This window comes from Tamandua tetradactyla, chromosome 2 (genome assembly GCF_023851605.1).
Source record: "Tamandua tetradactyla isolate mTamTet1 chromosome 2, mTamTet1.pri, whole genome shotgun sequence".
In the NCBI taxonomy this organism is placed as follows: Eukaryota; Metazoa; Chordata; class Mammalia; order Pilosa; family Myrmecophagidae; genus Tamandua; species Tamandua tetradactyla.
The window spans coordinates 199435624-199564144 of NC_135328.1; the positions used below are offsets into that span (position 1 = coordinate 199435624).

Sequence of the window (128521 nt, forward strand, 5' to 3'; positions counted from 1 at the left end):
TTCAAATTATTCATTCCTGTCCCTGAATCCAAAATTAACAATCACATTCAGTTTGATTCTTGGTACAATTTTACCTCATGCTAAATACAATGAAAATAAATCTTGCTTTCTGAACGCCACAGTTCAATTTGGTTACCCTGGTTGTCCTTGCATCCAGGAAGGTGTGGTATATTGAGTAGAGCATGGGACTTAGAGTCAGATGGATTTAGGTGCGTAAGCTTGGACTAGCTTTACATTTCTCTCAGCACCTTTCCTCAACGTTAGAAAGGGAGCCAGGGCACTGACCTCATGGGTCAAGGGGCTGTTGTAGGATTATCTGTAATGTACAGTGTCTGGCTAGGTACTCAATAGAATGCTGTTGTTTCAAGTTTTACTTCTAAATGTCCATAAATAATAGCCTTATCTCTGTCACTGCCTCTGAAACCTGAACTTGAAGGTTTCTCCATTATTTTCTCAAGGAAGGGAATGAACAGAGAAGCCATGTATGGCAGTATTAGCTTCATAAAAACAACTAGGGGTGGCCCACAGTGGCTTACTGTCAGAATTCTCGTCTACCATGCTGGAGACCCGGGTTCAATTCCTGGTGCCTGCCCATGTAAAAACAAAACAAAACAAACAACTGGGTCTGGTCAATGCCTACAATGTCATACAATTCTTAAGTAAGATTACTTAAGCTGTGATCATCTGCCTGGCTGTGCTGTAGGACAGGTATGTAACAGTGAACCAAACAAAGCCCTCTGTCCTCACAGAGCTAACATTCTGTTGGAAGAAGATAGGTGAGTAAAATATAAAATGGATCAGGTGGTCACAGGGCTATAAAGAAAATTGAGGCAAGAAAGGATATAGAGAAATGGGGGGTGGAGGTGGTGCAGAGATGGCCATTTAAAAGAAGGTGGTCAGAGAATGCGTCACTGATTATGACATTTGAGCAAAGACCTAAGAGAGATGAGGGCTTGAGTTATGCAGGCAACAGAGGGAACAGTAAGCACGAAGATCCCAAGAGGAAAACTGCTCTGGTACAGTAGAGTGAGCAATGGGGAAGAAGAAAGGGGAACAAAGAGTGACAAGCTAGATAGATAACTGGGGGCCCTTGCAGGCTAACTATGAGGATTTAGAGTTTTACTTACTCAGTGTAAGCAGATCAAAAGAATTAGGTTTTAAAAGGATCGTTCTGGTTGCTATGTCTAGAATAGATTTGACCAGGCAAAGCAGAAGCAAGGAGGCCAGTTTGGAGGAGATTTCAAGAATCTGAGAAAGATATGATAGTGTCTTAGACTACAGCGGTAGTGGCTGGACCAAAGCTTATTCTCTGAAGAGTGGTGACAGACTGGATGTGGAAATGAAGAGTCAAGGATGACATCCATGGATTTTTGGCTACGCAATGGAAGAATGGAGTTTCCGTTTACTGAGAAGACTATGGGAGAAGCAGGTTTCCAGGGAAGACAAGAGGATTCTGGCTTGGACACATTTGAGATTCCTAATAAACTTCCAAGCAGAAATGTCCAAAGGCAGCTGAATACACTAGTCTGGAGTCAGAGAAGAAAGTCAGTCTGGAGATAAAAACAATTTAAGTTGGAGGATACCTACAGATAAATGGTGTCTGTTAAAAAAGTCTAAGAAAATAGAGATCCTCCCTCCCTTTGCCAGCCATTTCCAGAAGTTTTTTCTAGAGTGTCATCAACAACTTTGACTCTGTAAAATCTACTATTTCAAGAGGCTAACATACTTTTTATGCCCGGGACTTCTTCCTGTAGGCTACACAATCTCAGAACCTTCTTAAACGCAGAACACACACTATCAAAGTGAAAGCAGAATATGGTACAGAAACTACAGGGTCCAGTACACTACCATGCAGGGGTGAGAGCACACCAAGGAAGGTTTGCAAGAACAGGAGCAACCAACCCATAACCACCACGAAAAGGTTAAGCTTTCAAATAGTTTGAAATAAAAAGTCTCACAAACGTCTTACCAAGATTTAATGTACATTTATTCTTAACACGTGGAACATATAGTATAAAGATTTCATACTGAATAAATGATATTAAGCCAAAAAAGGAAAAAAAGGAGGAATTTACATCAAGTTTAGCTACATTGTTTGAAATACAAATATGCAGATTTTATCACTGAAAAAATCTCAATTGTGTTTCTTCATCAGGAATTTCAACTGAACCTAGAATTTTTTCACACCTCGATTAGAAAGAAAACAAAACAGAACAAAAACCCAGAAAAAAATAAACTATAAGTTGATTGGCTGCTGAGACAGCAAGGACTTTTTACAGAGACCTGTACAGCATCACGCCAAGAGGGGCGATGTCTGGCAAGAGATTAAATAGCTGTGTCTCGCTTTGTGCAGGTCACCAACTTGTTAACTCGTCATACTATAAAGGGGTGGCTGGGAAGGGGATCAAACTGTGGGGATCCAGAGGGTATGTGCAATGTACAACGTCATATATATACACACGTGGCAGCGCAGCCGCTGCAGCTAAAGGTTAAAACCAGTTCTAAGAGGTGATCTCAGGGTTATTCATACAATCAAGGAGGAAGAGAAAGAGGTCAGGGTGTTGTAGGTTCACACATGATACTTTGGGGGAAAAGCCTTTTTTTTTCTCCTCAACATTTAACTAAAAACATTTTTAAAAACTACAGCTTGCTGCTGACCCAGCGTTTTTCTCTTTTTTCCATGTGAGACATTATTATTACAGTATGTTTACAGTATCAGGTGTACAGTACAGTACATGAAAGGGTCTACACTCTACTGCACAGGCCTCTCCAGTGAACAGGGTCTGTTCACAACTGCTAACTTCTCGGCTCCTGCAAGATTGTGAATGTACAACAATAAACCACACACAGTTCAGCAGTCACCTTTTTTGTCCTTCAGAGGGTTTTTTTTTTAAATTTTTTCCTTTTTTTTTATACCATTAAAAACAGTTATGAAATGTGGCGTCCCGTTGATGCAAGGACCGGGAAAGCCGTTTTTATTTTAATTTTTTTCCCCAAACTCACTGTAAACGACAGTAACTTTGGTTAAAATAAAAAAAGTCTTCTATGTAGGCAGAGCTTTGTCTTTTCAAATAGGGTGGGGGGTCCTGACAGGAATAAGGTGAGGACAAGGAACAGAGTGGGGTACAAGGGAAGGGGTAAGAGGGGGTAGAGGGAGGGAGGAAAGAGAAACAGGAGAAACTTTTTTACCCAAGGGAGAAGCTGGACAGCACAGGGTAAACTGGATTCTGAGGTGGTTTTGCATAAATAAAGGGCAACAGTCAGTTTCTAAGTTCTCCACACACGCACACACACACGGGGGGGAGGTGTCCCACGGCTGTCATGACTGGCCAATCAAAAACAGTACATCACAAATGACTTGTGAAACCAATGAGTTCATCAACGGTGATACCGAGATGTCTAACAGCCGTGACTCGTACAGCGTGAACTCCGAGTGGTTCTCATCCACCTTGGCCAGGGCCAGCAGTGCACGGGCAGCCCGCCGCATCATGTCCACACTGGTTGGCTCAAAGGGAGGGTTCTGCATGTGGAGCAGGCTGGCCTGGCTCTGCTGGAACTGTGTGGCAGCAAGGCTGTCCTCAAGGAAGCCCAGGAGATTGCCGATGCTGCCCTTCTGCACCGCAATGGCACGGGCTGCTAGGCTGTCACCCTGCGCCAGGTTGGCCAGCAGTACCACAGCCATCTCCCGGCACACTGGGTTCTTTCGGTCACTGAGGAAGCGCACCATGGTGCTATACAACTTCTCCAGACGGCTGAAGGGGGGCGTGGCCAGGATCAGGTCCACATTGTTGTCCTGGATGCTGAGTTTGCTGAGGGTTTCCAAGACCAGTCTTTGAGGAGAGAGGACAGCATTGGGGCCCAGGGTGGAGAAGGGGTCCTGGGCTTCAGCTGAAGGGCAGACTGCCCAGTGTAGGAGCCCATCCAGGACAGGCAGGCAAATGCTCTCCGGGTATGGGGAAAGGTCCAACTGCCCCGAGATGTTGGCAAGGGTGACCAAAGTGTTTTCTCGGAGCATCTCCAAGCAGTCCCACCACCACTCCACCTTGTTGCAGCTCACCCCCTGGTCCTGTTCCTCCTCCTTCTCATAAGTTAATGGTGCCTGCTTCCGTTCTGGGTGCTTATGGTGCAGCAGAATCAGCTTACCCAGGATCAGCAGTAGCCCAGGGTGTTTGGACATCTCAAAGTCGTTGCCTGGCACAAATGACAGGCTACGGATGGTGTTGGAGACACAGACACAGCGCTTGGCAAGGGAATCCTGCCAGTCCAGAAGGGTACACAGTGGGGTCTCATCTTTACTGTGGGGCTCGTCCTCTAGAATCTTGATATTCCGGTGGCTCTGTGCTGGGCTGATGCCAAATGGAAATTTGCTGCTTTCCTTAGTGGCCTCTGTACTCTTAGCCCCCTCCTCTGTCAATGAGCTAGACCTGGTGGACAGCATGTCATCCATGGTGGCAGTGATCCTTTTTTCTAGGGGGCCATCAGGCGGGAGACCCTCCTGCTCTGTTGTCCCTGGAGTACCCTCTGCTGTTGTGACATATTTCCGAGGGGCTGGTAGATAGGGTGCATGAGGCCGGGTAGACAGCAGCTCTGTCTTACTCTCAAAGTGGGTCTGGATATGCTCAGTGGTGTCCCCCCCACCAATCCGCCAGTGCAGCAAGCCACTGTCAAACTCCTGCACACGCCCAAGTTTATCTGAACAGTCTACCACAAATGGATCATTCTTCTGCACGATTTTCACAGGCAGCTTGTCAAACTTACTGATCAGTTTGTCCTCACTATTCTCTGACGCTGGCTTGTCCTTGCCTGAAAAGGCTAACTCCTCGTCATTTTCAACTACTTCCTGTTCTTCTTCCTCCTCCAGTTTAGGATCTAGAAGATCTTCTTCCTCGTCTACCTCCCCCTCCGTGGGGGCTGGACTAGAGGCCTTGCTGAATCTCCCAGGATCCAGTAATGTTCTCTGCCCTGGATCACCCACCTCATATTCCTTTAAAATGCCAAAGATCTCAATCAGGCAACGCCGGAAATATTCCACAAGGAGCTCCAGCAACCCTGGAAGCTAAAAGACAAATAATCAGAAATAAATTAAGGGGGAAAAGTGGGAGTCCTTGACTTGAAAGGGCCCTCTCAAAGTCTTTTATTAATCCCCTTTTCTTCTAAGTCAGATCTGTCACTCTGGAGGGGCAGAGCTGCTGCTTCTCCCAAAGGCTCACTATAGAGGTAAGTTGTTAATCTAAATCTCTCCTATGCCCAGTACAGAGTTCTTCCTTCTGCCCAACTTACCTTCAGTTAGGCCTGCCTCCAGTGGTATGGAAATCCTGGCCAACAGCTTGGTACCTTATCTACCAGTGCCAGTGTCACCCATCTCTCAGCCTAGTCTTTCCCAACCCATCTTCTGCCTTTCTTCAGCACGCCCAGTTGTTACTCATTCATCATTGCCAATGTTCCTCTAAGGATACTTTCTACATCTCACTGCCAAGTGAAGGCTAAAGCTAGATGTGGCAGGATCAGCTCTTCGTCTGCTCTGCTCTCTTCTCTAAGCTCTCCAACATTCCAGGAGGCTGGCCTCAGTTCTCTAAACACTGGTCCAAGAGGGTGCTAAAGAGACCCAGATTAGAGCTTGGATACTTGTATGGAGAAGGATTTACCTCTAGAAGAAAACACTAACTCCAGTCAGGTTAATCTCTGGCTGATAGTATATCAAAATGGAACAAAACAGTGCTTTAGAATCAGAAAGATAGAGTTTAGAATTCTGGCTTTTCCAGGAACTAACAATATGATTTAAATTCTCTAAACTAGATTTTTCCATCTTTTCATTAGAAATGATGTAAAACCCTAAACTTCACAGGGTTGTTCTGGGGTCTAAATGGAATATGTAAAATATCTGGTAAATGGAATTGATCAGTCAATATTTGTTCCTTTTCCTTCTCACGGAGACGTATTATTCAATGGAAATACAACCAGTCTTTGCAATCAGAAAGATTTTGCTGACAACTATGTGAACCTGGGCAAGGCATACTCTGTACCTGCTTACTCATCTCTAAAATGGCCACATTTCCTTCCTCATTGGGCTGTTGTGAGGATGACATGAAACAAAACAAAGGACCTGGCACAAAGTGAGGGGACAATAATCAGAAACTATTAATAACAATGGCCCTTATCAGCTCCTTGACAGATACATGGCTTGGGAAGTACTAAGGATGATCAAAAGTAGTAGGATAGTACAGCACAAACTCTTTCCAGCTACCAGGAAAGCTCATGGTACATATCTTATGGAGAGTGGATCTAGAGAATCAGCTTTGCAAAAATGTCATAAAAAAATAAAACCACCCCAAAGTATGCATCTTTGCACTTTCTAGTCAACATCTTCAGAATGGGATCAACACAGACCTCTACTCAGAGTGGAAGAAGTAAGGAAAAGAAAAATAAATAAAGATTAAGAAAAAAAAATAAAAATAAGGAAGAGACAGGCTCTTCTTCATAGTTTAAAAATATAGTATCTTAAATAACATCAATAGAAGCTAGATTTCTTACCAATACCAAAATTTTCCTTTTAAATTTCCTTTAAAGTCAATCCTTTGTTAAGTGATCAATACAATACTTTAAACTAATCGTTACTGCTCTCAATATCCTGGGCCCACGCCCATTGGCAGGGAACCAAAGTTGAGTTAGTTGAGTGACCATGTTGGCTGGGATGGCTTAATTTCCTGTGTGGCTTTAGCATTGTCTACATCAGAAGATCCCAGGCCCTCCCATTCTTTCCCAAGCAGCTGTACTTACCTGACTGAGGTTGAAGGTCATGATGCTATTATCATCATATAGCAGGATGTTAATGGTGTCTAATGCCCATGTGCTCTCTGCCAGCAGCCCAGACTTGAGGGACATCATGACCCGCCATGCCTCCGGGGTTCCTGAAATAAACCCCCATGTCTTCCATCCACCAAAACCCAGATTGGCTGAGGCTACCCCCAGGGTTGGACAATCAGTCAGGCTACTCTGAAGATAGCACATGATGGTAAGAGGCTGTTGCTATCTGGGAGATGACATACACTTGCCCTCAAGGTTTCTAAACTTCTCGAGGACATCACTGTAAGGAAATTCCTTAAAGAAAGTCTGAAGTCAGTTTTTACTCCTTAGCAAAAGTTCTTTGGCTCTATTTTAGTCAACACTGGACCCAGACTGAATCTCATCCAGAATATTAGGATGGGAGGGGACAATGGACAGGGGATGGGGGGAGACTTAACAATCCAATCAGGGAGGTCTCCTTACCAATGTCTTTCATTGTGAGCCGCCTCCTTTGCTTCAACACAGGCTGTGTGGCTTCAACGGAGCCAGGTGGGAAGGTAATATCCCGCCGTATCATAGGGGGCTGCACAGGGGCAGGTGCTATGTGTGAGGCAGGCACTGGGGGGCCTGCCTTCTGCATTTTCATCCCAGAGTGCAGGAATGGAGACTTGCTAGGAGAGGTGCGGTTCTCCATTGGCCGGGGCAGGGGAGCAGGACTGGATACCTGAGGAATGTGATTCTGCATGCTTGGTGGGGGCTGGTAGTTAGATGGAGGGGGCCTTGTCATAGGGGGTACGGGGGTAGAGGGACCATATGGGGGCTGGCGTGTGCCATGGGAAGGCCATGGACCTTCATGGTTTGCCCTCTGATCCGTGTGCAGCATTTCATCTGTTCGATTCACACCATGATAAGCAGGGCCCTGGGGGGCAGAACTCGTGCTCTGCCTGTTGGCATAATTGTAGGTCATGTCATTACGCCCCTGCCACATGGTGCCTTGCTGAGCAACCTCAGCTGATGCCTGTATGGGGCCACCCATCATTTGTGGTGGTATGTTCTGCTGGGCATTGGAGCCAGGGGGTGCAGAGACACGGTCTCGGCCAAACTGGAATGGAAATTGGTTCTGGGGGCCACCCGCTGGTCGGCGCTCAGTAGCAGCAGCGGCAGTGGCAGGATAGGCACTGCCATACTGGTTGTACACATCTTGCTGAGGGGAAGGCTGGGCAGCTTGTTGCTGGCTGGTGGGCTGAGGTTGGGCTGGGGGCAACTGCTGCTGCTGAGGCTGCCCCTGCCCTGTGCTATATGGCACACTGTACATCTCTCCTTCGTGCCGCTTGGCAGGTGGGCCGTATGTTCCATCCATTGGCCGCTTGTAATTCTAAGACAGGGAGGAAAGCAGAGGGGAAGTTAATACTCTGCATTCAGGGACACAAGACAAAACGCAGACCCACAGATACCAAGATTGCTACCACCAGAGACTTGTTTGGCTTACTTCTTCCCCTGCAGAAGAGAATACACCCTAGGGAACAAAGGAATCACCATTATAAACTATTTTTGAAAGCAACCATTCTCTTTTCCTCTCCCTTGATAAGTAGAAAGACATACAAAATCTCAAAAACCAAAATAAGTCCTGTTGTTAGTCCTTTTGGAGAACTGGGGAGATTAGAGTGGACTCCAAAAGGGGAAGAGATTGAGGACTTGGCTCTTAAGGTAGAATTGGCTATCTGGGTGGGAGAACATCGCCGAAGTATCCATAGTGAGCTTCTTGGACTTTTCAACAGATTAGTTTCTTAACTGGCTTTTAAGAGGAACCTATGTGTCAGTCTATTCCCAGTAACCCTCATCACCTGTTGTTGCTGCTGATACATTGTGGTCTGTTGGCTGGGGAAGGGACTGCCGGAAGGGGTGCCTTGAGTGGAGAACTGATTGCCATAGGAATCATGTCTGCAATTTGGAGAGAAATCAGAAGGTTAAGGGTTGGAGATGGTAATGCCTGATCTAGAGCAGTACTGGGGCTAGAACAGACCTGGCTTCACTTACCTTTGCTGCTGTTGCTGCTGCTGTGGGGGGTAGCGGCTGGGAGAGTACATCCCCGAGTCTGGGTTGGAAGGCATGAGATTTGGTTGTGGGGCTCCAGTGCCCATGTTTCCCTCAGGTCCTATTCCAGGCTCCCTAAACAAAATTGGACAAACAAACTGAATCCACTTTAGCTGTGGAGTGTTGGGGGCAGAACAGGGGCAGGGGCCATGCTTACCTCACTCTATCATAAGGACCTCCATAGGGGTAGTGCTGTCGCGGTCCCATCGCCACATTTCCCAGCCCAGGACCAGCAGCACGGCTGTAGGGATCTCCCATTCCACCGTTGGGACCCTGCCCTGAGGACATGAAGGGATCACTCCCTGGAGCTGAGTGCAGAAAAAAAGAGAAGCAGTGAATATGCTAGCAGACTGGCAGCCTAGAAACCTTTACCTTGCCTGCTCAAAGGGCACAGAGCTCCAAAAACTCAGGCCCTTTCCAGAGCTCAGATTTGTTCCTATTGCTTTCATGACAGATTCAAAACAGTTGCAAAGCGGCCCAACTAGCAAAGAGCACTTACTTATAAAAGGTTAGCAAGGTAAGCTCAGGGACAGGGAAGACAAGAAATGAGGTGGGGATGAAGAGGGGTGGTTAGGTGGATGCTTGAGAAATGCCTTCACTCAGAAAATGGTTTGACAAGAACTCTGAGATAAAAGATATACCCCCATCTCCCTGGCCCTATCTTCAAGGGCATAATGTCAATGGCAATTGGTCACCTTTCCTCATGCTGCCATAAGGATCCTTATTTGGCTCGTAGGACATGCGCCCCATCATGTCAGAGGTATTCATACTGGGCTGGAACCCAGGGTTTGGAGTCATGGAATTCCGCTTCTGGAATGTGGGGTCATTTCCATCAGGAAAGGCATCCTGGATTCCAACCGAATTGCTCCTGCTCCGGAGTGAGAAAAGTCAATTAAATTCCAAATAAACCAATTCTCCTAATATAACACAGGACTCATTAAAGTCATTGGCTTGGTAGGAAGAAGGGCCACTCTTGGGCTAAACAGGAACTCCCATACACCTCTCCCCAGGGTCCCCAAACCACTCTCCCTTACTCTTGACCTTACCTCATGCCTGGCAAAGGGGGTATCTGGCTATGTGGTGTGGATGCTGGAGTTGGTGGCTTCAGGTCTCCTCCTTCCGCCATGGAACTGCTGGTTGACTGAGGAGTCTGTGGCCCCTGCATAGACCCCGACCCCGCTGTGGACAGAGATGGGGGTAAGCAGTTTGCCTTGCAAGGAAGTGTTTAACCTTCACAGAAATGCACAAATGCCCTGGAACAGATCTTACAAGATTAAAACTCAGAGCCCTTTTATACCTAAATCACCCTTCTCAAAAGGGATGTGCAAGACCATGTAATAAAAAGGGTATCTGAGGGTTCTGAAACTGCTCCTTGCTGCTCATTTAATTTTTAGGGGAACGGAGTGATATGGTGTGATAATATCACCATCCTGGTAATTCTTTGAGTCACTGCCAGCTTCCCTACTACTTCTCTTACTTCCCCAAGGACCTTATCTAACATATTAAACCTTGTCTAATGATGTATGCAAGCTTCTAATCAGGGCCTGCAAAATCCTGGGCAGTAAGGTTCCATCTCACCTCAAACCTGTGGCACATTTTAGGAACTTAGGAGTTCTTATTCTCAAGGATCCAGCACAGTGCCATCACTCAGGTTCAAATGTTCCTCTAAGCTAGATGAGGACAGAACTACCAGTAATTAATGTTTCCATTAGTTACCAATGCCAGCAGCAGATATCCCACTGCTTAGGCCTCCCCAGCTGATGAGTCATATCAGACACTCATTATACCCTCTGAGGTCAACACCAGGGCATGTGTGTTTATACCCAACTTCTAGGCACCCTTGCCTTCTTCCCTCCCCATCCTCACCCAGATCTCAGGCTCCTCTCAGAAAGAAGGGTGGGCAGAAGCATTCCCATCAGAGAGTTCCATTCATATCCTCTCCCCATCTCCTCCTTTCCATTCATTACCATCTCTGCTCCCTGGGGAATACAGGGCGCTAGTGTGAACTGCATTCTAAGGCACTGACATCAGTGGGCCAAAGCTCCCAGATGGCCCTGCCTCACTGCCATTTGTCAGTTTTCTTCACTCCTCTGATGTCCCTCCCACTCAGTAGTTTACAAACATTTGGCAAGATGCCAGGTGCATAATGAAAATTAAAACTTAAGGGCTGCTACAGTCTACCTCCAAAGGGAATCACCACTGCCCGTTCTTGAGTATGCTAACCTGTTAAGCCCTGTGGTAGTGCAGGGCAGAGTACACATTCCTGGCATCTCCTCTGTACCTGGAGAAAGGCACCCCTGAATAAGGACCCTGGATCCTTGAACGCTTACCCCTCTGCCTTGGTGGGGCTGCTCATCCCATTCTTACCAGGAGAGGGAGGCTGGATCTTGGGCTGAGACTTCTTGGAATCAGCAGCTGCAAAGATGTCTGGGGGAGGGTCTTCTCCCCGTTCAATCTTGCACTCAAAAGCATAGAGACACTGGATATACTGCTTTTTCAAGGAGCTGGCAGCACTGCTTGAGGTGCCCACATTGAGGTTGGTCGCAAGTTCCCGCCATTTTTTGTTCTTGTTGACCTGTACAACCAACCAGAAGCGTCAGGGTACATCCTCCACCTGGTCTTTCTGCCCATATGTCCCCTATGCCATCAGACTGCCAGGTACTCATCTTTTATGGGATCACAGTTCTCAGCCAACCATAGAAGTTAACCCCACCTGATAGACAGTCCACAACAAGCGTTAAGTCCATGGCTGGCTTCCCTCTACCTCAGCATAGTCTGTCCACAGATCATTGCAACTATCAGACCATTTATTCAAAAGACGGTAAATTTTACATCATTATTAGAGAAAACAATTCAGAAGGTCTTTGCTTTACAAGTATATTGGTTAAAACCAGCCTGCAAATCACCATCAGCTCTAAATCCTATTTTTAATACACTAATAAAACTAAAATTTATCAGGTGCTACTTTAGGTGCTTCATACACATTCTTAATGTGTACCTAGGCAAAGGTACTATTATTCTCTTCTTACAAATGAGGAAACTGAGACACAAATTGAGTAACTTGCTCAGTCACACAGCTACTACGTGGCAGAACCAGACTTTAAAACCAGGCCAGCTGGCTCCAAAGTTCATGCTATTAACCACTATACTGAAATGCTACCTTATGAGAAATCCTTCCATTAAATGGAGACTTTCATGGTAATATTAACAACCACCCTGCATGACTTCTTTTGTCAAACTGGAGATTTTCACATCTAATTTTTTTTAGTGTGGCGCCCCCTGCAAATCTGACATTCTTGTGTCACTGCTTCCCTCCATCCCAGTAACATGTAACTACAAGCCCCTTTACTAAAAGCCCTGTGACATTTTTATACTTTCCAGGAGCCAGCCAACATTTCTAACTCAATTCCTCAGCATCAGGGCACAACGACCAACATCATTCCCCAAATCCTCCCTGTAGTCTTTCTGCTCTAGCTGGAAAAGTCTTCCTCTTCACGTGTTCTTACACTTATTATGCATCCACCATGTGGTAAGCCAGTCTTCCAGGGGCTGGAGACCTGGCCTTTCAGTCCCCAGCAACAAAGTAAGTTCATTATGCTATGTTACCTGTTAGTGGAGAGTGATAAGGAAGCATAGAGGGGAACAACCTAGACAGAAGGGAGGTAACCAGGAACACCTCCTGGAGTAGGGAGCATCTGAACTGAATCTTCTTAAAGCTGGATATGGTTCTGGTGGGGGATGATTCCAGATTGTCCTCTCATCTCCATGCCATTTGGGACAGCTTATCGAAATGATCCTTTCCTCTATCTAAAGTCTTCAGGAAAGCTCAGCACTCACCTCTTGCCTTCCTGGAGCCTTTACAAACTAATTACAATGGTACTCTTCCTCTTCTGAACTGTTGCTGTTTTAAGTTACATCATAGCATCTAAAAGGCTTTTATCCTTTTGTAACCTGGAAGATATGCCCAGGCTTCGGTATTCCTTTTGCATCTCATCCTAGGTTTGGTGACTCCAGAAGATACCCAATTGAAATCAAGCCAAATCTAGCCCAATAGCCCCTTTTCCCTACAGGCAGGAAAAGGCCTAACTATAAGAACTCAGTACCAGGGAGAATGGCAGGAATGAGCCTAAGGGTCACTTCAGGAGCCTTCTGCAGCTCTGCTTCCCACGCCAGTTATGTGGCAGAGTGCACGTGTCATATTTTGTTTTGTTTTCCTTTGTGGGGGAAGGGAATAAAGCCTGAAGGGAGAAGGAATTCATAACTGGCTGTTGGTTGGCTTCCTTCCAATCACTTTCTTTTCTGCTGGTGACAGCTGTTTTCCTCTTCTGATTTAAGTTTGGAATAAGTCCTTCCCCACCACGCTTCCCCCTGAGCTCTGCCAAAATCCGGGTCCAACAGCAGCTCCTGTTCTGGTGACTAAAGAACACACACGGAAGAAAAAGTATGCAAAGCACAGTGTGCTATTTGTCAGTGCTGCCTCACCTGTTTGCCTCCTTGGCTAGTCAAAAACAAAATCATAATGGAATGATTTCTAAATGTTGTGTTAATTTCTTTTTTTTTTTTAATTAATAAAATAAATAAATAAATAAATAAATAAATAAAAAACAAAGTCATAAGGGTATCAGGGCAGGGGCAAAGCTCAGGGTGACATTCAGTTCAGAGGTTTTCAGCAAGGATTAATCCATTCACTTAAGTCTCCACTATGAGGAATTAAATACATAATTTCCCACCTTCTTTTTCTTTCATAAACTAATTCTTCTGAATGGCTCCTGAAATCCCATCTCCACTGGGGAGGTTTCTAGAGTAAGATGGTCAGCAACTACTCTGGCTGCCCCTGAACCATTTTGCAGGCCAGATTATATAGCAGAAACCTTGCTGAAAGCTTTATACAGATTTGATTGTTTTTAACTTTCAGTTGTGTAGTCATTTGTCCTTACTTAATAAAAAAAAAAAAATTAAGGCTCAGAGTGGTTATACACTTTAAGGTTTATATAACATGTCATCAAGTGGCTAAGATAGAATTGAAAACCAGACCCATCTCTCCAAACCTTGCATTTGTCTTACCATGTCTCTTAACTGCTTCCCATGGAATCAGAATGCCCACAGCCTTTCATTATCTTTGCACCCCACGGGACCCTAGGTACATGGTAAACTTAAGGCAAACACTTCATATCACCCAGAGAGGCCTTATTTAGCCTCTTGCCTTTACATTATCTCTAGGAACCCCTGTGTTCTCTGGTCTGTAAGTATGTTCCTCTGAAAGCAGGGGTGGGTGATATCCCTGTGGTATATGTGGTACCACATGAAGCCAGTGAGGGCCCAGAGAGAAGGATTTTTGAAACCACAGGGGAAGCCAAGTGCCAGGCACTCACCTGAGTCAATCCACCAATCTCCTTCACAGACACATAGAGGCGATAGAGGTCCAGAGGTTTCCTGCCCACAGCAGGCAGATTTGTCATGCCCATAGCCTTTTCCTCTGTGAAGGCTAAATAACGGTCCACCCACATCTTTCTCTCAGGTTCACCACCCAGCTCATACAACTTGGTGATCTTCTCATTGGTTGTAGTAGAGGAACTGGATTTCTGAAAGGAACAAGTCAAAATTCAGAGGAATTGGTCAGATGCAAAACCTAAGATACAGGTCTCAGAAGTCCCTTGATTAGGGCATGGTAAAGCTTCTTACTCTGGTGTGGTCACTAACACCTGTTCTGCCTTCACAAGGTTAAAGGAAGCCCAGACTTTCTTTCTGTAAAGGAAAGAAGCTAATAATTATTGACTATATAAGTCAATACTAAGTGCCAAGCTAGACACCTTCCCAAATATTAGGTATTATAAATTATCCCCCCTTTTAAAGATAAAGAAACAGAAAGAAGGAGCTACTGCCAGAGTCCTTACAGCTCTAAGTGGCTGGGCTGAGTATCAGACCCTAACCATTTGACATCAAAGCTGTAAACTACTACTACCAGGAGCCTGAACATATTTTCATATTCTGCTTTACAGTGAGAACTTGAGAAACTTAAAACATGATCTTGACACAACAGGCTAGACTAAAATGAAGAGAAACTCTTCCTCTCAAAATAAGGAAGAATCTCCCAACTGGTTGAAAGGTTTTAGAAGCCAGAGTTGAAGATCAACAGGAGATAACAACTATGATTCTTTTTTCTTTTTGGCATGGGCAGGCACCGAGAATTGAACCTGGTCTCTGGCATGGCAGATGAGAACTCTGCCTGCTGAGCCACCAAGGCCCGTCCAACAGCTATGATTTTTTATTTTCCCTACTTTATAGTCAGGGAAAATGAAGCATGGCAAAGAATAGAAATGTTTCCAATGACCCAAATGATGAGCAGGTCCTCAGGCTGTCATATAGCCTCCCACGAGTACATCAAGCGCTAACCTACATGGTGGTGGGTGCAAGGCCCCAAACCCCACCTGCCTCATTTTGCCCTTTATAGAACACAGGGCATCAACTACTTCTATTATTTTAAGTAAGGTCCAGAAAAAGAAAAGCAACTAGCTGTCCATAACACACCATCATAATATAGGGGGCACAAGGCCAATAGTACAGAGAATTCTATACTGCAACCTCTGCTAGTTCCTTCATAACCGAGACCCGTGAGAACATTTTGCCATTTATATCAGGATTCCTCAGACAAATTCAAACCTAATTCAATGAGCCATTTTCCTGGGATACTTCATGATAGGAAGAGACAGCAACAGCCTTTACAGAGACTAGTTAGTGTCATATAAATCTGGAGTCCGATCATCCTATCTTATTTTTCCTTCCTATCTTTGGAAAGGATGGGATGCAAGATTGAGGGAAGTCAAGACATGAATCTTTACCTTAGATTTGGATTCTGTCTTGGGTGTTCCATCTGCCTTGTTGTTCATTTTGGTGGCTGGGGTTAACTTGACGTCTCCAAGGCCCATCATTTCTGGGCTGGCTGCCATCCCTATAAGAGAAAAAAAAAAATCTCAAGTCCAGTAGGTTTAGCTGTGTCTGAAAATAACTCTAGAAGACTGACCCTAGGTAAGCAAGGACTAGCACTTACCTGCTGAATTGTTGGCCATGGTCCCACCCATAGGATATGGGGGTCCCTGAGGGTTGATCATGCCAGCCATACTATTAATTCCTTGTCCATAGGGAGGCCCAGTTCCCATCATGCCCCCTTGATTCATATTGGGGTAGCCTGGTGGCCTGAGGAAGAAGATGGAGAGTGAGAGCAGCAAGGGCTGGAGATGCCGAACTTTCAGATTTGGGTATCAGGTTCAAAAGGGTTACGTGACCCAAGATCATCTAGTTAGGCTTACAAGGACAAAACTTACGGGTCCTCCAAATCAGAACTCTATAGCAACTGACCTAGATATCCTTATCTATAGGGGTATAAGAGAATACAAGCTCCAATTAGGACAATATCTCAATTTTAAGGGCTACAATTCTTGGAAGGAATAAAGTACTGGTTCCGTCTATGCCAACTCTAAAGTCAAGCTGTATTTCCTTTAAGAGCACTCTCCAGCAAAAGGCCTTCATTAAACGCTCAACTTTACCACTCTTTGTATTGCTGAACCCCAACCAGACAGAATCCCTTCATGGTATACCATCTGGAGGTGGCTCTATACTTTCTCTTAATAGGCCTACTGTGTACTCTGCATGTCTATCATTCTGAGGTTTTAACAAATCCACCTTTTAAAAATAGCCATTCACCCTATTGACATCTTGATAAAATAAGATTCAGTTAAATAACTGTAGGGACCAACAATGGGGTGCATAGAGATGGAGCCTCGAACAGCAATGGGATCAAATTCACTGAACTTTGTGACGAAAGAAGAGGTGAATCTTCAAGTCATTAAACCAAATCACATGAGCTTTCTGAATTTTAGCACCACAGCCAGAAACCTATTAGTCAACTAGATCACCTACTCACAGGACCACACAGAACATCAGGAGAAGCAACAACATCCCTACGATCCTCATTTCTCACACCACAGATCCAAGTCATAATGCATCATTAAGAATCCTTTTGAAAACCAAGAAATTAGACTGACAGAAGAAAGGAAGAAAGCATCTACTATGAAAAATTATCTTACTAATAAATAACCTGTGCTTTATAAAGCTCAGGCTCTTCACATCTGATATTTGATCATGTGAAATTTGATACCAACCTGTTAAAATCATCACTTTTGTTGTGTTTTTCAATGAAAGGAAACCCGGTTTTCTGGAGATTCCAGTAAATACATATTTACCAAAAAGTTTAGGTCCAGAAGTATCTCAATGACCTGAATGACTCTACAATTTATTTCCTTGCACTAACATCCTCTTTACCTCCCAGGCCTTACCTGTTTTGGATAGAGTTGGCAGCAACATGCATGGCGACAGCAGTTTCTTGAGTTTTCCGGTTCATGCCCCCTGGTGGGGGACACATTCCCGACCCAACCTGAGGTGGCATATTGGCCATGTTAGGACCATAAGGCCGGTTGCCCATGGAGGCATGACTTATTCTCCCTGGAGGGAGTGTGCCGTAAGGTGGAATGCCAGGCTGCCCATGCATCTGACCTCCAGCACCCATAGGGTTCATGCTTCCAGCCATGCCTGCACTGGGGTAGTTGGCGTTGGGCAAGGCATTATAGTTTGGCTGCCTGGGGTAGCCTCCTGGGAGGAAAAGGAGAGAAGATACAGAGACCTGATCAGTGACTCACTAAGCAATTCACAGATATCTTTCAACACAAACTCCAAAGATAATAAACTATGGGAATTTTTCAAAATTTGCTAAGGAAAGAGACCAACTTCATGGAAGCTTATATTTTCTTTTTTTCACATGGGCAGCCTCTGGGAATCGAACCCGGGTCTCCAGCATGGCAGGAGAGAATTGTGCCACTGAGTCACTGTGGCACCGCCTCATGGAAGCTTTTATGACAAAAAGTGAAGGGGAGTTCAATGGCATATTAGAGTAGGCCCCTCATTTAAAGACAGTACAGAACAAAGCCAGCTGGCAGGCAAGGCCAGCTTCAATTAATTCCCAGATATTTTTTTCTTTCTACATACTTGCATTGTTTTCTCTCCAGTGCTCTGTGCAAGACGTTCAGCTTTGGATAGGCTTAGGGGCTCATTTTGAACAAAGGTCTATTCTATTATAATTTACTAAAGAAAAAAAAATTGTAATATCCAATAGTTACCATCTATTAAGTGTTCTGTGTTCATTATTAGGCCAAGTACCTTGTCTGCATTTTACAGATAAAACAGAAGCATAGAGAATTCAAGGTCTTTCCCATGCTGACAGAGTAAGTGAACACAAGATGGGAACTCTGTCTTGCCGTTATAGTGGATTCAAGGCAAAGGACGGTCCTGTTCTTACAACCTGGATGTAAGCATTATCAGACAAGAACCAAAATTCTCTTCTCATCTCTATCTACATAAAATAATATACTCACCTTGTGGGCCATACTGACCCCCCTGGGGACCGTAGCTCCCCATGGAGTTCTGCTGGTAGGAGCCCATGCCTGTGTGCATCTGTCCTCCTGAAGGCTGACGCGGAGATAAGGCTGAGCCAGGTTGGGGAGAACTGTACTGGGGCATCTGGGGGTTCCTCTGCATGTAACCTGTAGGTGGTATATGTCCATACAGTTATTATAATGGAAACAAATGCTCTCTCTGATCCTGGGACTTCATCACTTACACTCTCTGATTTGCTATATAATCATGTGCCCATTAAGGCAATCCCTGAAGTGACACAAGTCATTAACTAATGCATGCCAACTGTTTCTGCTAAATGGAGGTTTGAAATGACAGACAGCAATGACAGGAAACAAAATGGTGAAGGGTAAAGATCCAATGCTGAGTCTTCTTACCAAATTAGGCATAAGTAGGGGTCAATTCATCAAAACACAGATATACATTGAAAAAAGAAGAATGACTGTAGGGGAATTAAATTCTGGAGTCACTAACTTGGCTAAGTCCACTCTAACTTTACAATCTGCTGCTGGGACTGTCCTAAGTTTCATGATCAAACAGTTCTCCAAAACTACTGCTAAGGACACGGATGTCTTTGCCTCAGTCTCTGCCCCCTCCCCAAAAAAGCACAGCCTCTCACCTCGATCTTGGGCAATGCTTGATTGGTTCATGGAAGGATGCATGATGCTGTCCGACTGACCACTGGGTGGCCGAGGTGGCATCTGGTTGCCTACTCCAGACAAAGAAAGAAGTAAGCCAATCATGGCTAAGCCTGGAAGTTCTAGTGGGGACATCAATTAAGAGCTAGAAGTGGCTCATGGGGAGGGTAAGTACCTCCCAGCATCATATACAAAAAGCAGTCAAGCCAAAGGGATCCTATCTCCCTTCTCCCAGTTATGGGGAAGCTATGCAGACATGAACTAGAGATGCTCTTTTTTCCCAGTAGAAGGCTAGGGATGCCCTAGTATCCTTGGAGGCCAGTCCCTTTTCCATCTCCCCAAAGCCCAGCTCTTGAGGGTACCTGGCACTGCAGCAGGTGAGAGTGGTCCTGAGCGAGACTGAGCAACACTGGCGGGAGAGCCAACAGGGGATGGGGAAGGGCCTCGGATGCCAGGCAGGTGAGGAGAGGTATGAGGAGAGAAAGGAGACTGAGCTGGATTACTCTGCTCTCCTTGGCTGCTAGAAATCCCTGACGTGCTCACTCCAGGGCTCAGAGCTCCTTCTGTCCCCATCGGGAGATCATCTATTGAACCAGACAAATCCTGAAACATACATACAAGGATAGGGATTAGCAATATTAGTCAGAAAGACTCTTCTTTCAACAATCCCACAACATGGCTAAGCATTTTCCCTCAACAACCAAGAACAAACACGCTAGACACATTATTTAGTCATAATACTGTATTTCACAGACAGTAACTTTCTATAAAAGGCTAGAGAGTAAATATTTTAGATTTTGCAGGCCATATGGTCTCTGTCTCAGTTAGTCTGCTGTTGTAGTGCAAAAGTAGTCAGACAATATGTAAACAAATGGGTGTGGCTTTATCTCAATAAAACTTTATTTATAAAAATAGGTGCTGGTCTGCAAGCTGGCCTCTCAGATGTAGAACTGGTACTTTCATCTTTCTTTTCCCAGACCTTCCTTCTACAATCATAAGAGAGCTGCTCTTTCCATGAAGCTTTAGATCTTTTCCAATAGGGAAACTTTATAAAACGCTGCCAAGATGATATCAGGAGCTACAAGAAAATGTGAACAAGTCTGGGCAAGGTTCACAGATCCCCTCTCCCCCAGATTATTATAACCTCCATTTAGAAAGGACTCAGTCACTTTGAGTCACCACAGCTGGAAACAAAAGGGGTTGGAGGGGGAAAAAAAAGGGATACTTTGAAAGGGAAAGATAATTCCTAAGTGCCAAGAAAGTCTGGGACTATATTTTTAACACCTGGTTCACAACAGGGATGAGCAGTTTAGTTTGCCAATGAACAAACCCAGGTTTCCACCTGCTTTAAGCTTTTCAATTTGGAGGCTTTGCTTGTCTTGAAGTCTTAGTTTTTCACTCTTGGTCAGTAAATTCCAAAATTAGTTATCAGGAGCTCAATATGAACAGTATTTGCCCTGGAAAATACTCTCCCTCTTCCTCTCTAGCAATACAGCTGGCACAACACTACACATTAATTTTATACTGGGAACTGTACCCTGAAGAAATAAATGATGAGAGCTCAGATTTTGGAAAAACCTGATACTTATATGGTTAAAAAAAAAAAGCTGACTTCTTTCATTTGAAGAAGAAAGTCCAGGTTGGCCTGATTTGATTTATAATCTATTCCTGCTCTCATAAATAAATTCACCTTGGAAAGATCAGTTCAAGGTGACTGAGACCGAGAAAAACAGTGGAGGTCAGAGGGCATCTCTTAGGCTCTCTCCCAAGTACCCAGGCTGGTTGGACCTTCCTCAAACCAGCTGACTACTCTGCTAGGTAAAGCATTTCTTCTGAGTTCTCTGGGAACAAGACTTGCTCAAAAGGCAAGGCAGGTGGGTAGGAGTATGTTTGTATCTGTATCTAGCTCTCAGTTTTGTTGAGAAGTCAGATAATGCTTGCTTTCCTGTTTATAAGCAGACCTGGCATACCATACCATGCTTTAAAAATGCACTGAGAATCAGTCCTAGAGTTGAAGGGAACTCAGGAAGCCCATCAAAGGACCTCTCCCCTTTCCAAGATTTAAAGTACCTGTAGTTATAAAGAGCCCTGGGTTCATCCCAAGATCCATCCCTTCGTTGAGGATTAGCCTTACCAACTAATCTCCTTGGCCACTGAGTCAAGGAGAACAAACTCAAAGAGGCAGTAAGATAGCATGAGGAGTCCACTGTGTGGGCCAGAAAAGGCCTGGAAAGCCATATAGCCATATAGGAACCATAGCCCAGTGCTCAGTTTTAGGGACCAGTAGGTTCTATCATGCATTCCTTCCTAGTCAACATTCCTTATCAAGCTGCCAGCTTCTAGTAGTAAGAACTACTTGCTTGCAGGCAAAAGAAATTAGTATATTGTAACAGGACAGGAATCAAGGAACCATAAGACAAGAATTTGTTTTAATGATAGGGTATTTTATCTTTAATCACACAAACAAAACATTTTCAGATAATAAAGATAAAGTCCTCCTTTGGCCCTCTTTCTGCTGCCCTCAATAGAGGAATCCCTGTTCCAATTTGGTCTATATCCTTGGAGGCCTACCAAGGAATTGGGTGAGGACAACAAGCTCTGACCACTGCTACAGTTTGGCACAGGGACTAAGGATGTTCCTTTAGTCACACTTCGGTTAAAAAAAAACAGGCTCACCATATATCCACCATGTGAATGTCCCTAATTCAGCTGAGGGCTCCCAGGAGCCTAAAAAAAACAAAACAAAACAAAACATGCAGCTCCTGGGGCTAGGCTCAGGACCCTGGAGGCATCTGTGGCTGGCAAAGTGGTGGCTTCCTTAACAAAGACACCATAAGAATATCTGTCTGGTAACTGAACTTTTTGGAGGAAAAGTGCTAAATAAACCACTGTGAACAGCAGCCCCACATTGGCTGTGGTGCCTGGTCACAGAAGAATGTTGGGGAAGGAAACAGCATTAATCTTCTCATTTCGTATTTCGTAGGTTTGAGGCCAACCTCTCAAACTGTTATTTCATCAGATGGCAACTGGTCCGTGGGGGTAGTTGGTTTAAAGCATTTTAAAGCATTTTTTTAGAACCAAAATGTTAGCACAGGAAGGGGTAGATCATCTACTATCAACATTAATAATAGTTGCCATTTGAGCAACTACTATGTGCCATGTACTTTACAGAGGTATCTCGTTTAATTTTCTATAATTCTTGGAGGTAGATACTACTGTCACTACCATATTTAAAATCAGGAAGCTGATGCTCAGAGAGATTGAGTTACATGCCAAAGCCTCCCAATGAGTAGATGGCAGAAACTAGAACTGAACACAAGTGTGCCAGACCCCAAAGCCTATGCTCTTTTCTTCCTCTCTCCGTTATGCTGCAAAACTATTTGAACTGAGGAAAAAGCACCGCACTTTTGAGTCAGGAAACCAAGGCCCAGCTCTTGGAACTTAGTTGTAAGCTTGGGCAAGCTAGCAACAAGCTAGCCTTCAGTTTTTCTCACTTAATGAGTGAGAAAATGAGAGACCCGGAAAAATCTGTGTGTGATGCCCCCTAGGTATATACATGGAACTCTGCTAGCACCAAAAGATCAGAGCCAAATGACCAGCAGCAATACCTTGGAATGAGAGATACAACAATATATAAGCAGAATAGGATGCAATACATACTTATCAGTCCCAGTGGTTAATCATGGTAAATGTTTTTATTGGATAGGAGGGAGTGGAAAGGGGAGCAATCTCTAAAAGTTAACAAAAATTGCTGGGGCTCAAGAAGCTGACCAACAGCCTAGCCTGAGCTAAATGAACAGACACTGCTCTGAACTTCATGTCCTTTTATTGCACACCACATCTCGGCTTCACACTCTACAAAAAGCCAGTTTTTCAAGTTTTTTGTCTGACAAAATACTCATGTCTGGTTGTTGAGTCAGGCTTCAATGTGCCTAATAAGTTGAATTTTCTGCAACACATTTATCACAAAGAAAAAATTAAATCAATTTCATCCTCTATTCTTCCTAGTAGGGACTGCCTTTGGCACTTCAGGATTCTCAGGTTCTCAGCTGTCCCAAAACGGCACACCTAACAGGTATTTTCTGGTAGGGCTGCTGAAAGAATTGTAGCAATGCCCCTTAACTGAAAAGATCTCTTTTCTCAGGTTTGCTCTCCTCCAGGCATAATCCTGCTAAGCGATGGGAAGAAGTAAGGATCAGCCTACTCAGTGTCCCATCAGTTCCAAGGAAGCAGCAGGCCAGGGAGAATTTCCTCACGTGTTTCCAACGTGTTTCATGCATTTTATTGCTCATCTACCATGCAGATCAAAAGCACTGGAGCAGGTCCAACTATTTCACACAGAATCTCACACTCCATGCTGGCTACAGCCCCGAAAGCCTTCGTTTCTTCACTTGAAATACTGCCCAATGTTATTTTGGGATGTGACCTGATAGAGGAAGCCCATAGGGACTCTATGACGATAACCATTCCAGCTGTGATTGGTTGCCCAGCCCCAATGAATGCCAGCATGAGTTTTGTCTGGCTCTGCTGACAAATGGAACTCAGCAGCTAACACCTTCTCTTGGCACCGCAACAAAACCATGCCTGAAATCACACAGTCCGTACCTCAACTGGGGGAGGGGGGATGTTGATGGTGCTCTCAAAGGAGAGGGCTGCAAGTTCTAACATGACTTGGCTGCCTGATGGCATATATTTTCAAACAGAAAGATACCAGATCAGGGGTGGGGGGTGGGGGGTGCGGTGTTTAAATGATCTCCTGACAACCTTGAGAGGATGACACCAGTTCATTTTGCTGAGATTAAATAATATCAACTGGCAAGTCTAAAGAACTGACTCATGGCAATGCTCAGATTCAGGATTTTCTCATAAATGTGACTGAATCCTGGAGGAACAGAGCTTTCATTTTGACCCAGATGGGTTTCAGATATGGAGTGCTTTTGCTGAGTTGTGCTGATTACTGGCAAGCAAACCACCCACCAATAAAGCCAGGTAAATCCTACATATATACTTACAGTAAGATTTTTTTCTTTTGGAACCTCACAACTCAGCCACACCCACCTTAAATGATAATCTCCAAATGAAAAAAGTCCAAATGTACAGCCAGAAATGACCAGAACTGTGCTAGCAATCTGCCAGGTTCCCCCCACCCCCGACCTCCGCCAGCTTAGTCCAACAGATCCAGAGCCACGGCAGGAGGCTGCTCTCATGCTGGAGAATGTGAGGAAACCCTGGAGAAGAACACAGAAGAGATTCTCAACAGTAGAGGGTGAGAAACAGAATCTGAAGAAAGGCAGAAGGTAGGAAAGGAGGCAACAGCTGTGAACAAACTAAAGAAAGAAGTACTAAGATAAACTTAATTACCAAGGAACTACTTAAAGAAAATAGGAAGATTTGTGGAGAGAGACCTGGCTTTCCAGAAAGCCTTCCTCAAGCAACATATTGGTCTAGGAGCAGGTAGAGGTGGGTGGGAGGAGGTTACTTCTACTAGTAGAACATTTCTAAAAAAATTTAAATACAATAAAGGTTCGGTCACAGATTCTCTTCTATTCTCTTCCATTTTACTTTTGTTCCAAGGAATGAATGGTCTTAGCCCACAAACAAACTACTATCCATGCCCAGAGAGCTGGTTAACTAACTGGTGTTGGCCAAAATGCCAAGAATGAGTCAACATACAGAAAAGGCTGTCTCTTACTCCTGGTGGTATCTCCATGTTGGGGGTTAAGCAGGTAGAAAAGGGGAAGAAAAGACGCAGAAGCTGGCACCATCCTTTTAGTTCAGGACCACACACCATCTTCTCCTTGGACTGCTACCTACCTGGAAGAGCAGAAACTGCTCCAGGAAAAGACAGAGCACTCTATTTCCAGCCCCTCCCTTCCCAAGTATCCAAAAACTTGATTTGTATCCTAGAAACCACTACATAGGACCAGGACCCTACATCCCCCACCTCCACCCCACCCCCAGCAAGCTCTTTCTTCTCTTTTTCTACAATAGGCTATTGTTCTGGGAATAATAGAGCATTCTTCCTGGTTCTTTCTGGCTGCCTGATAGGGAATGCATAGTAAAAGAAGGGTCAGGCTCTTCTCATCTCCAAAATGCTTTTTTAATTGTGGTAACATATATACAACATAAAATTTTCCACTTAAACCATTTATAAATATTCAGAATGCTTTTCTGGGGTGCATCTCCAAGATCCTCCATGCTATGTCAGATTTCAGAAAGCAAGCTCTAGGGAGACCAAATCTCAAAACTGAAAGGATGTTGGAAAGAACAAGAAGGAATACAGCAAGTCCCTCTATATATCCCTCTTTTTTTTTCCATTAAAAAAAATTTTATTTATTAATTAAAAAAATTAAGAACAAACAAAAACATTAACATATAATCCTGTTCTACAATATATTCAGTAATTCTCAATATCATCACAGTTACATATTCATCATTTCTTAGGACATTTTAATCAATTCAGAAAAAGAAATAAAAAGACAACAGAAAAAGAAATAAAACAATAATAGAAAAAAAAAGATTATACATACCATACCCCTTACCCCTCACTTTCATTTATCACTAGCATTTCAAACTAAATTTATGTTAACATTTTATACATCCCTCTTGAAGTAAAGCAGAATTGATAAGAAAATATGACTGTGTGCTCAACCCTAACGTAAGCGGTTGCTCATTTCACTGAAGCTTCACAATCATCTTCTGATGTAGTTATCATACTCATTTTAATAAAGGTTCAGAAGTTAAATGATTTGCCCAAGGACAGAGAGCTATTCAAAGAACAGAAGAACCGGAGTTCAAATCCATATTATTCTAATTCCAAACCTGCACTTACACAAGGCAGACTACGCTATTATCAAAGGCTGGGCTCTATGCTCCAACTGAGCGGCAAGGCAAAACACAGAAGCATTTATGGATAATCAGCTGCATCATTCCAGCCAGCTAACCTTACCAGGCCTCAGTTAGCATCTCTATAAAGGAAAGACTAAAACTAGATAATCTGACTCTGCAAGTCTATGATGCTATTTGTTTCCCTCTTCCCTAGCCATTTTCCCACATCTTTCATGGTTTACTTCAAATCAGCCCTTTCACCTATAATCCTCTTTTTTGCCCCATTCCTTTTTTTTCCTTTATTGTATAACATAACATATATACAAAGCAAAGAAAGAAAAAAGCAATAGTTTTCAAAGCACTCCTCAAAAGACAGATCCCAGAGTTTGTCATGGACTACCATATCATCATCTCAGATTTTTCCTTCTAGCTGCTCCAGAACATTACAAGGAATATATAATTTTTTTAACCTTTTTTTGTGTGTGAAAAATTACATACATGCCAAAAAGCAATAAATTTCAATGCATAGCGTAACAATTAGTTGTAGAACAGATTTCAGAGTTAGGTATGGGTTATAATTCCACAATTTTAGCTGCTCTAAGATAGGGGAGACTAAAAGAAATATCAATATAATGATTTAGAAATCATATACGTTTTTTAAAACCTACCTTCTCTATATAACTCCACCATCCCCTTTGATCATTCTCCCCCTCTTTAGGGGTATTTGGCCTATGCCCATTCTAATTTTTTCATGTTAGAAGGGTTGTCAATAATAAGGGGTAGGGAGATGGAACCAGCTGATATTCTGGAGAGGATGGGCCCTCTAGGTTTCAGGACTTATCTGGTCCAGGGACCCATCTGGAGGTTGTAGGTTTCTGGAAAATCACCTTAGTGCATGGAACCTTTGTAGAATCCTATATATTGCCCCAGGGGTTCTTTAGAATTGGCTGGAATGGTTTCGTTTGGGGCTTGGCAAGTTATGACAGGTAGCAATGTCTAACTGAAGTTTGCATAAGAGTGACCTCCAGAGTATCCTCTTGACTCTGTTTGAACTCTCTCAGCCGATGACATCTATTTGTTATACTTCTTTCCCCCAACCTAGTCAGGACAGTATTGTCAATCCCATGATGCTAGGGCCACAATCATCCCTAGGAGTCATCTCCCACACCACCAGGGAGACTTTCAATCCCCAGATGTCATGTCCCACATAGGGGGGAGGGCCTATAATCCTCTTAACTTAACCTAACCTAAACCTAAAAGTAGATTTAACTTAAACCTATTTTTTCTATACCAGACTGCAAAGTGTTTTTTCTTAGAAGGGTACTCAATGTACTGGGGAGAGAAGGACTTAGAATCTAGGCAAACAAGCAGAAAATTAAGTTCCAAGAAGGTAGGTGCCTGCTCTCTGATGGGTGTTAATATTGAACGTGTTCTAATTCTATTTTCAAGTACAAATGCGTGGCTTAGAAAGTAAAAGCAAAACCCCTTGGCCTCTAGGTGGCCTCATCTCAGGTGATTTCAAACCTTCAACACTTTCTTCCTCACCCAGCCCTGCCACCACACTTTCAAACTGCAGGATAACTAGGCCTTATTTAAGGCCCCTAAAATATGAGATGGGAAGGTTCCTATCTGTAGATAGAAGCCAAGTAAGAAGCTTTAACCCCCTGCCCACAGACATGCTCCAACAATGGGACAGCAGAGCTCTCCTTTAACACACTAGGTTGGCCAATTTCCCAGACACCCAAGAACAGAACCGGTGGGAGCACCAATTGCTTAAAGATGCACTATAGGTACAGCAACCATAAGCAAAAATTGCTATTAAGCCTTGGCAACTTCAAAGAAGAGGACAGCTTTGTGGGGGTAGTAGAGGGATCAGAAGCTTCCACAGTCATAACAAAGATCCACTGGCAACTCTGCTAAACCATCTGCTTAAAGTTGACACCAAAGGATGACTTCCCTAGCCTCTCACCATCACCCCACAGGCAGGGCCCAGAGACCCTCTGAGACAGGGTTCCTGCAAGACTGTGTTGCAGAACCCAAGGACAGGACTGATGGTATTGTACTGTATCTGTTCCTCTCTTCCTCTAGCCTGTGGGATCAGAACAGGACCAGGCTGTATTCTCCTAAATTTTAGTGACAAGAATGCCAGGCACACAAAAGGCAAGATGCTTAATAAATGCTGCTCAATGAATAATCTATTAAGATGTATCCTCTTTACAGCCAGTCTATTAGTCTTTCCTCTTCCCTTTGAACTCCCTATCACCCACTCCAGGTGTCTAAACTCTAGATCTCCACATTGAGAGAGGAACTGGGTGATGATGTCACACAGTTTCTGACAGCCTCTCCTGTCTAAAACTGATAAGTACAACCCCTGAATGGGCCTTGGCTACTTTGGTAAGAGCTGCTGCTAGAACTGCAGTACAGGGAAGGAACGTCTGGAAAGGAGGCTACCAGGAGGCAGGGCTCTCTGTCACTGGAGAAATTTCAATCTAATTGCAAAAATACAAGAACCTGCTGTTCTAATCCACCTCAGCAAAATCTCCTGAGGTACATCTACCCCTTTGGGTGGAGGCTGAGGCCACTGCTGAGGTGTAAGAGGGAGGGAAGAAAGAATGCTGGCCTGTCTGCATTCCTGCAATGGGAGGCCTGCTAACAGCCACCTTGGCCACTGCAGAAGCCATTGATTTTCCAGGGGTCAATATTCTGCTCCCACAGATCTGCTCGGCTGGAGGTTTAATCACATTGAATGCTTCTGCTCAACATCTCCCCTGTGCTCCTCCTCCCCAAACCAATAAAACAAACACCAAACATAATGAGAAATGGCAATGGATAAATGAGATGATGTTCCCCACAGCTGGGTGCCACCCCCAGAGAAATTCTAGGCACCAGCTTAAAGGGAAGAAAGCATCAGCTTGAAGGGAGAGGGAGCCAAAATTACATGGGGAAGTAAATGAGAAGCTGCAGGGACAGACCCATAGGCCCCAAAGATCCTTTTAATCCACTGTCCAACATCTCCAAACACAGCCATTTAAACACTGGGTAATTTTACATAATAATCCAGGTTCCCAACTTTTAAAAATTGGGAACACTAATCGGTTGAAATACTACTCTTCAGTTTGTTACAGTCCGCACCAGAGCCATATAACACCATGTTATCTGCCTGACCAGCCCCCAGGACAACCCACCCTCACAAAAGGCTTGGGCCAGAGAAGAAAGTCTCACTCAGTCAGAAACCACCTCCTGACCAGAAATGTTCAGTTTTTTGAGGGTCGTTAGCTAACACTCAAATCTGGAGGGGGTGGGGAACTTAGAGCAGCCAAGAGCTGTGCATATTTATGGAATAGGGCTGTTCTAATTTCAGCAGGAAACAAGAGCACTGTGAAGCTAAGTAAGACAAAGAAGTTAGGAACCCTCTCTACTCTTTGGAAGTTAAGCACTCTCTGTTAGGAAGACCATACAGCATTTGTTCCATGATCAAGATCATCAGCTGCAATTCTAGAACTCGAGCGAGAAGGTCAGGGAAGGAGAGGAGTAAGAGGAAAGAAGCACAGAAAAGAAACCAGTGTTCTAGGTATGAGAAATATAAGGGGAGGAGAGGAGAAGGGAGGGGGGTTGCCTTGGGCTTCCACATTATCTGCCTTTCCTCTCTATAGCAAGCCTGGTTGCCCCTCAGAATTTATAGCAACCAGAAAGCAAGCAAGGATAAAACATGCACAACTGGGCGGGCCATGATGGCTCAGTGGCAGAGTTCTTGCCAGCCAAGTGGAGACCCGGGTTCGATTCCTGAGTACCTGCTCAGGCAAAAACAAACAAACAAACAAACAACCATGCACAACTGAGGGAGTCAAGTTTGACACTGTGATAAATATGACCTTGGTCTAGGAGCAGGATGGCCTTCTTGGTTTGGTAAGTTAAAGCCCTAAATTTATATTTCCCTAACATGGCCCACTGGTCTAGACAAAATCCAAAGATTCAGGGGGGTTAGGGATTGAGTGTGTGTGTGTGTGTGTGTGTGTGTGTGTGTGCGTGCGTATGTGCATAACAGATAAGTGGAACAGATTCTACTTAGGGAACAGGTAGAATCTTAAACCAGAAAAGACAGCCATCACCCCCAAAGCCCTGTAAAACCAAAAGTACAACTCTGAACATGGCGAACTATGGTCAAGTTTAGAAGTAGAAGACAAGGGGGAAAATATATATATACCCTTGATAATAATTCCTCTGAACACTGACATCTTTTATTTGAAACTTGGTTTCTTTCCTACTTTCCCCCAAATGTCAGGAAATTACCTTTACCCGATTCTCAGTAAACAATATTCAGGAGGCCAGTTTTCCTCCCACATTAAAGCTGACCTTAAGGGACAGGTTTGTTGACTCGCAGCTCAAGCCCTCAACCTCTAGTTCCCACCTTTAACATGGCGTGGCTTCTTGGCTTCTGTGCTGGTTTGAAAGGAAGCATGCCCCCTAAGAAAAGCCAATGGTGGAGCAAGAAACCAAGCACTGGTCCCCAAAGGGGCAGCACTAGAACATGCATCACTTTCACTACGGCTTTCAGAGAGAATATCAAATGTCTCAGAAACACGGGGGGAAAAGAAAAAAACAGAGCTAATTATATACTTGATTTATCAGGTATGTTAACACAGCTCCACACATAGGGGTCCTGGTCCTCCCCTCGAGGCCAAGTTTGAAGGAATAGATTATCACCTTGGCTGAGGGGACTCCTACTGGTTTCTGTAAGAGGTTTCATTTCTAGGTGGGCCTGGCTTATTTCCTATTCAAAAGGCCCAAGTCCACATACAGTGACAAGAAATGGCTTGGCAATCAAACACCTGTGGGCTAGCTTTCTAAATTTGATTGGCCTTTTTTGCAGAAGAACAGCAGAAACCAAGGTATGAGTTAACTGAGGTAATATCCCAGTCAGCCAACGTGGAGCCTGACTCCTGGGATGAGCTGGGACCCGGCACCATGGGAATGAGAAAGCCTTCTTGACCAAAAGGGGAAGAGAGAAATGAGATAAAGTCTCACTGGCTGAGAGATGTCAAACAGAGTTGAGAGGTTAACCTGGAGGTTATTCTTATGCATTATATAGATATCCCCTTTTAGTTTATGGTATATTAGAGCGGCTGGAGGTAAGTACCTGAACAGTTGAGCTGCGTTACAGTAGCCTTGATTCTTGAAGATGATTGTATAAAGATATAACTTCTACAATGTGACTGTGGGATTGTGAAAACCTTGTGCCTGTTGCTCCTTTTATCCAGGGTATGATATGGACAGATGAGTTTAAAAAATATATGGATAGGGCAGTGCAACGATGGCTCAGTTATCCCTTTTTGGCTATGGTGTATTGGAGTGACGAGAGGGAAGCACTTAAAACTGTTGAACGGTGTTCCAGCAGTTTTGATTCCTGAAGAAGACTGCATAACTACATAGCTGTTACAATGTGACTGTGTGATTTTGAAAACCTTGTGTCTGATACTCCTTATATCTAGAGTATAGACAGATAAAGAAAAAAAAAGGATAAAAAATATAAATAATAGGGGGAGATAAAGGGTAAAAAATGGGTAGATTGAAATATTGTGCATCAATGAGAGGGAGGGGTAAGAGTTATGGGATGTATGAGTTCTCTTTTCTTTTTATTTCTTTTTCTGGAGTGATACAAATGTTCTAAAAATGATCATGGTGATGAATACACAATTGCGTGATGATACTGTGAGCCACTGATTGTATAATATGGTTGGACTATGTGTGTGTGTGTGTGGATATTTTTCAATAAAAAATAAATACCCCAGCCGGCTCTGCAGAAGGTTATGAAAGCATCAACAGGAGAGAAAGAGAAGAGGGGTAGAGGAAAGCCATCATCACCAAGACAAGTGAGTTCAGGGATTTCAGGAAATTCTAGTTTTTTGAAGTTTCTTCCAGAGTAAATGCTTCCTACATCCTCCTGGGGAATGGACCCAAACTCGGAAACTACAGAATCAGTATCTTAACCCACATCTCTACATACCTCCTTTTCCCTTTCTCCAAACAGAAGAAAATACATTAGGCAAAGTTGCTGTTTCCTGAATATGACATTCTTCCTTCTCTTAAAGGATCTTTTTTGCTGAAGCAGAAGCTGGTTCTAACAGTAAAAGCATACGACCGGAACTCAGGGAACCCAAAATTCTCCTTTACTGAAAGACCTTAAGCAAATCCCTTACCTTTTCTGGGTCTCGAGTTGTGATTTGTGAAGTTGGGAGAGGGAGAGGCAGGGAATAATGGTGTCAGGGTTAACGGGGTGAGTATTCTGTGGACTGGCTCATGCTGTCTCTGTTCTACCATTTTACTAATTGGAGAAGTTAGAAAGCTAAATTTACATTTCCCAGAATCCCTTGCATATGGGTTTAGATAAAATTCAGTTTCTGACCTAGGGCTCAAACTGAAACTCTATAAAGGTTTCATGCACAAGGTTTGCCTTCCTGGAACATATAATTCCCAGAGGGTTCCTAGCACAGATAAATCCTAAGGCTCAGATGGACCAGTCTCTCCAGGATTATCAATTAATTACATCCCCCTATCCTTTAGTGTTGATACCCCTTCTTAACATGAAAAAGTCAGAAAAGGCATATCCTAAAGATCTCTATAGTTTGGGAGATGGATTAAAGGAAAAGGAGGAAGTGTAACAGAGAATATGGGATTTAACAAAATGAGTATGGGTGCTGAATCACTATATTAATATTCCTTCTAGCCTCCAGTGTTTTGGAGCAGCTAGAAGGAAAAATCTGAGATGATGGAATGGTAGCCCAGGACAAACTCTGGGATCTGTTCTTTAACTACATGTTAAAGTGTGCATTGAAAATTACTGCTTTTTTCTTTCTTTGCTTCGTAAATACGTTATGTTATACAATTTTTAAAAAATGCTTTAAAAAAACACAATAGACTCAACAACAACAACAAATTCAGGCTCTGCTAATTAGAAGTAGACTCATGAGATTAGATCGAATTATGGCAGAAATATGGTTTCTGCCTTCTTCAGTTGTTCCTACAGGAGTACGATGGTCCCATTCTCTAGTTACCTGGTGCTGGTTCTGGGGGCAACAGCTGCTGTTCTGATTCATTCCAGCCTACTAATCCCTGGATTACAGATTTAGGGGTATAAAAGAATCACAATCAATCTGACAGTGGCTCAGAAATAAGAGTCCCTTTGGTAGGTCAAATCTACTACAATACTGTTCTGGGTTCCATTTCTGGAGGCCCAGCCTAGAGCAAGGCCCTCCCACAATTTTGTTAGCCCAAATTCTCTGTATTAAATCCCTCTCTCTTAAAACACACCTAAGGTTCAGTGAAGATAATTACTTTATCTGACACAAGTAATTTCAGATGATTCCCAAGAGTAGCTGCAAAGGGAAGGGGAGAACAGAATTATTTAAAAGCATATCCTCTACTATATCAGCACTTTTCTGGTGAGAATGAGAGTCTTACACATTCAAATACATTTGTTCGAGGAACTCTTCTTCACTTCTTCCTTTCCCGCATCCTCCCCTGCACTTCCTCCCACCCACTCCATGCTCTGGGGAATTGAACTGTTCACAGAGGATGGAAGGTCAAGTCAGCACATGCTTTCCTTTCCACCCACATGTTCTCTGCTGAGGACCATATTACTGCCCATCCCAAAATAAGTGTCCTATGTGCTTCAGGGAGGCTTGGGCTAGAAAGGGTACCACGTATATTCCTCAGCAGTGGGAAGTTCAAGAGAACCAGGGCACACCAGTCCTGACACCAGTATGGCTAATAAGTGAGGACAAGCTTGGCCTGCACAAAATCCCAACTGATCTTCTTATATCATCTTCTGATCTAAGCAAAGAACCACCAGGTTCCTGTGGCAAGGCTGGAACAAACTGAAAAATGAGGTTAAATCCAAGTGGTATGCTTGGTGGGTAAGAGGAACTTCCTCCCAGCTCTTAGAACTGACTGGCCCCAGAAGCCATCACACTAGAGGTAAGGCTCAGCCTGCTTCTTACTCTGAGGTTGTTCCGAAGAAAACAAAAAGGTTCCAACAAGAGGAATCTGTGTGAGACACACAGGCAGGAAGCAGAGCTGAGCCACCAGCGACTAGAATAGAAACAGGAAACAGGCCCAGGAACAAGCATACAATAATCTGCTGCAAGCAGCACAGGCTCTGACAGTCACTAGGCAGTAACAGGGCTGACTAAGATGAAGAAGCAGATTGGCCAGCCCTGATAGAGAACCAGTGTTCTAGAGAAGGGATAGCTACATGTACAAGGTATATATTGCTCTGAGCAGTCAGGGAGATATGACAGAAGGGATGGGAATTTCCTTTTTGAGACTTTGTGAGGGCAACTGGGCCATAATTCAAGGGGAGCAAAATACACAAATAGAAAGAGAATAGGTCACCAACCTCAGGATGGTTAAGCTTCTCTGGGTACCAAAACTGCTAGTGGCATTTGTTATCCCTTTAAAAATAAACCATCAAAAACCTAGGCAGGAACTGGTGTGCTGCCTGCCCTCTCCCACCCCATTTCTACCATGAAATGGAACAAAAGGGAGCCCCCCCCAAAAGTAAGATTAAAATCCTCTAGACATATCAGAGTTTTAAGCTTTCAGAGGATTTCAGTTTCTTCCTCGATAAACCTAGACAGAACCTAAGGGACTACGGATTTACTAACTTAGCTGGGCTGAGTGTTGACAGGTGTCAGATACAGGCCTAAGTCCATCATCAAAACGCTATGGGCAATATGAAGAACAAAGTGTCCCAAGAAAATGGGGAAGACCCAGGAAAGTGACTTAAAAAGAAAAGAGGGGATAGAGCTTAAGCAAAAGGACAATGACAAGGAAGGACTAGAAGTTATGAGAAGTTTAAGCTGAGCAACCAGAGATGAGGTGCAGAGGTATGCTGGGAGCTATGGATAGCCCCACTAAGGAATCTGGTCTGTAGAAATGGGGAGCCAGAGTAGCCCCAAACAACTGGAGCTAGTCTCCCATTTCCATCTCCCATACTCAAGAGATTATTTAAATTTTACTAGATACAGGCACAATTTATTGTATTTCAACGTTTCCAGAGCTTGGAATTTCACTTGAAAATTTTCTTCTCGGCTCTCAGGATCTTACTGTTAGATGTATGAATCACCTGGAGATTTTGTTAACAGAGTGTGATGCAACAGATGTGGAGTGGGGCTGAAAATCTGCATTTCTAGCAAGCTCCCAGGTGATATCTGGGCTGCTAGATAATGGATCACACTTCTAGAAGCAAGGGTCTAACTGATTAAGGTTGGCTTTAACCAGCACACTGCATTCTAAGAAGAAAGGTATGGAACAGAACTTGCTTCCATCTAATATGAGAGGAGCCAAAGAACCAAACATTAGTCAACACTTGACTGTTCAAATTGATTTCCTAGTTGGTTAGTTACTTCAGTGGGCCTTATAGGTTTGGTCATCATCCACCCAGCTGTTCTTTTCACAACTGATCTGTAACTATCACAAGTAAATCTGGAAAACAAAGGCTAAATGGAAATCCATGTATACTTCCTTCCTTTAGGAGAAGTCTAGTAAATGTTCAGTGGTAAGCATCAGGCTTTTGAAGAGAGAATTGTACTGTTCATTACTTTTCTCTTTTGGATGGGACACTAGAGGAAATATTTCATTTAAAAATCAGGAAGAGCTGGGGATTCAAAAGTCCTGATTTTGACCCTTAGCTTCTTTGTATGTAAAACAGGAGTGGATGCTCAGTACACTTCAATTCCTTCCCTTCCAGGATGATTAGTGTTGGCTGTAGCTCCTTGGCTGATCGTTCTACTGCCCTCTAGTAGTATCACACAGATATCTCAAACTCTATCCAGATTCAGGCTTATCTAAGTTTCAACCTCATCTCCAATTAATAGCAAGGCATTTCTTTTTTTTAATATCTCACTATACTATATTCCTTAAAATAAAAATGTCAACTTCCCAAAAAATGAGTTTTCCCTATTAACTTTTCTATTTTTGTCAATAGGAATTTTCTTCCACTTCCAGTCACCCAAGATTGTCAAATCTTCTATCAGGTAGAGTCTACTTATTCTCAGATCTATAGCTTCTTTCTTGCAGGTTTTGTTTGTGGGACTGGGTGGCTATATTAATGAGACAGAAAGGGTAAAATTCCACACCTCTTGCCAGGACTATTTCAACATTTTAAAACTCATTCTCTTGCTTTCAGACTCTCCCCTTTTCAAACCATACAAAACACTAATGGATTATTTTTGTAAAACATTAATTTTATCATGTCACTGCCATAATTATTTATCTAGGAGTCTGTAAGATCAGATCCAAATGGCTACTTAGGCCACCGGGCCCCAACCCTATTGATTTAGCTTTCTTTCCTGTCACTCCTTACCCTAGGAAGCCTGATCCTGACCAACCCCCAAATATTATCTATACTATATACCCAACCTCATTCCCACTGGCCCCTACTCAAACTGGCCTTTCCTTTCCAACCATCCAGAATCTTGACTTAGAATCTGAGAGTAGGGCACAGTAATCTGTGCTTTCATTAATTTCCAGATGATTCTTAACGCATGCTGGAGTTGAGAAGCACTAATTTAGTTAATCTTTCCAGATAGGGGCTTTTAATCCTAAATTCATTTTTCATACTGATTGGAACCATATACCAGGTATACTTTCAAAACCAAGATTTAAATTTACAATGTGTCTCAGACAGAAAAATGCGGGAAGCATTATTCTAGGGAAACTATATACACGTGGATGAATTACTTAAATAGAAAATTTTAAAGATATAACACTATGCCAGGCTCAAAAATGACTATAATCAAAAGCCAGATACCAGTTCTTCAGATAAGAGCCCTCCCCTTAAAAATGTTGACCCAAAAGGAAGAAAATTAAAGATTTTAATAAAACACCTAGAGATTTGTTTACTCATCCCTTACAAGAACTTTTTTAACATAAGGTGAATAGATGACAAACCCAAATCTTGCTTCTTCCTAAGGCCACTGTCAGGAAGCACAAATAAATTAAATTATCCTCTAAAATGGGGTTTGGGCTTTCCTGTAACAGTCTGTGATATTCACCTTGCCCTAGCAGTAGAAGCAACAATCCAGTAATATGGTCAAGCTGTCCCCTGTCAGACATAAAGTTCCTGAATGAGCAATATAATGGACACTGTACAGGCCATTTGTTCAATAGGCTGGAGCCTACTAAACGCCAGGCACCCTGATGGCAATGAACAAGACAGAGCAATTAAATAGGTACTTAATAATTACATTTAGGATAAGCACTGACAAGAAGTATGGGTGCTAAGAAAGGCTACTAGAGCAAAGGAATCTGATACAGTCTATAATCGATCTCTATTAGACTGTAAATTAGAATCATGCGGAGGAGTTTCTAACTATAGTAATGCCTAAGCCTCACCCTACATCAAACAAATCAGAACTCTCTGAACCTCAGACAATTTTAAAAGATCATTTGTTCCCCAGGTAATTCTAACTTGCAGACAAGATGAGAACCACTGGTCTTGGGCATCACATGTTAACACCGAGGTCAGAAACACAGAGCCTGCCCTCTAGGAGAACAAATTTAGTGTGAGAGATACAAGTAATGGAAGTAGAGATATTAGCAAAATATCCTGGCAACATGGAACAAAGAAATCTCAAAACGCAGGGTAGTGTTTCTCTGAATACAGGGAGGGGGAAATGATCCCAGAGGGCCACATAAGTGCTTTTACCTGTGTCAGCAAGATTTGAGTAGTACACAGGCAATGAGGTATTCTTTATACCTTTTTTATGACTTAATATTGCATTTTTCTTTTAAATAAAACAATAATTGTCTTTAGTCAGTGAAGGCATTACAGAAATATTTAAAACTGAGTTTTGAAGCTTGATTAAGAAGGAGCTTTCTAAGGAAATGACCTTTAAGATGTAATCTGAAAAATAAATAGGAGTTAGGGAAAAGTACATTAGGCAAAGGTCTGGAAAAAAGCACAGGCCTTCAAGAAACTAAGGAAAAGTTGAGAACAAGAAATAGAGCAAAAAAGGATGAACACAGATTCTCAAAGTGCCATCCCCAGTCAGCATCACCGCCAACATCAAGGTACTTGTTAGAAATGCAAATTCTCAGGTCACGCTCCAGACCTACTGGACCAGAAACTTGAGGAAAGGTAAAGGAGCAGCAATTTGTATTTCTGACACCTAGGCTAATTAATATTAAATATTTTAGATTTTATTCTAAGGATTAATTGAAAAATAATTGGGGGGTTTGGGGATAAACTACTATTGGATGCTATGGCTTATGTTTAACAGGAAGACATCAAGAGTACCACAGCAATACTGGGGTAAATAATTGGGAGGTGGGTAGATAAGAGTTATGGGAGGTTTGGTGAGGGTGAGTTTATCTGTTATTTTTCTCTTTGAAGCAATGAAAATTGTCTAAAATTGAGAGTGCTGATGATTGTACAACCAAGTGAGGATAATGTGAGACATGGACTGTTTACTTTAGACATTATTCATGATGCCCAATGGATGGAAATGGCTGAAGGATACACTGAGTGAGAAATAGAAAGGAGAACTGTGGGGTATACATATGATGGAATATTGTGTGGCTACAAAAAAGAACGAAGTTGTAAGGCATGCAATGAGGTAAATGAACCTTGGAGACATTATGTGCTGCAAAATAAGCCAGAAACAAAAGAACAAATATTGTATGGTCTCGTTTAGAAAATGCTTATAAGAAAATTGGGGCTAGACTGTAAGCTCTTATAGCAGTCACATTTAGTCCAGAGCCGTAAACGTCATTCCTAGATTTTGAGATGCTGTGCTATATATTATAATCTGATATTTCCCTGGAACTCTGGATACCTGTATGACACCAAAGACTCAGAGTTGTAGTTCTGTAGCTCTGAAAATCAGCAGTGCTATATGCTACAACTGTTAAAGAAGCCGAAAAAAGAGATTAGGCTTTGATTAGAAATTAAGAATGAAGCCGGGCGGGCCGCGGTGGCTCAGCGGGCAAAGTGCTTGCCTGCTATGCCGGAGGACCTCGGTTCGATTCCCGGCCCCAGCCCATGTAACAAAAACGGAGAAACAGAATACAATAAAACAAGAAAATGTTTAAAAATGTTTCCCTTTCTTCCTTCCTTCCTTCCTTCTATCCTTCCTTCCTTCTCTCTGTCTTTCCTTTAAAAAAAAAAAAAAAAAAAAAAAAAAAGAATGAAGCCGATTTGGTCGGGACTAAGGTAAATCAGAATACAGGGTAAAGGATGATATTGTATGTATTTTAGAACTTCACCTACTATATGAGATCAGGAGAAGAGAGGTGTATTTTGTCCAAAACCTAAATTTTTTGTGGTACACAACCTAACTCAACCTGTCTGGACAGCTCACTTAAACAACCTAAACCCAGAGAGCCTAGAATGGGAATGTGGGCTTGTAATTCTGTATAGCTTAATGTAATACCCAGATACACCCCAGAGTATGTTGGGTAGGTAATTAAAAAGTATTAGCAAAGTCCCTTGAGGGAGTGGAGAAAAAATATTGAACTATTAAACTTTCCCACCTGAGAAAACCCTGATACTATCTCAAACATTAGGGACTTCCAAGTCAATAGGCCAAGTCCTTGATCTTGAGGCTTGCTCTTATGAAACTTATTTCTGTAGTAGAGAAGCTAAATTTACCTACAGTTATGCCAAAGAGTTACTTTCAGAGAACCTCTTTTGTTGCTCAGCTGTGGTCTCTGTCTCTCTAAGCCCAACTATGCGAGGAAAATCATTACCCTTCCCTTTACGTGGGACACAACATGCACGGGTGAAAGTCTCCCTGGCAACACGGGATATGACTAGGGATGAGCCTAACCCTGGCACCATGCAATCAACAATGTCTTCCTGACCAAATGGGGGAAAGGAAACCTAACAAGATAAGGTATCAGTGGCTAAAAGGGTTCAAATAGAGTCAAGAGGTTATTCTGGAGGCTACTCTTATGTAAGTTTCAGCTAGATATTGCTAACAGCCATGGTTTGCCAAACCCCAACAAACACCATTTCTGTTAACCCTAAAGAACACCTAAGGCTCTATCTGACAGTCTACACAAACTGCATGCACCAAGATTACTTTCCAGAAACCTACAACCTCCAGATACTTCCTAGGCCAGATAAGTCTTCAAACTCAAAGGGGCTAGTATCAACTTGTTCCATCTCCCTATCCCACACTGTTGACACCTCTTTCCAACATGAAAAAGAATGGGCATAACCCAAATACTCCTAAACACAGGGAGAAGATCAAAGGAGAAGGAGGAGTTATTACAAAGGTAGGATTTAACAAATGAGTATGAATGATGAATCATTATACTGATACTTCTTTTAGTCTCCAGTGTCTTGAAGCAGCTAGAAGGAAAAACCTGAATTTGTGGAACTGTAACCTATACCAAACTTGGAAATCTGTTCTATAACTATTTGTTACAAAGTACTTTGAAATTTTTTTTTTTTGTATATATGCTTTACTTCGCAATAAAAAAAATACTTTTAAAAAATTAGGTTTTAAATATGGGAATAACATGATCAGGATAATAGCTGATAAATGATTTGGCATTAATAACCAAGTAAAACAAAATTCTCAAAATCGAACTTCTGTAAAAACAGGATCAGAATCCATACTGAGTCTTTAAACCAAGACTCACAATTATAATGCTTCTGGGGCCAAGAGGCAAGGTGAATGAGGGAAGTGGGAGACATGGCAAACTGCAAGGCCTGCCCTCCAGTCAGCCTAGTGTCTATTCTCGTATCAAACACATATAGGTGCCCCACAAACATCTGTTGCATGAAGGAATGCATTCACAAAAGCCAGGAAACCTTTAATATGGCTGCTTAAGAAAAGAGAGGACATCTTCTAGGGAATCCCAAGAAGATTCTTGGGATTTATTTATTCATTTATTCATATATGACTGTTTCCCAGCCTGGATAAATATCAAGCCAAAATTTCAAAATGTAAGCACCTTGTTTCTTGTTCTTGGCCCAAGTAGCAGAGGGATCACCCAATAAGATACCAATAATCCAGCCAGCTCACCTCCCACATGGAGCTTCCACTACCAAGCAAATGACCCATTTGGATGAATACATAATAGAAGCCTGGACTTGAGACTGCTCCTTCTGACAGGCTTCCTGGAAACAATTCTACCCTGGGCCTAAGAGGCTGCCAACACCTGCACTTCAGGAAGTCAAATTGGAAGATCCCGGACTTGACAGCACAAGGCTCCCAACCCTGAGCTCTTAGAAGACATGCAGAGTGTCTGTGCAAGAGCCTTCTCAAGACCGAAAAATATCAAATGCAGTTCTATCAAAAGATCACCACAAGCAAGCACAAACTTTTTAAAGGAGAGTTACTTATAGCTCTGGTACAAATCTACCAATTTAGGTTCTTGCCACAGTTGACCCTCACCCAGATTCAGTCACAGACCATAGATGAGGACTGAATCAGGCTAAAAAGTACATTCCAGTGCCATTCAGGATGGCAACAGACATTAACGAGAAGGGAACAAATGTAACTGCTTTATTCAGCACTCCCTTCCCTCAATTCCTCAGTTGAGAAAATTAATACAGCCTCAGAAGTCCCATCAGACAGTGGCTACTCATCTAGGCCTGGGAAGCCTGAATGCTAGGTGCTGAGGAACTTGGCAGATTGCACCCTACTAAGGTTATGTCTCAGAGACTGTCAGGGGCAGCCACAACAGGCTTCCTGATGAAGAGAGCTCCTGTCTCCCACATATTTCTTAAGATCCAGAAACCACCTTCTCCTAAGTCAGAATAAAAGAAGAGACAGCCTTCAAATTCAAGCAGAGCCGAAATTTCAAAGGACTTTTATCTGAGAATGTGTGGCTAAATTTCCATTTGCTAACTGAAGCAGGATTTATAATGGAGGGTTTGCTATCCACTGTCATATTAGATTTCAGAGCTGCCCATTTTATTCCTGTGCCATTTTATTCAACTAGCCCACAGATAGTGGCAGAAATAAGACTAAAGAAAAATGTTCTCAAACCAGTCTAACTATTAAATAGTTGGTGTTAATCATCTTTCAGGTATCAAGCAGTCCCTATGCCTTCTGAGTTGATGATGATGATGATCATGATGACAATGGCAGTCTGGAGTATCTAGAATGTGCTAGTGCTTTCTATTAACCTATTTAATGTTAATAACCACCTCATGAAGTGGGTACTATTAAATTCATTCTTAAAATATGAAAACTAAAGCACAAAAAGGTTAAGTGCCATGTCCAAGGAAATAGAGCTAGTGGTAGAGTCAAGGTACGGACCCAGGAACTCTGGATCTAGAGCTCAAGCTCCTATATTGTCTCTCAGGGTATGGTCAGTTCATTCCGTAAATACTAATTAAGTATCTGGGCACCAGAGTCAAGGTACGGACCCAGGAACTCTGGATCTAGAGCTCAAGCTCCTATATTGTCTCTCAGGATATGGTCAGTTCATTCCGTAAATACTAATTAAGTATCTGGGCACCAAGCACTCTACTTGACAAAAGTACCTATAAACACAACTACCATCAGAAAAACCACTTTTACTCCACACATGCTCACATGCTGAATATACCCCAGAAGCTACATCCTACCTAAATACAATGCCAGAAAATAAAAAAAATTAAGCCCTTGAGAGTTAGGTCAAGAAACTGAGACTTCTCTCAAGTTACATGAAGCGTAGACAGTACTTCCAATATCCCATTTTCTCTACCTTCTCTCAGGTCCATACTTAAGCGCCCAAGATAAAAAAACAAACTCAACAGAAATCACAAAACAATTCCTTGAACAAATAGACAAAACAGACATTTTACAAGGGTCAGCCTATGAATAAAGACGATAGGCAATAATATACCCTTTCTTCCTATTTAGAATTTTGAACCTGATTTCAAGAAAAAGCTCATTGTTCATTTAGCTCATGACATCCAACCAGAAACTAGTTTTCCTTGGTTTCCTTTTTGCCCCTATCACCTTTTAGAGGTGGCAATAATACTCACAGGCAAGCTTGAGGGTCTTGACTGAAGACTCAGGTTCATATCTTCTTGCCCTCCTTTACTAGAGGTCATTGAAGGGGCTGAGGATGCCTGAGACCCAAATGAATCTTGAGATAACTCCTAAAACAAGAAAAACAAAAGTTGTGAAGGCCTGGTTCATAGTAAAAGAGGTATGGGGACTCTCTCATACAGAGAAAGTAGGTAGGAGAGACTGCCCAATTGTGAATAGCACTACGACAGAAAAATTCAAGCTATGGCTCTTAAAACTAGAATATCAACAATGGATGCAGTACTCTTTCTCATGGTACTGTCGAAAAGCTGTTCCTTGGGGTTAAATGCTACAATCTGGCTAGCTACAAGTTATACCTATAGAGCAATGAGACTAATGAAACAATGACAAAAAAAAAAAAGAAAAAAAACCACCTATACCAGAACTTGTGCTTAAAAACGAGGACTGCCTTTTTCAACAACATCACCTTGGGATGAGACACTTATTCCAACAGTGCCACCAATGCACAATATCTTTAGTGGAACTGTCATCACTCAGTTATTCCTCCTTTTTTTGCTCTTTTAAATAATAAAGTCTAAGTTCCTATTTTTAGGCTTCATCACGTACCCTGCTCACCAGACATGGTTCCAAATGAATTTTAGCTATTTTCCAAAATCAAATCCACCCTCAAAAAAGAAAAAGACTTGCCACCACAGAAGATATTCTAAAAAAATGTGATGTCAACTCCAATGACAATTTCAAATGAAGGAGTCCAAAATATTGTAAGCAATAGCAGCATGGAATGGCAGCTGGAATGAATGTATAGTATAGCTTTCCAAGATGACTGTTTTGAAAAAGACCACATTCACTTTAATGCTTAAGTTCTGATATGTTGATTTAAAAAAAAAATCAGTCGCATTACCTTCAATTTCTTATCTGCCTATGCAACTTCTCATTGCCCTATTTCTTTATCAGTAAGAAGAGCTTTAGGTCTGTATGCAGTTAAGAAGGTTATACCTTTATTAGTTCAATCAATCCAGTTAGCATGTTTACGCAGAGTTTAATTGGTTTTTAATTGCACATTAGAGAACCAATTTGTATAGTGAGGTTCTTATGACACCCCAAGCTGTCTGTGGTCATAGAAAGGGAAGGGCAAGAGGCAAGGACATCTTTCTTACCTGTGGTGGAGGGAAGCGCTGCTGGGAATAGGCAGTTTGCTGTGACTGCTGAGACTGGGGTTGAGGGTATGCAGCCTGCTGGGAGAGCGTCGAGGATGCTGGCTGCTGAGGTTGCTGCTGCTGGTAGGGAGACTGTGCCTGTGGCTGTGAGTAGGGAGGTTGGCTCTGAGGGTGCTGCTGTGTTGTGGACTGCTGGGAGGAGTACGGAGTTGGGGATTGCTGATGTGGAGGCTGGGATGGCTGCTGGGAATATGGTGGTTGAGAGGACTGGAGTTGTGGTGGCTGAGACTGTGCCTGCGTCTGATATGAAGGTTGGGCATGAGGGGTCTGGGATGGTGGCTGTTGGGAGTAGGGTGGCTGCTGCTGCTGGGGGTGAGGACTTTGCTGGTTGTAATATGGAGTCTGGCCCTGCTGACCATACCCGCTGGGGCCTTGTTGTCCATAAGGAGGAATCTGTAGGGAAGGAAAGGATACTTTTAGTATTGGCTCTCCTGGAGAGGATGAAAAGAGTGAGGTAGTCTATCAAAAGCTATGCCCTAAGGATGGGCATAAAGAGCTGACAAGCCTCACACTTAAAAGGCCCAGAGTTCTTCTACCATCTCTGCCTAAATTGAGCCAGGAAAGACAGCCAAGCTGGGATGCTGGCTGGTTTGTTTACAAACGGATTGCATTCACCCAGTGAGAATTTATACTATTTAATATTTGGGCAACTTAGAAGAGTTCAAGACAAGCTGCTTTCACCAGTGAACCTTTTTATCACAGCCTAGACTGTTTTTATAAGCACTAGTACCCTAACAATGAATAGTCAGTAGCAGTCTGGGAACCCAGGGTTTAGTAATCCAGTGTGCAAATCACAAACTACCTTGGTTCTCTCTTTAAATTTAGTCTTCATTCAAATATATGAGGACCTATTTGCTTACTTTGTACCAGGCACTATATTCTACCCATTGGTAAGGTGGGGAGCAGGAGGAATTAATATCCACCCCATCATGCTTGCATTTTCTCACCAGAAGAAAAAAGCAATTATCCCATTTTATATATTTAAGGGAATACTTTAAATTCTTAGAAGTAACATTAGGCTTTATATTCTGTCCCTTACCATTTTTAGAATGAGTATCACTCAAATACAAATGGTAGAAAATGCTGTCAAAATAGAAAATGACAATAATGGTGCGGATGGCTAGACAAAAGGAAATCTTAACATTTCTCATAGCATTGTTAGCATCTTTGCTGTTCAAACCTTATTTTTTCTTCTACTGCCAGTCCCTCCTTCTTCTTAACATTTATTTTGAACCAGGCAGCTGATATGAGGAAGGCCTTGAGAAACATTAGGGGCTGCTTGTGTCCCCAGGGCACATGGTATTAGTGGTTTTCTTGGTAGTAGCATTAGATAGGTGATGCTCAGTCACTACCTTTCTTTCAAACCACCACTTTCAAAAGCAGCCATTCAGTGGGCATAAGCAGGCTAGCCAGGTCAAGAGAAAAAGACCAATAGTATAGCCTATGGCCAACGTGCAGTTTTTCTTGGAGCACACATGGGATGGTGCCCAGATCCTGGACAGCAAAAAGAGTTAAGGTAATTAGAGTCACCATCTACCTGCTGTGCATAAGAGAGGCCGCCCATGGTGCTCTGCGCCCGGCCCTGCATGGTCATCGGGTACCGCTGTGGGTTCTGGGACCCATACGGCTGCCCTGGGTACCCATGTCCTTGCTGCGGTCCTGATGGAGGTCCCTGCTGTTGCGAGTATGGGTTAGTCCCGCCATATGGCTGAGGTCTCATCTTGCCCATCTGATCCATCGGACTGGATGGCTACAAGATAAAAAGCATTTCATTAACCTGAAGCATTGATGGCCTCTGGCCAATATGAACACACAACTGAAGCATACAAGTCTTTTGAGTCTGTATGCCACATGGGGAAATCAGTTACTCTGAAAAATGGTACAGATCCAGTAACTCTCTGGTAAGTCACATATCTCCTCAGAACCTTGATTTTGTCAAATAAAAAACGAAAGCATCCCCTGTTTGTGAAAATATCTTGTAATCTAAAAAAGACTGTGTAAGTGAGATCTGTGATGGTTAAGTTCTGGTGTCAACTTGGCCAGGTAATGGTGCCCAGTTGTCTGGTCAGGCAAGAACTAGCCTAACAGTTATTGCAAGGATATTTCAGGGCTGGTTGATAAACCAGAAGGCTGGTTTATTAAATCATCAGTCAGTTGACTGCATCTGTGGCTGATTATATCTATGATCAACTAAGGGCTCATCTCCCACAAATGAGATAATCCGATCAGTCAAAAGCTTTTAAGGGAGAAGAGAGAATTTTCACTGCTTCTTCAGCCAGGGAGCCTCTCCTGTGGAGTTCATCTAGACCATTCATCGGAGTTACTAACTTCACAACCTGATTTTGGACTCTTGGTCCCCTCAGTTGCATGAGACACTTTTATAAATTTCATTATTTACTGATTATCTCCTGTTGGTTCTGTTTCTCTAGAGAACCCTGATTAATACAAGATCCAAGGGACGTGAGTGTATCCATTAATAAATATACACTCTATGGTGTGGGGAAAAAAAAGAATAGTACTTCTATTTGAGAGAGGTCAGTACTACTATGCATTGCTATGCCCTTGCTGAACACCAACAAAATGGATGATTCACCTATGGCTTCAACCATAGTCTCCCGTAACTAAGAAGGAAAGCCAGTCTTAGATTGAACCTGGCACTCCTCAGAAGGCACAGCAGGAGAGAAAGAAAAACCAAGTCCCTGAGCCTATGGCCAAGCCATTCAATCAAACCAAGCCTGAAGTCTACTGTTCCTCTGGACTTTAAGATAAAAGTAAGCCAGTAAACTATTTTTCCCTAAAAACAAACCTAATACTTCAATATTGTGACTGGAAACTGAAATATACAAATATCCAGATGTTTCTATTCTTCCAATAGTGGAAAATTTTTTCTTTGCACATCTGTAGCCTGTTTGCTGTATGGCACAAGCAGTTAAATTTATGCTTTCTTCCAACTGAGCAACGTGGCTAAGTTGACAGTTGTTGCGGGAGCTGTAACTTGGGAATTCAGAGCCTTGTTAATCTCAACTGAAAAATTCATCTCCTTTAATAGTCAAGAGTTTGAGGGTATAAGGATAGAACTTTTGTCTCTTATAGAAGGTATCAAGATATAACTACAATTAATGAAAGCTCAAAGTTCAATTTTACAGGTATTTAACCATATAGCTTTCTTCACAGGTTTTTTTTTTCTTCACAGGTTTTTATGGGGCAAAAAGTTCAATCAACTCGCTTCCTTTTTGGCATGCCTTTACCCTATAGGAGCTGACAGCATAGAGTCCCAGTACACACTTTCTTCTGCCAGAGATACCTATAGCTCTAGATGAGTGGAAGAGGGCCTCTTAGCACCTTGAAAACTGAATCTTCTTTTTTTCCTAAGATATGTTTTCTTTATTCCTTGAGAGTAGAGAGAAAACTGTAATTCTTTCTTTTTTAATTAATTAATTTATTTATTAAACCTAACATACAAACATAAACATTCTTACCATACAATCATTCCATTCTTGATATATAATCAATAACTCACAATATCATCACATAGTTGCATATCTATCATCACGATAATTTCTTAGAACATTTGCATCAATACAGAAAAAGAAATTAAAAGAAAAAAGAAAAAATTCACACATACCATAACCTTTACCCCTCCCTCTCATTGATCACTAGCATTTCAATCTACTAAATTTATTTTAACATTTGTTCCCTCTATTATTTATTTATTTATAAGCCCATATGTTTTACTCATCTGTCCATAAGGTAGATAAAAGGAGCATCAGACACAAAGTTTTAACAATCACACAGTCACATTGTGATATCTTTATCATTACACAATCATCATCAAGAAACATGGCTACTGGAACACAGCTCTACATTTTCAGGCATTTCCCTCCAGCCTCTCCATTACACGTTAACTAACAAGGTGATATCTATTTAATGTGTAAGAATAACCTCCAGGATGACCTCTTGACTCTGTTTGAAATCTCTCAGCCACTGACACTTAATTTTGTCTCATTTCTCTCTTCCCCCTTTTTTGTTGAGAAAGCTGAAAACTGAACCTTACTTCAATTGGGCAGGGAGATATATTAATATTTAATTAATATTAAATCTCAATATTATGATGTTTAGTAGCTCTCAAACTTTAGCAGGCATCATAATCACCTAGAGGGCTTGTTAAATACAGACTGTTAGGACCTACCCCCGAGAGTCTCCGACTCAGTGGGTTCACGGTGAGGCCTAGGATTTGTATTTGTAACAAGTCCCCAGATGATGCTGAACATGCTGATTCAGGGGCCACATTTTAAGAACTACTGGTCCAGACAATTTATTTCTGTTTTCCTAGAGTTTAAATTATGCATGTAGGGTCTTAAAAAAGAAATCTCCAAAATAAGGGAAGGGGCATACATATGATTCAATCTCTGCCCATGTCTTTTTTTTGCAGAGTACTACTCAAGTCTTTTATGTAGAGGAAGTAGAGCCATCAGGGATAAAAAATGAATAAGACAATAAGCCACAGAGGCTTTTCTTCTAAATATCAGCTATAGCTAAAATCTGTTAGAAAGGTAATAGTGATGATGTGAATACTAGAATCATAGTAAAATTGTGTCCCAATTCACTACTACATGTCAATGTTTAAAATGCTGTTTCCAACAATCCTAACCAAATAATTCTTGCCCAAGTCCTGCCTCTGTACCAGAAACTCCACTAACGTTTCCAATCATAATTTTAGAGCCACATGGATTCTTTCGGGACTATTTAGGAAGTTCAATTTTAACAGCAATTGGACTAGTAATAAATAGCACGTGGTCTTTCTCAGATACACCTGGCAATGGACCCAAAATATCACTATTTCTGCCTGAAAATAGTTTGGTGTTTACACAGCCACTTCACTTCACAGATCAGGCCTCAGTCTTCATCTCATCCCAGGCTGCAGCTGCTGTCCGTGTGGCCCCAAGTTAAAGAGACTATATTTGCTAAATGCCTCAACTATATTTTACTGGATATGTCAGGTCTACACACACACACACACACACACACACACACAACACACACACAAGGGCCAATCATTACCACAGTTACTATGGGACTTCCAAAGCAGTAGCTATTAAACACACTACAGAATGGAATTTTCTATGAAGCTTCACAAATGCCTAGACCCCTCCCCCTCCCTGGAGATTCCAATTTGGTGGCTCTGGAAGGGTTTGGGTCCTCCTCCCCCTTTAATATCCTTGGATGATTCTGATGTATACTATTAACTGAGAACTGACATTCTGGAGAAGCAACGTCCAGTAAAATTTTCTGCAATATGTGGCTACTAAGTACTTGAAATACAGCTAGTGTGAGTGAGGAACTGAATCTTTATTTTATTTAATTTAAATAACATGTGGCTAGTGGCTACCATATTGAATTGCACAGTTCTAGAGCAGGGCTCCCAAATCACTTTCATGACTCCCTGCTTAACTATAGCTCCAAATGTCTTAACTACATGTTTGCATAGAGCATAGAGCACACAATTTGAAAAGACCTGAATTCAAATCCTAAATATCTATCACATCAGTTCCTCATCTAAAATGTACATAATACTTCATACAGTACCTGATATTTAAATGCTCAGTAAGTGGTAGCTATTATCAATAATGATAAATAGTGCTTCTACCTGGCTCTCAAAGACCATTCATAGGCTGAGCCAGTTTTACACATTTTTCAGTCTCAATCCCCAGTTCCTCACATATGTGCATATGTGCTCTATGCAATGGTGCCATGCCCTGCCTTCCTGTCCACAATAGTCACTACCAGCAGAAAAACAACCCCTCAACACAAAGCCACTGCTACTTCTTCAGCACACTCCTGATCTCTCATATTTCTATTGTAAATTCTGACAGATGCATAAGGTTTGACACTTAATTATTCCAGCTGACTGCATCTCTCAAGACTAAATTCTAGGAAGTGAGAGAACAGATGTTTTACCTTCAAACCCTCACCAAAAACCCAAGTGTAGTACCTAGGCTCAGTAATTTTTCAATGTGCCAGGTTGCCCTAGACAGGAAGAGGGCAGGGGAAGTAACGGGGGAAAAACCCAAATAAGCACACCCTGTATCCTGAGACAGGTAATGACTTTAACAGCAGAAAAAAATTGATTGAACTGAGAGAAGAGGACTAGACCAAACAGCTGAGGGAGGACAAGCACACTTTGAGGATAACCTTATGTGTCATCTTAACACTCAGGAGTTTAAAATTGCATAGGCATCCCTGAACACACTGCTTAAAAACAAATGGCCAAAGCCGTAGGTCTCCAACGCCAGTGCCGCCTCTAGCTTGCCAAACTCCAGGCGAAGGAGAAAGAGGGTAAGTAAGGAAGTCTCTATACCATGGTTCATACAAAGCAGACTGCCCACAAATGGACCGGTGGTAAAGCACCCAGGAAGCAACTGTCTACAAAAGCTGCTCACAAGAGTGCACCCTCTTCTGGAGGGGTGAAGAAACACTCTGTGAAATAAAACACCATCAAAAGTCCACTGAATGTCTGATTTGCAAACTTCCCTTCCAGCATCTGGTGTGAGAAATTGCTCAGGACTTCAAACAGATCTAAGCTTTCAGAGCACAGCTATTGGTGCTTTGCAGGAGGCAAGTGAGGCCTATCTGGATGGCCTTTTTGAAGACACCAACCTGTGTGCTATCCATGCCAGACATGTGACAATTATGCTAAAAGACATCCAACTTAGGATGCCGCATATGTGGAGAACATGCTTAAGAATGCACTTTGATGGGAAACATTTCATTCCAAAAAAAAAAAATTTGTTTTTTTCTCTTCCTGTTATTGTATTGGTAGTTCTGAACATTAGATCCCCCCCCACCCCACGGGGTCAAAAGGCACCTAAGTGCCTTTCCATTGTGAATGTAAAACTAGGGGACAGAAATCAAGTACTGGCAGTTTTTCCATTTTCATTTGTGTGTGAATTTTTAATATAAATGCAGGGACATACAGCATCAATTTAAGTCAAAATGTTTCAATGAACAAGTCTCAACAGTTCAACTTTATAACAATTATAAATAAACCTGGATAATGCCAGTACTTGGATTTTTTTAAAAACAAGTAAATTTCTTATTGATGGCAACTAAATGGTGTCTGTAGCATTTTTATCTTACAGTAGATTCCATCCATTCACTGTACTTTTCTAACTAAGTTGTCCTACATGCAAATACATATTTTTAATGATGTCTGTCTTTTGTGCTGTTCCTATAAGTTTGCTATTAAAATACATTTTAAAAAAAATGGCCAAAGGCAAGTTAGCCTCTCCTCTTGCACATCAGAGGTCTTGTACGCCCAACAGAGGGCAGCTACTTAGATGGGGCACTAATTTAAAAAGTGTTCAAGGATTCTTTCATCTCAATTTTGGGAAATTTTTGCATACCAAAAATAAATGTAAGTCAAAGAAATTATTATTATAGAATACAGGGTAAAGGGTGATATGGTCCATATTTTAAAACTTCAATTTCTGTGTGAGACCAAAGGGGGAGATGTTTATTTGGTGCAGAATTTATATTTTGGGTAGTGCATTTCCTAATTTAACTTGTATGGTCAGTTTATAGTTGAACACCCTAAGTACACTGAATCTTGAATAGGGTGTGAGATCTTGTTGGTTTGTCCAGGTTAGTGTGATGCACAGTAATTTGGACAGTGAACAAAGAAGTATTTGCAAGAACCCCTTGGGGGAGTAGGGAGAAAGGAGGAAATACTCAATTCTCCATTTGGAGAATTTCTGATATTCTCACAAGTAGTGGGGACAACTAATCAGTGGGCTGAGCCCTCAATTCTGGGGTTTGCCCCTATGAAACTTATTTCTGCAGAGGATAGGGTAAACCTATCCTTAAAATTAAGCCTAATAGTCATCCCCCAGAGAACCTCTTTTGTTGCTCAGATGTGGCCTCTCTCTCTAAGCCAACTCAGCAGGTGAACTCACTGCCCTCTCCCCTCCCCCTACGTTGGACATGACTCCCAGGGGTGTAAATCTCCCTAGTAATGTGGGACAGAAATCCCAGGATGAGCCAAGACCCAGCATTAAGGGACTGAGAAAACCTTCTTGACCAAGAGGGAGAAGACAGAAATGAGATAAGTCTCAATGGCTGAGAGATGTAAAACAGAGTTGAGAGGTTAACCTGGAGGTTATTCTTATGCATTATAGATATCCCCTTTTAGTTTATGGTATATTGGAGTGGCTGGAGGTAAGTACCTGAACAGCTGAGCTGTGTTACAGTAGCCTTGATTCTTAAAGATGATTATATAAAGATATAACTTCTACAATGTGACTGTGGGATTGTGAAAACCTTGTGCTTCTTGCTCCTTTTATCCAGGATATGAAATAGACAGATGAATTTTAAAAATATATGGATAGGGCGGTGCAACGGTGACTTAGTGGCAAGAATTCTCACCTGCAGAGCTGGAGACCCAGGTTCGATTCCCAGAGCCTGCCCAAACCCCCCCACCCAAAAAATACTAAAATTAAAATAAATAAATAAAATATGGATAAAGAATAAATAAATAAATAATAGGAGGGACAAAGGGTAAAATAAATTGTGTAGCTGGAAATACTAGTGGTCAATGAGAGGGAGGGGGTAAGGGGTATGATATGTATGAGTTCTTTCTTTATATTTCTTTTTCTGGAATGATGCAATGTTCTAAAAAATGATCATGGTGATGAATACATAACTATGTAATATTGTGAGCCACTGATTGTACACCATGTGTGGAATGTATGTGTGTGAAGATGTATCAATACAAATATTTTTCAAAAAACTATCTGATATTAAAAAAAAGTAATCATTATTCTAGACATAAAAATTAAGACATTTCCCCTTTCTGGTCATCAGACTTCTCCCCTCACCAAAAGGGCTATAATCAACAGAACACGTAGCTTTTAGCAAACTTAAAATATTCAGTTCAAACAGATTACTCCTGTCTCATGCCAAACATCTGCTCCTATCAGGAGGGGAGGAGGGCAGAGACCTAACTCACACTTCTAATATTTAAAACCAATGTGAAAGATGAATGATTTGTAGTTATAGATGAAATGCCACATTTCAATCTCTCATAACAGAAAAGAAGCCTTAAATCTTCACAAAGCAATTTTATTGGAAGGTAGCCATTTCAGACCAGAAAAATTACGACTACATGAAAGATCTAAAAGCCTAAAGTTAGCAGCAGTCTATAGGCACCAAGGAAGAGGCAGGCAATGGGAAACACGAAACCTAGCTGCCAAAGAGCCAGAGATTCAACTCTGGGAAAGACAGAGGAAATCCTTTCAATGCGAAACCACAGGAGTAGATTACTGTGATTACACTTCAAAAGCAAAGGCTCTGCCACAGACACAAATAATTGAGAGGAAAATGCTGCCCCCTTGATCAGGGAAGTCAGGCCCCCTGCTATATACTCTCTTGCATTCATAAAAAATAAAAATAAAAGAGAGGAAGAGGGCCATAAGAAAACTCCTGATCTCCATCCACCACTTATCTCTTTCCAGATCACTGGCCCTGTTACAAACTGCCTGCCAAATTGAAATGCATCAAAAGATGCAGTTTAGGGGCATCAAAGGCATGGACGCCTAGCAGGCTGGTCTTCCAAATACATTCAGAACAAACAGCTTGCAAACTAACCACTCGCACAGAGCTGCCCTGCTCCAAGCAAATGGAATTGCAAACCCCTCTGGTTCGGTTGGCTAATGGAATTCCTTACAATTTCCTATTGCACCAAGGAAAGCAATAACGACCCTTAGAATTGTTGGGATTTAACAGACTGGATTTAAAGGTGGAGCTAGGCTAAGTATCCTATAACCAAGGGCAATCAGCTTCCGAAGGCTCACTCACAGGTTAAGCATCACTGCACATTCCTAACTTATGACCATGACTAGCCAAGAAGAGGACAGGCAAAACAAGGCCAAGGACTCAAACTTCCAAGCAAAGAAATACAAAATATACTATTCCACATGGCCATGGCATCAAGAAAGAAAACTGAAAGTTATTTCAATTTTCTTTGAGGAAAGCTCCAAGCTTCAGCCCCTATCCAAAGATGGAGAAAATAAGTGAAAAGGTGGCAACCCAAGACAGTCAGATTTGGTATCCAACAGTGTCAAGGACTGTCAGCAAGAATAAGAGTAGAGAGGATGGGCCAGGGGCTACCAAGTTCTCCTTTCCACCATAAAGAAGTCTTCACCACCACTCATTTGTTCTACCACCCTAAATGCCAACTAGTTAGGGCCCGTATGAACATCGAGCCATAACCTTGGATTTTGGACATTTAAATATTATTTCTTACATCCTGTGCTTTCAATCTATTCCCGGCCAGATTTGTTGTATGATTTTTAATAATAACAATAAAAAAAGCATCCCTGGCTCTTTAACCGAAAGAACCCCCTAATTGATTCCCACAGTAATTAACCTGCATTTTACCTCAGAGAGCGGTAGTTAAGGAAGTCGGCACTGCTATTTATAACTCATCTCAAATTGAGGGCAGACTGCCTAAAATCTAACACATCCCAGCTGTACTCCTGTTTGAACTGGGGCCAAGGGAATTTTTTAAAGCAATCTTGGCACCGAATGAATGACACCAACAGTATGAGAGCGCGAGTGGTTGTGTTGTGGTGACGTAGCATTGGAGGTGGAATAGGAGAGGGGGGCCAGTGTACTGTGATCCCTCTCATGCATGCCTGCTGCTCGCTGAGTCCCAATACAGTAAACTGGGAACCGCCCACTTAGAGCCAAATACAGGAAAAGGCTTTTCCTGTGGAAAGCCTTGAAGTGAGAAACACATGGCTAATCTGCATAAATGCGAAGCCACACTGCCCCTGCCAGGAAGGTTAGTGCTTGCAATCTTTGGCCATGAAGCTGGCTGCCTGGGAGGACTTGGACTGATGCCTGATAACCCAGAAAGAGCTGAGAGAACAGATGGGTAAGGACCCCGGCAGAAAACAACTCCAGGTCATGTGACTTGCCACATGGCCCCGCCAGCACAAACCATTGTCTGGCTGTGGCACTCACATACAAAGACACCGGGCCTCTGCTTCCTGTGATTCCAGGGACAGGCAGCAGCTGTTGATCTAGTTCCCGCACAGGACCCTCCCCAATTGAGGAGCATTCCAAGCAGGGACAAATATCAAAGTTAAAGTCTCTAGCAACCAACCAGCTTTCAGTTTCCTGCAAAGCTCCATGTGGCTCAACTCAGATCTTAGTATGGTCATAGTAGACTTCCATAAAAGAAGCACCCTTTGAACCCCGGTACACATGAGTTTACCAGCACAAATCATTCCTGATGGCTCTCCTACCCTAACCACACAAATATTTGTATCTAATACCTCCTCATCACGTCTCTTGTAGCGCCTCCAAAAAGGCACTTTGAAGACAGGTTGGTCAAGGAGCCTTACCCCTAAGGAGCCACTGCCCAGAAACTTTCCTGTGTAATGTCTATCTCCAGACCCAAACTCCTAAAATCAAACTCCCGTTTGAAAGGTGGGAAAATGTGTCTGTTTATGTGACCTAGGACAATAAGAGAATCCTAATCTTTTGTTTGGCCTCACCCAGACATCATTAAAGATTTTGTGACTCTAAATTGATGATAGGAAAATAACTCTCTCCTCAGCATACCAATATCAGACACAAGAAATCAAACCCACTCAGTCTGTTATTATCATTCATAACTTGGGACTCACACTCCACTTTTCTACTTCCCAAGATATGAAAAACCATCCCCTTCATTCCCGTTCCAGTTCATCCAAGTTCTAAACAAACTGGTCATCTTGCCTTAGTTGAGAGAAAAGTCACCAAAAACTAGTTTGTAATTACCACCCCAAAGAGACACAATTTTAAAAAACTCTTTCAAACTTCTGTAAGTTTCCAAGTTGAATTAAAAATAAAAAAAATCCAAATTGGTGGGAAGGTCTACCTACCTCATTCTGTTTACAGAAATCATTCTAGAAGATCAGCGCATTTCCCTTTGCAGACTAAAAGCTCATTTTGAAGATAGCACCTGAAGCACTAGTATGACCAAACCCCTAGGAGGGGCTGCAATCAGGTATCAGGACCTTTCAACAATACTCTCTCACTCTCTCCCTGGCTCAGAGACATTTAAGCTATAGTGCTCCATTCTTCAGGATCAGAAGATTAGAGAAAACTCATTAAGGGTAGAAAAAGGAGCCCAAAAGGGGAAGAGTCACTGAGTCATCTGGCAAAACTCAAACAGATTATGAGAGTCAACTGTAATAACCACCTCACAGCTGTCCACCCAAAAGAGGCATGCCAGAAAAACCACAACCAGGTGGCTGGTATTTCTTCAAACTTGGGCTCCAGAAGGAGCCCTTCAAACAAAGCTGCTAGAGCACTAATCTAATGAATTCCTCAACAAGTGATAAAGTTCTTCTCATCCAGAACACAAAGAAAATGCTAACATGATGAAAATCACTTTGTGGAAGACAAATTTAGCTAACCAACTTTTCCTCAATTTCCAAAAGATTACAAAGGCCTCTAAAGAAATGAAGTAACTTTTGGGGGAAGAATTTCTCTTCAAGTACTGCTTAAAACCCAGAGTTATAGAAACAGTAAGGCCCCAATAAGAGGATTAAACAGATTAAAGAAGATAGGATCTGAATAAAATAAAATTACAACTTTTTGTCTCAAAAGTAAGGCAGCAATTACTGATTGTATATGTATATGTAGAATGGAATGATATCTTAATGTTTTGTTTGTTGATTTTTTTTTAATTAACAAAAAGTTTAAAAAAAAAAAAAGTAAGGCAGCAACTCTTCACTACATGGAACATGACTCCCAGGGATGAGCAGAGACCTGGCATCATGGGATTGAGAAAGAATTCTTGACCATATGGGGGAAGAGAGAAATGAGACAAAATAAAGCTTAAGTGGCTGAGAAATTTCAAACTGAGTGGAGAGGTTATCCGGAGGTTATTCTTACACATTATACAGCTATCCCTTTTTAGTTTGTGGTGTATTGGAATAGACAGAGGGAAGGAACTGAAACTGTTAACTGTATTCCAGTAGCCCTTACTCTTGAAGATGACTGTATAAACTTTATACTTTTTACAATGTGACCGTGTGCTTGGGAAAACCTTATGTCTGATGCTCCCTTTATCCAGGATATGGATAGATGAGTAAAAAAAAAAATACGGACAAAAAATAAATAAATAATGGGGGTGAGGATAAGTAGTTAAAAAAATGGGTAGATTATAATATTAGTGGTAATGAGAGGGAAGCATATAGGATGTATGTGTTTTTCTTTTGTCTTTTTATTTTTTCTGGAATGAAGCAAATGTTCTAAAAATGATCATGATGAATACACAACTTCGTGATAACACTGTGAATCAATGATTGTACTTTGGATGGACTGTTTTGTGTGTGAAAATATCGCAATAAAAATATTTAAATTAGAAAAAAGTATGACATAGTGGAAAGAGTACTAGACTGAGAGGCAGAACACCTGGGTTCTGACCTCAGGTCTCTAACCAATTCGCTGGGGAACAGTCAAGACAATTAACTAGACTGCACCTCAGTCTCCTCAACTACTCAATCTAATCCTGCCCTCCAGATTCTAAATCAGCAACTCTGGGAAAGAGCCAGGAATCTGTATTTTTAATTTCCTCAGGTAATTCTCCTGTCTAGTCTGGGTGTTTTTGGACTACAGGGCCCACCTCCAAGGTTCCTCATCTCTACCACAGTGACTCCAGAGCTCAGATGCAGATGAGTATGTTCAGTTTCCTTAGCCTAACACAATGGTCTAAAGAGGGCAGTGCCTGGCCAACAGAGAAAAAACAGTAATAGGCCAATTCCTAAATGAGATGCATTCTCAGTCAAAGCCAAGCTTTCCTAAACCTGGTGCCTGATTTACTTGTTCTCCTGAACACTTATCACTAACATGCTATATATTTTACTTATTTATCTTGTCTACTGTATGTATATAAACTAAAACATAAGCTCCAGGAAGGTACAGATTTGTGTCCTTAAAAACTAAAAAAATTTCCTGCTTTAAAAGTGGGAAAGGAAAGGGTACTGTACAAGAGAAAGTGAAAGACCAAAAAAAAAAAAAAACCCTCACAATTCCCAACCTCATTCATGCTGAGAGGAAATGCTTTGGATCATATGGTCAGTCCTAAGCAGTGGTAAGAGTGAACTCTGTAGTACCTTCAACTGCTCTCAGTTTCCTCATCAATAAACTAGAGATAATAGTAAGACCACCTTCAGGGTTGTATGAAATCAGTTAATGCATGAAAAAAATACTGTTCTTCAAATAAGCTGGCACACCCTGACCTAAAACCCTTTGTATTCACTGATTCTCCCACTGAAATACTCATTTCTTCTCCCAGATAGGATAGCTCACTCTCCATGTCAAATATCACTTCACTGTGGCCTTCCCTTGTGATCCCATCCAAAATTTCAGTCTTCCTTGCTTCCTATTCCAGGCATTTGACTGACTTTCTTTATTGAATATGTATCACTAGCATACTATATAGTTGATTTATTTATCATATTCAATATCTGTATCCCAGACTAAAACATAAGCTCCTGGAAGCATGAGTGTATGTGTGTGTGTTTAGTGTACTACTGCACCTCCAGTGTCCAAAATGATTCTGGAACAAAAGGCAAAAGATGTTATTATCATTTCACACAAATTCCAAATTTTGGCAGTAAAGCTTAGAAACCAGAACAGATTAGGTCTAGGCCCATAAGAACAAGACCAGAAGCCCAAAGTAGTAAACTAAAGATTAAACCGGCAATCAAAAAATTCTAAGGGTATTCATTAATATTTTTTCAAAACACACACTTTGAAACCACCTTAAAGCAAGTTACTTCATCCCTTGGCACTTTCAAACCATATATAAAATGAGAACTCAAACGATTACACAAGAATATGAGGTGGCTCAAATGATATGTATGTTAAATGCTTATTACAGTGCCACTCACAAAGTACACAACCAACAGACATCACTTCCCCTTTTCCACGTCAATGGGGAGAAAAAGCAGAATGGGGTAGAAAGCAGTTTCAAAATACATACATAAAACAACACACAAATGAGACACCAAAAAGGTTGGCCAGACCAATTCTCAAGCATGGTCTACTTTCAATATGTTCTCCCAAGAGGAATTTGTTCAGTAACTCCCTTCCAAGAATCCTGACTGTCAAGCCCAATAGTTTTCAATTGGGGCAATACCAAACCCTGAGAAGTGTGTGTTTGGAAATAAATGTATGCAAGTTACTTTTTCAGGTTTGTCACAATGACTCTGTGGTGCTACTGGCATTTATTACCCTGAGAGCTACATTGCCAAATGCCTGCAATGTAGCTCCACACAAAAGAGCCTCACTAAGAAACAATGGATCTAGCCAATTACAAGCCCAACCTCAGATGGAGAATTTCCTGTACACTTGACCCTGGAGCAGCAACGAGCAAGGGAAGCAGAACTGAACAGCACCTATCCTAAGAGCCCAACAGCACAAAGGCACCCTTAGCTAAGGTGATCATAAATCAAAAATTTATTTTTTAAATAGTTGGGAGATAAATTTACCACAGGTGATACTTTTCATTTGGTGAATTTATTATAATTTATTGCAGTTATTTATATGAATATTTGCTTACATCCTTCATCCCAACTAGAAAGTACTCCATGGAGGCAGGAATTATGAATCCTAGGTTCACTACACAGTCCCTGGTACATTACAGAAGTTTGATAAATATTTGTTGAATTAATGTAAGCAACTGGCTTATCATAGATATTCAGTTTTTTCAAAAAAGTCTTTTGCCATAAGACTTCTTAATATTAGCAAATCTCCTCTATTTTATGCTTTAAATTAGACAACATCTCAGCAACAGAACTGGGTAACTAAATTTAAAAAGTTCTTATCCTGAACATTCTTGAGAAATGGAAAATATGATTAAAGTATAGAAAATCTTGATGGTATGAAAAGAAGATACATTGCTATACTGTATCCCAGTACAAACTCAAAATTAAAAACAATGTATAGAACTATTACCACATGAGGTGAATATGGGTTGACACCAGAAAAAGGATTTCTTCTCACAAACCATTCTTTAATGTTTCTAGTAGGGAAAAGACCTTAGTATGGATGGACCACAAGCTGAACCAAAAGAACACTTCTTCTGACATGTTCTACCCTGTTTATGTGTCACTACTTGTCATCAAGTGATGTGGTACACTTGAGAAATACATGGAGAGGCAAGGATCACGTAACCTTACAAACAGAACTTCATCCAGGAGGGTACATTCCAACTTTTCTGTAAAGACAACACTGTTCTAAATCTCACCTAGTTCCTATGACCTAGTTCCTAAAATACTCCTCCTTCTTCCATTCTGAACTGTTTTGCAGATATCAGCTCAGGAAAAAAAAAAAAAGAGAGAGAGAGAAGAAAAAATGTTCCTAGCCACAAAACTTCAAGGCCTTGTTTGCTTTCTTTTCAAAAAACTCCAACTCTCCCCATTCTTTTTATTTTGGGCCAGTTTTGCAAGGGTTATACAAAAAGATCCTAAATTTCTCTTTAATGCACAGGCTCTATGTCCTCCCAAAGTCTTTTTCCTTCTCTATTAAAAAAGGTATCTGTGACATTATCACTGAGCTGACTTAACATGCAGTTGGAATTCCACTTGCCATCATGCTTCTACATCAATCTAATCAAGTACTATATTTGGATAAAGACACCAAAAAGCAGCAACAATTCCACTGTTTATTTCATTAATTCCTTGGATCACTTTCCCCAAATACCAATCTTTCACTAGGTCCCCCTAAGTCTACTCTCAACAGGAACAACTTGTTAAAGAATGGCCGAGGGCCCAGCCAACCTTCTCAAGATTATAGGTGTCTCCAAATTCTCAGGCTTAAGGTCAACAATTCCCTGAATGGGAAACCACAGAGTCCCGTAAATTTTCCAGCTTTCAAAGCTTCACAAGCACATTGGTACCAATCTCTTCATACCATTATCCAGACAAATGTGTACAGGATATCCTGGCTTCATGATTTACACCAGAAATACATGGAACCGACCAAAGATACCAGCTATATTTTCTGAAGCTTACTGTCTCTCCTCTTTATTTGCTATCTCTGGCCAGTATCATCAAATTGGAATGGATCTTTAGCAAACTATGCTATGGAAATCTAGCTAACATTTAACCCCCCTCCCCCTCCCCTAATGTATTTTGGCTCAAACTCTTTTGAGATTATCTTATTCAAGGGACACAAAACTTTCCTTTGGTGAATGTGTCTGGGTAGGTGAGCTCAGCTATCTCTATCTCATTTTACCATAACAAGACCACATACTGGTCACTTGAGGTTTTATGTAGGGGTTTTAAAGAAGCCAATTCAAAGCTGCACAGGGAAAGCAGAGGATTCAAATCACAAACTGGAAAGAAAAACAAAAAAGTTACCAAAGACCTCCAAAAACAAATCAAGGAAGGTTAAAAAAAAAAAAAAAAAAAGCCATCTCCAATTTAAAGGCAATAAAACAGGAGAAAAAAAGAGGCAGAAATTGTTTAGGAATTTCTGTTCATTAGTTAATTAGACAAAGGCACTTCCTGCCTCAAGTTAAGCAGGACTTTACAACAAAGGAAAACAAACACTAGGAATCTTCACTGAAAAGATGTTGATCTTAAAGCAGTATAAGAAAATTGCAACTTCAGTTCTTTTAAAGACTTTTACCGATTCTGGTCTCTATGTGCTTCACATTCTACTAACACAAACTTTTAGATAATAGAGGAGAGAATGAAAAAGGAAAAAAAATAAGCACCAATAAAATAAAGCTAAAAGGCACAGGGTGATCATGAGTTTAAGGGGGGAAAAAAAAAGAATATGACGACTCCCTTACCAGAGTATTCATCTGTACATAAGAATATCGAATCACAGATCAAACTGTCAGCATACTGCCTTCTGGAAGCCACTGCCTTCAAGGCAACCAAGTCACAATGATCTCAGCTTCACTTCTCCAGCAGTACTAGGTACTAGGAGGCTTGTTTTTTAATGGGAAAGATATAGAAACCACATGGGGTGTTCAGAAAGTCCAAGTGGACAAGAACACTGGTTCTTTACTTGGTCCTTGCAGTACTAATATTTAACATCTGACCATTTCTGTAACTCCCACTTCTATGCCAAGCACAATTCTTGTTCATTAAGTCACACAACCGGGAAGGCCACATCCACTTCAGAGATGGGGCAAGCCCTACTTAGAGGGTTTTCTTGCCAAGACTTTACAACAAAGGGACACAAGGAAAGAAATTCAGAGCAAAACTCAGGCTGGCCAATAGGGGGTGGGAAGTGGGGTGGAGAGGACAAGAAGAGGAGGAGAGGGATCATTAAGGATGGCTACAGAGAGATTACCAGGTCACCAAAGGCCATTTTCAGGTTGGCTGACAATCAAGGGCAGAAGGGACATCTCGGCATTTAACCGGTGCTCTAAACACTGGCCTTTAAGCAGCATTTTTTTAGGCAAAATTTACTGAATTATTCATACACAGATACCACCACCACCAGAAACAACCGTAAAAAGATCTTTCCCACCTTTATCAAACCTCCAGAATCACAGACTCAGACTATCCTCATATTGCCTCACCAAAGAACTAAGAGAGAAATGGAAGGCAAGGAGCCCACAAGTTCTACAAGCAGACATTTTTTTCACTAAAGTCTATCATTTATTACATAGTAGAAGATTCATCTCAATAACATTTCTTTCTTTTCCTCTCAACCCCAAGCACTCTCACCTTTCTCTATCCAATAACACTTGCACAAAATGGGGAAGGGCACACACATCTGAAATATTAGCCTATGCTATAATTTGTAAGAAGTCCCTCAGGTAATTCTGATATATGCTGCAGACTAGTTGAGCATAAATGCACTAAACCAGTTCTCAAATCTGAGTGTGCATCAAAACTGCCTAAGGGGTTTGTTAAAACACAAGGCTGGGTCTAACTGCTACTGGATTCAGTAGGTCTGGGCCTCAGATTTGCATTTCTAAACAAAGTCCAGGTAACAGTGATGCTGGATATCCAGGACCCACATTGAGAACTATTGCACTAATCTATCTTTCAAACTATAACAACAGAATGCTTAATAAAATTGGCGGTTATTTTTTTTTTTAAAGAACTAATAGTGGTACCACTGGATTTCTCTGTATGGGGTTTGTTTTATTTTTTAAACTGTCCTATAAGTTTGGAATTATTTTAAGATAAAAAAATTAAAATAAAAAAACTTAAGGAAATAAAAGCATTAATGTTACTCAGATGCAGTTAAGAACTGTAGAATAGTTTTAATTCAGTGAAGACCAATACTGTCCTTAATCACTCCAAAGTGTCTCTCAAGCAGGAGTCATGTCAATTTTATTTGGTTAACTAACATACTTTCACATCTTATTTAAAATTTACTGTGCCCTGCAAGGTAGATATTCTTCCTCATTATACAGTGGAAGATACAGACCTCAGAGAAGTTAAATGACTTGCCTAAAGGAATTTTAAACCTAGGTTTTAAAGCTGACTGCTAGGAAACGTGTGCAGCACTTAACCTGTTTGTTCACCTTCTCTTTTCTTGTGGAAAAGACAAAATTCCTGCCTCTCCAATGAGTGCTCCAAGTTTTAGAAAGTAAAATTACTATGCAAATCTTTCAAACTGCAAGTCACTTTCACCTTTAAAAAAAGGGAAAAAAACCCCAGCATCTTCAAGCCTGAATCCCAACTGTTCCTAAAGATCCCTGAGGAAGAGAAGGGAGCCTGAGGACTAAATGCTGCCAGTTTTTACCATTAGACCATAAAGCAGCTTATAAGCCAAGCATGGTCATTCATGAGAAACCCAAAATAATAAAACCTTAAATTGAAGGAACTGACAGGCTCAAGATGTAAGCACGTTGTCACATTGTAACTAAAGATTTTTTCAGTCTTTCACCCCATTTAAGAATTCCGGTCTTTTAGAAAAATAATGTTCTAGTAAGTCTTAGTGCTTGAATCATTTATTTTGGAGAAGCAAATTTGGTATTTTATTGTATCATACTCTGGAAATTCAAACAAACCTTGGTTCAAATTCACCTCTAACTTTTACTAAGCTATTTGTCCTTGGGCATATTTCTCATTCTTATTTTATTTCCTCACCTATAAAGTGGGAAGAGTAATAATATTCCTCATATGTATCTCTCATACGGTTTTTTTTTTTTTTTTTTTTTTTTTAAGATAGGCAGGCACCGGGAATCGAACCCGGGTCCTCTGGCATGGCAGGCAAGCATTCTTGCTTACTGAGCCACCGTGGCCGCCCCCTGAGCCACCGTGGCCCGCCCTCTCATACGGTTTTGAAGACAGAATGAGGAAATACATAGAATATCACAGCACAGTGCTTGGCACGTAGTAAGTGCTCAAATGGATGGTAGCTATCATTAATATTTACCCCAGCATACTACCATTTGAAATTCAAAGTTAGAACCCTGGCCTATTCCTGGCCCAGGACAAAGCTGTGGATAAAATACTTACAGAACTGTTCCCCAACCTCTTTTACAGCATAGTTCTCTCTGATGGCCCAGATTTCTAAACAGATAAAAAGTTAGAACTCTAGAAACGAAAAGCAGGTTATACAAACTTCAATCACCAAAGTTTCACACTCTCAAACTAATGCTGAACCAACCAATGAATTCCACCACCTTAGAACCAGAACAGAATGTTGTTCAAAGGACCAGAGAGAAAGCCATCTGTTATTTGCCAGAGAAAGCTCAGTAATAAACAGCAACTAATTCCCAGCATTTCTGCCCAGGTGACTTGTCTCCAAGGACAACAGAAAGCCATAATAAGGTCTTCCCCAGAGGGGAAATCATTGAGCAAGAAGAGTCTAAAGGCATATCTGCTTCCTCCAAAAGGAAGCACTCAGAGAGCTGTAGCCTTTAATTCTCTCTACCATGTGGTTGAATTCACACTCTTCTTAAAATTAAAGTACACTAGGCATGGGTCAGTTAAGAGTAAACTGCTGAACCCAAATGTACCCAAGCCCAGCAAGCAAGTTGCAACCTCAAGGAAAACTGGAGAGGGAAAAAAACACCAAGCACATAATAAAAGAGTTTTTAAAATAACTGACATCACATCAACCCCCAAACTCCCCTGCTGCCTTCATGCTGGTGCTAGATAGTCCCAGAATCTTTTAACGGAGACATCTGTAAACAAGCAAATTGGAAAGCTAATAAGATTGAGAGGAAAGCATATAAAAATCTTAGCTGCTGGTGATAAGACACAAAAAAATTGTGAATGTGCCAGTGCCAAGGAAGGAGGAAGTCTAATATCTAACACTGCAGACTTGAGAACACAGAAGCAATGAAACCATAAGGAAGCCCAAATGCAAAAGAGAGGGAAAAAAGGCACATGACTTCTTTCCTCTTCATGTGGGTGGCAACTCAAAACAGGGCTGCAATGCTCTGGGAATGCAGAGCACATAGCCCAGTGCCCAAAGCCCCTAGTATTTAATATCAACAGAACTTCCAGGAAGGCAACAAAAATTTGTCCTGGATTACTGGGTGATTTCTAATATGTACCATAACCAACACTAAGTCAACGTTTTAGGGATCAAATTTCCTACAGTGCAGCATATTGGAATGCATTTCTTGGCATCAGACTTCTTCCCATTCCAGTCCACCCCTACTGGCAGAGGCCACTGGGAAATAAAGCCACTCAACCTGCCCCAAGACCACCTTCCAGCTATGCACAAATGACTAACAAAAATAAACAGATGTTCACTTAGACACCCTTTCACATTCAATAAATACTAATTCCATCCATTCAAATAGGGTTAAATGCAGGAGGCGTTGATTTCAGGAAAGAATATTCAAAGAGGGTTTAAGTAAAAATTCACTCTAAATTGGATTCATATAAAATATGGGATTGACTAAGGGAGTTCATCTCAGGCCCCTAAACACATGGAATCCATAGCATGTGAACTGTCATGCCCAATTCTGAGTTACTAGAAACCTGCTTTGACAAAATGCCAAAATGGCAAGGCAAAAAGAAGTTGAAAGAGATAGTTCCAAACTAGAAGCTGTATTCAAGACTGGGCCACTGGAAGGCAGCACAGGGGAACATCAGAGAAGGAGGGAGGGAAGAAAGGAAACTGGCTGGGGAAAGAGTGCACAGCTAGGAATTACAGCAGAAGATCAATTGAGGTAAAGTAGGAATTAAAACTGTGCACCTGAAATGAGGCTTCTATACTGGAGCAGTATAAGCCATCCTTCTTCTCTTCCATAGTGGAAGTACTGTAGGAGTCTGGCACTGGACACCCCAGGCATCCTTAGCTGTTAAACATTCAGTTACCGCCCTTGAAAAGTGCCAGGCTCAATCAAATATGGAACAGTAGGTAAAAAGAAAACAAAACACTGAATTTCAGAGGGTCCCAGAAGAAATAAGAATGTGTTTGCAGCATTTGAGTTTCTTGGCCACAGCCAACCTAATCAAAAACAATATTAAAGGCCATTTCCACGAACAGATGGGCAAACTGCTTTGCAGGCTCACCCAACCCATCAAACCTCGATATAAGGTCTGATCCAAGCAACTCAGCTTGCACATAGTTCCCAACTCTTCAGAAATAACAGCAGCCTAAGTCCCAACAGGTACTTCATGGCTCTTGTTTTGTTTAAGAAAGGTCAACTACCCTGCTGCAAAGCAAGGGGTGGCGAGAGAACCCAGGCTCTCCAACCAAAGTTGAACCACCATCAATGCAGAACTGTCCAGAGCATACAACTTTGGAAGTGCTATTACCTCCCAAAACCAGAATTACTACAAAAGAGCCCCAGAACTGGCCAAGAACTTGGCAGTTTGCACCAAAGGCCCCATATAACCACGGGAACCACTAAGAACCTGGAGTCATTCTCTTTCAGAGAACTTTATGATTAAAGCCCAAATTCACAGTTGCTAGAACAGACAACTACAGGTCTGAAAATTCCATTTAAATCTAACACATGGAATGCAGAAAGCATAATGAAAAGGTAAATTAATATTTTAACTTTCCCCTTCTTGAACATTTAGCTTTACAAATCACTACCTCTGAAAAGCCATTCCAGGTTATCCCTGCCCAACTCTGATTGCCCCTTAATTCTCAAATTCCTTCAGTACATGTACTTAGTTTGGTCTGTATACATTTATAAGATCAAATTTTACAAGTTTTTCAAATGTATACATACATATTTGCTTCCACAAGCAAAACAAATTCCTCTGAAGCAGATACTGCCTATACCTTTTAAATCCCTTCCTAGCACCTAATCAGTACAATCACATAGGTCTACTTACCCCCATTTGATCTCTAGATTTCCCTGTCCTACAAATAACGTTCTCTGCAACAAAAGTGAAGTTCTAATACTCTCATCACCATCCCATTGGGAAAGACTTGGGTAATACTGGACAGTCAATATCGGTGCGAACCCTTGCAGTATTTTAAAACACACCAAAATCCTCTGATAGGCTAGCTAAACCTAAAAATTATGGTCAGGACCCTACTCATTTACATGTATTCTATACTGTGTATACTATATAAGCAGCTACTCTGGTTTACAAAACAATTCTTATGAGGGGGAAAAAAAGAGACTCCAAGAAGGTAAATCTGGTATTCTCAAAAGGCTACCAAAACAAAGTACTACAGACAAGACAGCTAAAATACTCATTCAGATTATTTTTCTTCCCCCCTAAAATGAATGTCTCACTGACGGAGCTCAGAAAACATTTTTAATCCTAAAACGACAATCTCAAAATCAAAGATCGAATCTACCCACATAACCCTTCAAATAGCATTTAGTGGTTCCCCAAACATTTGGTGTCCTACTGACCCAGGAATCCAGAGGCATTAATATATATGATACACACAAGTTGTCCAGTAAAAAAAAAATGTATAAATAAACCCAGCCCTGAACAGTGGATTTATAATTCTGAGAGCTACAGCAGAACAGAGGCTGAGGATAACACTGAAGTCGTGGTATCTTTTTTCTCCTTTCTGGTACTCCAAAAATGCAAACCCAACCCTAAAAACTTCTCACCAGACTGTAAAACCTTTCAAAAGGAATAAGACTTTAAAACTCAAAGTCCCACAGACTAAGCTTTTGGAGCACACTTACCTCACTACTGAAACCTGGGGCCTTCTTTCCAAACTTTTGGGTCTTTTCACTCTAAATTTGCAATTGATTTCAAATCGCAATTTATGCTCCCTGAACTTAGCATGGAGTCAAGGCCATGGACGTTTTGTTTCCAGAGCAGAATCTTTCCACTTCAAATCTTTTTTAGATTACCTCTCCCTATCTCCATACCCCCACCCCCAGCACTACCCTTTTCCTTCCCCAAGTCTGCAATAGTATTTTATTCTACCATATGAGAAAAAACAAGCACTACCTTTGCTTGAAAACTATTTATTAATTTGTCTGTCAAACATTCTATAGAGCCATTTACATCTTACTACAGAAACCTCCTGGGCACATATTGACAGCTCAGCAAGTATTTACACAAAGCTCTGAAACATTTGGTTCCTTTAGAGGAGAAGCCGCTGTGTCAAGCGGAGAATTATCAAACATCTTTCCCTTTATGTTTTTCCTTCCTTTGTAAAGGGAAGCTTACTTCTAGGACACTCTAATATGCCTAAATTATACTTCTAAACTACTAAGCCAGGAGACTAGAAAGGAAAGAATGGAAATTCAGGTATATCTAAGAGAAAAGAATAGCATCTCTAGGACTACGTGCAAACCACACCATGTGGTTAAAAAACACAGGGGGGAAAAAAAAACCCAGGGGTATGAGAAAAAGCAAATACACCCTTGAAATTGACCCTGAGACACTTAACTTTTCCTGTTTCAGCCTCAGAAACTTTTGCTTCTCTCTCAACAAAACTTACAGGGCAAGTCCAGGCACTTGGATTACAACTAACTGCCCAAACCAGACCTAGACCTGCCCAAACACCAGAAGAGTATAGAGAACTAACTAAATACTACTACCTCTTCCCACCTCTCCACCCCTAAAAAATAAGCAGAACGTAAATGCAGAACTTTTGAATATCTACTCCCCACCCCACCCCCAATCTCCCCCCAAGTGAAAAGCCTCCTGGGGATTCTAAAGCAACTATTTTTCAAGTCTTCCTTTAAAGAAGCGTACCTAATTTTTCAATTACTGTTTAGTGTTTTAAAACCATCAGCCAGGTGGGATGACTAACAACAACAGATTAATAGTTTCAAGGCAACAGTCTGGTAGGGATTTTTCTGTAAAAGGGCACAGACCACTGTGACACCTAACTGTTGAGAGCTTTATCCTGCAAATCCTCAAGAGAAAAGAACCTTAAGTTCCTGCACACAAATAAACCCAGTGGAAGAAAGATGGCCTCAAGACAGCTACCTATAAATGTAAAGGAAGAAACTGCCCTCAAAACAAGCCAAGTGGGAAAGACACATGTGCAACGTCAGAGAATGAGAACCCCAAGGTCATATAGTCCACCAACTTCATTTTACCGATAAGGAGAAAATGAAATTCAGAGGAGGCAAACAGTTTGCCCAAAGTAACATTGTTTAATCTAGACCTGCACAAGGAATCCAATTTGCCTCTTTCTCTTCCTGTGAGTTTTGTGCTCCGTACCCCTCACCACTGTGCTACACTCAACTCAATGTTAACCAGTAACAATAATGACCAATCTAAACAAGGAAAAACTCAGGGATAAATCACAGGAATTAGGACTCCATTTCTGAGCCAGAGGTATCAACTCACTGGCAGGAAAGACTATTTAGTGCCAATTTATTTCGTGAATAAGACATCTTAACCATATTTGCATGCTTCAGTTGCTTCTAGAATTCTGGGATTTGAAGACAATCAATAAAACCTTTTGCAGGGAGGGAATGGGAAAGAGCCTGCCCAATACTTTGTTAGCCTAGTTTCATAGTTCAAATGTAGTAGCCACTTGGAAAAGGGCCGACCATAGACATCAAACCCTGCAGGAGTCAACCCAATGTATGAATGTTTAATGAAATCCAAAACATTTTGGTAGGTACAGCAGAACCCATTTGTTGAGGTTACTCTGTGTCACACACAAAGGAAAGAACTTTCAAAAGTCCTCACAGGATCCAATACACAAGAAGCCAAACTTGGTCCTGGCTGCTCTTTCCCTTATTGCACCACTATCCTCAGCTCTCTTCATTAGTCCAGAGAAACACTAAGCCCCCACAACTAAGAGTCGAGAGAGGTCTAAGAGTCCTGTATTTCAGTCAGCCCAGAATTTCTGCCAATTGACATTTCCACAGCAGGAACTAACAGCCAAAGTTCTACAGTCAAATCCACCATGGTCCTGGACTACTTATTTTATTTCTTTTTTTTTTTTGAGTTTATCATCTTTTATTTATCCACCCTGCTTCCCTTCTCAAAATTCATATACATTTTATCTTTAAAAGTAATGTCTGGAGGCAGACCACAGTGTCTCAGCAGGCCGAGTTGTCGCCTGCCATGAAGGAGACCTGGGTTCGATTCCTGGTGCCTGCCCATGCAAAATCAAAAGTGATGTCTGGTTTCTATGTCCTAAGGTCTCCTATAATGTTCTTTTTTTTTTTTCTTATATATTTTTGTATTTTTTATTTTTATTTTTATTTTTTCTCTATATTATCATTTTATTTCTTTTTCTGTTGTCTTGCTATTTCTTTTTCTAAATCGATGCATATGTACTAAGAAATGATGATCATACATCTATGTGATGATATTAAGAATTACTGATTGCTTATTTCATTTTTTACCTTGATAAGTTGTGTGGGTCTCAAGGTACAACCGCCAACAAGTATCTCAAGTAAAAACCTTACATGGGGATCAAGAGCGTAGATGACCTAAAACTATTTCATCAATAGTAGGATCCAACACCCTGAGACACTATACTCCATAAGGAAAGGGATAAAGAAAAAGTTTGCCTTCTGGGATCATCCCACCTCCTATTGAAAAAGACAGCTATGATACACACATTTACCCAGTGTTTATTTCATAAAGGCAGAGTCAAATGAGAATATTACCTTTGCTGTGTCAATCAACTCTCTGCAAATGCTCATTTTAACACAGGTTAGAAAAAGGAGGCAGAGCAAGGCCCTATTAATCCTCAAGGAGCAAAGAGGAATTCAAAACAAAATCCATCCAACTACAACCCTCACCTGGACTAGTGCCTTATACCCAAAGCAGCCCACAAAATTGGAAGTTGTACTGTCTCTTTGACAAGTAAAGGCTCACCAGCCATTCTCTAAGTCTCAAGTACTCCCTGCGTACCTAAGGTGCAGCTAGGTACTGCCTAGTTTCAGGGAATGGCTGGCAAGCAATGAACTATGGTTGAGCAGGAGTCTGGGTTGTATGGGATGCTGGACCTGAGCCTGGAGGTGTTAAAGGGAATCAGAAAACTCATCCACAAGCAGCACAGACACCCTTCTAAGCAAGGACTACATCTATTTTCTTACCACTTAGCCAGGACAAAACCTAATACCTTGCACATAAAAAGGGCTCAAATAATTGTGTAATGACTGAAAAAACAAATCACTATACAGCAAGACTTGGATTTTAAAAAAAAAGTTTGAGTATGCTCAATCAACAGAATTCAAATCTATTTTGCTTACCCCCAAATTATTTCCTCTAATAATTTTCAAGAAGGGTAATTTCTCAACCAAAAAAGGGGGGAGGGAATGGGAGAGAAAGAGGTATAGATTATAGAATGGTCTACAGACAATAGGATTTTCTGTTTTCTAAGACAAGGTCTATCCTCCAGACAGTGGAAAGACTATTTAAAATTCCCCTCTCTTTTCCATATATAGAACACCATGGAAGATGTGGTCAAAATACAGAGCTCTAAGCCTGCCATCTAAAACTATTTTCAAAACTCCCAATTCAAAAGAAGACTTAGAAAAGCAGGATGGGGGTGGACTACTACAACTAATTAGGCCATCTAGGTGAACAAACCCTCCTCCTAGCACAAAGGTGCAGCTTAGGTACTGCTGAGGGTGAGGGAGCATGAAGGGACCACTTTCCCTCTTCTTAAAGATATATGGCTCCATACAGAACCCAACATTCCTGATTAAAACCTTGAAGACAGAACACAATGAAGAGAGAAAAAGAGCAAAATAAAAATAAAATAGGATGCATTAAAAAGTACAAAAATTGTGATTTCTAAGCAAATCTTTTAAGTATCACAGTAGGTCCTATCTTTATATCTTGGAAGACAAGAAAAAAGAAACATACCTAGGGATGCAGAGAAAAAGTTAGCCGATTTCTATTTCAAAGCTCTAAAATGACTGAAACATTAGAAAACTAGTTTTTTATATTACAGGATCAAATGATAAATTTCACCAAATCAAGTCTTCAGGAGAAAATCCCTCTTAACATCATGAAATACAGACATTAGCTTCCCTTTAAATTGAGCTGCTCTGCCAAAGTTTAATTAACAAAAAAAAGAGTGTTAGATTCAACATGTAAACAAAGAATGAGGTCACAAACAGAACACTTGAACCTAATACAAAATTCTCTCAAAAAGCTTCCAGTTCTCCAAACTAAGAAAAAAAAAAAAAAAAGTACTACTCCCGAATAAAGATCTCACATTCACCACTCAATAAAATGCCCAGTAAAATAATTTCAATTCTGAAAAGCAAACAAGATCGAAATTACTCAAGACAAATGCATCTTCAGAATCATCAAAGAAGTCATTTATACCATCAGGAAAGTCAAAACCAAAACAAACAGCAAACCCATTGTAGAGAAAAACTCAGCTACTGTTCTGACAACACAGCATCTATTTCAGGCTGCATAAAACATAACAAGCAAAATAAATCCAAGGTACAAGTGAAATGCCATTGCCTCTCTTTTGTTTTGTGCACAATGTAACAAGGGCAACCTGTCTGGGGCTTTGCTCCTGCTGATACAGTATTGCTGCTTAAACCTCCCTCCTCAAGGTCACAGCCAATTTCAGCTCTGGAATAAAAGGCAGATAGTGGCAGCGATGGTTTGGGTTATCACTGGCAGAAAAGCAGAGTGTAAAAGTTTATGAGCTCATCAGGATTGTTGTACCATTACATCAGAGGCAATTATAAATGGCCAAGAGCAGGAGATGGGGAGCCAATCAGATCACAGATAGGATGTCAACCTAAGACCAACTGTCTCCTGGCTTTGACAGAAGGATTTTACCTCCATAATTCAAATCCCAAACCAAAGCAATCTGCACTTACTACTCCAATCACTCAGCTGTTTACCAGCACTTCCAGGGAGAAGCCCGGGCCACAGGGCCGAAGAAGACTAAGACCGGGGATGGCCCGGGCTGTCCTGGGTGAACCGCAGCCGGCTTCTAGCGGCCTCCAAGCAGGCCCCTGCCCTCCCTCGAGCCTGAGGGGCCCCTCCTTGAAAGCACAGAAGGGGAACGGCCTAGAGGAAGCAAGGGGGCAGAGAGGAGTGGCAGGTGAGCAAAAAACTGTTCTCTTAACTCCCGAAGCTCCTGCCACTGCCTATATCGCTAACCTGAGTCCCCAGCCCCGGCTCACCCCAGGCAAGGCCCTTCGCCGCCCACTCTGCCCCACAACCCCTCTGAAGACCCCCAGAGTTCTAAGGAACTAGGAGAGAGGGGGAAGGGGAGCAGACACCTCTGTGAAAGCCCCACACAAAGGCTGAAGGAGGAAAGGAGAGGTAGGCAGAGAGGCAGCCATTTTAAGAAAGAAGAGCCAGACAATGGCAGGTCCCCAGGAGTGGGGGCCCGGGACTGGGGGAAGCCCACGGCTGTGGCCGGTTTCCCGCTGCCGCCACCCACCTCCCAGAACCCCGCTAGCCCCAGCCCCCTCCCCACTCAGCTGTGTACCTGCGGGGTCCGGGCGAGCGACTGCCCCCCGCCGCCGCTGCTCCCGGGGCTCATGGGCGCGTGGTGGCTCCTTTGTTGGGCCCCTCCCGAGGCGGCCGCCGCCGCCGCCGCTGCCGCCGCAGCCCCCCAACACTGCGAGGCCATGTCCGCCGGGCCCTTGCCGGCGCCTCCGTCCTGGGGCCCGCCGCCGTAGTCACCCCCGGGGTAGCCCTGGTAGCCCCGGGCCGAGCTGGGCGACGTGAGCAGTTGGTTGAGGGTGGGGGTGGCGGTAGGTTGGGGGGTTCCCCCGCCGGCCGCTGAGGGGCCGCCTCCCCCCATGGCCCCGAAGCGCTGTTGAGCGAAGGACGAAGACGACGAAGAGGCGGAGGCGCTGGAAGAGGGAGGCGGCTTGGAGCCGGCGGCCGCCGCCGCGCCGGGGCCCGGAGTGCCGCCTCTCGGGGAGCTCAGCGCGTAGGCCTGGGAGGGCGGGGGGTAGGCGCTGCGGTTGGGGTAGTAGGAGTTGTACTGATGGTTAGGGAAGCCGTGGTCGTGCGAGTTCTGCTGGGGCCCCGCGTAGGGCTCCAGGCCCCCGCCGCCGCCGCTCTGCAGCGCTGCCAGGCCAGGGCTTTGTTGTCCGCCATGTTGTTGGTGGAAGACGGCGGCCGCGGCGGCGGCGACGGCCGACGGACTCCGGCCGTAGGGCTGCCCGAAGCCGTAGGCTGGGGGCGGCAAGGCGGCCGTGGCCGAGTGAGGAGGCGCCCCCACCCCGTCGCTGCTACCGCCACCACCGCCGCCGGGCGGCTCCGTGAGGTTATTGTTCAGGGCGGGCCTAGGGCCCGCGTTCCCGTTCGAGTTCTTCAGGTCCGGCTCCGCGCCGGACCCGCCGCTGCCGGCTCCGCCGCCGCCACCCCCATTGCTCTCGGCCCCGTCCTGCAGCTCCTTTCCCAGCGGCTGCGGCGGCCCCACGGCGGGACCCTCGCTTTCCTGCCCGGCGGCTGCCTTCATTTCCCCGCGCTCGGCCGCTGCCGTCGCCTCGCCCCCCGCCTCCTCCCGCTGCTGCTGCTCCGCTTTCTTCAGCTCCGAGGGCGGCGGCGGCGGGTTACCCAGGCTGCTGGCGGCGGCGGGGGCGACCTGCGCGGCCATGATCCCCGCTGTCTCGTCCGAGGAGAGACCCGGCCCTGTCTTCGTCTTCTCCCCCCCCTCCCACCCCTCCCCGGGGCCGAGTCCCCCGGGCTGCCCTCCCCACCCGCCCGGGCGGGCCTCGCGGGGCTCCGCTGCTGCGCTGCGCTCGCTCGCTCCTCTCCCCCCCGCCCCGCCGGCTCAGGCTCCGGGCTGGCGGTGGCGGAGGAGGAGGAGGCGGCGGCGGCCGAGGCGCCGGCGGCTTAGCTGCTCTCGGCTCTGGAGGCTCGGGACCCGGCTCTCCCGGCTCATTCCCCCCAAGCCCTTGCCTGGGAATGAGGGGGGCGGTGGAGGCTCCGCTCCCCAGGGCCTGGCCCCGCTGTGACTCTCCGCTTTCTGCTGCCGGAGAAAGGAGGAGGGAGGGAGGGAGGGAGGGAGGGAGGGAGGCGAGGGGGAGGGGGCGGGGAGGGAGGGAGGGAGCGGGGGGAGGGGGACCCGGGACGGGCGGGCTGGAGGGCGCGCGGCAGCAACCCGGGCGCCGGGAGGGAAAATCGGAACGCGGGCCGGGTGCCGTGCCTCCCCTCCCCGGCCACGGCTCGGGCCGAGGCTGCTGTGCGGCCGCGAGCGGGCGAGCGGGCAGGCGGCCGGACTGAGTGGCTAGAGCGCCCCACTCTCCTCCGAGTCCCCCTCACTCCGACACGAGGCTCAGCACTGCCATTTTACCCAGCGCCGTCGCGGCCGCCTGGCAAACCCGAAATGGAACACGGAACGGGCGCGGGCCGCGGAACGAACTCTCTCCCTTCCCCTCACAAAGGAGGAGGGGAAAGAACAAGCCTTGGCGGCTGTAGGCCCTCGGTAGCTTTAGCTCGGCCGCGCCGCCGCTGAAGGCATCGGGGAAAACCTGGCCCGGACTTCCCACCTCTGTGGAACCTGCGCCGCTTCCCTCCCGGCGTTCCCATCCCAACCGGTGGCGGCACGGAAGGGAGCCGGCAGCGTGAACTTTACCCGCGGCTGCAAAATTGGCCTGAGCCCGAGACCACGGCCGCCAGGGCTCTGGCCTGACCCCCTGGCAGTGGGCCTGGTCTCTTGGCAGCTACTTAGCACCTCTGCTGCAAACCGGCTCTAAAGATCCAGCTGAGTAAGGCAGTGGGTCCCAGCATTTTACCTAGGTAGCTGGCCTAAGGATCATTGTTTTTTTGCTATCCTACCTCCATTATCCTGTCCTGACAAGGCCTTGGGGTCCAGATTATCACCATTTCATAGAATTGAAATATAGAGAGGGGAAGGGACTTGTCTTGGGTCACAAAGTTAGAGGACAGAGGAAGGTGGCTTTAAAAAGAAGTGGAGTCCCCAAGGCTGATTCCTGTCTATTTATCCTTTTAAAAAAAGCAGTCAAGTTGTGGACAAATCCAGTGATGGGATCAGAATATCAGAATAAGGATGGGTTTGAGATCAAAGCTGCTCAGCTCACCACAGATTTAAAGTGGTCTCAATGGAAGCTGCTTTGGAGGCATATGGCAGTCAGACATCAAGTAGAATATGAGCCCCTTCTCTATCTCCTAAAAGAGCTTAGCCCACAATGATCAATACCCAAAGGCAGCCCCTACAGCCTGTGGAAGAGGCTTCCTGGGCTGGAGGTACCTGATGTTCAAACAAACCACTGAAGAAAAGGGATGGCCAAAAGGAGGGAAACAATTTTATCCTTAAAGAAACAGAAAAGTCACAGTCTAAAAGGTCATTCAGAAAACAGATGCAACCCAGATTTGTTTCTTATTCCTCAGTGTAAAGATTCTTTAAAGTTTACCATCACATTCTAAGAAAACCTGATGGAACTGGAGTTAGGTATATGTTAGTTAGGTCAGGTTTATTTGAAAAGATCAAGGCATACATAAAAAAACTCCAGCGTTGCCCAGCAGCCTTTTCCTCCTCAGGCTGACTTGGAATGCTCTGACATGACAGGCTATGAAAGCCAGAGGGGATTCCAACTCCTCACCAGGCTCACAGATGCCTTAAGAGAGGCCCAGACAAGCGTTTCTAGACCCCAGAGCTTCTTTTCCCCTCAGATTTTATAAATGGAGACTTCATCATTATCTTAGCACTTTCAGATTCTGCAGGCCCCTGCAGGAGTCCTTACCAAGCTACTGGTCACTGTGAATAATTCCAAAAGCCTGAGCTCATTTCTAACACCCCCCCCCCAAAAAAAATCTTAGAGCATCCTACACTAAAAAGGCAAAACCATCCTCCTAATCTAAAACATTGCCTTTTTTTCCCCCAAAGTCAAGAATTGAAACCCTACCAAGAAGATCCAATTCACTGGAATGGGCCAGTGCCTTAGTTTCATTCATAGTCCAGGGACAACAACTTTCCTAGTGTATTACGTTAAAGAAACCAAATTATATTCTGCCTCATAAATGGAGTTTGGTTATTAACCACTTGCCCGTGAACTGGCAAACAGTCCTGAGTCCTGCACACAAATGAGGAATTTTTACATGCAGTTGCCCTGTCATTTTCCTCAGAGCTTAAGTGTAATGGGAAACTTGGAGCCAGTGTATATCTGGAAGCCTGAATGGATGTCTCCAAAAGAAACCCTCATCATTCCCTTTCTTCAGTGGCTGTGAAATATGGAAAGTGCCAAAATTCCTCTCCCTACATGTGAGCATTGTTTTGAAAACAGCCACCATTTTTATCTAGCAATTAGGTGAATTGCCCAAAATCTATCCACCTGGACTGGGGGAGGTAACACGGGATTTCTTTCTTTCTTTTTTTAATTCCAACTCGTTTAGGATCCTTTTCTATCCCTACCTTTAGAGCCCTACACCCCCATCCTGGAATCGCACGCCTGAAGGGAACTTTCTTAGAAACTAGCCCACAAACTCTCTCTAGGGGTACAGGGAAAGGGGGGGAGGGGAGGAAGCTGGGCACGTGGCTGGCCCGAGCTGCGAGACCCAGCTAGGGACTACGAGTCCTCCCCTCGGTGGAGTTTTCTTCCCCATGGCCCCTGCCATTTAACCCCGCACCCAGGCAGCTCAGGAATCCCGACGCAGATTGGAGAACTAGGACTAGGACAGCGCTACCCTCATGAAAGCGCCTCAACCACCAACAGCCTGATGGCAAATACGGACTGAATCGTTGACATGGAAACCGGACTAAAGTCTCGCTTGCTCTCCACACAGGAGAGTTCTTATCACCGTCCCCGACCGCACGGCACTTGGGCAAACGTGGACTGGATCTACCTCCCGGAGGATCTGGCGGGGTTTCTGGACACAACATTAACTCCAGCGGCCGCGGCCGCCGGGTAAAGGGAGTACGGCTGCCAGGACAAACAGACTGAAAATGGCAGAGGATGTGCTCTCATTTTACCCAGCTGCACATTGCGCATGAATTGGGCCCGAGAACAAGGGAACAACCTATTAGATTCCACACAGTCAACTGCAAAATGTGGATCCGAGACCTGGAAGGTTAAGAGAGGAAAACGTTTGTAGGGAGGATAGCTCTTCCTCTCTCGCGCTTTGCTTTCCCAAAAGATCTGAAATACAAAACTCAACAAACAAAAGGTCAGGCTTTGCTCCTCATCAGGACTCCTTCCTTCCCCCATTCCTCGGGGGGGGGGGGGGACTTTTTAAGCTCTGAACTAAAGCGCGGGGAATCGGTGGTTGCTGCCCCCACACCCATTCCAGCCGCGGCAAAACAGCAGACACCCAGCGGAGCTCGCGAGTGCGAACTGGAGCAGCGAGTTTGAGCAAAAGGGCAACTCCGTCAGTTGACGGAAGCCAGAAGCGGAATTCAAAGTCTGGCATGGATTTCCGCCTGGAGCTGTCTGTTTCTTAAAGTTTGTAACTCCGTGTTAAGAAACAGCCCCAGTGGAGGCTTTGGGATCAGTGTGAAAGTCTAGCACTATCATCTGACAGCGAGCTGCAAAACTTTGGGCTGCATATTAAGAGAGGAAAGTGGATTGAAGCGAGAGTCAAGGCAATTCATTATGTTACCGGCTACCAGGCGGGAACTGTAAAATATGAACTGGAGTGACACCGAGAAAAATGGAATGGAGCCTGAATGGCGCTCAAAAACCCTTCCTGGTAAAACTGTGCCTGCCAAAAACCTTTAGAATCCCAAAGGAATAACCAAGGATGCATCAAGTTTGGTGGGTGCCTAATAACCCCTTCTCTACATCCTTTTTCGCCCATCTTAAGGTCTTGTTTTTTGTAAAGTTCCTTTATAATCCAAATATGCCATCTCAAGGTCTAAAAAATAGCAATTTGGGGGGATTTACATTTCAGAATAATGATATAAAACACATTTTGAGACATATTAATATTTGAATATGGCTCCCCCCCCAAGGAAAGTAGCTATGATAAAATACCCTTACCTATAAATTAACTAGCTTAATTTGTACCATTATAAATTAAGAATTGGCCTGACCACCACCTCCTCCCAAAGTAAAACCAAACATAAAATAAAGGTCTAGGCTAGTCTGATTTGTGGTAGGTTTCAAACAAAACAGAATACCCAGGGTCAATCTAACATGAGGAAAAAGGTAGCAACTCTCTCACAATTTAATATGTACATTCTCCTCATCCACCATTCTCACTGGTGAGCTTGCTGACTATTTTATTAGAGAAGGAAGAGTACAACTATTAATAATATTAAGAAACAAAAACCAAAACCTGGACTGGAATTTTATAAAACCTTCACACAGATCAGGAATTTGGATTTCTTGTTTCTGCTGAGCCTCACTGAAAATTTGTATTCACCAACTGATAAAAAAAATAGCATATGAAACACCTACTTGCAAAGAGGCTTGAAAACTATTTTAGAGCCCATTAGAAGAGAAATTTAACAATGTTGAACACTGTACATATTACACGAGCTGTTTAGATATGGACACCTAAGCACCAACATTACCAAGGAAAGATAAAGTCACCAGTCTCAATACTGAAGATGACTGCCCAGGAACCAGAAGCTTGTTTTCTTTGACTTTTCATATTAAACCAACATAGGCTGCTTTTGTCTTGTTCTGCCGTCTAAAACCAATCTAGGAAAATTTCACATGAGTAAAAGTATATATAAGGAACATTTTGGAGGACGAATGTGGAGAAGAAAATTAGAAGGAAAATCAAATATTCTAGATGGATATTTTTTTCAGCCCTTGCCTGCTTGCATAAAGCTTTCTTACACTGCCATTTTACTGAGATAGGAAAAGAGTCAGAGAGTGTAGAAGTTTCTCACAGCAACTCTGGAATGGATCTGGAATGGAGTCTTTTGCTCCAACACAAGTTCTGTAGAAGAAAAATGGAAAGAGAAGAATAAAACACAGTGTGTGAGCATAGACAAAATGGAGGGAGGCAGCATGCAATCCAGTGAAACGGGCTAGGTGGCTAAAACAGCAAATGTGCTGCCCATTTTCCCTAACACACCACCTCAAGAGAATCCCCCAGCATAATCATCCCAGGCTTTTAATTTAAGAATTAAAAAAAACCCTAAGGAATTTATTAGGCATAGGACAGGAAATGGATGCCCCCTAAGGAAAAACATTCTAACTAGCTTTAATAGGGTGCAAACACATCTTTCCTTGAAGAAAAGAGCTTCTTCCAAAGATAAAGAGTGAACAGACCAAAAAGACAGCCATAGAACTACTGTAGTGGTCCACTGAAATGCAGGATTTACCAATGACACTAAGAGAAAGCTGCCAGGAAAAATTGCAGTGAGTTTTGGCACTTTTCCAAATTATCACTATCTGCCCTGAAATTTAACAACATTGAAACTGGATTCAGAAACCACCAGTGGGGTTGGAGGTGGGGACCAGTAAGTCTGCGCTTATTGCCCTACCTCCTCCAAAGAGACAACTGAAGGCAAGGGTGGAAGTGCCTTGTTGTTCTTCAGTCTTAGGGGGAGGGAGAACAAGGCAAAGGAGGAATTAACCCAAAACACTTCATCAATGTTATCCAATAGGCTATTTAAAAACAGCACTGAAACACACTTACACACCCTCTCTACCACAATGTATTTTCATTAATAGAGCCCATCTATTCTCTCAAACAAGAAAGTCAACAATGCCATTCAATATTAGGCACTATTTTTGCCCCAAACACCAAGATCAGGATATAGATTACACATTTTTAATGGTCCCTTTTGATCTCAGAACAAGGACCGAGCTCATTTAACCATTTTTTTCCACAATCAATCATAGCTATCTAATCATACAGTTACTCTATCCAGCAAAAACTGGAGTCCACAGCTGATTTTCTGTTTCCACTTTAGCCCACCTAAAGTTGAAAGTCCAAAAGTGTTCTAGTAAGAAGGGATTCTAGTTGACACCACAGCCATCCTCTGGTCCTTTGTGCAGTAAAAGCCAGAGTTTTTAAGATGAATGATAAGAGAATTGAAGTGGCACGTGGCCTTCAAGAAAAAGATATACTCTAGGAAGAAGTTTAGAGGTAAGGAGATCCCAACCGGATTGGTTGCTGAGGATTTTTAGTAATCCCATCATTCACACAATTTGTAACTGATTATACAGAGGTTAGAAAGAAACCATTTTATTTGCTTAACCAAATACTGTAGACCAAGGGCACACAGTCTCCACCCTGAATACTCACCTTTTATGATGAAGCAACTCTCTAGGCACCTGCTTATCTTCAGCAATCCTTAAGTTGCACATGCTGTTCTGACCCAATTTCCTCCAAAATGGGTCTTCTACTGAGGCTCAGAAATCTTGTGAGTATGTTATTCTTTAATAACATTCTTTATTACAGAATAAAGGATAATATTCTTTATTCTATAATAAAGAAAAAATATTATCTTTGTAATAAGATCATTACAAAGCCTTATTTATTAACTCCATCAAGTACCTTAGTCTTTGTTTTAATGGTCTCCTAGAATCCTTATTAATTCTATCATTGGCAGTAGAAATTTCTAAAGTCCCACAATAAAATTTGCAGGAGAGCCCTGCAATAGCAATAGCATTAGGACTAAATGCAATAGCAAATAGGAGCAGTCATGTTGAGCTATAACCATTCACTGACATCACCTTTTGACTGCCTGTGACTGATTCATATTCTCAGTGATCTGCTAATTGAAGATTAATTAATTTGGTAAGGGTGTTCTTCATCATTGCACATTCTATACTGTCTGACCAGGTCTCCCTCTCACCTCTACTAGCACACAGACACACACACAGATACACACCTTTGACATCATGTTTTGGTGTTTGATGCCAAAATATGAGAAATATTTAACAGGAACAGCAGGAGATACAAATTTTCTAAACAACTGAAAATATGGAGGGGATCTGGATAATAAGAGAAGTGTGTTTTCCATTTCATTTGAGGTTTTTTCTTCTGTACTTTCAACCCCAGAGCATGCATACAGGAACCCCACACTGGATTAGGAAAACAAAATATTTATTTATTTATATATATATATATTATATATAAATATATTTTTATTATGTATATATAATAGATAGATAAGAGAGAGAGTTAGATGCTGGCCGGGATTAATATGTTATACCAAACTTATTCTGCAGTGCCATTTTCCAAATTGAATCACAGAATATGGAGAAGGAGTTTTGGGGAATGGAGTATTACAAGGCCCGATGAAAACTCTGTAAGGGTGCTGTTCTTGGAGGTGAGTGGGAATAGGGAATGGGATAGGGATGACAGGAATGAAAGGAGTATGGCCTAACTGTTATTCAAAGCAAGCAGCCTACAGCTTAAGAGCTATTTCAACAGAACACCAATGTTCAGGTTTTCATTCCAAGTCAGTTTTCCAAATGGCTGTATCCACTTATAAACTCTAATGGCCATGATTTCAGATAGGCTCACAAAATCTAATCATATGAACTATATATGCTCAGAAGCATCAGAGTAGAAGTTCCCCTCAAGTTGAATGATTATGTCTTCACCATGATGCTCTAAAACCAGCCAGGGATTTTCCACTTAATAATCCTGGATATCTATCCTCTCATTCAGTTTGTTATAAATGGGAGGTCCTATGACAATTGCTCTGTTGTAGAACACTGCATATACATTATCTTTTTATTTCCCATAAAGAACATAATAGGTTGGTCTCTACCTAGAAAGAAAAACATGCCCCCAAAATAGTATCATCCTTTTTCATCCAAAATGTATTTATAAAAAGCTCCTAGCACTCAAATCAAGATTCCTCATTTTCCAAGAAGCTTGATGAACAAAGAGAAAATAGAGAAATAAAGAAAAACTGAAGACATGGCAATTCCATTCTGTGGGACACCAAAGAGATTTTGGTGAGTACAAGGAAAATAATGGATGTTAAAAGTACTTTGAGATCAATAGCATAATTATCAAAGCTATCATTACTAATATTTTTACTGCTGTTATACCAAGATTTATATTTTAGTCATTTTCCTCCTAGAGGAGAAAATAATTAAGGTAGCTGCTTTTCCTCCTCTTTTCCTTCTCTTCTTCCCTCACCTCTATGTTATCTCCTTATTTGATCTCGGTTATTTAGGCTCTAGCATTGAGTAACTATTCTTGGACTCAATAGCAAACAAATGTCCACAAGGTACAATTTATTTTACATGCTGTCCACTCGCAAAGCTCAGGCTCCTGTACATATCAGTGCTCATGACAGGGACTCTTACATGGTTTGAAACCCAGTGCTCCTAAGGCAGCTGCATGGAATTATGAGGCATTTGTTCTACCTATTCAGCAGACTCTGGGTTTAGAATGGCCTTTGGTCTTTGTACCAAGAGAAAGAACTGTCCATCAAAATGAATGGCTAATATACACAAAATCAAATCATGTCTTTAATTGTATGGACAAGAAAAGGAAGAGCAAGCCTGATTTAGAGTTCATTTCCTTGCAACCCTCCAACAGAATGCTGGTGCTAAATGCGGCATAGAATACAGTCTTCCTATCTTTTGATTTTTGCTATTGAAAGAATAGTATTTGATCTTTATATTGGTGTTTGGAGGGTTTCAAAATTAGTGACCTGGGGAGTCCCAGACCAACAACTAGCACTTCCCTTCTCCATGAGCAGGTTCCTCCTGTTCAGCCTTCTTGAATGCCTTGGCCAGCAAAGAACAAAGCAGAACAGATAAAAGATGAAATCTTAAATATTCAAAGCTGCACTTCACATGTAGAATGCCTTGTTTTCTTTTACAAACTTGAAAATATGTGTTCAGCAGAATTCTTTATAAAACAGGTTTTAGAAAATTGGTTTCTCCCAAAGCTAGTTTTCTATTATAATATTTATAAAAGTTGGGTGATGTTTACCTTAAACTCTAAACATTTACCAGTTGACAGTATCTGAATCTTCTATAATTTTAAGAAACAGAAAAAAAAAGCAAATTCTTAAGTCTCCATACGTCTTAGGACCTCACATAGGTAACACTGAATACCCAGTGATAGTAAGGTGTTGGGAAGCAGTTAAATTTATTAAAGTATAAAAAGAAGAATGATACAAAAGAAATGAATTTCACTAACACTGCATGCCAGGAACTTGCTGGCGAAATCAGTACTCGCCAGATTTTCTTCCACAAACCAAGGAGATAACATCAGCCTAAAAATCTAAAAATACATAAACAAAACAAAGAAACAAATTGGGCAGCCTCTCACATCTATAATATTCAGAGAAAAGTCCAAGTATATAACATGGGGAAACAAGGACCCTAGATGCTTACCTGATGCTGCAGTCCATGCAAGTCCCCAAGTCTGAGCACGTCAAGAAGGAAGCACCAGTTCTGACTCCAACCCAAGCCGTATGTCTGTGATTTTTGTGTTGTGTTGTTTGCAGCAGTACTAGGAATCCCTCTCCCATAGGGAGCTATTGAAGAGCAGTCTGGTTCCAAAACAGAGTTTTCCAAATTGCCTCTGTCTCTAGGCTTCCCCGAGGGCCAGACATTAGGAGAACTTGCCTGCTGTACCTGTAAAGGAAAAAGAAACCATCAGAGGCCCTAATTGAAATGAAATAACTTAGTTGGAAAGAAATTTCAGCAAAAAACAAAAATCCTTGTTGAATTAGTTCAGCTACATATTTAAGAATCAGAGAGAACACAGTTCCTTAATACTTTGAACTTTTACTTTTTTTTTTTGAGGAGGGGTGCATGGTCCAGAAATCGAACCCGGGTATCCCGCAATGAAAGTGAGCATTCTACCACTGAACCACCCGTGCATGCCTGAACTTTTAATATCAGAACTAACCCAAATAAAAGAGAGCGTACTTCTATGTATTGAAGATTATATTCTGGGTCTTCCTAACAATGTGGGAGAGGATGCCCAGGGATGAATCCAGACCTGGTACTGTGGGATCAACAATTCCATCCTGACCAAATGGGGGAAAAGAAGTGTAATTAATAAAGTATCAGCAGCAGAGAGAGTTCATATAGAGTTAAGAGGCTACTCTGGAGGTTGCTCTTATGCAAGCTTCAGGTAGACCTTACTACCTATCATAACCTGCCAACCCCCAATCAGGACAACTCCAGCCAATCCTAAAGAATACCTAGGGCAATATATGAGATTCCACAAGGGTTCCAGGCACTAGAGTAACTTTCCAGAAACCTACAACCTCCAGGTGGGTCCCTGGTCCAGATAAGTCCTGAAACCTAGCCCAGCCTCTCCAGAACATCGGATAGTTCCATCGCCCTACCCCATATTAGTGACATACTCTTCCAATATCAAAAATGTAGATTTGCCATAGCCCAAACAACCCCAAAGAGAGGTATGGAAAGATCAAAGGTGATGGTGGAATTATACATAGAAGATAGGACTTAACAAATGACTATGAATGCTGAATCATTGAATTAATATCTCTTTTAGTCTCCAGTATTTTAGAGCAGCTAGAGGTAAAAACCTAAAATTGTGAAATTGTAACTCATGTCAAAATCTGAAATATGTTCTACAACTAATTGTGGTGCTGTGCTTGGAAATTTGTAGCTTTTTTGTGTATTTGTTCACAAAAAAGAAGGAAAAAAAAAGTTGATTGTGATGATTAAAAAAAAAGTATTTAAGCCCTCTAGCCTCCTATATTCTGGAGCAGCCAGAAGGAAAAATATGAGAGGATCATATGTTAGCCCATGACAAACTCTGTGATCTGTCTTGTAACCACTTTTTGAAGAGTGCTTTGAAAACTATTGCTTTTTTATTTCTTTGCTTTGTATATATGTTATATTATACAATAAAAAAGTTAAAAAAATTATATTCTGGGCAATAGTGGCTTAGTAGCAGTTCTTGCCTGCCATGCGGGAGACCTGGGTTCGATTTCCAGTGCCTGCCCATGTAAAGAAATATATATATATATTCTATATGCCTTTTACTAGGTCTCTAAAAGCAATAACTTTTTTAAATCATAGGACAAACATTTTAGGGAAGCATCTTCTACACAGCCAAAATTTCAAGATTTAGTAGATTTTAAGAAAATATGAAATGATGCAGACACGAAAAAGAAAGTGGCAAAAAAAATAGAGTGGGGCAGATTCCCCCACCCTGCCCATAACACAGACATTTGATGATGATAATAGTAGCCAAATATGTATGCTATGTAGTCTGTAATATTCGTAAAAATCCAAAGATAGGTATTATCATCCCCATTCTATAAATGAAGAACCTGAGACTCAGGAAGTTTAAGTAATCCAAGGCCACAAAGCTGGTAAATGATAGAGCCAGGATTCAAACTCAGAATGTAAGCAATATACTTTTTCGATATACTGGTATTAACTGTTAACAGAAGCATCATATAAATGTATCACCACCAGCAAGCATGGAAGGTCAAAATAACTTTTTTTGTGGGGGGGGGGGGGGCATGGGCAGGCTCCAGGAATCAAACCCAGGTCTCCAGAATGGCAGGCCAGAACTCTGCCACTGAGCTACCGTTGCCCGCTCTCAAGATAACATTTTTAAATTGGTATTTTAACTTCATTACAGGGCCAACATAATACTGATCCCAATCAAAATATCATTTCTTTGGGTCTTTTAGTCTCCCTAATTGGAAGTATGGTCTCCAGATTAAGCAGCATCAGGATCATCTGGGAATTTAGAAATGCACAATCTCCAGGCTCTACTTCAGACTGTCTAAAACAGAATCTGCATTTTGACAAGATCCACAGGTGATTCATATGCAAATGAAAGTTTGAGAGGCATTGTTTTAGCGATGGCTGATTCTAGAAAGAAGGATCCCTCTCATCTTTATTAGAGCCACCCACATTCACAGGACCAGGGAAGGAGAGGATGCTAAGAATGAACTCACATTGTAACCTTTCCTTTCTGGTTTTTAACTAAATGTTCATCTGTTATTCTTTTTTGGGGAGGTGTGGGGTAATAGCTTTATTGAGATATAATTACAAGTCACCCATTAAAGTGTACATTTCAATAGTTTTTAGTATAGCCACTGAGTTGTGCAATCATCACTACAGTCAATTTTAGAACATTTTCATCATCCGAAAAGAAACCCTGTGCTCTTTAACACTCACCTCCCACTCCCCTCAGCACCCCATTGCAGGCAACCACTAATCGACTTTCTGTCTCTCTAGATTTGCCTATTCTGGACATTTCATATAAATGGAATCAGACAATATGTGGTCTTTTGTGATTGTCTTCTTTCACTAAACATAATGTTTTCAGTGTTCATCTATTTTGTTCATCAGTCATCTTAATCCTTCCTCATAAATATCAGTATTCTTTCAACATATTTTGGGTGCCAGGCAGCAATGAGATCCCATCTCCCACTCCTCCCAAAGGGTGCACTGCCACTCCTCTAGGAATAGCCTTTCTCCTCCTATTACTAACTGCCCTAATAAGGAAGACCTTTAGCAGAGTTCTCTTTTTCCATCTTCTCCCTGGGACTTAGAAGTTCGAGTGCTGCTGGACCTTGGCCAAGCTTTCTTTCCATAACACCTGCAGGCATTACCAGTGCTGCCACCTTATGCCCATTTCTTGAAGTAGTGGACATTGGGTCAGGCACTATCTTCCTCTCTGAGAGCCTGGCTCTCTGCTCTTTTCATAGCAATCAAGTTCATGACTCATGACAGAATGTGACCAGGAGAGGTCGAGGGTGTGCTGTGTGGGAACTCATGCCTGGTACCTTCAAACAACCAAGAGGCAGAGAGAAAAGCAAGTGCAAATGCACTTGGGGCCAAAAGGAGCATGATTTTGCAATCTCTCTTCCTGATTCTCTTGGCTATTTCTTCAGCTCCCATTCCTCTTCCTCTCCTGGGCTCACTTTCATTTCCCTATGTTATGCTTCTCAGAATAGGGAACCTAAATATCTTTCCCTGTTCATTTCTACCTGGATTGTTTTCTCAAGCCACTTCCAGGGGCATATGCTTAGACATTTGGAGATGTCTAAATTACTTCTATAAAAGAGGTCAGTCTTATATCATGCCCCATGAGGAGCAAAATAAGGAAAAGATTTTCTGTTCTCCAAAATCAGGATGTATTTCCTAAACAAATGAAGCAAACAAATTGACCCAAAGTCAAATTTTTGTAATGAAACATGCCTAAATTATCAGTGCCAAAGAAAAACTAACATAGCACCAAAAGCACTTTCCCTGAATTTGGTCCCTTGTCTGAGTTCATTTTGAGGTCTCTGGTTCCTTTCCAGATTATAAATGACCTCTAGTCCCTAAGAATGACCCATATATCCCCAAATCATACCCTTATTCCTGGGACATGCTTTCCAAATTAAGGCTCCAGTTTCTTATTCCACCTCAAGCTCTCGCTGCCACTTTATCATATTCATTCAAGAAATATTTGAATGCTACTACATGCCAGTCTTGAGCTATACACAAAGCAGACAGGTTCCAGCTCTCATGGTTTAGTTTTAAGGGTAGGCGTGGGGTAACATAATGGTAGACTGTAGCCCTAACAGACCTGTCATGTGCTTGGCTTGTCCTTCAGTATGTCTTGATGAGTCCTGCTATCCCCACATGAAATAGACAAGACAAACCTTGCTGTTTTGGAGAGCAAAAAAAGGCAAATAGATTCCAGTGGTCTTGGCTAGTAGCCTTGCAGAATCTTCTGCCCTCAAAATTACTCTGACCCTTATACAGATTGTGCAACAGGACTGAATATAAAAACTCAGAAATGGACAGCACAATACTACCTACAAAATTATGTTAAAACACTGAATGAAGCTGCATGTGAGAATGATAGAGGGAAGAGGGCTGGGGGCATAAATGAAATCAGAAAGAAAGATAGACGATAAAGATTGAGATGGTATAACCTAGGAATGCCTAGAGTGTATAATGATAGTGACTAAATGTACAAATTTTAAAAATGTTTTTGCATGAGGAAGAACAAAGGAATGTCATCACTGCAGGGTGCTGAAAATAGATGGTAATTAATATTTTAAAATTTCAACTTATGTGTGAGACTAAAGCAAAAAATGTTTATTGGTACAAAATTTATATTTTGACTAGTGTATCTCCTAATGTAACTTATGTTGATAGCTTGATTGAACACCATAAATACTTGGAACCTTGGGTAGGACATGAGATTTTGTTGATTTGTCCAGAGTGATGCCCTGATGAATCCCAGAGTGATCTGATCAGTGAGTGGAAAAGTATTTGCAAAGTCCCCTTTGGGGAATGGGGAGAAGGGGGGAGAAATTCAACTTCCCCAAGTTGAATTCTTGATATTCTCACAAGCAGTGTGGACAACCAAAGCTATAGGCTGAGCCCCCAGTCTTTGGGCTTGTTCATATGAAACTTAACCCCACAAAGGATAGGGCAAGTTTTCTTAAAATTTAGGCCTAAGAGTCACCCCCAAGAGAACCTCTTTTGTTGCTCAGATGTGGCCTCTCTCTCCAGCCAACACAACAAGCAAACTCACCACCCTCCCCCTGTCTACGTGGGACATGACTCCCAGGGGTGTGGACCTTCCTGGCAACTTGGGACAGAAATCCTAGAATGAACTGAGACTCAGCATCAAGGGATTGAGAAAAACCTTCTCGACCAAAAGGGGGAAGAGGGAAATGAGACAAAGTGTCAATGGCTGAGAGATTCCAAACAGAGTCGATAGGTTATCCTGGAGGTTACTCTTATGCATTAAGTAGATATCACCTTGTTAGTCAAGATGTAATGGAGAGGCTGGAGGGAATTCTCTGAAAATGCAGAGCTGTGTTCCAGTAGCCATGTTTCTTGAAGATGATCGTATGATGATACAGCTTCCACAATGTGACTGTGTGATTGTGAAAACCTTGTGTCTGATGCTCCTTTTATCTACCATGTCAACAGATGAGTAGAACATATGGAATAAAAATAAGGAATGGGGGAACAAATGTTAAAATAAATTTAGTTTGAAATGCTAGTGATAAATGAAAGTAAGGGGTAAGAGGTATGGTATGTATAATCTTTTTTTTTTCTGTTATCCTTTTATTTCTTTTTCGGTTGTCTTTTTATTTCTTTTTCTGAGTTGACGCAAATGTTCTAAGAAATGATGAATATGCAACTATGTGATGACATTGAGAATTACTGACTATATATGTAGAACAGAATGATACATTAATGTTTTTGTTTGTTTGTTCTTAATTTTTTTAATTAATAAATAAATTAAATAAAAATTACTCTGACCCTTGAGTAACCCCTTGAGAATCACTGAGGTATCAGAAAGGCTGAGAACTGTAACGTTAATAGGGCTTTGTGACATTAATGAGTTCTTAAACTATAGCTATCTGTGTTAGGTATTGCTTAGAAATTGTTTTTATATATAACCTTCGTTAATCTGCACAGTTTTATATTTGGTAGCAGTATAAGAAATTTGCATTGTGGGTTTGTATGCTCATCCCTTAATCTCTGGGAATGCAGAACAAAGTGTTACATACCTTTCCTCTTTTCTACTACTTTTGTCTTCCACAGCATTGAGCACATCAATGGAAGCTTGTTAAACTTTTGCTGTTAGTCATCCTGTAGAAGAATACTTTATTTATTCTCTCTTGCTTGGGAGGGGGGAGGGATCAATCAGATCAACGAGATCTAAAGACATGTTTACAAGACCTGTCGATATAAACAAGTGTGTATTTACTCTGATTTTGCTATGATGATTTGTTGAAGCTTCGTTTATCTAACACCGTTGGAGAATATGAAAAACCTGAATTAGTTTTCTAATTAATTGAAAATACATCTAAGCACAAAATATTTACAAAATCTGCCTTTTAATGAAATATTTTAAAAATGAAATATATCCTTGCCTTCTTGAAATGAATTACAAATATAATTTAACCTTTCTTGGTGCCTTGGTCATTCTTAGCATTCAAAACCAGACTATGATGCATCTTTGGGAAATTTAAACATGCTAGGCTTTTTGGCCTACCCCAAATGAGCTAAGACTGTTATGTTTTTGAGTCTTTTTATGTCCTTATGATAGTTTTCTTTCAGTTTTTCACCCTTTCTGTTAAATTATTAGATAGTATCTCTTGCTATTTTTCTGGGCACCTGCTTTAGCACTCCTCCTAATTTGTGTACAAAGAAAGCAGATAATCAAGTTTATTAGCATTGTGTGTAAAGTAAAAGCAAATAGGTCTTGAATCTGAGGAGCTTTCCTAGAAGTGAATTCATATTGGCTTTTCAAGGGCAGTTTGATGGTACTTTTCATTTGCTCCTGTGTTCTCAATTCCCTATAGATGAACCAGATCATTGGATAAATTATGTTCTGAACACTATGGTGTTACCATAGTGTTTTTCTGCTAATTCATTCAGTCAGACATGAATTTTTTCCCATTGAAAGTACTCCTTTTGAGTGAAAGTCTCCCTGGCGCCATGGGAGATAACTCCCAGGGATGAGCCTGGCCCTAGCACCGTGGGATCAACAATGCCATTCTGACCAAAAGGGGGAAAAGAAGTGTAACAAATAAGGTGTTAGTGGCAGAGAGAGTTGAGATAGAGTCGAGACGCTACTCTGAAGGTCACTCTAATGCAAGCTTCAGTTAGATATTGCTACCTATTAGAGGTTGCCAAAACTGTTCCTGCCAATCCTAAAGAACACCTGTGGCATCATATGAGATTCTACAAAGTTCCATGAACTAGGGTAACTTTCCAGAAACCTACAACCTCCTGATGGGTCCCCAGGCCAGATAAGTCCTGAAATACAGAGGGGCCAACCTCTCCAGAATATCAAGGAGTTCTATTCCCCTATCCCATATTATTGACAGCCCCTTTCAACATGAACAAGTTAGAATGGGCATAACACAAATACCCCTAAAGAGTGGGAGAAAGATCAAAGGTGATGGTGGAGTTATACGGAGAAGGTCGGGTTTAACAAATGAGTATGATTGTTGAATCATTATTTTGATATTTCTTTTAATCTCCAGTGTCTTGGAGCAGCTAGTAGTAAAAGCCCATACCAAACTCTGAAATCTGTTCAATAACTAATTGTTGGGGTGTGCTTTGAAATTTATTGCTTTTTTGTATATATGTTAGTTTTCACAAAAAAAGTCAATTATGATGATGAATGCACAGATTTATGATGATACTGTGAACCATTGATTATACACTTCAGATGATTACATTGTATGTGCATATATATATATATATATATATATATATATATATATCAATGAAATTGCATTTAAAAAGGGATAATATATGTATCAGTCAGGGTCACTTCATGAAATACAATGAGAGTTTAATAAACAATTACTGATAAAATAAAAAAATACTTTTATTTTCACACTGTTATTTTAAATTCCTTCTTATTTCTGATTTCAGGTGATTGGTTCCCCTAAGGAGGGCATAAAGAAAACCCATGTAGCTTAGACACTTGATAAGATTTAAAGTTCTCCTTGAAGATTACAAAGAGCCTTTCAGATATAATGATTAAGTACTCTTATTCTGTATTTCTAACAGGAAAAAGGCCCTGGTTGGATTTTTAAGTTAAAACCAATACACCCATTTTCTAAATGTAAGAGTTGCCGTTTAAAGCTGAGTGCCCCACTGTATGCCAGGTAATACATATAATCTTTCATGTACTTGGTGTCACAAAGTAGATAATAGCCTTACTTAATATTTGGGGAAATTGATACTAATAGACATTTTAGTAACTTAACCATGGTCACAGGAGTATTTAAGTACAAGAACTGAGATTCAAATCCAACTCTGAATCTAAAGTCTAACTTCTTTACTTTAAGCCAAATCTGCCTTCTGTTATACTATTGCCAGGAGGTAATAAGTGGGAATTCAACATGGCTTCTGGTAATTGTGATCAACGTGCTCATGGATGTAGTGGTAATAAATGTAGCCAACCAGCTGCGTCTACAATCAGTAATTAGTATTAGAAGATAAAGTAGAAGTAATTCTTCCTAGCTGCTAGAATATTCCCTCTTGAGAGTTGGGAACTGGACTCAGGGGCAGGGGGAACTGGACAAGCCCAGCTGGAGCAAAAGGCAAAATGGCTTACTGGCCAGGTTTGGCTCCATTGGAGCAGATCTCAAGTTACCTGTTGAAAGTCAATATTCAAATATTAGTTCGTTAGTTATATGAACACGCTCTTCTAGGGCATAAGGCAGTACTGGCTGAAGGAATATGAAGTTGAGACTTCAGTGATAAGTACAGGAGTAGTTCAATAAAAAGAGGGAGTCTTGGGCAATTTCCTCAAACACCTGTGAATGGAAGGTATGTAGCTGAATGGCTTAAAGGGGACAAGAGCCTTCTGTGTCATCTATGAAGGTGTATAAGAAGACTCGAATCAAAGGCATTCCAAGCTCTGTCACAGTGGCAGAGTGCTCTCAGGAATGACAATAAGAATTGTGTTTTTATGAATTCTTGTTTAATATCTACAACAATTTTCTAATGTCTTTAATTCTTTGGTTTTTCTCCCTTTTTCCCTTTTATTGCAACAAACACCAATTTTGGTTTTCGTCAATTAATTCATATTTCTTCCATTCTCTGGTTCTGCCTCAGGTTAGTTATATGCTATATTTGGTTATAATGTATAGTTTCTGCCCAAAACTGCTTCAACCCAGTTAGCTATATTATTTCTTAATTCTCTGGTCAATTCCATCCTTGGGTTTTTTCCATGACTTTTTTTAAAACTTTTTATTCTGAAATACTTTCCAATTTACAGAAAATTATGAAAATAATACAAACCCCATGCAGAGAACTCCAACATATGCCAACCCCACTCCCAGATACCCAGACCCACCAATTTTAATATTTTGCCTAGATCATTCTATCCATCCATGTATCTATTTATCAATCCCTTTTTCTGAACACTTGCATGTAAGTTGTATACTACCTGTTCCTTGAACATTCAATACTGCCATATATACATTTTCTAAGAAAGAGGATATTCACTTATGTAACCACCTTAAGTGTTTATTGTCAAGTTCAAGAAATTTAACACTGATTGATATAAGCCTATAGTCCATATTCCAATTTTTTTGTATGTCCCAATAATAGCCCTTTGAGCCTTTTTCCTCCCTTGCTAGATCCTACCCAGGATCATGCATTGCATTTCATTGTCATTGTCTCTTTAGTTTCTCTTTCTTCTTTTTTTCTTTGTAGAAACATATGTTCAATATAAACTTTCCATTTCAATCACTCCCAAGCATACTATTCAATGGCATTAATCACATTCACAGTGTTTTAGTACCCTCCCCACCTTCCATTATTAAAACTTTCCCATCTCCCTAAACAGAAACCCTACACCCATTATGCATCAACTCCCCTTGTCCTTGTCCCAACCTCCTTACCCTGGCAACCTATACTCTAATTTCTGTCTCTATAACCTTGCATATTCTCTCATGTTTTCTTTCTAGTTACCATGGGGCTTAAATTTAACAACTGAAATCTATAACAATCTTGTTTGATTTAATATCAGCTTCATCTCAATAGTTTACAAAAACTATGTTCCTGCAACCCTCTGTCTCTCCACTTTTATGTAGTTTTGTCATAAATTATGTTTATACATTATCAGTCCAAAAACACTTATTTATCATTACATTTTATGTATTTGCCCTTTTGTATCTACAGGAAGTAAAAAGTACAGTTACAAACCAAAAATGCAATAGTATTGGCATTTATACTTGCTCCTGTTGATACCTTCGCTGGACCTTTATCTCTTCCCGTGACTTTGACCTATTGTCTAATGTCCTCCCCTTTCAACCTGCAAAACTCTTTTTAGTCTAGTGATGACAACCCCCCTCAGCTTTTGTTTATCTGGAAATGTCTAATCTCTCTAATTTTTGAAAGACAGCTTTGCCAGATATAAAATTCTTGGTTGGCAATTTTTTGCTTTCAGCATTTAAATGTCATCCCACTGCTTTTATTGCCTCCCTGGTTTCTGATGAGAAATTGGCATTTAATCTTATTTAGGCTCTCTTGTATGTGACACTTTACTTCTCTCTTGTGATTTGCAGAATTCGCTTCATCTTTGGCATTTGACAGTTTGATTATAATATGCCATGTCATGTGTCTATTTGGGTCTATCATGTGTGGAGTTGGTTGAGCATCTTAGATATGTATATTCATATTAATGTTTTTTGTTAAATGGAAGTTTTTCAGCCATAATTTTCTTTGAATATTCTCTCTGCTCCTTTTTCTCTTTCTTCACCTTCTAGTATTCCCACAATGTGCATATTGATATGTTTGATCTCATTCCCAATTCCTCAGGTTCTGTTCACTTTTCTTCACTCTTTCCACCTTCTGCTCCTTAGACTGGATGATTTTAATGGTTTTATCTTCAAGTTCGCTGATTCCTCCATCTCCCACCTCCAATTTGCTATTGAATCCCTCTGGGGAGTTTTAAACTTCTGTTACTCTGGTCTTCACCTCTGTTTGGTTTCTCTCCATCACTGGTATTCTCTTTGGGCTCATCTATCATTTTCCTCAGCTCTTTAAGCATATTTGGGACCTCTTTTTTTTTTTAAGCCCTTGTCGGGCATATATCAGGTCTTGTCCTCCTTATCGATGGTCTCTAATGTTTAATCTTCTCCTTTGCCTGGGCCATTACTTCCTGTTTCTTTTATGCTTTGTGACCTTTTGTTGCAACCTGGACATTTTAATGTGTTATCACTGGAAGTTAGACTCTGAGGCATCTGTTCCTTACATTTTTATTCAGCTATTATTATGACAGAGCGTTCCTTGATTGCCAGAAGTTAACAAAAAAAAGAAGGAAGAGGAGGAAAAAAAGAAAACACCTTTCCCAGTCTTTGTAGACTGACCTGTGCAAATGCTCTCCTTCAGGGCTTATTCACAGGATGAGTTTAGAAAGTAGCTCCAGGCCAAAGCAGGAGACTCCCTAATCCTTTCTGAATTGTGTCTTGTCTTGGGCAGTGAATATGGCTCTAGGAATTACCCCATTTAGATTAAAATGTTCCCTCTTTCCTAAGAAACAGGTTCCTGAGGGTCCATGGCATTGCACTGTATGCTCTACAGCCAGCAATCCCTTGCCCCAGGCTGCCGCTTGACTGCCCTCCCACTGCGTTTTGCGGGAGAGCTCTGTGAGGCACCTTCTACACATGGGGCAAGTTCTGAGACAGTGAGTCCTTCAGGCCGCCACCATACAGATTGGGCCAGACATATACATCTTCCCAGTATGTGAACAAGTATGTGCTCCCTCTAGAACTAGGACCAGGGATCTTCCCTGGGAACCCAGGTCAGCTCTGTGCCTAGCCAGTAAGGTGTGGGGGAGAGAACAGCTACTATGTCATGGAATTTTACCACTTTTGAGTAGCCTTTCTCTTGATTCAGCACCCACCCTGTTTCTGCAGTGCTTTAACTATTTTCTGGAGCTTTCGAACACATGTTTCTGCCAGCTCTTGTTGATTCTTTCAGGCTTCTGCTAAAGGACAGAGTCCTGAGGTATCTAACTTCATCATTTTGATCAGGCCAGGGCTCTTTTCATGACTTTCTTTTTCCCCCCTCTCAGGTTTTGAGATTTGCAGTTTTTTGTTACTTGGTTTTCTTTGTACCTGCTGTCTTTTACACCTAGAAGATGTAAAAATTTTCATCTATCTTATGGTCAACAGAGTGGGGATTCTAGTTCTCTTTTCTTTAGACTCTCCACTCCGTTGAAGTTGAAGCCAAAACTCAACTGTAGTCCAAACTCAGTTTTAACTAAAAGTTTACAAAGGGCAACAGTTCACCATTCAAAGCTTTGCTTTAGATCTTTGTGTAAAGAGAAAGAAGGTGTGTCAGTGAGCTGTAGCTCCATCTTGGTTTTGTGTCTGTTTTCCTGAAAGTGTCTTATGCCTTCAGTTCCAGTAGTTGTAAATTGCAGAGATTAAGAATGGGGTTAACCTCCCTGGTGTATTACTGACACATTCCTCTATACATTTTCTCATGCTGCTCCTTCTACCAGAAGTGCTCCTATGGCTCCCCCAACTTTCATCTCTAATAACACCTCTTTAGGAAGCAGACTCTAATTCATCTGAACCAGGGGTTGGCAAACTTTCTAAAGAACCAGATATAACGATTTTAGGCTTTACAGGCCAAGGGCAATGAGAGTATCATATAAGGTCTCTGTCACAACAACTTAAACTCTACCATTGTAATGCGAAAGCTACCATAGATAACAGGTAAGTGGGAGTGGGTGTGCTCTAACAAAACTTTATGAAAACAGGAGGTGGGCTGAATGTGACCCATCCACGGTTGTTTGCTGATCCCTTTCTTTGTTCAGTATTCCTTCTTCAACCTAATCGCTCATGCTCCATTATCATATTTGTACTGTAATTTACCTCCACCTAAACATGAGCACCTTGAGGACCAATACTGCCTTTCCGTGTCTCTGAACTGAACAAAGACTGTTATTGGAAACTCTTTAAATAACTGTAGAAGAAAGGTAGGTAGGGGTAGGGCCCTAATTAAGTAGGAAGCAAGACCATGAAAATCCTCTATGATATGCATTGAATGTGACCTTTCTTTAGCAACATGGAACAGAGTCTGTTTTTAAAATGGCTGCTTTAGATGCTTCAGAAAAGTTTGATTTCAGAAAGCTTGTTTTCAGGGATTCATATATGTGTTAGCCAGCCTCCAAGATGGTCCCCAGTGATCCTTACCTCCTGGTATTCATGTCTTCTCCCACACTAATAGGAATAATCTGTGTGACCAATAGGATATCATGGGAATAAAGGAATATGACATCTGAAGTGAGATCATAAAAGATGTTGTAGCTTCTACCCTGCTCTTTCTTGGATCGCTCTCTGTGGGGAAACTAGTTGCTATGTCTTGAAGACATTCAAGCATCCCTGAGAGGTCCATGGGGTGAAAAACTGAGGCCTCCTGCCAACAGCTATGTGAGTGAACCATCTTGGAATTGGACCTTTCTTTCCTGACATCTTGACAGCAAATTCATGAGAGAGTCATCCAGAACCACACTGCTTAGACATTCCTGAATTCCTGACCCACAGAAGCCACAGTATTTAACAAATGTTGGTTATTGTTTTAAGCTGCTAAATTTTGAGGGCAATTTGATATATACCCGTAGATAACTAATACAGTATGCTAAGTACTTTTCCTTCCATTTAGTCTTTCAGAACACCTTGTTCTTCTCCTCTTAGCATTTAAAATATGTAATTCTATTTTTGTTTAATGTCTGTCTATCTCCTTCATTGGGGCAGAGACCACATCTGTTTTCTCATCAAGCACAACTCCCAACATTCAAGAGCCATTCAAATATTTTTGAGTAAATATCTAGTAACAAATAAAACAAAGGATTCTGAACTCTGATTTGCTCCAATATTTTGGGTCCCTAAAACATATTATAATGGTATGTCCCCAAATAATCATTCACACAGGGTTAAGACCTTTATATGCCTCCACTGTAGCATTCATCAGTCTCCCCTTCTGGGCAGTGAGATCCTTGAAGGTAAAGACCTGAGCTTATTATCTTTGTATCTTCAACATTTGCAAGTGCCCAGAACATATTCAGCAAATGTCTATTGAGTGATAAATTAAGAGAAGTGATTGATTTGTGGAATAAGCAAAGATGGTTTTCCCATGTGTTCTAGTTTGCTAACTGCCGGAATGCAATGTACCAGAAATGGAATGGCTTTTAAAAAGGGGAATTTAATAAGTTGCTAGTTTATAGTTCTAAGGCCAAGAAAATGTCCCAATTAAAACAAATCTATAGAAATGTACAATCATCCAGGGGAAGATATATTGGTTCAAGAAGGCTGATGATGTTCAGTGTTTTTCTCTCAGCTGGAAGGGTACGTGGCAAAGTCTGTAAGCTTTCTCTTCTGGCTTCTTATTTCATGAAGCTACCCAGGAGGCATTTTCCTTCTTCATCTTCAAAAGTTGCTGGCTGGTGGACTCTCTGCTTTGTGGTTCTGCGGCATCCTCCTCTGCTTTCTCAGAATCTCCAAAGGTTGCTGGCTGGTGGGCTCTATGGTTCTCTCAGCCCTGTGGCTCTGCTCAGCTCTGCTGTCGCATTCTGAAACTTTCTCTAAAATATTTCTTCTTTTACAGGATTCCAGTAAACCAATCAAGATCAATGTAGAATGGGTAGAGACACATCTCCATCTAACCAAGTTTAATACCCACAATTGATTGAGTCACATCTCTGTGGGGATAACCTAATCACGTTTCCAGCCTAGTACTGAATAAGAATTAGAAGAAACTGTTGCTCCCAAAGATTGAATAGAAATAAAACATAAATCCTTTCAAACCAGCACACCATGGTACTGTTCATAACTTAAAGTTATGCCATCTCACTCAATATTGCAGTTTGTAGTTTGTTTAGTTGTTGTATCTTCAGTTGTACTAAAATAAGAATAAATCTCTCTAATAATGCCTCTTGGCCAAACAAAATTTAAATAGAAGTCCTACCTAGGGAAAGAGTAAATCAGAAGAAGGAAAGTAGCATCTCCTGATTCAACTGTTCTTCTAGTTCAGCAGGTAGAGAACACAAGAAATGCACATTCCATAAAATATGCAGGTCCGTATACAAAACAATCCCTGTTTATGCCAAGTTGGTAAATGCAAGGATACTAGGTACAGATTCTGCATGTAAAAGATCCTTTAAGAGAGAATGTCATTCGGACTTAGAAAGTCCAAGTGATAATAACAGATTTGGATGCTTCATGATACATGGAATAGGAGAGCCCAAAGCAACATGCCTCAAGACTGCGTAGCATTTACAGTACTACTCATAAGCGGTTATTATTATTAATGTGTTAACAAATCAGCAGATGCTCTTTGTGAATTAATTTTTATTTTATAAGATGGTGCAAATTTTCAAGTGAACTATTTAAAGTTATTCTCTGTGGAAAAAAACACAGAAGAATCAGTTATGGAGAATGGCAAGTAAGGGGAAAATTCAACTTCCCCATTTGGAGAACTCCTGATAGTCTCACAAGCAGTGGGGACAACCAAATCAATAGACCAAGCCCTCGATCTTGGTGTTTGTTCCTATGTAACTTATCCCACAAAGGATAGACTAAGCCTACTTAAAATTAGGCCTAAGAGTCTCCCCCAAAGAACCTCTTTTGTTGCTCAGGTGTGGCCTCTCTCTCTCAGTCAACACAACAAGCAAACTCAGCACCCTCCGCCTCTCTACGTAGGACATGACTCCCAGGGGTTTAAACCTCCCTGGCAACATGGGGCAGAAATCTTGGAATGAGCTGGAACTCAGTATCAAGGGATTGGGAAAGCCTTCTCGACTGAAAGGGGGAAAAGAGAAATGAGACAAAATAAAGTGTCAGTGGCTGAGAGATTTCAAACAGAGTCAAGAGGAAATCCTGGAGGTTATTCTTATGTATTACATAGATATCCCCTTTTTAAATTAAGTTGTATTAGGCTAGAGGAAAGTGCCTGAAACTGTAGAGTTGTGTTCCAGTAGCCATGTTTCTTGAAGATGATTGTAAAATGACATAGCTTTTGCAATGTGGCTGTGTGATTGTGAAAACCTTGTGTCTGATGCTCCTTTTATCTATGGTATGGACAGATGAGTAAAACATATGGATTAAAAATAAATAATAGGAGGAACAAATGTTAAAATTAAAAAATGTATGTATTGGGTAGATGGAAATATTAGTGGTCAATGAGAGGGAGGGGTAAGGGATATGGTATGGATGTGTTTTTTCTTTTTTCTTTTTATTTATTTTTCTGGAGCGATGCAAATGTTCTAAAAAATGATCATGGTGATGAATATACAACTATGGGATGATATTGTGAGCCATTGATTGTACACCATACATGGAATGTTTGTATGTTAAAAATGTATGAAAAAATATATATGAAAGGGTAAAACTACAATAAAAAAAGAATCAGTTATGCTGGAACATATCAAACATGCTTTGTTCTTCTGACTTCAGCCAAAGCTGCTTATACAAATTATATATTAAGAATATACACTAACTAAAACTAGCAAGAGTATCAATTGAGTTAGGGATACCTGAGAGTTGAATCAGTTAATGTTCTTCTGTTCTTTCCAGTTCCTATCTCAGTGGCTACTAGTATAAACTTATTGATACTAATGTATACATATAGAGTTCATTCATCAAAATAATTATGCCATATCTTACCATGGTGGTCTTTTGTTTGATAAGACTTCTTGTGCCATATAGAAAGAACTTCCATAAAGCAATAATACAAACAGATCTCTCATAAATTGACACAGTATAACAACCAGCCTGAAACATGGATCCTGGTGAAGAAGCAAAAATGAAATTTAAGCTCACTCTTAAAGGTGGTCTCATGTTACAAAATTTTTCATTTAGATTATATATAACCAAAAAGAGAATGCAACCTTTGGATCACACAGCTTAAGGAGGACTTCTAAACAGAGTCAGAGGAGCCATCATTGTACCCATGGTGTTTGAATGGAACATTTAAGCAAGGAGCTCTAGGACTTGGTTCTGTTTGTGTGATGTTGATATGAAAAGCATCTTGACTTCAATTGTGGCTATAAAGCTTGTTCACCAAGTCTTTCATTGCAGAGTTCAGGAAGAAAGGCTCTTAACACTTTCTAAGAGTAACCATGAAGGACTGAATTCCAATTTTCATAGAAGTAACCAGTGTCATTATATCCCATTTCAATATGTCTTATTTATTATATATTCTCAAGCCACAATGGCAATCATTCATTCAACATATACTTACTGAAGGCCTACAAGTTACCTGGCACTATTCTACTTGTTAGGCATACAGCGGTAAGCAAAATGGATAAAAATCTCTAATCTTAAGAAACCTATATAAGAAACCTGCTGGGAGGCAGACAATAAATAAGTAGCTAAAATATAGATAAAGTATATCTCATCTGATGCATTGGAGAAAAATAAAGCAAGGAAAATGGGTAGGGAATACCAGAGTCAGGCTAGGGCTGCAACTTTAAATAGAAGAACAAGGAAATATCTCAGTAAGAAGGGAACAACTGAGCCAAAACCTGAAGAAAGTAAGGAAGTAAGTAATATGGCTATCTGGGGAAAGAATTCCTAGGCAGAGGGTTTGGGTCAGAAATACAAATGAGGGAGTTGTGAGTATACAGATAATATTTAAAACCATCAGGACAGATGAAATCATCAAGACAGTGAATGTAAATAGATAATAGAAGAAATATAAGGTTTGCATCCTGGGGTACTCCAATATTTAGAGGTCAGAGAGATGAAAAGGAATCAGTAAAGTAGACTGAGAAGGGACAGGCAGTGAGGTAAGGAGAAAAGCAGGAGAATGTAGCATCCTGGCATCCTAATGAAGAAAGTACAGTATTTCAAAAAGAAGGGTGAGAACTATACCAAAGAATGAAGGCTGAGGCTTCACCATGGGATTAACAACATGGAGGGAGGTCACTGGTGACCTTACCAAGAAAAACTTTGGTAGAGGGGTAAGGGCAAAAGCCTGATTGGAGTAGTTCAAGAGAGACTAAGAGGAGAGAAATTCAAAATAGTGAGTAGATGAGCAACAAAAGAAAAAATAGACAAATTGGACTACATGAAGATTAAGTTTTTATTTATTTATTTTATTTATTTATTAATTAAAAAAAGAAACAAAATAAAAACACACACATAATCAGTAATTAACAATATCATCACTCAGTTGCATATTCATCATTTCTTAGACATTTGCATTAATTCAGAAAAAGAAACAAAAAGACAATAGAAAAAGAAATAAAATGAACACAGGTAAGGAAAAACAAAAGATTATACCTACCATACCCCTTACCCCTTGCTTTCATTGATCACTAGCATTTCAAACTTAATTTATTTTAGCATTTGTTCCCCCTATTATTTATTTTTATTTCATATGTTCTACTCTTTTGTTGACAAGGTAGATAAAAGGAGCATCAGACACAAGCTTTTCACAATCACACAGTCACACTGTGACAGTTGTATCATTATTCAATCATCCTCAAGAAACATGGCTACTGGAACACAGCTCTACTTTTCAATCAGTTCCCTCCAGCCTCTCCATTACATCTTGAATAACAAGATGATATCTACTTGATGCATAAGAATAACCTCCAGGATAACCTCTCGACTCTGTTTGGAATCTCTCAGCCATTGACATTTTGTCTCATTTCCCACTTCCCCCTTTTGGTCGAGAAGGTTTTCTCAATCACTTGATGCTAAGTCTCAGCTCATTCTAGGATTTTTCTCAGTCCCTTGATGCTGAGTCTCCATTCATTCCAAGATCTCTGTCCCACATTGCCAGGAAGGTCCACACCCCTGGGAGTCATGTCCCACGTAGAGAGGGGGAGGGTGGTGAGACTGCTCATTGAAGATTAAAAATTTTGTGTGGCAAATTATACCATCAAGAAAGTAAAAAGACAATCCACAATATAGGAGAAAATATTTCAAATCATATATTTGCTAAGGGACTGGCATCCAGAATATATAAAGAATTCTGATAATTCAATAATAAAAAGAAAATCAAAACCAACTTTTTAAATGAGCAAAGGATTTGAATTGAAATTTCTCCAAGGAAGGCATGCAAATGGACAATAAGTACATGAAAAGATGCCCAACACCATTAGTTATTAGGGAAATGCAAACCACAACCACAAAAAGATAATACTTCATACCAACAAGGAAGGCTATAATAATAATAATAAACATTTTAAAAGACAGACAATAACAAGTGTTCTTGAAAATGTGGAGAAATTGAAACCCTTATACATTGCTGATGGGAATGTAAAATGATAGAGAACTTTGGAAAACAGTGTGGCAGATCCTCAAAAGTTAAACAGAGTTATCCTTGACCCAGCAATTCCATTCCTAAATACGCACCCAGCAAAAATGAAACACACATCTGCCCAGAAATTTGCCCATGAATGTTTATAGCATTATTCATAACAGCTAAAAATTGGAAACAATTCAAATGTCCATAAACTCATGAATGTATAAATGAAAGTGGTATATCCCACTTATTATTCAGCAATAAAAAGAATTTAAGTGTGGATACATACTACTGCTTGGATGAACTCTGAAAACCTTACGCTAAGTGAGAGAAGCTAGGCACAAGACTGTGCATGGTGTGATTCCATTTATATGAAATGTCCAGAATAGACAATTTGGTAGAGAGAGAAAATAGATACTTGGTTGTATAGGGCTGGGAGAGGGGATGGAGAGTGACTAATAAGAAGGGAGTTTCTTTTAGGGTAATGAAAATTTTGCAAACTTAGATTGTGGTGATAGTTTTACAACTCTGTGATTATGCTAAAATCATTAAATTGTATGTTTTATATGGGTGAATTATATGGTATGTGAATTATATCCAAATAAAGACGTTAAATATATATATATATGTATAATATAGAGATTACTTCAGGAATAGGAAAATAAAACTCAAGTAGATACTCAGCAACATCATTTGGGATTAAAATCTAATTGTGTCTGGAAGCTTACATAGGTAGTGGAGAAGATTAGCCTACCCATGTGTTCTAGTTTGCTAGCTGCCGGAATGCAATATGCCAGAAGCAGAATGGCTTTTAAAAAGGGGAACTTAATGAGTTGCAAGTTTACAGTTCTAAGGCCAAGAAAATGTCCCAATTAAAACAAGTCTATAAAAATGTCCAATCAAAGGCATCCAGGGAAAGATACCTTGGTTCAAGAAGGCCGATGAAGTTCAGGGTCTCTCTCTCATTTGAGAAGGCACATGGTGAGCACAGTCATGGTTTCTCCCTCAGCTGGAAGGGCACATGGGTAGCACAATGTCGTCTGCTAGCTTTCTTTCTTGGCTTCCTGTATTATGAAGCTCCCCGGGAGGCATTTTTCTTCTTCATCTCCAAAGCACTGGCTGATGGACTCTCTGCTTCGTACTACTGCAGCATTCTCTGCTCTCCCTGAATCTCCTTCATTCTCCAAAATGCTTCCTCTTTTATAGGACTCCAGAAACTTATCAAGACCCACCCAAATGGGTGTAGACACATCTCCCCTAATACAGCTTAACAACCACTCTTGATTGGGTTACATCTCCATGGAGATGATCTAATTACATACCGTATTGAATAGGGATTATTCTGCCTTTACAAAATGGGATTTAGATTAAAACATGGCTTTTCTAGGGGGCATACATCCTTTCAAACCAGCACACCATGGGTATGCCTAAGAATTACTTCTGGAGAACCTCTTTTGCTGCTCAGATGTGGCCTCACTCTCTCTTAGCCCAACTCTACAAATGAAATCATTGCCCTCCCCCCTACATGGGACATGACATCCAGGGGTGAAAGTCTTTCTGATCGAGTGGGAGATAACTCCCAGGGATGAATCTGGCCCAGGCAACATGGGATCAACAATTCCAGCCTGACCAAAAGGGGAAAAGAAGTATAACTAATAAAATGTCAGTGGCAGAGAGAGTTCAAATAGAGTTGAGAGGCTACTCTGGAGGATGCTCTTATGCAAACTTCAGGCAGACCTTGCTACCTATCATAACCTGCCAAACCCCAACCAGGACCATTCCAGCGAATCCTAAAGAACACCTAGGGCAATATATAAGATTCCACAAGGGTTCCATGCACTAGAGTAACTTTCCAGTAACTTACAACCTCCAGATGGATCACTGGACCAGATAAGTCCTGAAACCTAGAGGGCCTAGCCTCTCCAGAACATCAGATAGTTCCATCCCCCTACCCCATATTAGTGACAGATCTTTCCAGTGTGAAGAAATTAGAATAGGCATAGCCCAAACATCCCTAAAGAAATTGATAGAATGATCAAAGGTGATGGTGGAATCATACAGAGAAGATAGGATTTAACAAACGAATATGATTGCTGAATCATTAAATTGATATCTCTTTTAGTCTCCCGTACCTTAGAGCAGCTAGAAGTAAAAACCTAAAATTGCGGAATTGTAACCCATGCCAAACTCTGAAATCTGTTCTACAACTAATAGTGGTGCTGTGCTCTGAAAATTATTGCTGCTTTGTATATATGTTATTTTTCAGAAAAAAAGTCAATTGTGATGATTAAAAAACTGTTACTTCTTCCAGCCTTCTATATTTTGGAGCATCTAGAAGGAAAAATCTGAGAGGATCATATGGTAGCCCACGACAAACTCTGGAATCTTTCCTATAGCTACTTCTTGAAGAGTGCTTTGGAAACTACTGCTTTTTTATTTCTTTGTTTTGTATATCCATTATATTATATAATAAAAAAGTTTAAAAAAAAATCTAATTGTGTCTGACTCCAAAGCTTGTGTGCTCTTAACCACTTTTCTACACAACCTCCTAAAGATTGTTTCTTTAGATTAGGTTCCCCAAAGTAGAATTATTGACTTAAAGGATATGAGCAATTTACTGGAAGAGATAAAGGAACCATGTAGCCATCTCAGTTTGCCAGGTACATAGCCCCCTTCTAGGCAAAGTGATCCAAACTGTTCTATCCTGCCCAAGTGCTATGACTCATACAACCTGTTTTGCATGAAACAAACCTTGCTATCACAGCTGCTTAACCATGGGCTAATACTCAAGCCAAAGAAAACTACATGCAGGCTAGCCAACTGCCACTGAGGTGGCTTGATGTTCAAAAGAAGCTCTCAATACTGAGTATGGCAAATCAACTCATTAAAATTTTCTTTGGAGACATGTAAATGCCGGATGAACAAAGAAAAGACAGTAATTCAAGCTGAAGTTGTTGAGTTTATGCAGATGTATAGCAAACAACCTCCAGATGGATCACTGGACCAGATAAGAAAAATGAATAATCTTTCACTTGCATTCCAAAGAGAGAACCCACTTATTTCTTGAAAATAAGCTTATCTGACTAGGAATCTAGGTGTAGTACTTAGGCCAATTAATTTGTACTATTAGAAAAATCTAATCATAGAAGCATTTTCCTAGCATTCTTCAAGAATAAAGGAATTTACAAAGGGAAATCAAGTCATTCCATTTACACCAAATCATTGTACTGATACAATAAAAATTTCAGTTTGAGCCACAGAAGAAAAAAATAAAAAAATTCATCAAAATTAAATTTTTTTGAGCATATAAGGATATTATCAACAAAAAAGACAAACCACAGTATGGAAGAAGGTACTTGGAATCCATATATCTGATAAGGGTTTATTATACAGGATATGTACAGAACTCCTACAACTCAACAACAAAACCACAAACAACCCAGTTTAAAAATAGCAGAGGACTTGACTAGGATGAAGATATACAAACAGCCAATAAACACATTAAAAGGTGCTCAACATCATTAGCCACTAGGGAAATGCATTCAAAATCAATGAAATGCCACTTTATACCACTAGATATTATTCAAAAAATGGAAAATAACAAGTACTGGCAAGGACATGGAGAAATTGGAATTCGCATACATGGGTGATGGGAATGTAAAATGGCACAATTGCTAAAGAAAACAGTTTGATGGTTCCTCAAAAAGTTAAACTTAGAATTTCCATATGACCTGGTAATCCCACTTCTAGGTATATACCCCAAAAAATTGAAAGCAGGAACTCAAACAGGTATTTATATACCAATGTTCATAATAGCACTGTTCACAGTAGCCAAGAGTTGAAGCAACCCAAGTATCCATCAACAGTTGAATGGATAAACAAAATGTGGTATATACATACAATGGAATATTGTTCAGCTGGAAAAAGAAATAAAGTTCTGATAGATGTTACAACATGGATGAACCTTTAAGATATCATACGGAGTGAAATAAGCCAGGAACCAAAGGACAGATATTGTATGATTCCATTTATAAGAAACAAACTGAATATGAAAAGTCATAGAAACAGAAAGGATATTACAGGTTATCAGAGGTAGGAGAAAGGAGGGAGCATGGGGAGTCAATGTTTAATAGGTGCGGAGTTTCTTTTGGGGATGATGAAAAATTTTTGGTAATGTATGACGGCAACGATAGTACAACATTGTGAATATAATTAATGCCACTGAATTGTATGCTTGAGGTGGTTAAAATAGGAAAACATTATGTTGCAATTACCACAATTAAAAAAATATTTAAATAAATTATCTATTGTTCCAAGGGGGAAAAAAATGAAGGGAGGTTAGGACATCTAATCCAACCACCTCTAAACCTTCTAAAACTTCATTCATCTCTCTTCAAACTTTAATACATGCTTTCTGCCTTGCCCTCTCAGCCAATGAAATTGCTTTTTATGTCATTGGGAAAATAAGGCAATCATACAGGAATTCTCTCAAATCCACCAACCTGTCTATATTAGTACCCATATTCTCTGCCTTTCCCCCTCTGACAACAGGATGCATTTCCCTGTTCCTAATAAAGGCCTACCACCCAATTTGGGCTCTGAATCCCATCCCATCCAACCTAATCATGGACTTTGTTTCTGAAATTTTCCCTAATCTCTCACCCATCATAAATTTCTCCCTTTCTATTGAAACATGCACACAAGCTCCAGTATCTCCTTCCATATTTAAAAAAATTATTCTGGAAAGTGAAAAAAAATTTTTGAATTGAGAAGGCTTTTAAAGTGTAACCCAATAAGTACATAAAATTGTAATTTTTGGAAGAGAAAAATAATCATAAACAAAGTGAAAAGATAGATTTGTAACTGTCTGTTTGTAACATTATCGGAAGAAAATGTTCCTGACGATATTAAGAGCTCCCACAAATCAGTAAGAAAAAAGACTATCAACTCACTAGAAAAATGAGCAAAAGATAGACAGTGGTAATTTAAAAAAAAATTTTTAATTAATTTTTAAATTAAAAAAATATTACAAGAAAGAAACACAAACATTCCTAACATATGATCATTCCGTTCTACATATATAATCAGTAATGCACAATATGATCACATAGTTGTATATTCATTATCATGATCATTTCTTAGAACATTTGCATCAATTCAGAAAAAGAAATAAAAAGACAACAGAAAAATAAAACGAAAACAGAAAAAAAAAGTATACATACCATACCCCTTACCCCTCCCTTTCATTGATCACTAACATTTCAAACTAAATTTATTTATTTATTTTTTTATTATTAATTAACGGAAAAAAAGAAATTAACCCAACATTTAGAAATCATACCATTCTACATATGCAATCAGTAATTCTTAACATCATCACATAGATGCATGATCATCGTTTCTTAGTACATTTGCATCGGTTTAGAAGAACTAGCAACACAACCGAAAAAGATATAGAATGTTAATATAGAGAAAAAAATAAAAGTAATAATAGTAAAAACAAAACAAAACAAAAACCTATAGCTCGGATGTAGCTTCATTCAGTGTTTTAACATGATTACTTTACAATTAGGTATTATTGTGCTGTCCATTTTTGAGTTTTTGTATCTAGTCCTGTTGCACAGTCTGTATCCCATCAGCTCCAATTACCCATTATCTTACCCTGTTTCTAACTCCTGCTGGACTCTGTTACCAATGACATATTCCAAGTTTATTCTCGAATGTCGATTCACATCATTGGGACCATACAGTATTTGTCTTTTAGTTTTTGGCTAGACTCACTCAGCATAATGTTCTCTAGGTCCATCCATGTTATTACATGCTTCATAAGTTTATCCTGTCTTAAAGCTGCATAATATTCCATTGTATGTATATACAATGGTTTGTTTAGCCACTCGTCTGTTGATGGACATTTTGGCTGTTTCCATCTCTTTGCAATTGTAAATAACGCTGCTATAAACATTGGTGTGCAAATGTCCATTTGAGTTTTTGCCCTTAATTCCTTTGAGTAGATTCCCAGCAATGGTATTGCTGGGTCGTATGGCAATTCTATATTCAGCTTTTTGAGGAACCGCCAAACTGCCTTCCACAGTGGTTGCACCATTTGACATTCCCACCAACAGTGGATAAGTGTGCCTCTTTCTCCGCATCCTCTCCAGCACTTGTCATTTTCTGTTTTGTTGATAATGGCCATTCTGGTGGGTGTGAGATGATATCTCATTGTGGTTTTGATTTGCATTTCTCTAATGGCCAGGGACATTGAGCATCTCTTCATGTGCCTTTTGGCCATTTGTATTTCCTCTTCTGAGAGGTATCTGTTCAAGGCTTTTTCCCATTTTGTAATTGGGTTGGCTGTCTTTTTGTTGTTGAGTTGAACAATCTCTTTATAAATTCTGGATACTAGACCTTTATCTGATATGTCGTCTCCAAATATTGTCTCCCATTGTGTAGGCTGTCTTTCTCCTTTCTTGATGAAGTTCTTTGATGCACAAAAGTGTTTAATTTTGAGGAGTTCCCATTTATTTATTTCCTTCTTCAGTGCTCTTGCTTTAGGTTTAAGGTCCATAAAACCGCCTCCAATTGTAAGATTCATAAGATATCTCCCTACATTTTCCTCTAACTGTTTTATGGTCTTAGACCTAATGTTTAGATCTTTGATCCATTTTGAGTTAACTTTTGTGTAGAGTGTGAGATATGGGTCTTCTTTCCTTCTTTTGCATGGATATCCAGTTCTCTAGGCACCATTTATTGAAGAGACTGTTCTGTCCCGGGTGAGTTGGCTTGACTGCCTTATCAAAGATCAAATGTCCATAGATGAGAGGGTCTATATCTGAGCACTCTATTCGATTTCAAACTAAATTTATTTTAACATTTGTTCCCGCTATTATTTATTTTTATTCCATATGTTCTACTCATCTGTTGACAAAGTAGATAAAAGGAGCATCAGACACAAGGTTTTCACAATCACACAGTCACATTGTGAGAGCTATATTGTAATACAATCATCATCAAGAAACATGGTTACTGGAACACAGCTCTACATTTTCAGGTATTTCCTTCCAGCTTCTCCATTACATCTTGGATAACAAGGTGCTATCTACCTAACACGTAAGAATAACCTCCAGGATAACCTCTAGACTCTGTTTGGAATCTCTCAGCCATTGACACTTTGTCTCATTTCCCACTTCCCTCTTTTGGTTGAGAAAATTTTCTCAACCCCTTGATGCTGAGTCTTAGCTCATTCTAGGATTTCTGTTCCATGTTGCCAGGAAGATCCACACCCCTGGAAGTCATGTCCCACATAGACAGGGGGAGGGTGGGTTTGCTTGTTGTGTTGGCTGGAGAGAGAGGCCACATCTGAGCAACAAAAGAAGTTCTCTTGGGGGTGACTCTTAGGCCTAATTTTAAGTAGGCTTGACCTATCTTTTGTGGGGTTAAGTTTCATATAAACAAACCCCAAGATTGGGGGCTCAGCCTATAGCTTTGGTTGTCCACACTGCTTGTGAGAATATCAAGAATCCAACTTTGGGAGGTTGAATTTTCTCCCATTTTCACCATTCCTCAAAGGGGACTTTGCAAATAGAAAGGGGTAATTTAAAGAAAAAACATGTAAATAGCTCTTAAGCTTTTGAAAATATATTCAACCTCACTCAAAATAAAATAAATAAAAATCAGAAGAACACCAAAAGCCATCATTTTTCACCCCTATCAAATTGGCAAAGATGAAAAAAAAAACTTGATAATATACCATATGGGGTAACAGCCCCTTCATATATTGCTGGTGGGAGAGATATTGGTGAAAACTACATAGAAGCATTTTGGCACAGTATCTATCAAACTCACAAATTCACTTATCCTTTGACTCAGCAATACTTCTAAGTAATTTTAATCTACAGATACATTACTATATGTGTGAAAAGACCTATACACAAAATTATTCACTGAAGCTTTGTTTGAAATAGCAAAAGATTTGGAACAACCTAAATATTCATTAGTAGGGATCACTAGGGAATTGAATAAATAAATTATGGTGCAACAACACAATGCAGCCATAAATAAGTAAAGTGGAAGCTCTCTTTGTATACCTATATGGAACAATCTTCAAGATATGTTGATAAGTAAAAACGCAAGTGTCAGAAACAATGCGTACAGTGAATTACCATTTGTATATTTGTTTAAAAGGAGAGAAGGGGGAGCACATATACATACAAATTTGCTTGTATATGCAGAGAACATGTCCAGAAGGAGTCATAAGAGACTGGAAACACTGAAATTAGAGAGGAAAATATGGCAGCTGGGAGAAAGGTGTGTGAGTGATACTTTCCGCTGTATGCCTTTAAAATTTTGTACCATGTAATGTTATTAAATATATATATTTTTAAAATTTTTTCAGATTTTCACTGACCTGTTCCCTCTTCCTTCTAGCTATCATCTTATTTCTTTACAAAACTACTCAAAAAGCTTGCTGGTTTGGTTTCTCTACCTCCCTATCTTCACTCTCCCTTTAACCCACTCAAATCTAGCTTTTATCTGCAATATTCCACTGAAACCACATTGTCCAGGTCATCATAACCTCCGTCTTGCCAAATCAGATGGCCATATCTACCTTCATCTTATCTATGCAACCGTATTCAACATTGTTGACTATCCTCTCCTTGAAATAATTTTTTGGGCTTCTAGGACACATTGTACTCTTGTTTTTCTTTTTGCCTTCTTGGCCATCCCCTCAGTCAGATTGCTCGGATCTTCATTTTCTTCTCTTAAATTAAAAAAAATGGGCTCTATTTTTGGCTCTTTTCTACTTTATCCATATTTTCCCTAGGTGATCCCATATATTTCGATAGCTTTAAATACCATCTATCTGCCATTCACTACCTAGTTTATAATCCATCCCAGGCTTCTCTTCCCTGAGTTCCTAAACTCATATATTAAATATATACCTGATAAATCTACTGATACATTTAGTAGGTATCTTAAAACCTAACATATCTAAAATAGAATTCTTGAATTTTCTCCCTGAAACCTGTCTTCCTCCGTCTTCTCTAGCCCAGTGAGACACTCCTCTGAATATTGACAGCTGCTCAGGTGCAGAGCTCGGGAATCATCTTGATTCCTCTTTCCCTGACACCTCTCTCTATTCAGTCATCAGCAAGTCTTTTCAGTTTTACCTCTAAAATATCTTTCTAGCAGGTTACTCATCTATTTGCCACAATTGGCAATTAAGCATTTCTATCTCTCCAAATATACCATGAACCTCTCAAAGCCTGACCCATGTCTTAGTTATCTTTCCAATCTGTAATAATACAGTGCTTGGTATATTATAGTCATTTTATAAATGTTTGTTGAATGAGTAAGTGAATGCTTAGAGGGATAAACAAATGAATGGTAACAAGTACACCATCTTATGTAGCAAAGAGTACCCATATCCAGTGCTTTCTATCATTTTCTTACAGTTATTTGCTGGAAAGGCATCAGATTTATAAAAGTTAATATATTAAGCACCCATTAGGTTTCAGTCCAGCATCTTATTTTCTGGAACTCCCTTCCCCATCTCCCACCACACTAAATTCACTTGATAATGGTAATGGACTTTTGGCAATATTTTCTGAAATTTTTGGATATTAAAAGGCACCATAATCTATATATCTATGGCTAGTATTTTTGACAAGTGAGTCAAGTTCACTCAATGGGGAAAGAACAGCCTCCTCAATAAATGATCCTGGGACAACTGGATATCTATATTCAAAAGAATGATAGTGGACCCCATCTCACACTATATACAAAAATTAACTCAAAATGAATCAGTGGCCTAAATATAAGAGCTAAAACTATTAAATTGTTAGAGGAAAACAAAGGGAGATATCTGCAGGATCTTGTTTTGGACAATAGAGTCTTGCATTTTATACAGAAAGCATGAGTAACAAAATAAAAAATAAATAATTTGGACTTCATCAAAATTATAAACTTTTGTGCAAGTAAGAACATTGTTGAGAAAGTAAAAAGCCAACCAACCGAATGGGAGAAAATATTCAAAAGCCATATTTCTGATAAAGGTTTAATATTCAGAATATGCAAAGAACTCTTACACCTCAACAATAAAAAGGCAAAACAATCCAATGAAAAAAAAGTGAAGGACTTGAATAGGCATTTTTCCAAAGAAAATATGCAAATAGCCAATGAGCAATGAAAAGATGCTCCACATCATTAGCCAATAGGAGAAAGTTATGATAATGGCTGGTAGTGACGATAGCACAGCATTGTGAATGTGATTCATCTCATTGAACGGTATGCTTGGAAGTGGTTGAGATGGGAAAGTTTATGTTGTATATGTGTTCCTACAGTAAAAAAAAAAGTAACAAAAGAATGAATGACAATTTAAATTCAATACATGATTCTGGACTAAATCTAATAACAGGAGAAAAGGCCTCAAAAGACATTACTGTGACATATGAAAAAGTTGAAATATGGACTGTAAGCTTTATATTAATGTTAAAGCTCTTTAATTTGATAACTGCATTCATATTAATGAATATCCTTATTCTTAGAAGTGTACATGGGAGTATCATGTGTTAGAGGAATATAATGTTTACAACCTCCCCTCAAAGGTTTAGACAGTAAGTAGATAAATAGATAGACAAATAGATGGATTGATAGATGGATAGATAGAATGATAAAGAAAATGTGGCAAAATGTTAAAATTGGTGGATCTAGGTATCTGGAGAAGAACGGTATATTGGAGTTCTCTGTATGGGTTTTGTATTATTTGTGCTATATCTTATAAGGTTGAAAATATTTTAATTATGAAAACAAAGTTGAAGGAAAGAAAAGATACCCTAAACTAAATTTATAAAAATAAATATTAGCAAAGCTAATATCATTAACATAAAAAGATTTCCTATAATTTAATAACAAAATGATAAACCAACATAAAAAAAATGGCAAGGGATAAGAGCAGGCAATTATAAAAGAAATACGAAATGTCCAAAAACTAACAGAAGATGCTTGACATTACTGGTTGTCAAGGAATTACAAATAGACCTTTTTTTTTTTTTTTTGCATGGGCAGGCACCAGGAATTGAACAATTGTATCTTTTTAAAGATACAATTTTTATTCTTTAGATTAGCAATAATTCAAAACATTGATAACATTAAGTACCAGAAAGAATGTGGGGAAATAACTCTTACCCATTGCTCAGGGGAAGTGAGACTTGCTATGACCTTTTGGGAAAGTAATGCAGAGGTATCTTTTAAATTTTAAGGCATCCTCTTTAATACAACACTTCCAGTCCTGGAAATCTTTTCTATTAAAAACAAAATCAGTATACAGGAATACCCATACAAAGCCAGTCTGGCATGTAAATAATTTGGAAGTCATCATTTCTGTTCTCACAAGAAAAGAGATGAAAAACTGAAAATCAACAACACTTCTTAGATTCATCAGGGCAAACCACCAACCTGAAAATTGAAGAAATAGGCAGGTACAGTATGTGTGCACTAAGATATTTATTCTATCATCATCTACAGTGGGGAAAAAGCTGAACTGTAAAATACTCAGTACCTACACTCTCTCCATCTTTCTTCCCTGGAGCCACATGTGTTCTCAGCTGTTTCTCTCTGTATTTCTTCCTGGTCTTATTGGTGGACCAACAAGGTCATCAAACTTGAATCTCTCTGATCTTAAAAATTTCAGTGTTTACCACTATCTGATTCAGTCTAGAGTTTCTATTTTGTTCTTTTACGAATTTATGTATTTTTTAAAATACTACTTTTTTAAAGTTCCTGGTGCTCTGCCGAATCTGTCGAGTTTGGCTTTTGCGTCCTTTAACACCATGCACAGAGTTGTTGCTGTTGTTGTTTTTTATAGACATCTATATTTTGCATATAGATTTATATGCATCTATATTTTGCAGTATTCAGAGTCCCTGTGGGTCTGTTTTTGCTATCTGTTATTTCTGCTGGTTCTCACTCATGAGGTCTTGTCTCCTTGTGTTGTTGGTTATTTTTGTGGTAGTTATGTTTGAAAAAAAAATACACATAAATAATTTGAGGCCTAGGATGATGTTTTCTCTTACAAAGAGTATTTTTATTTGCTTTTGTACAAGCAATTATGGCCAATTTAATACAAATTCAGGCCTTGATATTTTTCTGAGTCACACAGATGATTTGAAGTCAGACTGCCACCGTATAAGATTAATTTACTTTTAATGCTCACTTACACTGACAGTGCAGCAATTTAAAGTCCTGGGTGAGAACAGAGGATGATATATCAGGGTTCCTACTCTTTATGGCTCTTGAACTTCTACTTTCGTCTCCATGGGCTCTGAAGGGTGCCAAAAGTGCAGCTTAGTTTCTCAGTCATCTCTTCTGAATCAGCAAACGCCTCCAGACAAAAGCAGCAAGAGCACCAGATTGATGGTTCACACTTCCTAATTTATTCAAAATCTTGACCCAGTAATTCCGTTCTTTCTTGTTGCTTATTAGAACAAGATGCTTTTAGAGGATGCTTTTCATGTTTCATCCTCATCCACCTTGCTTAGCAATCTTCAGTAGGGAGGTTGACTTGAACTTAGTTGCCATTACCAACAATGAAAGTCCATTAGGTTTACTTTTTTTCGGGGGGTGGGGAGTAACAGGAGGGGAATCAAACCCAACTCTCCGGCATGGCAGGTGAGCATCCTACCACTGAACCATCTGTGCACTCCCATTAGGTTATTTTTGCAAGAGAAAATTTCATTAGCTCAAGTCAAGAGAACATTCCTGGTATTAACACCTGTGACCAGGGGTGTAGGGTCATTCAATAAATAGGATAGTCAATATATTTTGGCTTTGGGAAGAGTGTGCTCCTGGGAGGGGAAAGTGAGCAGAAATGATTTGGCATCTCCAATATACCACATTATATTTGTTGTTCTGTAAACCTACCCTCCTTTAGCATGTTCCTGTAATTTCTCACCTGCTATATACCCTCCGCCAGAATTTCTTCCCATCTTGTTCACCAGGCAAACTTCCATGCCTTTTTTCTTTTTTTTTTTTTTTAACATGGGCAGACACCAGGAACCAAACCCAGGTCTCCGGCATGGCAGGCAAGAACTCTGCCACTGAGCCACTGTTGCCCTCCATTCCTTTTTGAAGACTTAGCTCAAGTATTACTACCTCATTTGCAAATATTTTCCTGCTCCCTCCCCCCCAAAATATTCAGAAACTCCTTCCTCTATACACCTTTTGTAGCTTGCATAAAACTTTTCATAGCAATTATTTCGTGGTTCAGGATAGAAATTAATTTTTTTATCTGTGACCTGACATTATGCCAAATACATAATAGGTATTCAACAAATATTTGTTGAATGAACAAGAAGAAAGTACACTAGATTGGGTATACCAAATCATTCTAAGTTTCCTCAGATCTAACATTTCACAATACTATGAAATTTTAACTACAAAAAATAACTAACTTCAATGGTATGTCATTCACTGGACCTCAACACTTTCAAAAACCTTTTCCGCTTGTAAGAATGAGTAATGCAAATCTAGGAATGCCTAGAGTGTACAATGATAGTGACTAAAGTACAAATTAAAAAATGTTTTTGCATGAGGAAGAACAAAGGAATGTCAATATTGTAGGATGTTTAAAATAGATGGTGATTCATATTTTGAAACCTTAACTTATGTGTGAGATTAAAGCAAAAGATGTTTATTTGGTACAAAATGTTTATTTTGACTAGTGCATTTCCTAATATAACTTATATCGACAGTTTAATTGAACATCATAAGTACATGAAAACTTAAATTGGGCATTAGATTTTGTAGGTTTGTTCAGATTGATGCCCCGATAAATTCCAGGGTGATTTGAACAGTGAATAAAAAAGTATTTGCAAAGTCCCCCTGGGGAAATGGCGAGAAAGGCGGAAATTTCAACTTTCCCATTTGTAGAATCCCTGATATTCTCGCAAGCAGTGTGGACAACCAAATCAATAGGCCGAACCCTCAATCTTCGGGTTTGTTCACATGAAACTTATTCCCACAAAGGATAGACTAAGTCTATTAAAATTAGGCCTAAGAAAACTAAATACCCAGTTGCCCTATGACCCAGCAATAGCACTACTTGGTATATACCCAGAAGAGCTGAAAGCAATGACACAAACACACATTTGCACACCGATGTTCACAGCAGCATTATTCACAATCACCAAAAGATGGAAACAAACCAAATATCCACCAACAGATGAGTGGATCAACAAAATGTGATATATACATACAATGGAGTGTTATGCAGCAGTAAGACAAGATGACGTCCTGAAGCATATGACAAGATGGATGAGCCTTGAGGACATAATGCTGAGTGAAATTAGCCAGACACAAAAGGACAGATACTGTATGATTCCACTTTTATGACTGGCATAAAGGTATAATCAGAGGCTTATAATATGAATGTAGGGGACTTAGAGATACATAGAAGCTAGAGATGGTGAACCGTTAACTAATAAAGTTGAACTCCACTGTTAGGGAATAGATAAGAGTGAAGGCGATTCTCTAGTGGGTCTAGAAGTAATATTACTACTGAAGATGAACAAGAGTGAAAGGGGTTGTATAAACCTACGTGTCCCACTGACTCACTAGAAATATGAATGAGTTCTTGTAAGAATTACTTCAAATATATGATTCTTGTATAAAGAGGGTTTCAGTCCAGGGTATGGGGGAAAACTGCTATTGCATGCTATATGTTCAAAAGGAAACCATCAGCACTACCACAGCAACAGCAGAGGTAAATAATGGGGTGAGAGACAAGAGTTATGAGGAGGTTTAGATTTCCTATTTGGTGAGGGTGTGTTTATTGGTTTTCTGTCTCTTGGGAACAATGAAATTATCTAAAACTGAGAATGTTGATGGATCAACAATTCCATCTTGACCAAAATGGGGGAAAGAAGTGTAATTGATAAAATATCAGTGGCAAAGAGAGTTTAAATAGAGTTGAGAGGCTACTCTGGAGGTTGCTCTTATGCAAGTTTCAAGTAGACCTTGTTACCTGTCATAACCTGCCAACCCCCAACCAGGACCATTCTGGCCAATCCTAAAGAACACCTAGGGCAATATATAAGATTCCACAAGGGTTCCAGGCACTAGAGTAACTTTCCAGAAACCTACAACCTCCAGATGGGTCCCTGGTCCAGAAAAGTCCTGAAACCTAGCCCGGCCTCTCCAGAACACCAGATAGTTCCATCTCCCTACCCCATATTAGTGACAGACCCTTTCAATATAAAAGGTGTAGAATTGCCATAGTCCAAACAACCCCAAAGAGAGGTATGGAAAGATCAAAGGTGATGGTGTAATTATACATAGAAGATAGGACTTAACAAATGACTATGAATGCTGAATCATTAAATTGATATCTCTTTAGTCTCCAGTATTTTAGAGCAGCTAGAAGTAAAAACCTAAAATTGTGAAATTGTAACTCATGTCAAAGTCTGAAATATGTTCTATAAATAATTGTGGTGCTGTGCTTTGAAATTTATAGCTTTTTGTTATATGTTATTGTTCAGGAAAAAAGAAAGGAAAAAAAAGTCAATTGTGATGATAAAAAAGTATTTAAGCCCTGTAGCCTCTTATATTCTGGAGTAGCTAGAAGGAAAAATATGAGAGGATTGTCTGGTAGTCCATGACAAACTCTGGGATCTGTCCTGTAACCACTTCTTGAAGAGTGCTTTGAAAACTATTGCTTTTTTATTTCTTTGCTTTGTATATATGTTATACCAAACAATAAAAAAAAGTTTAAAAAAAATTAGGCTGAGTCACCCCCAGAGAACCTCTTTTTTTTGCTCAGATGTGGCCTATCTCTCTCTCAGTCAACCCAACAAGCAAACTCAGCACCCTCCCCTTCTCTACGTAGGACATGACTCCCAGGGGTGTAAACCTCCCTGGCAACCTGGGACAGAAATCCCAGAATGAGCTGGGACTCAGCATCAAGGGATTGGGAAAGCCTTCTCAACTGAAAGGGGGAAGAGAGAAATGAGACAAAATAAAGTGTCAGTGACAAAGATATTTCAAACAGAGTCGAGAGGTTATCCTGGAGATTATTCTTATGCATTTTATAGATATCCCTTTTCAGTTTAAGGTATATTAGAGAGGCTAGAGGGAAGTGCCTGAAACTGTAGAGCTGTGTTCCAGTAGCCATGTTTCCTGAAGATGAAAGTAGAAAGATACAGCTTTTGCAATGTAACTACGTGGTTATGAATACCTTGTGTCTGATGTTCCTTTTATTTACGATATTGACAGATGAGTAAAAAACATGGATTAAAAATAAATAAATAATAAGAGGAATAAATACTAAAATAAATTGAGAAATTGAAAAAAAAAGAATAAGTAATACAGGTATGTTTGAGAAAGAGTAGCTAATAACATCATGTTACATGAGATTTCCTAACTTTTACTCTACTAGATTTGGTACTCTCAGATTCGCATCCCTTTTCTTTATTTTCATAGCTAGGAGACAAAGCATAAAACCCATTAATTGATTTTATTGCTATCATACTTTCCCTATCTCCTTCTCCACAACTCCTATTTTTTTCTCCCACATTTTCTTCCCTTCCCTTATCTAACTTTCAATTCCTTCTTCCGTATAAAAGATGTTCACTGATCACACTCCTAATCAAGGGCCGCAGAAGAAACAGCTTTGTATCTATTATACTCCTATAACTTCTATGAAAATCAGAGACAAACACGAAATTTAATAAGGAATAAAAGCAATTACTAACATTAATAACTAATTCAGAACAGCCCTCAAGGTAGCCCTATCAACCAGTTCTAACAGCTGCACACCAGGGAGAGATGGCAAAATTTTTGTATCAAGAAGCTACCTGGGGGATGCAAGGGTAGTTCAGTGGTAGAATTCTCATCTGCCATGCAGGAGACCCAGGTTTGATTCCCAGTCCATGCACTTCACAAAACAAACAAACAAACAAACGAAAATTCAACAAATGGTTCTTCAATAACAGAATACTTACATGGAAAGAGAATGAAATGTGATCCTGCCATACAGCATACAAAAAAAAAGAAGAAGAAGCAGCCATCTTTTGAAGATTTTTTTAAGAAAGATTAGGAGGGCAGTGTGGCCAGACAAAGGCCAACCAAAAGTAAAAACTTTCAGCAGGAAAAGAGAAACAGAAAGTATCTGTTTAGCTGTATTCTCAAAGAAGCAGAGAATAAGAAGAAAACAGACAAAACCAATAAAGGTAGCAGATCTTCCAGGAAGATGAAAAAGAAAGATTAAAGTGTGACGAGTTGTGCAAAGCTGGAGGAATTTAAGGGAAAAAAGCCACCCCTGGTAACCACTGTATCTCTTGGTTCATGCCACATGATATCTTTAAAGTTCATCCATGTCACAGTATATGTCAGAACTTCATTCCTTTTCATAGCTTAATAATATTCCATTGTACGGATATCCCACATTTTGTTTATCCATTCATCTGTTGATGGACTCTTGGGTTACTTCAATCTTTTAGCAATTGTGGATAATGCTGCTGTGAACATTGGTGTGCAAATATCTGTTTGAGTCCCTGCTTTCAATTTTTTTTTCCCTATTTTCAATTCCTTTGGCTATATACCTAGAGATTGGATTGCTGGGTCATATAGTAATTCTATATTTAGCTTTCTGAAGAATGCCAAACTGTTTTGAATAATTTTACATTCTCACCAACAGTGAATGACTGTCCTCATCTTCTTTAACACTTGTAATTTTTTGTTTTTTTTTTCTAAGGGTCCATTCTAGTGGGTGTGAAATGGTATCTTATTGCAGTTTTGATTTGCATTTCCCTAATGGCTAACGGTGTTGAGCTTCTTCTCATGTGCTTTTTGGCTATTTGTCTATCTTCTTTGGAAAAATATCTATTCAAGTCTTTTGCCTGTTTTTAAAATTGAATTGTCTTTTTTGTATTTATTGTATTATAAGAGCTTTTTATATATTCTGGATATTAAATCCTTATAAGAGATATGTTTTTCAAATATTTCCTCCCATTCTGTAGGTTGTCTTTTCATTGTCTTGATAAAGTCCTTTGATGTACAAAAGTTTTAAATTTGGACAAAATCTAATTTATTCATATTTCTTTTGTTGTATGGGTTTTGTTATAAAAACTAAAAATCCATTACTAACTATAAGATCCTGAAGATATTTCCCTATATTTTTGTAAGAATTTTATAGTATTAGCTCTTATATTTAGGTCCTTGATAATTTTGAGTTGATTTTTGTACATGGTGATTTCTGGTTGTTCCAACACCATTTGTTGAAGAGACTATTATTTTCCCCACTGAATGCGTTTGGCACCCTTGTCAAAAATCAAGTTGCCATAGTTATGTGGATTTAACTGTGTACCCTCAATTCTTTTCCATTGGTCTATATATCTATCCTTATGCTAGCACCTCCTTGTTTTAATTACTATAACTTTGTAGTAAGTTTTGAAATCAGTAAATGTGATTTCTCCAACTTTGTTTTTTTTTTTTTCAAAGGTATTTTACTTATCTGGGGCCTTTTGCAATTTCACATGAATTAGGATCTGCTTTTCCATTTCTTAAAAAAAAAGTCTGCTAGAATTTTGATAGGTATTGCATTGAATTTGTAGATCACCTTAGACAGTCTGAAACCTCTTAACAGTATGATGTCTTCCAATTCATGAACACAGGATGTATTTCCACTTATTTCAGTCTTTTACAATTTATTTCAGCAACATTTTGTAGCTTTTAGTGTACAAGTCCTTCGCCTCCTTGATTAAATATATTCCTATATAATGTATTATTTTATTATTTATTTATTTTTTTTTAGGTTTTTGGAGCATTTAATGAACACCAGTGCCAAGCCCTAATCCAGACCAACTAAGTCAGAATTTCTAAGAATTTCTAAGACCAGGGCTGAAAACTGCTGCTTCATGCCAATCATGAATCTCCTTCCCTGCTTTCCCGGTCTTCCTCGTTGATTGGGACGGCCATGCAATCCAGTGTCAGCCAATGAGACCAAGGCCGAAGTCAAGAGCTGTATTCCGTGTTTCAGTCATGGAATTCCCAACTCTAAGGGGCAGGAACAGTAGAAAAGGGAATGGAAGGAGGCTTGATGTGGGCATCGGTGGGAGGGCTGGGAGGAAAATTTCTTTTAGCAGATTTCATGAAGGCAAGAGGCTGAGCTGCAGGCCTGGGGAAAACTTTCTTGCATCCAAAATCCATAAATTCCCTTAGTCCACAAATCCAAAAGCTCCTTCCATCTATTTCATGTTTGGGAAGTGCCTCAACTTCTGGCTTCAACCCCTCTTCCGGTACTTGGTCCTCTCTCCACCTTTAAGGAATCAGAGGCACTCTGGGGCTCTGTTAACTGGACAGATCTCCACAGTAAGACTTTGCATTCCCTCGTTCAGCTCCTCAAGCTGGGTTTGGGGGCCATCCAAAGAGCCCTGTATCCCAGAGCTATGCCCACACTGGCACGGAACAGGAGTTCCTGTGAGCTATGCCCACATCTGTTTGTTCCTGGGAGTCAGGGACCGAGGCTGTGGCACTCCAGGAGAATTCAATAGGCCTTAGGAGAGGAGGCCAGGAAAAAGTCCCTTGGCCCCACCCCCACGTCCCTGCATTTTCTTAAGGTTCTGCTTTGAAAAGGCTCCTTTATTTATTGGGCCTCATTTAACCTCAGCCATGTCCTCCTGGGATCATTTATTTGGTAACTGTCACTCAGCCTGCTCTGGCATTAACCCCATAATCCTATTGATTTCGTCCAAGCTAGTTGGGGGTTTTCCCGACTTCTTCCTGGACCGTTGGAAGCTGATTCCCAGTTCTGGTCATTACTGGGGAAAAGGCCCCAGACTGGTAAAAGGCCTGGCCGGCGTACTGTCTGGGGACTCTTACTCCCACCTCGGCCCTTCTCAGGATGCAGGAGAAAAGCAATGTATTACTTTAGATGTCATTGTAAATGGAAATATTTCTTTTTCAATTTGTTCATTCTGTTGTCTAGAAGCCCAACTGACTTCTGCCTATTTATCTCATATCCTACAATTTTGCTGAATTTGTTAGTACTAGTAGCTTTTTTTTTTGTAGATGATTTGGAGTTTTCTACATATAAGATCATATTTTCTGTAAACAGGAATAATTTTACTTCTTCTTTTCCAATGTGGGTGCCATTTATTTCTTCCTCTTGCCTGAATGCTCTAGCTAGAACTTCCAGTACAATTTTGCATAACAGTAATGATAGCAGGCATCCTTGTCTTGTTCCTGATCTGTAGGGAGAAAGCATTCAGTCCTTCGCCTTTGAGTATGATTGTTTTGCATTAATACTTTCATCATGTTGAGAAAGTCTCCTAGTTTTCTGATGGTTTTTAACAGGAAAGGATACTAGATTCTGACAAATGATTTTTCTGCCTTAACTGAAATGATAATGTGGTTTTTCTTCTTTATTCTATTATTGTGGTATATTAATTGATTGATTTTCTTATCATCCTTGCATTTCTTGAATAAATACAACTTGGTCAAGGTTATAATCCTTTTAATATACTGTTGGATTCATTTTATGTTTTGATTTACTGTAGCTGACAAAACATAATCTACCGGAAATGAATTGGCTTTTACAATGGGGATTTATTAGCTTACAAATTTACAGTTCTAAAGCCGTGGCAATGTCCCAATTACGATATCAACAGGATGATACCTTCTCTGAAGACTGGCTTAACTAGCAAGTCTGGGTTCCTTTAAGTAGCCAGGCACATGGTGATGTCTGCTGGTTCTTCTCTTCCAGGTTTCATTGCTTCAGCCTCTGGCTTCAGTGGCCTCCTCTCAGCTTCTCTGGTTGTTTCTTTGACTTTAATCTCTTAGCTTCTGTATGTGTTTTACCTTCCAGTAAGAGGATTGAGACTCACCTTTTGAATGAGGTGGGTCACATTTCAATTGAAATAACCTAATCAAAAGGTCCCACCCACAATAGGTCTATACTCACAGGAAGGATTTTTAAAACATGGCCATTTCTAGGGTACATAACAGTATCAAACCACCGCAGTTTGCCAGTATTTTGTTAAGCATGTTTGCATTTATATTCATAAGGAATACTGGTCTGTAATTTTCTTTTCTTGTGCTGTCTTTATCTGCTTTGATATGAGAATAATGCTGGCCTCATAGAATGAGCTAGGAAGTAATCCTTTCTCTTCTAATTTTTGGAAAAATTTGAGAAGGCTTGGTGTTAAATCTATTTTAAATGTTCAGTAGAATTCAGCAGTGAAACCATCCAGTCCTGAACTTTTCTTTATTGGAGGGTTTTTGTTTTACTTTTTTTTTTTAATAATTGTATTGAGAAATCTTTACACACATGCAGTCCATACATGGTATACAATCAATGGCTCACAAAATCATCACATAGTTGTATATTCATCACCACGATCATTTTTAGAACATTTGCATCGAGTCAGAAAAAAGAAATAAAAAAGAAAAAAAGAAATAAACTCATACCTTCCATACCCCTTACCCCTCCCTCTCATTGGTCACTAGCAGTGCCCAATTTTTTACCCTTTATCCCCCACTGTTATTTATTTATTTTTTATCCTTATTTTTTACTCATCTGTCCATACCCTGAATAAAAGGAGCATCAGACACACGGTTTTCACAATCACACAGTCGCATTATAAAAGCTATATAGTTATACAAGCATCTTCAAGAATCAAGCTCAATAGTTTCAGGTACTTCCCTCCAGCCACTCCAATACACCATAAACTAAAAAGGGACGTCCATATGATGCATAAGAATAACCTCCAGGATTACCTTTAGACTCTGTTTGAAATCTCTCACACTAAAATTTTTTGTCTTATTTCTCTCTTCCCCCTTTTGGTTAAAAAGGCTTTCTCAATCCCATGACGCTGGGTCCCAGCTCATCCCAGGAGTCCTGCCCCATGTTGTCAGGGATATTTATACCCCTGAGAGTCATGTCCCATGTAGGGGGGCAAAGGCAATGAGTTCACCTGCTGAGTTGGCTTAGAAAGAGAGGCCTTATCTGAGCAACAAAAGAGGTTCTCTGGGCGTGACTATTAGGCATAATTATAAGTAGGCTTAGCTTCTCCTTTATAGGAATAAGTTTCATAGGGGTGAACCCCAAGATCAAGGGCTCAGCCTGTTGAATCAGTTATCCCCACTGCTTGTGAGAATGTTACGAGGTTTTTAATTATAGATTCAATCTCTTTACTTTTTACAGGTCTGTTGAGACTTTCAATTTCTTCTTGCATCAGACAAGGTAAATTTGCATGTTTTCAGAAATGTGTCCATTTCATACAGGCTTTCTAATTTGTTTGCATATAATTGTTCATAGTACCTTCTTATAATCTTTTTTATTTCTGTAAGGGTGATAGTAATATCTCCACTTTCATTCCTGATTTTAGTTATTTGTATCCTTTCTCGTTTTTCTTTGTCACACTGGCTAAAAGTTTATAAATTTTTTTATCTTTAAAAAATCAACTTTCGGTTTTGTTGATTCTCTCTATTTTTTTTTTTAATTCTGTATTTCATTTATTTCTGCTTTATTCTTTATCATTTCCTTCCTTCCTTCTACTAAATTTGGGTTTTGCTTGCTCTTCTTGATCTGGTTTCTTTAGGTGTGAAGTTAGGTTATTGATTTGTGGTCTTTCTTCTTTTTTAGTGTAGGCATTTAGAGCTATACATTTCTCTGTGAGCACAGCCTCACTGCATCCCATAAGTTTGGGTGTGTAGTGTTTTCATCTTCACTCATCTCAGATATCACCTAATTTTCCTTGTAATTTCTTCTTTGACCCATTGTTTACTTAATAGTGCATTGTTTTAATTTCCACATATTTGTAAAAATTTTCAATTTTCTTTCTGTTATTGATTTCTAGCTTTATTCTATTGCCGTCTGAGAAGATAATTTGCATAATTTAAAAATTTTAAATGTATTAAGATTTGATTTGTGACATAACATGTGGTGTAGCCTAGAAAATCTTCCATGTGTAACTTGAGAATGATGTGTATTCTATTGTTGAGTGGGGTGTTCTATATACGCACATACCTTGGAGATTTTGTGGGTTTGGTTCTGCATCACCACAATAAAGTGAATACTGCAATAAACGAACATGATTTTTTGTTTGTTTCGTAATGTGTACATAAATTATGTTTAGATTATAATATAGTCTATTAAGTGTACAATAACATTGTGTCTAAAAAATAATGTACATACCTTAATTAAAATGTGATACAGCGACATATAGTGAGCACATGCTGTTAGAAATATGGTTTAGATAGACTTGTGCACTGGATTGCCACCAACCAGAAATCGCAATACCTTCAAAGTACAATAAAGAAAAGAACAATAAGATGGGATATACCCGTAGGTCCATTAGGTCTAATTGGTTAGTAGTGTTGCTCAAGTCCTCTATTTTCTATTGTTCTTTTGTTCAGATGTTCAATCAATCGTTGAAAGTGGTGCATTGAAGCCTCCAACTATTATCGTATATTGCTCCTTTCGTTTTTACATTTGCCTCATATATTTTAGGGCTGTGTAGTGATGTGCATATATATTTATAATTGTTATACTTTATTGCTGAATTGAATCTTTTATCAATATATGGTATCCTTCTTTGTCTCTTATAATCTTCTTTGACTCAAACTCTACTTTGTCTGACAATAATATAGCTACTCCAGCTCTTTTGATTACTGTTTGCATGGAATATCTTTTACCACCCTTTTACTTTCAACCTCTCTGTGTCTTTGAACCTAAAATGAGTCATTTGTAGGCAACATATAGATAGATTCTGTATTTCCATCCAATCTACCAATTGATGCCTTTTAATAGGGGAGTTTATTCCACTGGCATTTAAGGTAATAACTGCCATTTAGCTGTTTGTCTTCATATGTGTCTTGTATGTTTTTTGTTCCTCAATTGCTCCATTACTGCTTTTATTTTTGTATTTAGTTGCTTTTTTTTTTTTTTGCTTGTGTGGTGTACCATTTTTATTCCCCTCTTCTTTCCCGTTCTCTCATTTTTTTAGTTACCCTTTTTTCTTTTTTCTTTTTGTTTTGCATGGACAGGCACCAGGAATCAAACCCGGGTCTCCAGCATGGCAAATGAGAATTCTGCCATTCAGCCACCATCACACTGCCCATGTTTATACTTTTTTTTTTTCAAACATTTTTTATTGTGAAATATACCATAAATACAAAGAAAAGGAAAAAAAGTAATAATTTTCAAAGTATACTTCAACAAGTAGTTACAGAACAGATTTCAGTGTTTGTTATGGGTTACTCTTCCACTGTTTCAGATTTTTCCTTCTAACTGCTCCAAAACAGTGGAGGCTAGAAAGAATGTCAATATAGTGATTCAGCACATACTAGCTTGTTAAATCCTGTTTTATCTGCTATATTTCCTCCTTCTCCTTTGATCCTTCTCCCAATCTATAGGGAACTTTAGGCAATGCTCATTATAACATTTTCATGTTGAGAAGGGGTGGCCTCACTAAAAGATAGGGGGATGTAATTAGTTGATAATCTTGGAGAGGCAGATTGCTCTGGGTTTTGGAATTTATCTGGCCTAGGAACCCTCTGGAAATTATAGGT

General features: G+C 40.6%; 1 protein-coding gene, 2 long non-coding RNA genes and 1 pseudogene across 6 annotated transcripts; 2 read left to right on the forward strand and 2 right to left on the reverse strand.

The window, feature by feature from the left end:
- Positions 1 to 1965: 1965 nt before the first annotated feature.
- Positions 1966 to 75017, reverse strand: ARID1A (AT-rich interaction domain 1A). Of its 2 annotated transcripts, none has more exons than XM_077150711.1 (20): positions 73840 to 75017; positions 45560 to 45772; positions 43963 to 44415; positions 42799 to 42915; positions 19343 to 19583; positions 18962 to 19051; positions 18303 to 18470; positions 17211 to 17523; positions 15926 to 16071; positions 15717 to 15826; positions 14250 to 14459; positions 11245 to 11452; positions 9924 to 10056; positions 9573 to 9745; positions 9035 to 9185; positions 8821 to 8952; positions 8628 to 8724; positions 7267 to 8158; positions 6778 to 6908; positions 1966 to 5056 (listed from the first exon to the last, which is right to left on the reverse strand). In XM_077150711.1, exons 1-20 carry the CDS (start codon positions 74959 to 74961, stop codon positions 3320 to 3322), a joined length of 6837 nt encoding a protein of 2278 aa, XP_077006826.1. In that variant the 5' UTR covers positions 74962 to 75017; the 3' UTR covers positions 1966 to 3319. The 2 variants fall into 2 exon arrangements, with proteins under 2 accessions (XP_077006826.1, XP_077006827.1); XM_077150712.1 differs by lacking the exon at positions 73840 to 75017 and adding an exon at positions 72889 to 73817.
- Positions 50382 to 53616, forward strand: LOC143654968 (histone H3.3A-like; annotated as a pseudogene).
- A 4544-nt stretch (positions 75018 to 79561) lies between the features above and the next one.
- Positions 79562 to 87568, forward strand: LOC143674670 (uncharacterized). Of its 2 annotated transcripts, none has more exons than XR_013171153.1 (4): positions 79562 to 81371; positions 82460 to 82560; positions 83074 to 83197; positions 86887 to 87568. It is a non-coding gene; the product is annotated as an uncharacterized LOC143674670 (long non-coding RNA). The 2 variants fall into 2 exon arrangements; XR_013171154.1 differs by lacking the exon at positions 86887 to 87568 and adding an exon at positions 85010 to 85566.
- LOC143674669 (uncharacterized) lies at positions 83661 to 97958 on the reverse strand. Of its 2 annotated transcripts, none has more exons than XR_013171151.1 (4): positions 97900 to 97958; positions 90730 to 90811; positions 84596 to 84838; positions 83661 to 83980 (listed from the first exon to the last, which is right to left on the reverse strand). It is a non-coding gene; the product is annotated as an uncharacterized LOC143674669 (long non-coding RNA). The 2 variants fall into 2 exon arrangements; XR_013171152.1 differs by lacking the exon at positions 83661 to 83980 and adding an exon at positions 84279 to 84482.
- Between the last annotated feature and the right edge of the window lie 30563 nt (positions 97959 to 128521).

Coding starts and splice junctions, on each gene's coding strand:
- ARID1A (XM_077150711.1), bottom strand. CDS start 74,961: ATGGCCGCGCAGGTCGCCCCCGCCGCCGCCAGCAGCCTGGGTAACCCG. Junction 19,584..42,798: donor CAAGACCCTCAAGCTTGCCT/GTGAGTATTATT, acceptor TGTATGTTTCAG/GATTTGTCTGGTTCAATAGA. Junction 19,052..19,342: donor CTCACCTGCTGCAGTGCCAG/GTACCCTCAAGA, acceptor TGTCTGGAGTAG/GCAACCAGATGCCACCTCGG.